General features: G+C 35.1%; 2 protein-coding genes across 4 annotated transcripts; one reads left to right on the top strand and one right to left on the bottom strand.

Moving 5' to 3' along the window:
- Positions 1-9,202: 9,202 nt before the first annotated feature.
- Positions 9,203-14,700, top strand: LOC110457044 (trans-L-3-hydroxyproline dehydratase-like). Its single transcript, XM_021508141.1, has 3 exons — positions 9,203-9,869; positions 13,837-13,976; positions 14,251-14,700. Exons 1-3 carry the CDS (start codon positions 9,581-9,583, stop codon positions 14,407-14,409), a joined length of 588 nt encoding a protein of 195 aa, XP_021363816.1. The 5' UTR covers positions 9,203-9,580; the 3' UTR covers positions 14,410-14,700.
- Positions 14,701-17,376: 2,676 nt separating this feature from the next.
- On the bottom strand, positions 17,377-91,071 carry LOC110457039 (sodium/calcium exchanger 2-like). 3 transcript variants are annotated; one of them, XM_021508131.1, is made up of 9 exons: positions 90,785-91,071; positions 82,151-83,964; positions 44,214-44,314; positions 37,525-37,536; positions 35,308-35,420; positions 28,449-28,548; positions 27,913-28,023; positions 25,786-25,944; positions 17,377-22,576 (listed from the first exon to the last, which is right to left on the bottom strand). In XM_021508131.1, the coding sequence occupies exons 2-9, from the start codon at positions 83,911-83,913 to the stop codon at positions 22,206-22,208; spliced, it is 2,730 nt and encodes a 909-aa protein (XP_021363806.1). In that variant the 5' UTR covers positions 83,914-83,964; positions 90,785-91,071; the 3' UTR covers positions 17,377-22,205. The 3 variants fall into 3 exon arrangements, with proteins under 3 accessions (XP_021363806.1, XP_021363805.1, XP_021363807.1); XM_021508130.1 differs by lacking the exon at positions 37,525-37,536 and adding an exon at positions 37,716-37,736 and having other exon boundaries at positions 35,308-35,423; positions 90,785-91,070; XM_021508132.1 differs by lacking the exon at positions 37,525-37,536 and having other exon boundaries at positions 90,785-91,070.
- Between the last annotated feature and the right edge of the window lie 16,317 nt (positions 91,072-107,388).

Below are 107,388 nucleotides of genomic sequence, written 5' to 3'. Positions count from 1 at the left end.
AGAAAAGTTCGAATTAACTTCCAAAAATAACTCCCTCGTGGAGGGCAAGGTCGGATTTACGGTGTTCACTGTATTTGTCCATGCGCGAAATTTGTTCCGGGGAAAAATCAAAACAATTTCAAATCTAACTTTCAGCTTATCAATTCAGCTATTGATAAACTTAAATTACCCTACAGACATATCATACGCAATTGTATTGATACTGAATTGTGGAATAAAATTGAAGTGTTTGTTAAAATTTCAAAGTACTACTTTGTTTGCCAATCAGCACGCGACAATACGCTGTTCAAACTATTGAACGAAATTGTGTGGACTGTCGATAAGGCGGGCATTTTTAATCTTAAATATGAATTTTAAGTTAAAAAAGAACATAAGAGGCAGAGAAAACGTAAATATAAGTATTGAACTGTTTTTGTATGGTATTTATGATCTATTTGAATGACACAGCTTTGCAAGCAAACAACATAATGCGCGCTAAATCAATGCTTAAATATTCCGATCAAGTAACCGGTTAATTTATCTATTTCATAATCAAACAATTAACAACGACAATATGTTATATGTTAGCAAATGTTATATTTAAAACATATTTACACCACATACATACACCTATGAGTTAATAAGAATGGTAATGTTCCGACGCTAAATGCAGAAAATAGTTGCATGTAACCTCAGTAAGTATATTTTATGGGCAACAAAAGTCGGAATACAGTAAGGCGGGTTCAATTACAGTTTTCTCTCATATCCGGTCATGTACAGTAAGATAACGCTGGCCATGTAAGGTAGCCATGCTTGCTGAGGACGTGACGTCACAATGGCTCAACTATGACGTGACGTCACGAATTTGGAAAACACCGATGCCGCAATGCGGAAAAGGCAACGCGATGGAATTAAAACCGTTTACGATATATTCTCCGAACACGTTAGAGAGATGAGATTATGTTTTCTACGCAAACTTTGTTTGCTAAATATGGGGTATGCTAATTCTCGTTGACGAATTCGTTTTCGTCAAAAAAACTCAGGGGAAAAAATGATATTTTCAAAATGGTAGCCAGTCAAAACGCATTTTCAAAGTTTTCTGAGCTTATTCTTGTTGTTGGGAGGAGGAAAAAATACTCTCGCATGCCCAAGGGTGTAGAATAGGGAAATTCCACCCTCCCTATCCTACACCCCTGGACATGAAAGAGTCTTATAATCTGTACTCGAAATCATATGGGGTAATATTGTTCTTTAGAACAAAAATTGATCGACAAACGTTTTAAGACATGCTTGCTTATTCAAGTATAAACTCTTCAGATATTTAAGGAATGATTTTATTTTTTCAACATTTATGAGGTCATAACAACAATGGTTTTATGGACATATTGAATGAATCTCGTTAGCGATTCATGTAAAATTTATCATAAATCTCATTGTTGTTATGTCCTCATAAATGTTGAAAAAATAAATATCATTCCTTATATTTACTTTGACGAATCCTTTCAGTGGATCGATATACCAACGAATAAAACAAATAAACAGGGTTTGTTCCTGCTTTATAAACGGGTGCAACGCAGTGGCGAGAACAGTGTTTTTTCGGGGGGAAATGGGACACTATCGTGGGAGATCTTAGCAACCGTCAACAACAATAAACCAACAAAATGTAGTTCCATATTCAATGATTATTTGTAGCACAGGACACGTGAATACATGGATATTTCACAAAGCACAGTTCAATAATATTTTAAGATGTAAGAATTAAGCATCTAGGTCGGTCGTTCCGAGTGAGTAGTTTTTGTAGTGTATTACTACGCAGTGTGATCAGGTTACTATCAGTTCCCACGTGCTGAGATTCTATGAACACCTGTGTTATGCATTTATGAATGTAATTTTTGTCAATGGGTCTAAGCATACAGAATGTAAATATATATTTATATCAACTTCTCGCATGTAAAAGTGAGTTCTACCTCTAAAAATTAATATTTCACAACTTTGTATTCTATCTTCCGTTTAGATTTTTCCGGTTTATTTTTTATTTTACGGCATCTCTTTGTCAATCTTTACAAAAGAGTACAAAAACAACACTAACATGTCAGCCTGAACACTGTTTTATTACAAAAACTATCTGATGGTGGTCGCATGGAAATATGGGGCTCCCCAAAGGAATAAATGTGCGACTGTTCGGTTATTGATGTTCAACCCTGATTTAAAGAGAAATGTATATATACCAACAGCAAAAGTGGGTTTAAACACAGAACTTACAGAAACCATGATAAAACACTAAGTTACATTATTTTTTGTTGTTCCTGAAGGTTTAGTTTAAACACGCGCACAATATATATATATTTTCAACAAAATCATATTTACATTTACGCATAAATACAGTGAAATGTGTTTAAAGGTAAAAAAAAGAGAAAACGCCATCAAAATATGTCTTACTATGATGTATCCATCAACGACACATTAGTTTAAGCTTTTGATATTAACATGTTTCGAATTTAATATAGAATATCACGTGTTACAGGATGTGTCATATTTGGTATTATATTATTGAAAAAAGAAAAGAAAAAAATAGAGTAATGACGCTCACATTCTGCCACTAATGTGTTTTCACCAACCTGACCTGACAGTTCATTTTTAATGCGTGATTCGTGAATAGATAAAGAACATTCATTATCAACATGTTTGTTAAGATGGATGTGACATAGAGGTCCAGTGATATTTAATCCCTGACGAAGGGCTAAGCCCGAAAGCTTGGAAAAGAGTGACTTACAAGTTCATTAATATCATTGCGTTCCCTATAGGAACATATGTTTATAGACAATTAGTAAAGAACATTAGTTAGGTTGGTAAATTAAAACACGCATAAAGAGATAAATATTTGTATATTACAATTTGTATTGGTGTAAAGCTCATCTACGTAATTAGTTACTGAGAACAGATGTGCTCCTTCAGTATATATTTTCATTAGATAAAGTGGGTTTTCTATGATGTATAAGAATTAAAACACATAGATGTATAAATCGCCAACAGTCTACTGTACAGTGAACGATATTTTCAACACAACTACTCAATAGCGTATCACGAACAGTAACAGTCATCCGAGACTTGTCTGTCGTGTAAATACAATCAAGGCCTTGTTGAGCTTAAATAGCAGTCCTAATTACGTTCTAGCTCACACATTCTCATCCTTTTGATAGTTCGTATTACTTTAGCGGTTAAATTAAAGATAACAAGATATATGTTAAAAAAGACAGTCGGCGTGAACACAATATGGGGGAAGGGCGTTAAAATACTGAAAAAATAGCTGTTATATGTGTGTGATTTTCTTCTCAGTGAAACGTCATAGTTGATATTCGACTTTACAAAATGATAAAAAATAAAATTGCATTGCAGATTTATTATTTTATTATATTGCTCCGATTGCCTTCAAGTTTACTACAACACACATCAGTGATTCCAACCGTGAAGTACTCCAACCCTACACTGGCAAAACTAATTGAGCAGCTTTTAGTACAGTTTGATGGTAAAGCTGTCTCTTTGCATGGATGCACCGAGCACATTACTCCATCCTGTCACATTACTCCACCCTGTCATACTCTACCCTGTAACATTACTCCACCCTGTCACATTACTCCACCCTGTCACATAACTCACCCTGTCACATTACTCCACCCTGTCACATTACTCACCCTGTCACATAACTCACCCTGTCACATAACTCACCCTGTCACATTACTCCAACCTGTTACATTACTCCACCCTGTCACATTAATACACCCTGTCACATAACTCCACCCTGTCACATTACTCCACCTGTCAAATAACTCCACCCTGTCACATTACTCCACCCTGTCACATAACTCCGCCCTGTACATTACTCCACCTGTCAAATAACTCCACCCTGTCACATTACTCCACCCTGTCACATAACTCCGCCCTGTACATTACTCCACCTGTCACAATACTCCACCCTGTCACATTACTCCACCCTGTCACACTACTCAACCCTGTCACATTACTCCTCCATGTCACATTAATCCACCCTGTCAAATTACTCCACCCTGTCACACTCGTCGTGTTTTCCACAAAATATGCTACAAAATAGTTTACAACTTTATATCTATATCGTCGTTCGCCTTTCTAAAGGAACAAAGGCTCTCGTTTGGTTTAATGTGAGATATGATACTTGTAGTGGAAAGAGCATGAAAGTCGAATGTTTCGGAAAATTGTTTTGGTTACAAGCTATTCATGTCTTTTTGGCAAACAGGAAATTTGAAGTGCAAATTACAGAATATCTTAACATGAACTATTATTATGAAAGTTTCTAAATGAGAGGACATCCTGAATTAGCTGTTAACTTTTGTAAGTGTAAGGCATGCAATATAAAAATTCCTGTATTGATTTGATTGATGGAATAATAAACGCAAGGGCGAGAGTATAATACATGCACAAGAAATTAATGAAGAGATGAATATAATTATCTGCCGGAATGCGAAAACCCCGTGCATAGATGAGAGAAAAGGTAAACTAACGTGTCGCCATTATTTTAGAGGGAAAATATGTTCCATAACTAATTCGGTTTTGTACCAGAAAATTGATAATCTCCCTTGTCACATTTATTACCATAATAACTATAAGAATGTTTACACGTACAATGTATGCCGTACCTATTTATAGATTTATGTACTGATGTGTTTATGTATTAATTTATGTATACTTATTGTAATAGTTACATGATGTAAATATTATACAGCTCTCTAAAAAAATGGCATTGTCATTGTCACTTCAGAAATTTTCGACAATCAACCCCGCCTGATATTCGAGACAGTTCGTTCTTTTGATGGAATTTCAATTGCTTCTCCTTTCGTCATTATAACACCGTTAAAGATCAGTGTATGCGTTTCTGAAGTTTCTGCACGCGTGAAGTTATTCTGACGGTGGACCATCTATGGTACATCTCACTTGGGATAACATGATATGATTATTTACAGTCGTTGTCTTTACTTCCTGGTGTAGGCAATAGAAAAATCCCCCGTTGTACTAAAGGGCAGGAAGTAAAATTTGCTTACACAAAGCGTAGGTACATTTGAAGCCATTTGAGTTTGATTTATGTAGATATAATTAAATCAACAATTCTTTGTTTTGATGTGGTCATCCTATGTCCATCACTCGTACCTAACTATTGAGTTTTACAAGCTGCTATAACATATTGAATCCAGCAACAGATTTTGTTAAAACAAGTGTTTCAACAGCAAACCAATATGTAAATGCTTATGTACAGTATTGAATTTGTGTTATATGTGGCAACAATAAAATGAAATTAATCCCTTCAAAATAAATATTATTAATTTATTATTGTATTCCATTATCATCAAACCGCAAACAGTTTATTATACAGATGATGTTTTTAGCTGTGATACAAGTTGAGTTGAAAGAGACCACGCAAATATGATAACATATCGGACAATTGTTTGACATAAGGCGTCATATTTCTCATGGTATCACACGTATGGCTCAATATTAGAAACTAAGTATTGGAGTCATCTTCACCCATTGATGACCTAGTAAACCACCTAAACAACCAGAAAATGACATTAGAGTTCATCAACGGATTACAGTGTTACATTTTGTATAACAAAATATCAGAGGATAAGGTGGGGTTACACAGAAACACAACCCGACAGGGATTAAATTATTTTTCCATCCTCTCGCCACCACGACGCTTGGTGAACCTACACACCAAGAGTGATCCCGGTATAACACCCTTCCGTCACCGCATTGTGTCGCGAACCACCATCAGCAGTACCCCTGCATGATGTCCACCTGCAGACACGCCTTGCCGAGAACCACCAGCAGCAGTGATCCCTGTATCACACTCATCTACCACCGCGTTTGTGGCGCGAACCACCAGCAGCAGTGATCCCTGTATCACACTCATCTACCACCGCGTTTGTGGCGCGAACCACCAGCAGCAGAGGTCCCTGCATGATATCCTCCCGCAAACACGCCTTGTCGATAACCAACACCAACAGTAATCAATCACCACCGCGGCATGTCGCAAACCGCCGCATGCGGAAATCCATCCGCTACCGCGATGGATCGCAATAAAGCACCTGCAGTAATCCACCTACCGCAGCGCCTTTTTGCGAACAATTTCCAGCAGTGATGAAATTGCTGCCGCGCTGTGTCGCGATTCAACGTTAACACCGGTAGTGATCAGCCACAACCAATGACAATGATATTTCTATTATCATATTCAAATTACTTCAGTGTAGCAAAGTGCGTAATAATTATATCATGTAGTATTACAATAATCATACAAACATGAATTCGTAAAATCAATAGTATATCAATATATAAATAGGTAGGATGTCAGTTTTGCATATTAATATTCTGAATAATTATCACTATAATTTGACAAGCAGAATTAGTTAGTTTCCTGTAACATAATAGCATAAAGTATTAAACGTCCATGTATTTGATCTCTCATAGTAACACCGATACTTTGGTTTACTTTTACTTCCTCGCATGCAGGGATTTTCCCATACAAACAGATTGTGATATTCATCTCTTTAATCGCTTCTTGTGTATAGATTACATATTCACTCTTCGCCGGGTACATCATTCCATTACCACATTCTACGAGAAACTTTATATTGCAAGCCCTAAACTTCCAACAACTCTAACAGCTTATTTATTGATTATCAGGACTGGTAACAGTACCCTAACCAATTCCCAAAATGTTCACATTCACATATATAGACGACGTGCCGAAAACAAGAAATGCATACCCCCGGACACTATTCCGTCTTTGCGTATTGCAGAGTTATCTTCTCTTGAGAACAGGTATTGATTGTTACGTCATTGGTTTGTGTGAGAAAATTACCTCGTTTTCTCAAAAATTGATGACGTTACTCTCATAAACAAATGACGTAACAATCAATACCTGTTATCAAGAGAAGATAACTCTGCAATACGCAAAGACGGAATAGGCCCTTCTACATCGGCAGATTTTACCGATCTTAACTTAAAACGTGACATAATCTGTACGATAAGCGTAACAGTTTCGATTTTCAAAACTTTCTCTTTCTCTCTGCTTCCCATGTGTTTACATGCCGCAGTAGATTCGGTATTTACATGCCGCAGTAGATTCGGTATTTACATGCTTTCTCAGAATATCATGATTTCCGTGATGTTGTTCGAAAAAAAGGGAAGTTTGAATACGAGAAATTCAATCACCACATCAATGGTATATACCTTTTTCTGTAGCAGCATCCATGTTTCCCCTACCTACGATGTTTACATGTCGCAGTAGATTCTGTACTCAAGACTTTGCTCCGAATGTCACGACTTCCATGATAGATGTCGACTGCTGACGGACAAACTAACAACTCAGGGTTTCCAAAGATGCAGGTTAATTAAGACTAAGGACAAGTTTTATGGTAGCCTTCATGATCTCACAGACAAAATATGCTGTTTCTTTGTGTGATATAAAGGTCGATGTTTTAACTTATGCTCATTAGAGCGCCTTGTGGTTTGTTATCACTATCCGGTTACTTGATGTGAGGACGTGGCATTACTTGATGTGAGGACGTGGAATTACTTGATGTGAGGACGTGACATTACGTGATGTGAGGACGTGGCTTACGTGATGTTAGGACGTGACATTACTTGATGTGAGGACGTGACATTACTTGATGTGAGGACGTGGAATTACTTGATGTGAGGACGTGACATTACGTGATGTGAGGACGTGGCATTACGTGATGTTAGGACGTGACATTACTTGATGTGAGGACGTGACATTACTTGATGTGAGGACGTGGCATTACTTGAATTATGGTTTCATTGACGCTTCGGTATACTCTTGGTTTTTTTCTAGCACTAGGTTTCAGACGATGCAGTTTGAGGAAAAATACGGACAAGTTTTCTGGTCGCCATGTTTATCTCATTGGGCAATAGTACTTTCCTTGGGTATGACGGTGACTGGTTTTGTGTATGCTCATAAGTGTGCTGTCGCTACTCTGGTTCTTCCTTTGAGGACGTGGCATTACTCGGGTTTGTTTTAGATTCATTTTACAAGTGTCGTCGACGGAACAGAAGAAGCTTTGCCCTCCGGAACACTTGGTCGTATTCTCATCGTACTTTTTCAAGAATTTACATTTAGATATTTTCTTTGCTAAAGTTTTACTTATTTTTTAGTTTATATTTAGGAGGTAGCTGTTATAACTACTGGCCCCGGTTTCATCAACGTTCCTTAACTTAACTGTTTCCTTAACTTAAAATCGCTAAGGAATTCCTTAGCTAAGGTTTTCCGAAAAATGCGTTTCATGAACGTTCCTTAACTTAACTAAGGAGCTCCTTAGCTAAGTAAAATTTCCTTAACTTTTTCGCAGCCTAAGCGGCCTTAATGGAACTCTTTTGGCAGAAAAGTACAGGAAAACAATGTAAACAAACGATGTCTTAACCTCTGTTTTTCTACGTCGATTTGATGGCCCGTGTAGAGTTTCCCGTCGACCATCAAATGGTCTCTTACCAATTAAGTCAAATATGCTCCTTTCACGCTGCTCTTTCATTTCTGGATTAAGGAGTCTTCTTCTTTCTCTCGTATCCCTTGGAAACAGCACGTTGATGTAAAACTGAGTGTTCTAAGATAGTGAAGGACTCGAGTCATACAAGTATCATAATTGAGTCTAGGTTTGCCATTTGTTGTGTTTCCAACGTCATTAGTTCCAAGTCCATTGAATGGATTTTTCAGCTTCAATTCGTTTTTTTCTTTCATATTTTTGCTTAAACTCACAAAGGGAAGATTATTCTCCGTTGATCTTCACTTGTCTTTATTTTAGTCTTTTCACAATTTTTCATATTATCTTTACTTTTCTTCTTTGTTTCAAATCAAATTCATCTACAGTTTTTGATTTCTCCCCGCAGTATTGAGCAAATAAAACTTTCAAGATATTTGATTCGTTGTCTTTTTTTCAGCTGTGTTCTTTTTTTTCGTCATACATGTCTCTCTTCCGTTTCAGCGTTTCTTTTTTCAGTTCTGTGACTTTTGTTTCCGTCTCCAGCCTACTATCTTTGTGGCTGATCGAAAGAAGAGTTTTCTGAACACTTCCTATCTTGCCTTCTGTTTTCCTCTACCAGTTCCTACTTTTTAGACGACTATCGAGACTCCTGGCAACCCAGGGGTGCCACAGTAGCATCTCTGGCGATAACGTTTTGATTGTTGGTTAAAGCGGTATCTACATGGCTATATCGGTTTGATGAGATGTGTTATCACCGTATAGTAGGTCTCTTGTTTGTCGCGAGAGTCATGAAATACGTTGTTCATATGTATCCACACAGCATTATCTACATTATGGTTGTAGCTATATAAAAACAACGTATAGCTCCACGCTACAGACAAGTAAAATGTTTAACTATCCACTCGCTACCGTGCCATACTGCGAACCATGACCAGCAGTCATCTCTGTATAATTTGTCCAATGCTAATTAACACTTTTTGGATAATGACTAAACCTCAAGTTCCAAGACACAAGTTGAATGGGCAGTTACATTACTTGTCAAATCAGTTTATGTTTGTTGGCGGCACGCTAATATGAGAAATTGCATTCTTTCCCATGTCGGAATGTTATGCAAGTCTTCTTTGTTTTGTTTCCAACCTGGCTCATTCTCCTATAGCTTACACTTTGTATTGCCCACTCAGCATGTACACTTCGCTCCTTTGCATTCAGATGTAAGGGTGGTTGTTCCTGGATATGGTCACGTGACAGTAGACATTGCATACGGAGGATCGTTCTTCGCCTTTGTACCGGACAGTCAGTACAACTTCCGGTTGGGAGAGGTTGCTCCAGACGTCATCAGGTCTGCGGCAGCGGCCACAACAGGTAAATCAATAGCTCTGCGGCAGCCGCCACAACAGGTGAATCATTAGATCTGTTTCAGCGGTCAGAACAGGTAAATCATTTAAGTCCTTATAAGTTTAGATCAAGAAGAATTGCGATTTTAAAAAGGTTTATACGGAAGAGTCAAAGACGTTGAATAGAAGCACACGAATACTGGTTTTAATACCTTGTACACTTTACACGTAACGACTAACGGTATCACAAATAGTTGAACTCGTTACACTATGGTTATCAACGTTTTGCCCCCGGACCGATTTATCTGTTGAACAACTCATTAGAATGTTGAAGTGTGAACTAGTCCGAACTGTCTTATCTATTACAGAGCTTTTTACATTGTACGAGTAAGATATTTAGGACAAATTGATATGCAGTTTAATTTCCCCTTAAAAACGAAAAAAATGTATTTGGATAGTATTTGACAAATATTGTTAGCAAATGCTAAGTCGATGTAGGGGGACAAAAGGACTTCATTTACTGCATAAATATTAAGGTAAAGGGTATCAATGTTTCCGTTATAATCGCAAAGAGGAATTCCACTCAGAGTTTTCTCTTAACTTGGAGTACATATGTATTCTCCTGTCTTTATAGAAAATGAACCATTGTATTTGATTTTTTTTTTTTTTTTTTTTTTTTTTTTTTTTTTTTTTTTNTCAAGCTCTACTAATTTTAACCATTTTTCCCATTCAGAAGTAAATCTTCTAAGGCCTTGTTCCCCTTTACCACGAGCAATATATTTCTGAACCTTATAGTAATCTTTAATCGAATTGACTAAAGCCGTCACATTAAGTGACTTATGAAAACATCTGGTTTTGTATATATATTGTTTAATGAACAGAGTAATTTCATTATCAATTCTGGTATAAATTCCAGTTTGGTTGATAAAACCAAAGATCATTGATTCTTTATTTAGTGAGAAAGGAATAGTGAGAGCACTTAAAAGACTTTCAAAATTGCTCAGAAATTTTTGTACTTCCCTGCATTCCCATAAAACGTGGGTAATTGTCTCCCTTTCTATGATACAAAAAACACAGTGTGGGTTATTTACAAGTCCAATTTTGCATAAATAAGAATTGGTTGTTAAAATATAATGATTAATTCTAAATTGCAACCATTGCAATTTTGTATTTTTTGTAACCCTGAAAGGAATAGCATATATTTTCCCCCAAGTTTCCTGATTATAGTCGAATATAGTTCCCCATTTTGTTTGAGCAGTTATTGATGCATTATTTCTGATAAGTATATTATAGAAGTCTTGAGAACCTTTTTTCTTCTTTAAAATTATTACAAGATGTAACGGTATAATTGGGTATATCACATTTTTGTTTGGCAAATTAAGTTGTTTCAGATAATTCTTTATGCTTGTTATCAAGCCATGATATTCTAGATAATTAGTTATTGTACCATGTAGATCACAAAATTCCTTAAAAGACAAGAAAGAGTAGTCTGTGTTGTTTTTCAACAAATCATTAATTATCATAATCCCGTTTTTAAACCACTTACTATAAAAAACAACTTTATTACCAACAGAAATATTTTTGTTATACCATAAGGGTGTCTTAAGTAGGGCAAAATTCTCATTTTTAAACAGCTCCTCTTTTGCTCTTAATTTATACCATGCCCTAAACACATCTTTCCAAAACACATTTTTGCAATTTCCTTGAACTTTATTAAGGTACTCGTTTCCTGAGTTAGCCAAGATATGAGGATTTACACAAGATTTTAAAATGCTTACCCATTTACCTTCTGATCTAAAAAACCTTCTTATCCAACTTATTTTCAGAGCTTCAATAAAAGACATTAAATTAACCATTTTTAGCCCACCTTCTTGATAATTTTGGATTATTATGTCCCGTTTAATCTTATCAGTTTTGCTATTCCATAAAAAATTGAAAAGAACAGAATTGAGCTGTTTTATAAATTTTTCAGATGGATTAGGTAAGGAAATGAACAGATGATTCATCTGAGAAATTAATAAAGATTTAATGACATTAATTCTACCAATAGGTGTGAGCAACCTTCTACTCCAGCTCTTAATAAGAGCTTTAAGTTTAACTAATTTTTTATCAAAGTTCATTTTAGGTATTTTGCAAAGATCTACATGGAAATCTATCCCAAGAAGAGTAAATTTATTAACTCCCCATCTAAGATTCATATTTGGAAGGAGAACATCATTGCTGTATTTTTTACTGCCTATCCAGACAACTTCAGTTTTACCTACATTTACTTTAAGACCAGATATTTTTGCATAAATATTTAGTTCATCAACCGCCCCTTTCAGTGATTTTTCAGAACCATCTAATACCAGAGAAGTGTCATCTGCATACTGAGAGTTTAAGATGGGACAGTTATTAACCTTTATACCAGTTATACTCTTATTGTTTCTAAGGCGGATTGCTAAAACTTCTGCACATAGTATAAAAATATATGGAGCGATGGGATCTCCTTGACGACATCCACGATTTATTTTGAAAAAAGCTGATAAATTACCCCCCTGGTTTATAGCAGAGCTTGAATTACAGTGTAAAATTTTGACCCAATTTCTGATATCGTTTCCAAATCCAAAATATCTAAGTACTTCGTCTATGAATTTCCAAGAGACAGAATCGAAAGCCTTTTCAAAATCAACCATTAATAACATTCCAGGGATATCATTTTCCTCTGTATATTGCATAATGTCATAAACCAGGCGAGTATTTTCTCCTACATAGCGTCCCGATATAAATCCTGATTGATCAGAGTTTATAATTTTTTGTAAAACTAATTTGAATCTACTTGTTATTGATCCAGAAGCAATTTTGTATACAATGTTTAATAGAGAAATAGGTCTCCAATTCTTTATAAAATACTTTGATTTATTAGCCTTAGGTATACAAGTAATTATTCCCTGACGTTGTGTAATAGATAGCTGACCATTTGAAAAACCATAATTTAATGCCCTAACCACAAAATTACCTAACTGATTCCAAAAACATTTATAAAATTCTGATGTGAATCCATCTGAGCCTGGGCTCTTATTACTTTTCATATTCTTTAGTGTTATAGATGCTTCTTTAAGTGTAATAATACCTTCCAAACTGACCGCTTCTTCAACATTTAATCTTGGAACATCAAAATCTTCTAAAAATTCATCCAAATCTATGTCAACGACTTCATTATCAATAAATTACAATTGTTTATAAAAAAAATTCACCTCATTTAATATATCTACTTGTTTAGTTAGAAATTCCCCATTTTCCTGTTGTAACTTTGGAATGATTTTTGATGTAAAATGTCTATTTTCTAAATTAAAAAAATAATTGGTAGGTTTTTCACCCTCATCAATCCATAAGGCTTTTGCACGTATTATACTCCCTTTTATCCTATGTACTCTAGTCTTTTCCAATTCTTTTTTTTTCTCAAGTAACTTATCTAAGTCTACATTATTCTCATTTTCCAGTTCATGTATTTGATCTATTAAGGTCTTTTCCCTTGCCCAACACTGTTTCTTTTTATAGGAAGAATATGAAATTGACTTACCTCTAATTTCCATTAATAGTGTTTCTAAAAATAACTGATCATTTATAACAAACTGTAAATCTGAATCAGGTATACCAACTATATTTTCAGGATTATATATAGGAAGGCAATACTGTAATTTAACTGTTTTAATAGTATCATTAATTATATTAAGATATTCCAGGTCATATAATAAGGAACTATTTAAATAGTATTTGAATAGTTCGTTAATGACATTATTTGTAAAGTGTAGGTTATATCGAACAACTATAATTCTGTTACGTGCAACGCAACAGGTCATTTTCATGAAATACTTTATTTGAAAGGACTTTAACAAATATTTAACTACGGTGACAATAATAATTATATAGTGTAATGTGTTGATATCCTTGACCCTACATGAAGCAAGACTAGAAGTCTTAATACAAGCTGATATGTAACATGTTTCCTTTAGACGCCCTGGAGAAACAGCTGACGCTAAGCCATCCGGACAGTGACGACCTCGCCTTCCTCTTTGCTACAGTGATAAAGGACGGACAGGACGAACGGACGGACATCCCGTCTTCACACACCTGTGTGTTCGCAGAGAAACAGGTAACGTGCGTTTGTTTTCTCGGAGGAAAACGTTCTTCTTAGTAAGAGTTGCCTCTCTTATAACGAAAAAAAAACAAGACATGCCATAGGATACCGGTTCTGCTAAACCTGTTCGAGGGTTCAAATTCCATTAAAACACTTTAAAAGCATTTACTGTAATCGTTCTGCTATCCACTTTAGCTGTACGTATTTCACAGTTTTTACGGGTCCCCGTTTGGGTAAAATTCTGTATAATCATTCTGAAATCTGCTATTAACCTCTACATGTTTTAAAGTTGGACAGGTCCCCGTGTGGATCCGGTACTACTGCCAGGGTGGCGCTTCTGTACCACAAAGGACACGTCAAACTCAACCAGACTAGGACCTTCAGGAGCTATGTCAAATCCGAATTCCAGGCCAAGGCTGTACAGGAAGTGACGTATGGTGGATGGTAGAAGTTTCTGGGAAGGGGTACTACTGCAGTGCTTCTGTGTTTTACAAGGAAGATGATGACGTCATAGGAAGGGGGTTCTTATTGCAATAATATGAGATGAAACAATTCTCTCTTTTATCCTAATTGTTTAAATCATAATCACGAGGAGGCTGCTGATTTGATATATTGACCAGGTGGTAAACAATTTTTAGATATACCAGACTAGAGGGTCCATATTTCTTCATAGTATCGTCACTTCAATTGTGACGTCGCAATGCTTTTTCCGAGACAAATGTTTGCATTCCACCTGCATTCCTTATCCCCAATTATAAGGGCTTTTATTTTGGTAAATTCCCTAGAAATATAGTTTAGCATATTATAAATAAGAAAACAAAGGCTAAATGACCTAGATAGATAAATGATCTTCAGATGATGTGTCATTTTAAATAATCTGTGGTTTTATAAATGCGTATGATATGTTATAATTATTGTAAATGAAAAACATTATAATGTTTATAACATGTCTAGCTTTTATATATATCATATCAAATGCCGAATATTAAATGTTACGAATAGACGCTTTATGTAAAGTTTATGCAACCATTGCAGTCACAAGGCAATGTGTTTTACATTTACATGTATATACCTGTAAAGTATGTTCCTTGTTACTATGACTTTTGTGAATGTCCATACCCACAGTCGTCTCCTTTTGAGGCTGTTATACCGCTCCATAACTTCTAGCGGAAGAGAATGAATGGCCTTTAGATAATATGTCATTTCGTAGCATTCAATTAGGTAGCAAAATTCCAGTGAACGGTTTTAGCAAAACGTCAGCCTAAATACCTTAATATTGACCATGTTAACCTTGTAATAGAATATACAGTATATTTGAATCTGAACGGTGTGTTACTAGATTGGTGAATCTGAACGGTGAGTTACTAGATTGGTGAATCTGAACGATGAGTTACTAGATTGGTGAATCTGAACGGCGAGTTACTAGATTGGTGAATCTGAACGGCGTGTTACTAGATTGGTGAATCTGAACGGTGAGTTACAAGATTGGTGAATCTGAACGGCGAGTTACTAGATTGGTGAATCTGAACGGTGAGTTACTAGATTGGTGAATCTGAACGGTGAGTTACTAGATTGGTGAATCTGAACGGCGAGTTACTAGATTGGTGAATCTGAACGGTGAGTTACTAGATTGGTGAATCTGAACGGCGAGTTACTAGATTGGTGAATCTGAACGGTGAGTTACTAGATTGGTGAATCTGAACGGCGAGTTACTAGATTGGTGAATCTGAACGGTGAGTTACTAGATTGGTGAATCTGAACGGCGAGTTACTAGATTGGTGAATCTGAACGGCGAGTTACTAGATTGGTGAATCTGAACGGTGAGTTACTAGATTGGTGAATCTGAACGGCGAGTTACTAGATTGGTGAATCTGAACGGTGAGTTACTAGATTGGTGAATCTGAACGGTGAGTTACTAGATTGGTGAATCTGAACGGCGAGTTACTAGATTGGTGAATCTGAACGGTGAGTTACTAGATTGGTGAATCTGAACGGCGAGTTACTAGATTGGTGAATCTGAACGGTGAGTTACTAGATTGGTGAATCTGAACGGCGAGTTACTAGATTGGTGAATCTGAACGGTGAGTTACTAGATTGGTGAATCTGAACGGCGAGTTACTAGATTGGTGAATCTGAACGGTGAGTTACTAGATTGGTGAATCTGAACGGCGAGTTACTAGATTGGTGAATCTGAACGGTGAGTTACTAGATTGGTGAATCTGAACGGCGAGTTACTAGATTGGTGAATCTGAACGGTGAGTTACTAGATTGGTGAATCTGAACGGCGAGTTACTAGATTGGTGAATCTGAACGGCGAGTTACTAGATTGGTGAATCTGAACGGCGAGTTACTAGATTGGTGAATCTGAACGGCGAGTTACTAGATTGGTGAATCTGAACGGCGAGTTACTAGATTGGTGAATCTGAACGGCGAGTTACTAGATTGGTGAATCTGAACGGCGAGTTACTAGATTGGTGAATCTGAACGGCGAGTTACTAGATTGGTGAATCTGAACGGTGAGTTACTAGATTGGTGAATCTGAACGGTGAGTTACTAGATTGGTGAATCTGAACGGTGAGTTACTAGATTGGTGAATCTGAACGGCGAGTTACTAGATTGGTGAATCTGAACGGTGAGTTACTAGATTGGTGAATCTGAACGGTGAGTTACTAGATTGGTGAATCTGAACGGTGAGTTACTAGATTGGTGAATCTGAACGGTGAGTTACTAGATTGGTGAATCTGAACGGTGAGTTACTAGATTGGTGAATCTGAACGGTGAGTTACTAGATTGGTGAATCTGAACGGTGAGTTACTAGATTGGTAAATCTGAACGGTGAGTTACTAGATTGGTGAATCTGAACGGCGAGTTACTAGATTGGTGAATCTGAACGGTGAGTTACGAGATTGGTGAATCTGAATCTAGATATAAGTAGGCAGGACTAGCATCGGAACACTCTTTGCAAAAATACTTTTAAATAGATGTGTCAACAGGTAAGTTATTACAGAAACGTATCCTTATAATAAGTTGTTATGCATCATCTTTTGTCTAAAAATGATTTTAAAATAAGTTCAAAGAGCAACAGGAGACATATTTCAAACTCAAAACCTAGTTTTTTGTTTACACTGTTAAAAGTTGGCGTATGCCAGGACTGAATATTTTGTTTCAGACTGTAGTAATACATTCAATTTCCCCAAAATCATCATAAAATGTTAAAATAGTCATTTGAAGGTAGATCTACCGAAACAAGAGGTAGATTAGTGAACCTGAACCTAGATTGGTGTACATGTACGTAAATCAGAACTCTGTTAGAATCAAGGCAGTTTTCACATAGTGTAAACCAGTATACAGTAAATCAATGAAATATACAATGTGTCTTATATCCACTCAGTCAACAAACAATAACCAGACATAATTTTCTTCAACCCTTTATTGAAATGACAACCAAATTCAAATCAATTTCCACAATCAAGTCATAAGAAACACCACAATATCTAACGTGGAAAATAAACAGTTGTGGAATGGGAATACCAAAAGGTTTAATGTTACTCTCTATAGTGTTGTGTTCAAAATAGTCCAAACCATGCTTAACATAAAAGTGAGAAAGCTTCAATGAGGTAACAGAATATCTGGAAATTATAACATGTATAAACATCTTAGCAATTGCACCAGCGAAAGCCGAAAATTAGCAGTATAGAAAATATTCATTAGCAGATGTATTTGATTAATAAACGTTGTTGGCCAAGTCTGCATATCCCTAACTATGTTTCTTGCTCATAACACGAGTATCATTTTCTGTTTTGTTCATAAATGAGCTGACTTGCTCATGAAAAGATGGACTTACCAAAACAAGGGCATGGTCCCATTTTGACATAATACAAGTCAATAACTATCTTGTGTCTTACCATTTTGACACATTATGAGTCAATATCTAACCTCTGTTATATCATTTTCATGTCTAATTGAATAAGCAGTATCATTTACATTTCATTCTTAAAATTAAAACTATTTTAAAATATCTCAATATGGTTAAAAACACACACTTTCCATGAGCAAATACCTAAAACTTTTCTTGGTAATAACTTTGACCAACTTTTTCTAATTATCGTACTTCCATTTTAAAATAAAACTGTAAACAAATAGTTGAACAGAAAAACAAATAAAAGACATTTAAAATGAAATCTAAATGATACTGCTCAAACCAATTAAACAATGGAATTACTCAATAAGGTATTCAAAACCATATAATGTGAGGGATTGTCTTTTCATGGTCTGCTAGCTCAGGTCTAACAATTGGATTTCATAAGACGGTGCCATGGAATATAGATCACTAGCACTAGAGTATATATTGTCAGGCCACTTCTCACCCAGTATACACGTTCAGCAGTCAAGGTGGATCGGCCCAACCTCTACTGGTCAAACATACAAAGTAGAATCAACATCCACTGTTAATTAAACCACTACTAGTAAGCATGCAGTGTCGTTAATGAACCTGCCAAACCTGCAGAGAATATTGAACATTTACTAGTAAAACTGGGTACATTTCTGTACTGGTAAAACGAAGTATGCTGAAAATGTGTACAAGTAAAACCAAGTACATGTATACTGCAAGTAAGAACTGGTAAAATCTGCAAACAAGATGGAGACTCTACCAAATCTTAAATAGTTAAGTGAATCTCAACTTGCAAATACCTGCAGAGAAGAGGGTTGTACAAGCTAGAACACATATAAATCCTGGTAGATCCCGTACAGAAAGTAAACGGAACAGCTGGGAATGCAACTACAGGGCTCTACATGTCTACAGTAGCTAGAAACATGTACAATAATGTGATAACCAACACAAACACAACTCTAGATAAGAGTATTTACAGTAATCTCTTTAAACAATTATAATCTGCATAGCTAGAGGACCGCTAAGAGGCCTACCTTAACCCTTAATGGTTCTCAACATGTACTGTGTAAAATGACCAGAATTATGGACAATTTCTTCTTCAAATCACTAACAGGGGGAAAAGGACCACAATAATAATAATAATAAGTCATCACATTTGATACAAAGGAGCAAATCATATGGACTTTATATACAAAGATGTTTGATGGAGTAAGGAAGACATTATATACAGAGATGTTTGATGGAGTAAGGAATGTAACAACCACTGGTTAATAAGGTTGGGTATACACAGTTGCATGATTCAAGATAAAAAGTCAAGATAGGTCCCCTACTGACCAAACATTTCATGCCCAAAGATCTAACTTTAAAAAAAAAATCTTAACCATATTAAGGTTACATATACCTAAAATGTCATATTTAATAGATTGCATGTTGTAATTGAACTATTATGTACAGTATCTACAAAAAAACAGTTTCAATAATATTCCAAACAAAAGGAATTGGACAGAACTGATTTAATTCCATTTTAACATTAAACACAACAATATGTGTATTTAAATAAAGTGTAACTTTTCTACAGTAATAAACAATTAGCTGTGTTTTGTGTATATAGGAAATAACTCCATATCTTGGCTAAATACAGAAATAATTAACATGGTGATGATCAGCTAGTCAAAGTTCATTCTAATAAGACAGATTAGGATCAACACTTCTACTGCGGTAAACACAGTAGGGTAGTTCAGTAAAGAGCAATCCAATTTCTATATATATATTTTTGATAGCCTAACAGCTAATTAGTAAAAAGCTTCATTCTGATTACTTGATATAATTTTAATTAAGTTATTAATAAGATGAAGTTGAAATGAAAAGTAAAGCATAATCAATAACATTTTGCCTTTTCACCATTAAACTGTTAAATATCTGAAAGAATAACTGGGACATGTTATTTACTGTCTTTAACAAGATAATATATACAGTTTAAAGCTCTGGATAACAATTTCATATTACAATTCTGCAAAGTAAAATTTATTAAGTATACAATAATAGTTAAGGACTTATCATTTTATGACCATCACATTCTATTGTATGCCTTATTAACATCCTGTCACAATAAATAAACTATATTATATTGTGTGTAATAAATCTAAGATAACTATTAATCCCACACAGAATAAATAAGACACTAACACATTCACAATTATCAACAAACATTGTATAAATAAATTTTCAGTCTTATTTGCAATTTTCATGTCGTGAACAATAACACTTTTCTTCACCAGAATATAAAAAAAAGGAAACATGTTAAAATACACTCTAGATTGTTGTGAAACACTGAACAGTAGATTCTAGTGCAACTAACAATTTGTTTTGCAAAAATCATGGACATTGTTTGTATACATGGACAATATCTGATATTTTTCTTGAGTTTTCCCCTTTTTACTACAAATAAATCATTTTATCATCAACTCTAAAAACATTCCTTGTACACTATAAGCTATGACAGGGTTTTGGAGCAATGAGTTATCACAAATCACCGAGAGTGGTGTCAGTTTAACAAAACTGGCCACACCAGTGCAAAATGGAACAGGGAGATCAAACTATATACAAAACAGTTTATATACATCAACACTAGATTCGTACTGGCTCCTGAGACAAAAAAAACTTGCTGACTTTGTTTGTTTCCTCGTTAGAATCAACAATTTAAAATATTGTTGACCTTTATTATCACCCCAATAAAAAAAACACACTGAAAATCTAGTAATGCAATATAATGGTAAAACATAAAATGCTATAAAATAAAGTTCCCGGGATCAATGATGACCTAAATGCTTTGTCAAAACAATATGAACATAACTGCTGAAGACTGATTCATTGAAATGAGGGCTAAATACACCTTTGATTATATTAACATTGAAATAATAATGAACATTTGATTTGTTACTCCTTTGAAATGTATTTGAAATAAATACATTGTATATTCTAGGTATATAATCATTTTTTGTTTTTAAGTTCCCGATGATAATATAATAAATAAAATTAGCCTCCCAATTGTATACATTTCTGTTGTCTTCTCTAACAGCTGTCGTTGTCGTTACACCACTGACAACTGCTCTGTTTGTTGATTAGAATGTATAGTGTGCCTCACAGACATTATTTCCGTGGACTCATGTTGACAGGTAAGTGTGTCACACTGATGATAGTTTAATATTTAAAATACCAAGAATTGTAAATATAATCATCTTTTCCGTTAAATGATGTTGACATCTAAACAAAAAAATGCTTTTCATTTCACAAATTTCTTTCATTTGTTCTGATAAATCCTTTGAATGACTGTAATAAATAATTTACATTAATTACCACTGTAAATTGTTTTTAATGATATTCTGGCCATTTGAAGCTTTGCTTCAGTTTATATATAAAATACTTGAAAAAAAAAAAGAAAAAAAAAACTTTCATTCACCTCTCGACAAACACTGGATGGAAATATTATTTAATCAGGATTCTGAGCAAATTCAATAATAATTTACAACACCAGAGACAAAGCAATGTTTCTGTACCTGTTGAGACAAACCACTCTTTGTTCATTATAAATTAAACATACACATAATTAGGAAATTTCAAAAGAAACTCTTGAAAAATTCAATCTAAAAACCCCTGATTTTTTCTCTCTAGTTCATTACTTCTAAACAGCAAACTAAATAATATAAATAATCTAAACAAACTTTCTTTATTGCTGGATGTAGTAAAGATCTCTTGGGTAGCAATTCATCATCTGTGACCATAGTTCTGACATGCCACAGCTGTTATTTTCTATCTGAGTTAATCTACTAGCAAATGCTCTTTTCAATTATCAAAGTAGACAAAACTTGCATTTATTCTTAAAAATCTAACACCAGTTGAATGTATGATAATTGAAATGAGTTAATACTGCTACATACAATTCTTGTAATCCCTTCAACATGTAGACACACTTGTTCTAAACCATTCATTCAATACAGATGATGTATCCGAGACTCCAATACATCACAACACTCACCACGTAAGGACAGAACATATGACTGCCTTGTGATTTCATTACATGATGTTAGAATGTCTGCTACAGCACATCTCTATGTTCTCATCTAGCTGTGAGATTCCTTAAAGCACACTTCATCAATGACCCTCCCCTCCATCCTTGGCTTGAGGCTATTCTGATTCAGCAAACTGGGCTGAAAATCTGCACATCTCTGATGCATCAAGGGCACCAGTCATAGACCATTCCCACACATGGTCCTGTGAACTGCTCCGGTACCTACACAAGCTTACAGACATTTAGCTGGTTGGTGTGTATTGTCATGTTTAGAAATGTGTATTTAAAATCCAGGAATATAACAATAACTGACCAAGGAAGAAATAACAATGTAGATTAGCCACAATCCAACCAGGAATAGGGAGGTTAAGTATTTATTACGGACAGGTCCTCCAAGTTCTCCTCCGAACTTACGACGGATCAATATGATGACAACAGTCATTACAGCCTCAACACAGAAGACTGTTACTGACATAGCCAGAGTTCCTGGCACCACGTTAAAGGTGTTGCCATTTGATGTGTGGTAGATGGCAGCCATGGACCAGGCTAAACCAATGCCGAGAAACACATTGACGGCGTTACTTCCTGTCACGTTACCAATGGACGAGTCGGCATACTCATCGTTAATAGCTGCTACCTTACTTGCAAAGGTATCTGAAGTAAAACAAATCAAGCTTACAAATCAACGTGTTATATGAAGACAGAGAAGGACAATTACAGTAAGTTGTAATCCCATGGTGGCAATAGAACATATGCATGAACCATGCTTGATAAGAAAATACAAACACAGTTGTGCAACTTTAGAGTTTAGACATCAAATAAGGAGTTATGATATCTGGACAAAAACTGTATGTTAAGTTATCTGGACAAAATTTGACTTATGATTTTTAAAAAGGGGCATAGCTCCCATAAACATAGTCAAATCAAGCCATTGCAGGTTTTACAATGTCAAAGTGTGGCAAGTACATAAGTCAAGATTCAAGAAATTTGAATTAAATTGTAAGGGAAGACATCTGGATCTTCCGATAGACAGGGCAGACTGACAGATGGATGAACAGACAACCTTATTCCAGTATGTCTTCACTAACCACTTAGTTAAAGGAATGATAAACATAGATGTTCCATGTCAAATTAGGTTCAGTCCCTTTACAGGTTTCTAATGTTTTTTCTATTTTTGGGTCTGCCCATCTGCCCCTAAGAAGGCACCAACCTTTATTTATACACCTCTGAATTCCCTAGGCCCAAGGATTATGCACACATCAAGATATACACACTAATGGCAGTTAGTACAAATTTGGACATAGGGAAAAGTCTCTTGTTGAGCTTGTGAATAGGTCAACATTGATATGTTTCATATTGTACAAACTCAACCATGTCCGTGTCTTTAGAGATGTATATGTACATCTGGTTTAGACAGAGTTCTCATTTGTAGCCTCTCATGGCTATTACGTCACTTTCTTCATTTGCATAGTATGACATGGATAATTTGCAAGAAATTCAACAGGATTTTTCAGTTATGAGTGGTATTCTATTGATATCGTTTATTTCAGCAAAATTGGAAGTAGTTTATGTGAAAAGGTTGCTTTAAATGAAATAAGAGTTAACTCCCTTTGTTCCATTTGCAAATTGTTCACAAACATTTACTGACACTTTAGACAGATAACATTAGTAACAAAGCAAAACTTTGACCATGACTTAACTTAATTAAGAAAATACCATACCACAATACCTACTGTCAAAGAGGGGCTTACTGAAGTGAATGAAGTAACATTATCATGTGATGTTAGAGGAAGGTGATAGGTGTTATATTCCCGAAATATTTTAATGTGATATTAAAATAAGTTGAAAGGCCAGTATATCTCTGTGATATTGTAATGTGATGTTAACCCTTTCGCCACTATAGACCATAATAGATTCATCTTGATTAATGCCTGATAGAGTCTACTGAAGTTATATAGGGGTGAAAGGGTAAAAGTAAGGTGAGAGGTCGGTATATTCCTGAAATATTTTAATGTGATGTTAAAAGTAAGGTGAGAGGCTGATATATCCCTGAAATATTTTGATGTGATATTAAAGTACGACGAGAGGCCAGTATATTCCTGAAATATTTTGATGTGAAATTAAAGTAAGGTGATAGGCTGTTATATTCCTGATATATTTTAATTTGATATTAAAATAAGTTGAAAGGCCAGTATATCTCTGTAATATTGTAATGTGATGTAAACCCTTTCGCCACTATAGACCATAATAAATTTATCGTGATCAATGCCTGATAGAGTCTACTGAAGTTATATAGGGTTGAAAGGGTTAAAGTAAGGTGAGAGGCCGGTATATCTCTGAAATATTTTAAGGTGATACTAAAGTAAGGTGAAAGGCCAGTATATCTCTGTAATATTGTAATGTGATGATAAAGCAAGGTGAAAGGCCGGCATATCTCAGTAATATTCTAATGTGATGTTAAAGTAAGGTAAAAGGCCGGTATATCTCTGTAATATTGTAATGTGATGTTAAAGTAAGGTAAAAGGCCGGTATATCTCTGTAATATTGTAATGTGATGTTAAATTAAGGTGAAAAGCCGGTATATCTCAGTAATATTGTAATGTGATGTTAAAGTAAGGTTTAAAGGCCGGTATATCTCTGTAATATTGTAATGTGATGTTTAAGTAAGATGAAAGGCCGGTATATCTCTGTAATATTGCAATGTGATGTTAAAGTAAGATGAAAGGCCGGGATATCTCTGTAATATTGTAATGTGATGTTAAAGTAAGATGAAAGGCCGGGATATCTCTGTAATATTGTAATGTGATGTTAAATTAAGGTGAAAAGCCGGTATATCTCAGTAATATTGTAATGTGATGTTAAAGTAAGGTGACAGGCCGTTATATCTCTGTAATATTGTAATGTGATGTTAAAGTAAGATGAAAGGCCGGTATATTTCTGTAATATTGTAATGTGATGTTAAAGTAAGGAGAAAGGCCGGTATATCTCAGTAATATTGTAATGTAATGTTAAAGTAAGGTGAAAGGCCGGTATATCTCAGTAATATTGTAATGTAATGTTAAAGTAAGGTGAAAGGCCGGTATATCTCTGTAATATTGTAATGGGATGTTAAAGGAAGGTGAAAGGCCGGTATATCTCTGTAATATTGTAATGTGATGTAAAAGTAAGGTGAAAGGCCGGTATATCTCAGTCATATTGTAATGTGATGTTAAAGTAAGGTGAAAGGTCAGTATATCTCTGTAATATTGTAATGTGATGTTTAAGTAAGATGAAAGGCCGGTATATCTCTGTAATATTGTAATGTGATGTAAAAGTAAGGTGAAAGGCCGGTATATCTCAGTCATATTGTAATGTGATGTTAAAGTAAGGTGAAAAGCCGGTATATCTCAGTAATATTCTAATGTGATGTTAAAGTAAGGTGAAAGGCCGTTATATCTCTGTACTATTGTAATGTGATGTTAAAGTAAGGTGAAAAGCCGGTATATCTCAGTAATATTCTAATGTGATGTTAAAGTAAGGTGAAAGGCCGGTATATCTCTGTAATATTGTAATGTGATGTAAAAGTAAGGTGAAAGGCCGGTATATCTCAGTAATATTGTATTGTGATGTTAAAGTAAGGTGAAAGGCCGGTATATATCAGTAATATTGTAATGTGATGTTAAAGTAAGGTTTAAAGGCCGGTATATCTCTGTAATATTGTAATGGGATGTTAAAGGAAGGTGAAAGGCCGGTATATCTCTGTAATATTGTAATGTGATGTTAAAGTAAGGTGAAAGGCCAGTATATCTCTGTAATATGTTAATGTGATGTTAAAAGTAAGGTGAAAGGCTGGTATCTTCCAATCTTAGTTATTGATACTATACCTGGAATACTGGTTCCAAGGGCAACGAAGGAGATGGCAGTGACGGCATCCTTTAGTCCAATTGTACAACCAAAACCTGAAGCCAGATCACCAATCAATCCAGTCAGTACACCAATCATTATAATGGAGACTGTGAAACAAGCCCATCCGCCGAAGTAGTCTGCAAGCAATTCACAAAAAATACATTATGAATTAATTATTTTAATCAACTATTAGTGGTGTAACAATAAACCAATATAATGGCACATTGCAATTCAGATCTGTGTTTGTATTATAGAGAAACAGGAAGATCTGTGTTTGTATTATAGAGAAACATGAAGATCTGTGTTTGTATTAGAGAGAAACATGAAGATCTGTGTTTGTATTATAGAGAAACATGAAGATCTGGAGCCATAGGTATTGGAACAAGTAGTTTTTAGTACCTACTTGAAATTTTTAGTCACTGACTCAAGCTTGTATTCAATGAACGAGCCATTTAAATCAAGATTATAAAGACACTGCAATGATCAACATGAACCACCTTAACATTTATATAAAGCTTGTCTGGTATAATCTTTATACAATATTTATATCAATACAGTAAAAATCAACTATATTGTTGTTTGTATATTGTTTGTCAAATCTAGCCTTAGATTGAATTTATATGAAACTAAATACTTGATGGACATGATGGAAACAAAACATGACAAAACAAGAGGCCCTGAGGGCCTTTATTGCTCACCTGGTTATCTAAGCAATCATGGCAAAATATTCTACTAATAAGATCGAAGGGAATGGGACAGACCCTAAGGCCAAACCTTGCAGCATATCTGTATTAGATTGTTCATGCCCAGCAAGTTTATGTATGGTTATATAATTATGGGGTGGGGATCTCAACTGTTTCCAAGCTGTGACTAAGAAACTAGGTCCCAAGGGTTGTGGCCAAACCCCAGGGTCAATTCTAATATCATGACTACATTTGTCTCTTTATGCCCAGCATTTGTATATATAGTTTTGGGGGTGGGGATCTCAACGTTTCAAAGTTATGACCAAAGGGTTAAGTTTGCAAGGGTGGGGCAGATCCTGGGGTCATTTTAATATCATGACAGCATTTGTCTCTTTATGCCCAACAATTGTCAATATAGTTTTGGGGTGGGGATCTCAACCTTTTCGAAGTTATGACCAAGGGGTTAAGTCTCCAAGGGTGGAGCCAGATCCCTGAGCCATCCTGGAAGAATATGTGCATTTTCTCTTTATACTCAGCAATTTCATATGGTTATAGGGTAGGAATCTCAACCATTTCCAAGTAATAAACTAATTTTGGCCCCACCCCTTAGCCTGAGGGGTCAGCCTTACTATTTGTACAATTTTGAATCCCCACCTCCCATGAATGTTTCCGACCAAATATTATTTAAATCCAGTGCATAGTTCTACAGAAGTCGTTTATAGCAATAAAGCCAATTTGCCCCACTACCTAGGGATGCTACCAGTCAAATATGGTTGATATCCATCTTTTGGTTCTGGATCCAGAGAAGAAGTCGCTTAAAGCAATGTAGCAAAATAACCCTTTTTGGCCCCACCCGTCAGCCCCCTGGGGGTCAATCCAACCATTTGTACAATTTTGAATCCCCACTACCTAGGGATGCTTCCAGTCAAATATGGTTCATATCCATCTCTTAGTTCCAGAGAAGAAGTCAGCAATATACCCAGATAACACTTTTCGGCCCTGCCCCTCAGCCCCACTATTTGTACAATTTTGAATCCCAATTACCTAGTGATGCTTCCAGTTAAATATGATAAATATCTATCACAAAGTTCTACAGAAGAAGTCGTCTATAGCAATATAGCCAAATTACCCCCTTTTGGCCCCAAATCAGCCCCACCATTTGTACAATTTTGAATGGCCACCACCTGGGGATGCTTCCACTCAAATTTAGTCAAATTCCGATCAGTGGTTAAGAAGAAGTTATCGTTTGAAGAAATTGTTGACGTACAGACGGACCGACGGACGGATGACGGACGCTACGGTATGGCATAAGCTCACCTTGGTCCTTCGGACCAGGTGAGCTAATATAAAGATAAATACAGATAAGAAATAATGCATCAATTTTGTATTGTGAAAGACTTTTTGTAGTACTGGCAGCCTCACCCGTAGGAGGTACAAAAGCGAAGAGAAGTTTCCAGAACAGGGTGAGGAAGTGCATAACATAATCCATACAGGATGGAAGTTTCTCCTCTGCCTCCTCATCATCATCCTCACCTGTAAATATATAACATTTATATAGTACTCTTATCATATTTATAATAATTACTCCAAAGGCACTTTACATTGCATACAGAATATATATATATAACAGTTATAATAGTCAGTCTTTTAGTTCAGAAGTAAATATATACCAGACATGTGATATTTAACATGCATTTATATGGTTATTGACGGGACCGAAAACCAAAAGTATTTGCTGAAAGCTAAAACACAAAATGAAACAGGTGTGGATTTACATCTTTCTTTTAAGCAGCTATCATGACCTAATTTTTTCATTTTTCTTGGTACAGTACCGTTGTAAGTTTGGATATTAAGGTCAGCTGTACACAATATGCATACCACATAACCCTTACGACCTTTTAATTTTCAGCATTAATTCTTTTCAAAATCAAGAGTGAAAATGCTAGAAGTACACTAACCAGCGCTAACTGTGATAGCCTCCACGAACTGCTCCCTCCAGGAGGAGGTTCCCACTACCAGGGAAACATTGGCCTTCTTCAACAGCTTGTCAACCACATTCTGGGGAAATTAAAATTAACGTTATAACTGTTGTCAAGTACAGATGGATTCGAGGAATAGAAATAAAAGATTCACCAAACCTATAGGACATCTGTCTCTATTGATAAACGAAGGAAAACATTTTGCTCTTTAAGCATCATATATTTTCATTTAAAACAATAAAGAAAATTCTACTTTATCTTTCTGGGTCAGGTTTGTCTTGGATCATGATATACATCGTATTTTAAACAAACAGTTTCACTTATATTCGAACAGATATTATTTTGAGAACAGTGGGGTGTTTTTTTGTTAAACATTTCTGTCAAGTGACAAACATCAATTGGAAATCATTCAGGAATTTTAGTCAATACATGTACATAAATGTTATGTCTTAACAAGGTTGGCCCCTGATCATATATGTATACTGAGTAAGGACGAGAAGTCCCGAACAGTGTCCAATTAGAAAACATTCACAGGGAATATGTCTTAACAAGGTTGGCCCCTGATCATATATATGTATAGTGAGTAAGGACGAGAAGTCCCGAACAGTGTCCAATTAGAAAACATTCACAGGGAATATGTCTTAACAAGGTTGGCCCCTGATCATATATATGTATAGTGAGTAAGGCCGAGAAGTCCTGAACAGTTTCCAATTAGAAAACATTCACATGGAATATGTCACTGTGGTACATTTCCACAACAACATTTGGATTGGGAGGTTTAATTAGAATTGATACAACAGATATGTAAATACTGAAATATAGATATGTTTTCATTTCATGGAACCTGATTCATAATGTATCACTTAGTACTTCGATATGAACTCTGTGCCACCAAGAAGATTTCTTACAGGATAATACAATGTTGTTTTATATAGATTCAACACAAATCGTCTTTCTAATTTTATGCATTGCTCTCTGCTAAAACAAAGAAACATGGACAGTTGTTCTGAGCATTTCAAACATTATTTATTGATAGAGGTGATAGTTTGTGATACTGCATGGCAACATGATTTACAACAAGTACCCATGCATGGGTCTGGCTTTGATAGCTACATTTGAAATTATGTACCCGTGACAACCCTTGCTTTAACATTCGACCCAATCATCTCCAAAGCATTGTATTGTATGAAGCACACATGAACCCGTACATTTAACCACTGTCACACTTAAACACAAATGTTCCTGGTGAATATTTGATTTTGGAAGAAGGTCCTCAGATGGCCACAATCAGTTTAACTCCCACCCCTAAGTACACATTTTCCTAAATTATTTCAGAAAAATGTGCCATAGCCATTAAAGATTACTGTTTACAGTGGAAATTCTACACAGATTCTATATTTGAAGAATTTGGACAAACAAATCAATTACTCATGAATTTCAGGAAAAAGTACACACATCATACCTGTCTAAATAAGTGTCTGCAATCATTACATGGTAAACAAAATGTATGCTAGAAGCTAGGAACTATTTACTGTAGTTCAAGCTCTTCAAACAAACTCAATCCATTTTACTCAATGGGGGATATCAACCTCCTATTGTGAATCCATATAACTTCACTCTCATCATCAGTCTTTGATGTAATGGATTCCAAAATAGTACACTATCTTTGAGGAACAAAAGTAAAGCAATCCATATCCATATCCGTTTAGAATATTGAACCAAATATAAAAGGATTGGAGAATCCCATAGAAGATTTGGTAAAATAATATTTTGAATCGATTCAGATAGAGGAATACAATTAATGTAGATGCATCATTCAGAATTTTTTTTCTTCAAGAAAGTCTTGATACATTACACCAAAACCTTATTATTAGCAAGTATCCTAGTTTCTTAATTCAATACAACACAGATGTACCAGAAATACATTAATGTCTAAGAGGCACGTAGGCTTTAGCAGCATCCCTTCTGCAAGTGTTAGTGTTGATGTTTGAAACAGAATTAACTGCAAATAGTTTCCGACATTTAGTGAGGTGCTTTGGATCTAACACAATTATTATATATTGATGTCCCACCACTGGCACCAGGTGGTGTTCTCTGTGCAGACCCATACTGTCCACTTCAGCCTGACATTTTGATTTCTTTGCCATTTCTTTTTCAAAGGTCCCACAGACATAAGTATCAATAAATTGAATATCATAGGAAGTTTCAAACTATTCCTTCCTTTTCAATAGCAAAGGTATGGCCACAGAACAGTAACAATCTGTAGTTGTTATGTTCCAAATTATAACATCCATCAGCTGATGACCAAATGTTGGCAATGGAAAGTAGATACACCATCATCTTCTTGTGTTCAAAAAATATCACAAACATCAAAGGTCAAAATCTTGACAAGATTTTATAAAAAAGAACTGTAACACCTTCAATGTTTCTAGTTCTAAATGGTCATCACATTCCAAAAATCAAAACCTTGGCCCTTAAGTTACAATGTTCCAAACCATCTCACATATTACCGTTGTCAAGATAATATCACAACCTATCACCAATGTCACAGTAACATCATCAACTATCACCACTGTCGGAATTACATCACCACAACTATCACCACTGTCGGAATCACATCACCACAACTATCACCACTGTTTGAGCAATGTTAGCAGTTTCCAACATTACAAGAGTACCTGGCAACAAGTTATGAAATTGGTAACAAAAAATATTTAAATGGACTTTTGATATTTGTTATTCTTTCAAACATGATATCCTACTGCACAATAACACAGTCCTAGTTTCTATATATCTTGCATTACTAATCTAACCCCTTAGCCGAGTAAGTGTGTGGTCTTGGGGAAATAATCTACAGCAGTTTCCAAAGTTGTGCCATGACTGTAAGTTTGTTGAAGATTCAATCAATCACTGTTGACTTATGTTAAATCTAGACTTGACCCTGATCAATACCGTACTTCTCGTTTTAACACATTTTATTGACGAAGAAATAAAATTATGTATGTCAAGAGAATAGGAGACAGAAGACATATATCTCATGTCAATCCCTGAAGTAAGATGTGTCTTTGCTTTAAAACCTGGTGAACTGAATTAACATATGAGTGTATGCATGTACAGTAAATGTCAAATTTTAATACCATCAAACGCATCCAGGAGTCATTTGAATAGCACTGGTTACTCTTAATACATACGACAGATTGTTTGGTGGGGTCTTTGATAAACGTTTTTTCTGTTACATTCAAAAGGCTCATTTGAAGACCTGTTATATAGGTATGACCTTTGCTTCCTAGAAGAAATATCAGGAATTTAGAGAACATTTTCAGTAAAAAAAGACTGTATAGTGTACAACGTCATCCCTTTGTGAACTTCTTTACTCTGTCATGCAAGTCTAGCTATCTAAAGAAACTTTACTGTACCATTTCTGCAGGTATAATTGGAATCATGTAAGGTGGAGGAATGTATAGGCTATGTAATGAAGTATTCATGATTGTAGCAGTAAATGTGTCAGGTTAAGATTTTCAGGTTTTCATTTTAAAGATTTCCTTCCTACTTACTGAACTAAAATGAAGGAGACATCACTTACACTAGTACACACTGTATCTACAATCAAGATGTGAAAATCTTCCAGGAATGAAGAATTAAAGGTAGATATTCTCTGCCACAAGGAGTGTTGTTTGTCTTCAGAAGGTTTATGAATAACAATTAGTGTGTAATGAGCCATCAATCTACTCCTACACTTTCCATACTGGTGAATATTTCATGATAAACAAGTTATTAAACCTGAGTTCACCGCCTAACACCTCTATCTGTGTAGACATGCTCCAGCTATATATAAGGACTAACCTGTTGCAGTATATATATGGTAGACTGGCTCTAGCTATATTGATTGCTGCCTAGCTTTTTAGTGCTATATGGAAATGCACAATCAGGTATTGCAATACAGTGTATATACTTTTTCACAAAATGTTAAATGATTTGCAGAAGAAATACTTATTTAATGGACACAATTCAACTTTGGACGGACTTCTAAGACTGTTTCATGATCCAAAAACCTGTTAGCTTAAAATTGCAAGATTACACAAAAAATGAAAAATATTTTTGTAAGTTTAAACTTCAATATCTTGGTTTCAAGAAAGTTCTTATACACATGTAAATGGGTTTGCTAAAGTGTTCCTTTCATATAAAAAGCAATGACATGTTTGACCACTTTGGTTCTTTTATAGACTTTTATCAACTTGGTGCAGTTTGGTGTAGAGTTTGCATGACAAATTCCTGTAGCACTGATATGCCAAATGTGTGAGAACCCTCTATAACAGTACAAGCCAGAACAGAGCTACAGAGAAACACTTAACAAGATACTATAATGGTTCACCATCATGTCAGATATATAATATCTGTTACCTATACACATTATATCAACTCAAGTTCTGATGCATTTTCCACTTCACATCCATTAGGTTGTCCCTGCATGCATGCAGCTAACCATCTCTCCCTGTCTTCTATATTACCCTCATAAAAATAGCTTTCCTGAAATCTGTGTTCATCAAAATCAAACAAATGAAACAAATTCCACATGGCTCTAGGACAACATTACTGATATAGATGATACCAGGAGGATGCTAAGCTCCACAGGAGACAGTCCAGAATGTCACCCTTATAGGGTGGCTGTCTGGCACCAATAACTATCATATGGTTTATGTTGGCAGATTGGCTGATCCACTTTGGTGCTCTATCAGCATCAAGAAAATGGTGTGTTCTTCATTATGAAGATGAAAAGATGCAAAATGTGTTGAAGCACAGGTGATAAGTTGTGATGAGCTGAAGGCTATATATATAATGCATTGGTGTTCGTGTGGCATCAAACCCCTGACAGTGTTGGCAATCATCACTGGGAACACACATTTACATGCTGTACAACCTTTATTGAGATACACAGATAATGAACCACAAAAAACATTTAGGTCATAACAGATGATATCTTAAAGTATATATATACATCAGGTTTTGTCACTTGGTTTCAAAAATAGTATACATACTAAATTTGTTCTGTCAGGACCTCATTGACTTTCAAAATCGTCCTTAAGCTTAACGACCTTTGATCTCTAGGATGACCTCTGACATCATTGTGACCAATGTGATCCCATTTACATACATCTAACCAAACATTGATAATTCTTGTAGACCTTTATGATATCAACTTTGAACTCAAGAAATAAAATGATGATCCCGCTGAAGTTAAAATTATATCAACCAAAGCCACCTTTGCTTATTACATGAGCTTTATGTGGGTCACCTCAATCCCTAACTGTCAATACATAACTTGGCATTGCCAAACTCTTTACTGACATTGTTGGTGCCAGTCCAATGACTTCATCAAATCAGATCTAAGGTCTACATTGTCAAACAATCATAAATCCTATATAAAACTGAAGATTAAATTGACTTTTTTTTATCTTATTTATATGTAAAAAAAAAAAAAGTAAAAGGGAGGAGGGCAGTGGAATGTTTCAAAGATTTGGCAATGTTATTACTTTTCCCTGACGGTAAAATGCTGTGGGAAGCAGCCTAAACCTGTATCCCGTACAGTAAGCAGACACTAGTAGACATTACTATATTGAAGAAACAATGATTATTAAAAAAAAAAATTGGAACCATATGTGGTGCCAACGTTGCATGAAGATTTCATTTACAATACTGGTATTACTGGTAATGCTACAACAATTCTGATGGGAATTGATATATACAGCAAACATAATGCTAGCCTTTAGCACTGGCTATTGAATAAGCTCCTACAGACTATTGACAAAGTTTGTAGTAAGGAATGATTATCTGGAACCCAGACAATAGATAATGAAACTGTCCAATCCTGTACCCACAATGACACCAGAGGTTTGACAATGGAGGTCAACAGGTGGCAGAATAATGAAAGTTTGTGGTAACGATGGGCTGAAGCAAGAATTCAAGATACCCAAGAGGTTCAACTGGAAATGCAATCCACAGACAGATTGTATTAAGTGGTGTTTACTTTGCTTCATACTGCTTTTGTTTCCAATCAATCTAACGGGGCTTCTGTCTAACATGAATTGCCTAGTTGATTTATCAATCACGATTTTCAAGTATTACCAGTAATTTATCTGTTCCCTACTATTACATTACTTTATTCTCAAGAGGATTGTAATGATATTTGAATGTTATTTGATATATTTTATTATACTGGGTAAGAAAGATCACCATGCCAACAAGGAATTCTAATGATACAGCTGTTGATTATTGACAGATGATGTTGATCCACTACACTCGAGGCTAACATTGGATCAGTATAATTGATTACATACCATTCAACAGAATAAGAGATTTCTTACTTTACTGTAAAGAGTATATTTGTGTATAATGATCATACAAAGATGTTAACCACAAGGATGCTTCCTATTAAATCCCTATCATGATATATTTAAACTATAGGCCATTACAACATTTCTTATAATACTTCAACAAATATCTGGATTATATAGTCACCTATTGGAAAAATGTAATGAAGTGTTATTCATACATATACACACATAAATACACATGGCTCTTTAATGACTAGGACTGGTATGTCTAAGCCCACATCAATATAACACAACTCATCAAAAATGTAACAAAACACTAGAATGTACTCCATTATAGACCAAAGTAAATATTGGCTCATAGAATTACACTAAATCTGTGACTATGTAGACCTGTTAATGGTGATAGGAAATCATTACCATCTTGTTTCACTCAGATTGATGACCTTGAACTAGCATGATCTTGAACTCTGTACAGTGCGTAACCTTGACATTTCTGAAGAACTAACCTTGAACTCAACCGTCTCACGGATGTTGACACAGATCCTGGTGGTTTCACCAAGCCTTGGTTTTCCTTCTTCGTCCACATCTGTATCCTCCACATCCATATTTTCACATTTACCTAGTAAAATAATTACAACAAAAATAAGCATTCTTGTTGACTTCAAAACCAATAAATCATCTGTTTGTAAAATATATAGCATTTTCAGAAACTTTTTTAACATCAGACTGAATCCAAACTTTTGAAGCAAACTTTGGAAAGCTTCTACTTCAAAACTACAAATTCAGTAATAAATGCGTAAAAGAGTTGTTTATTAACCCGCAAAACTGTTTCTCATGGATAATAACCAATTGGCTAGATACATTATGTGTGAAGTCTTATGTTTTTTATGAGAGCTCCAGAAGTGGTCATAGCATTTTTAAATGCCTTCTTACCCTTATTTACATTGTGTCAATATAATTTTTCATATTCCATTTCATTTTAAGAAAATATGTTTTACTAATAAAAAGCCATTGGTTACTATTACTAAATATCAAGAAAATGTACCTGAAAATGAAAATGACCCAGAAATGAAAATATATGAAACAGATAAAATAATTTCTATTCAATGAAGACAAGTTCTGTGATAGATATTTAATTTTAATACATTTTTATTTACCACAAGCTCAAGTTTCAATGGATTGAATGTATTTAATATGAAAAATACAAATTACCCCTGTTCAAATGAAGAATACAAATTACCCCTGTTCAAAATCAAAACATCTTTTTAAATGCATACATGTATAAATATTTATAAGAGATAATTTTCATAAAGCACCTTATCCAATCATGAAATGGTTTAAAGGGAAAGTTCCATGCTACACAGGTTTTCAGCTACTGCCTTATCAATCTAACAACCTGAGCTTCCAATAACCTCTAACTCGACCCCACTTCTTTTCAAATACATACATTGGTTTCACAGAATTCAACATCTCAGAAAAAAATACTTTTTCTCTTTACTTTGAATTAATGGCCCAAATAAAACTATGATTTTATAAGTTGTAAATCAAACTCAAAATCCTTTCTATATAAATATATTTCATATTGTTTGTAAAGATCTTTTGACTGATGGAATTATACAATTATTTTTATTGAAACTTATCTAAATTTTCTGACATTATCAGGAATGTATTCTCATATATATGGAAGCTCATGTTGTCCGATTCAAGGAGACATAACCATGCCATGAACATTGGTCTCAATGCTAGCCATTCAAGATACCTGGAATAATGGGATAATCTTACAAATGAACATCATGACTTTACCTTGTAAGTTTATCTCTATTTCAACAAATTGTCTTTTGGCAGGTTCTCAAATATCTCACTAATAATGATTAATAGAATGTATCAACATCCACTAATCTGCTGTCACTAATTTGTTTAATTGACTTGCATAGCTTCCTGCACAAGACATCAACATTGATACAAGATAAAAGGAAACCAATTTCATGTATATCTAAAATGTTATCAGACTTTGGTTACATGTATGAACTATTTTCTAAAGGATTTCAATAGCCTCACATGTATTATGCAGCAAAAATGTTGCTATAAGGAATACATTGTAGTGTGTGAAACCTTTGAGTTTCACACAGCCTGATTGACAGATCTAGGGTGTACAATGTATCTTGAATGTAACCAGATAATCTACTAGGTTTTAGTCTTCATGCTTTGTCTGAAATAGGGATGGGATACAGGTCACATGGCAAGTCAAATACGAAAATGCTGAATTTACATGTATGGTTAGAAACATCACGATTACCATTTAACATACAGTCAGAGATATGTTGCAGTACTTTGACGTAAATTGACCAATCACATGTCAAATAGAGGACATATAATACTACTATACCAAGACGAGATGACCAGACACAAGTGTTGTGACCGTCAGAAGTGGTTAACATGAGGTCAACAATATTTCACTGGATAACACTACTACTCGGCCAAAATCAGGAATTCTAAATCTTTGTGGTCCACAAACACTTTTGAATTAATAATAATATTAGTCTGAAATAATTAAAAACAATCTTAAAAAAGAGACAAAATTATTAACTGAAATACAATATTATGATTACAAGGTAATGATAATTATTTTGGAGGTTCAGATCATAGGAAAACATGCTGGCATGGGCATTTGCAAAAAAAAAAAAAAAAAATGAAGCTCATCTAAGCAGTGAAGAATGTTTTACCTCCATTTTGAACTGTCAAAACACAAAATATATAGGTCTAAGAACTGAGCTGCAGGATAAATCAACCAACCAGCCTGGGAGAGTAGATATATATTATGTGTGAATGCACCAATTCAATCAACTCCCATACGGGATAGTATTAAGACAATATAATATCAATCAAAATCCAAAACCGTGGATTTGATACTTATCTGCAAGACCTAGATCCTCCACTACAAAAAGGAAGATTTTAAAAACCATCATTAATACAGAGATTCTTCTTAGTACCATTCTATTTCATAATCTTGTTAACTGCAAAAAAAGTTAAGTTGCATGCTAAGAATGAAGTGTTAATTTTAACTTGAAGTCTGTGTTCAGATTGGAAAAAAAAAAAAAAAAATTACACCTCATCCCATCCTTCCCACTCTTGACAAAAAGAATGTACCAATAACGTTAGCCTCAAACATCTCATTTAATCATCCCACCTCTTAATTTTGATTTTTTTTTGGAATGAGCATACAAAGAAATCTTTAACGAGATAGACAGATTATGTTATTGGCTAGTGCATGCAGTTGCCGCTGAGCGAGTTATCAATATTTCAAATCTTTTGGCAAAAAGACAATTGCCTGTATTTATACAGTACATATAGATTAACTGTGTGTGCATGTATGTACACAAACTGAACATACAAAATTTAGGGGCCATTACTTGAGTAACAAGCATACCAGTAGTCCTAGATATTTGTAGAACTAGATATTTCCAAAATCAGTAAAATTATAATAAAGAACTGTAGAATTGAATGTACAGTTTAGACGTTCCATCAAAACCGTTACACCTCAGAAAGGTTTTTATTATGAGTATCGTGATTTTTTTACCTTTTTAGCAATATGAAATTCTGCTTGTGCACAGCTAGATGCTGATTGTACATGGTATAAGTTCATGGCTACTGATTACTGCATTGAACATCATAAGGTGTTATTTTAAAACCTTTTTCCTTCCATGATTAGTAAATAAAATACAATAGCCTCCAGTTTTAGGACATTTAAAGACATCCATTCTTTTTTAGCTACTGCAAAGCTGTGTAATTTTACCTTTACACTTTCATGACTCAACCATTCCCCAAAAGATTGCTAAAAATGAATAATTTTCTGTTCTTAAATCATACAACACAATGAATATACCTAATTTATTGGATGAAACTTCAGACTTTTACGAACTTTCTCACAGAAGTGATAATTTGAATTAAATTTGTATTTTTGATATCCTTTCAATGATTCCCAAAGGCCTTTCAGTGATGACTGCATTTCCAAAAGCAATCAAATGGTTTATGGAAAACTTTAAGGTAATCTGAAACTTTGACATGAAGCAATTCATTGCATAGCAGGAAAATGTCATAATTGGCAAATACATGCAGTTATGTTGTCATAGAAATTCATAGTTAATCAATTTTAATTTGATCCAATCTTTAGAAAAGAAGTCTCTATATGATTTTGCTATGCAAGCTAGATTTCTCCATTATAATTAACTAGTTGTTGATTTCCGACTGTGAAAACAATTAGTCGTGGTTACGTGCCAGATGAAAAGTCAAATAAATCTTCTTTTCCTTCCAGCAAGATAACAACATTCCCAGCTCCAGCTTTTGATGAACATTTTAATGGTCCACCAGGATTTCATGAATCAGAATCATATTTTGAAACTTTGTCTTTCAAATTTTTTAAAGATACACTTGTGCAAACAGCTGAAATATTTTGTAATAAGATTTCCTTTGACTTCACAATGATTTATTTTCAAAATAGGTCAAAATACGTAAGTCTAGCAGTTTCACTTCCATGGAATTTAAAGTGAACACAAGACATTGAAACCCATTTAAAAGTCTTCTAACGAAAGTGGTATCATAGTGTGATATCACTACTCTTATGAAATAAAACTTCTGATAATCGCAAGACTCTTGGTTCAAGCAGTTTAACTTAATTTGTATTGTTTAAGATTGTGTGTATATTTTTTACTTATTATGTTTTAAACAGTAGACAAAGGGCCATAACTCTGCAAATAGAGCAGCAAAAGACCTGATTTTAGTACTCGACTATCCACCATCCGAAGCGGTACTTAAAAATAATGCAGTATTTTAGATATGCCCTGGACAAAATGATGCAGTCAGACAGATGGAATACAAACCCTTACCTTCCTGTTCACCATTGGGGGATATTAAGCTAAAAGCCAAAAAGGGTACCCTTTCCACAAGCCACCTGTGTATTTTTTGGGGATTGCAAACCTTTAGGAAAAGGACAATTACTGTGGACAATCAATTGACATTAGCACTAAGAGTGATTGTACATTTAATATAACATTTGACATCAACAATGAAGAAGTCTTCCTTACTTTATTTAGCATCATTATTCTTATTAGTTGAACGGGAACTTGATAATGTGATGGACAAGGGATGAATGACAAAAGAAAAACAGCATTCGTTACTGATTTTTTGTTTCCATTGTAGGAGAAAGATATTTAAATAGCTTTAAAACCAGCCTGTCTAGCTGCAGTACATTTGATATATTGCATGTATCGAAAACTACCAGTGATTTCCATAATCAAATAATCAAATAATCAAAGAGAACTCCACGGCAGTGTGTAATAGTGTAGCTGTTTGGAAGTACTGTACATATCTTTGATTAAAGCTGTTTGGAAGTACTGTACATATCTTTGATTAAAGCTGTTTAGAAGTACTGTACATATCTTTGATTAAAGCTGTTTAGAAGTACTGTACATATCTTTGATTAAAGCTGTTTAGAAGTACTGTACATATCTTTGATTAAAGCTGTTTAGACAGCCATTAACCACTGAGTTGTGTGGCAGTGTGTTTAGTGCGATGATGAATAATTCAGGGTTTACAAGTTCACAGCAAAGTAGATGTTGTATAGTACAGGGAGGTATGAATGAACAACAATTTATTATTCATGTAGTGGGGATTGGCTTTGTTAAAATGATAAAACTCTCGACCAGGTGTCGGTTGGCAACAACTGCAACTTGTAAGCAATTAATACCACTGCAATTTTATTATAAAAACAATTCTTTTAATAGCAATGGGATTCTTTCCATTGTAATAAAAATGTTTCTGTCTGTAATTTGAGCAACATAAAAATCACCAAGAATGATTGATTTACTCCAAATTACACAGAGAATATAAAATGGAAATGTAGATGAGAAAACAGGGGAAAATCAATAATATTCTCGGTGCACTTCAGTGATCCAACTCTACAAACCATAAAACAGGTACCAAATCTTGTTTCCATCTTTCTGCAACACACAGGATACCATCAGCCTTTTTACTTTTGTTTCCATTTCAGCACTTTTCAATGATAGTATAACACTAAAATGAACTTGTCTGCTAAACTTTCAATCCTATAATATTGCCAACAACATCAGAGAAAATGCCTATATATTGTATGATGTGAGTTTGGTACCTACTCCCTTGTGTTCTCTGGAGGATTTCTATCACTCAGGACATCATCTTTTACCAGAAAGCAAACCTCAATAGATTAAAGCTTTAAGCCATTTTTTCTCCATTTTAATCAATATTTCGTATCTGGGTGAATTCTTTATCACTTTACTCAAGCTTCCAGGAATGAAACTGCATTAGAGTAAACCAAAGAAAACGACTGATCGTTTTTTCATGTGATGGTTGCTCACCTCTGCATTTAACATAACAACCTATATAACTATATAACATTTTTTTTTTTACAATTTTTGGGACAGCTTATTTTAAGATACCAGTACAAAGAAAATTTCTAATGTGCAAATGCAAAAAAATACTGAAATAACTAAAATGTTATCATGGCCTTAGATTAAGACCTGAATGATTATACAAGTCATGTAAGACATCCAATTATCCAATAATATTTAAACTCTCTCGGAGATTAAATATTTATTGAACATGTGTCAGAGTAAACAAATTATCTTGGTGAAAGCTCAAGAATGTTAAGTTAATTAAGCAAATAGATGGGGTGATCTTGGCTGCACCATGAAAAGCACCCAACAAAAATATATTCCTGGTTTGAGAATTGATATTTCTCATTTAAAGTTTAACATCTGAGTTTTAACAAGAATTCCAGTGTTATCTATGTTGAAGGAATGGAATGAAATATATTTACTGTTAGCAGATCATAGCAGCCTCATTGTTTGCAAATCGACTTTGGAGAAAGTATTCAATCCTTCAAAATATATCGTCAAGAAACCATTAGCCAATCAGATCACAGCGATTTCATTAGATACACTTTTATGTACAAAATTTGGCCAAGCATCCAACTTAAGTGGGAGACTTGGGAAGTAAGTACAATAGGCAAGTTTCATTAAAATCTGATTATTTTTTCCAAAACATAATATTATGGAATCATATCTGTAAACAATCCAAGATGGTTACTGGCAGCAATATTGAATTTTGGATCCATACCAAAACCTAGCTTGAGTGGGGAATAGAAACTGTATCAGTATTCGAAAGAATTTTCCTGAAAATTAAAGCCTTCCTTTAAGAGTAACTGCACAAACACCACAGGTGCTAAAATGTAAGATGGTCAAAGGTGACCATATTGAATTTCAGATCTGGCTCAAATCAAATTAGATTGGTTATTTTTTTAATGCAAGAGTTACCACAAGGAACCTTGAGAGGATGGCAACCCCACCAATGATTTTGCTGACACAGGGATCCCTATATATCACATTCACTTTGCAGGCAACACAAAAACTACAAGTGTAGTGTAACAAATGTGTGTTACATTCATGATGGTATGATAAAATTTATATTATTATTTTTATCATTTAATGAAAACAGTTCTAGAACCCATTAATATATATGTTAATGATGGTTAAGATTTGATATTTACCTTTTCAACCTTGGGCACTTAGCAATTTTTGAAAAATTTGAACTATTATAGAACCTCTAAAATTCTTCATAAAATTGGCATAAAAGACACTTTTGTCTAGTACCAGGTATATATGCCATTGATTTATGGTGAAGGGATGGGACAATCAAACCAGACGATGAATAGGCACGTCTTTAAGGATGGGGCATTTGTTAGATAAAATATGGTACTCAAGCTAACTGTGACCCAGTTTGAATATCCCAAAATGTTGTGACTGCATGACAAAGGCTATGCCAAAACAGAAAACTAAAGGTGTTTTTTTTCTGGAAGTGTCTGAAATTCTACCCTTAACATCAATACTAAGTTTCCTGAAGCCTGACATAAAGAACACAAACAGAGACTTTCATTAGTATTTACTTAGGCAGTACAGATAGGATTTTATCTTCAACTTAAGGTACCAAACCACAGGTGTAAACTCAAAAATAAGATGTTTGTTTGTGATCGGCCATCACATAATGCATTCATTGCTCATATTTTACATATTTCCTACCATGATCATCATATACTGCAAAGCACTCCTCATTGGGAGTACATGTGGAATATATGCAAAAAAAACCTGTTTAGTTTATAAAAAAAATATCCATTCTCATGATATTCAAAGACATTGGGTCATACAGGAAAACAAAGATGTTTTCATTCATTTAACATAAGTTTAAAGGGAATGGATCGAATATTTTACATTCACAGAAAGTCCATCAAAAAGCATTTAATCGATACTCCTGTAGTTTTGCAAGTTGCATTGCTTGTAACATTATGATCACAACAAAAAATGATTATGGTCCCGGAAAAAATAGTAAACATAAATTATCCCAATATTTTTGTTTAATGCTCAAATGCTATCAGTGACTTAGGTGGCTGTTTACTACAGCCCTGTAAAATAAAGGTTTTACAATGAGTGACTGCTGTTTCATCATGTTTATCTAACTTGAGTTAGTCACTCAGAGTTAGTCAATTTTTCAATTTTAGAAAAAAAAATGGTCTTTTCTGTATAATATAAAGTAGTCTGTCTGTATTTTAATCAGAAACGTCTTTGAGGCACACTTGCAAATGCAAAAATGTCTATACAAACTTTTGCCAATTCATTAGTTTTTTCTTCTTTCTATCACCTCGTGACAGAAGTGACACGATCTTCACAACTACATAACTCTGAATAGTTGTTTGCCATTTAAAAGTGAAAAATAAATAAAATTTTGCAAGAACCGTGACACAGCGATGGTGTCAAGATATATTGACAGCAGTAGTGTTGTATTGGCCACAACAAATAGCAGTTCTGTGATGAGCGTTGTCTTATCACGATAAACAAAATCTAAAACATATATATTATACAGATGCAAATTTTACCAGCAAAACAGTGGGTTTCTTTTGATATCATAAACCATTTTAAAAAATGACAAAATGAGATCTGTTCTCACACTATAATTCTGTAAATCTATTCTCTCACTAAAATCCTGTAAAACAAAGCTATCTAATTAAATAAACTTAAAAAAAAACCACAGCATAAACAACTATAGTCATAGATAGAAAACAAAATCAAAAATGGGGGATAAGCTAGCAATTTGTGTCGAAGCTAAATTATGTGCAATAAAAAGTGTTGCTGTTTCTGTATAGGTATTCAATATGTATATATAAAATAATATATAATGTATATATAATATTCATTATGCACTTAATGATATCTTGCATTAATTTTCTGTGGTGAACTTTAATGCAGGACAGTACGTACTAATGCTAACGATGCCATGATTCTATATATAAGTGTGACAGGGGGTACAACAAGGGCACACACTAATTTACCTGAGCCTCTCTTTAACAGTATCGGTGTTTCAAGTTCAATGTAGAAAGTTTCATTCTTCTCGTATTCTTCATGATCGTAAATCTTCACGTTAATGAATTGTCTGAAATGACATCAAGTTAGGAAATCATTGTAGAAATTTAAGCATGGGAAACGAATTCAAAGTAAACAAAAGTAAAGATAAAAGGAGAAAAAAAAGGGAAAAACAACAAACAATACATGAAGCTTGCTGAAATACAAAATGATTTGTGTCAATTAAGCACTGTCTGACTGGATGACATATAAACTCTGATGAGGCAATGAACCAATTGTTATTAGATTCCGGGATTTGTTGGAGGCAAACAAAATCAATTGCATAATAATATATATAGGTTCACATTAAGAATGGATAAGTCATAATGTTAAAAAGAGCCTGTACATGATGAAATATTGACCAGGGTTTGTACTTCTGCGACCAGTGGTTAGTGTGGTGCATAGGATGCACTGTTTACCAGCAACCTCTTGTTCAAAGTGTGTAACTGTCAGTATAACCACACAGAGAACATTAATCTATTAGATATAGAACAGAATCAGGATCTAACATATAGGGAAGGAATGCTGCTAAAACATCATTACTGATGATAATCATATAAATGTGTGGAAATGACACTTAATTCTGAATAATTATGAAATACCAGGATATTTTCATAACACATGTAAAAAAGCTCAAGTTGAAACTTTCAACTTTCATTTTATACCTAAAAATCGACACACAAAAAGGCTCAAACATTGAACGGTGATGTAATATGCATCCTAACATCTGTACATGTACAATATACCTGTAAGCGGAATCATGGCTTTGACTCTAAGTCACTTCAGCAAAAGGAGATTTATTGAAATTCATGACTGATTACCATGCATTACCAATAAAGAAAGTTCCCCAGTAAATGGGTATGTGTGTATTCCATGCTCAACACATTAGACATGTAGCATGCATATAATGTGATACAAATTGTATACATCGGAGAATTCCCTGTGAAACTACATCTAGGCCTAATTGTGAATTGCTGATTGCAATTGGCATACATGCCATATATAACGATTTGAGCGCGAAACTCACGAAAATTACTTCAGAAATTCATTGGACAAGTGGAGGAAATAATTGGTAACTGAACATATCAAAATTTTGAAAACCATCAATTCCCATTTATCAGAAAATATCCTATTTTTCAAATTAAGGAAGAAGAACCTTGGAAAGATCTTTCCTTGTATCTAATCTTGTTTCCTAAAATTGTGTATACCCTGGTAGTTGATTATGGATAGCGTTTTAATTGTGTTGTACATAAATATAGAACTTGATTAGGTTCAAGCACATTCATAAATAGTGTATTAAAATAAGTCTCTGTTATATCTTTTGTAATATTTTCCTGTAAAATAATGTATCTCAAGTGACTCAACTCTCTCCTCCACTTATCATTATAATGGACCATTGGTAAACTCTAGATCATTTATAAATTATTTTATGTATGTTTTCCTTCGCACTCCTACAGGACCATGTTGATAACGGATTGGCTGAGATTTCATCAATGGTTAACAAGTAAGAGCAATATAGTGTAGCTGAGGGGGAGAAAGCAATTTCAACTGGCTCTGTAGACCTTGGTAATGGTTGTGGAAGGTAATACTGAATGAAGGGCGTATCAATCACAGCACTGACAGGTCCTATACCAGTTCCCAATTGAATTGAAACTTGCTTGTACAAGATCTACTCTAGAATTGTATAAATTTGCAATCAGACGCAACAGCTACAAACTGGAGCCCAGGAAACTTCACACGCCATATGGATTCCTTAACTGTTGTGTTATGTTCTTTGATGAAAATTGTCAGGATATTTTTTAAAAGATATTTTAATGAGTTATCTAAAACATTTTATACAGAAAATGAGAACAAAACAATAATTGTTTCCTTTTTACTAATTCAACAAAAGAAAAGGAAATAGTTTCTAAATTTGACATAGCTTCGTTGGATGATCTACTCTTATAACATGCTGACATCATCATTAAAGAGAGATATATAATAGTGTGAATACTTCACTGAAGCAGTACAATGTACGTACTGATTAAAGAAACAATAAAAAAACGCCCGGTAATTTTCTCGGTTCCTTTTTAACAACATGACTTCTCCATTGATTACTCAGAACACATTAACAGGTTTAGCGACTTTTATAAATATCCTAGATTCTATGCCCCTTGTTTTATTTCTTTTAAATGATATGACATAAAACAGAACGGAAACCAAGAAATTGTTGGTATCAAAGGCACATGAATGTTAGGTTGCCATGTCAGGAATCCATTGGCTTGTTGGAAGGTTCCCACACAATACCAGTAATTGGTGGTTGGTGAATCTCCCACTTCCTGTCATCAGACTGTTCTGCCAATGCCAACCCACATTTCTTAGGACAGTTAACTTGTCTTTCAAACTGAAGGCAGATTGAAGTTAAGACCATCAGTGTGCTGTGGTAATTTGATTTGTTTCTCATGAAAGTGAGACTAGTAACATACTTAATGGCCTGGTGAGTGTTAACCCAGAAGTCTTGACAGGAACACCTACATATCTCATTCAACACAATTGAAATTAATTTATATATATTTGCAACAAACTGTCATTTCATGAAATACTTATACTAACAAAGGCCAATAGTTTAGTAATCTGGTGAGTTTTTTTCCTGCTGTTCTAGTTCTGTATAATTACAATGATTAGGAATCAGGAAGCGTTACAATAGCTAGCTATTGACTTTTCCAAGAATTCATTTTGGTCATGCAAGCAAGCTCTTGCTTACACACTCAGAGCCACTCCAGCAAAAAAGGAAATCAAATTTCTGTCTTCTGGGTGTTGATAAACTAGCTCCCAGATGAAGCAAATTGACAGAACTAGATTTGCTTTGGGTAGGCATCGCATTTGAAGTTAAGCTCTGGGAGCCTACAGTGTAGTAATGTGTTGGTATAACTCAGAAATATTGCACTTCTCCGTCATATAGCTGTGAGTTTATAGTTCTGCACGTAATTCAGGTTTGTAGGAAACTGTATTGAAAAGCAGCCCCAAATGATGTAGAATATAAGCACTGAAGCATGAAGCCATATATCAACTGAACCAAAATATCAAATAAAGAAGAAACAAGTCAACTGAAATAATGGAACCTGTATTTCTGTACAGTAATCTAAGCCAGACATTCTTTTTAGATTGTTCCAAAATAAATTGCATAAATTATAACATTTTGGGTTTTTTAATTCCACTTGAGCCCACACACTTTGCTTTTTTTTTAACCAACTCTGGTAGGCCAATGAGCAAACTGGAGCATTTGAAGTGTCTTAATCCTGGTCAGTACCCTAAAAGGCATTGCTACATTTCAAGCATACATAAATTAATAACAAATTACAAGTTATCATTCTGGAAGGAGCATAATATTTTATCAAATTTGAAAAGAATCAATACTTCAGAAGAGCTTTCCTGATATATATGATCATGAATACAATTTATATAGAGTATCTCGCGGCAGTGGGTGAGAGTGCATTGGTTCTGGAAGAATGCAGGAAATTGCTGATGATAGCAAATCTTTAAATCTAAAAGAGTTTTGAACAAAAAACTTAAAAAGGTAGTATTTTTCTTCAATCTAACTGTCACCATAACAAAAATTCTAATCAATTAACATTGTATTGCAACCCACCAATGCCTCAAACTCAGACTTCTGAAAATTCAATTACATTTCCACATTGAATGCCCTGAATACAATCACGTCACTTTCATTTAACACTACTAAAATGTTTATTGTATTACAACTAGAGACAATTGAATTGATACCTCCTCATGAGAAAGTCACCTCTAAACTCTTATTTGTTTCTAAATTCCAGCCCATTTAACTAATGTCAAAGCAAGAGAATATCAGAAATACTTATAATGACAGATTTATCAATACTTCTACTGCAGAACAAAATTGGATTGTGAGGCATTTCTGTGAAAATTTTATTCATGCTTGTAAGCAGATTTAATAGTCAAACAATAACTTTGTAGTGTATTGCCTCCATACCTGACTGCATGTATACACAATGACTCATGTACGGTTGCCAATTGATTTTCCCCCACAAACTGAAGCCTTACATGGGCATTAATACTGACAAAATGAAGACTAAGACAATATTCTGATGTGAAAGTAGCCCAAGTGTCCAGCTTAAATCAACAACCCTGGAGAAATTACACGAAAACCATTGTTCATTCATGCCACAGTGAGTTTGCTCATCAATCTTCAAGGAGATGCATAAAGCAAACAAATTGAATCAAGCTTAGAAATGTATCTAGTTAGAGGCTGAATCCAACTTCTATACACAGTTCAGGATGACACTGTAGCATATTATGTTCCATTATTGATCCCCTACTGCAATTTCAATACTCTTAGAAGCATTGAATAGGATTTAATACATAGGTACATCAAGCAGGCATTAATGTCATAAATCTTTTTCCGACACTGTGTTAGAACTAAATATAATCCTTCACACATGATAAGCCTGTGGGAAACAAGGCGTCGTCATTTATGCAACTGGAAATTGTACAATGCAACAGATTGAAATATTACAAAAAAAATGTATCTGTACAAAACGTCTGAAAAAGTATCCAAAGAGTATGTGTATGTGGCATAAAGCAGTATAGGGTCAGGCATGCATTTTTCTGATTGTGGTGTAGGCAAGAACATGCCAAATTTATTGAGCAACCATCACACATGTTAGGTTCTCAGTGTGTGTGGGTACACAACCATAACACCTCTTGGTATTTGGATGCTTTTCTATAGTGACTCTATCTCTGTATGCACATCAGGTTGGGAACTTACATGTACAGAGTGTACGTACATACTGATGTGCTAGCAAACCATGGCAACTGTCCTATATATTACATCTCATCTTAGAGTGTAGGAGTATATAGAATACAACACAGCAAAAAGTAACTGGTTCCGTTGTGGATCCAGGTTATTTTGATTGTTCTGGGAGACCTTACAAGTCCTTGGTAAAATTTATATATGATGTGAGTGAAAAATTTCAACCGTATTTTGAATTTTTGTAGCACTAAATTTTTCTTGTTTCTTGCTCTGTCACTCAAAGGTTGGTTGAGACAGGTACAAATTACCATGGAAAAAAGGGACATGTTGAATTGATCACAAGAAGGTCAAAACGCAGAAGATGGCTAGTCTCTTGACTGGATATAGTACATATACACCAGGGAAAATCCTGGAACATACTGAAACAATGAGAGGTCTCTGAAGACAAGTTTGATTATATATATCAACAGTCTTCAATCAGCTGTCCATGGGGAGGGCAGTATTGTACAGGCACAGAGAGGCTTTAAGACCCACCACAGGTTACATATATAGGTACACCACAAGTTGTTGTGCCAGGGGAAATCATTGCTATGCTATTTCTGTATGTTGAATTAAGCACAGCTGTAGTAGAGTACCTGTCAGCCTTCCCCTCTCCCATGTGGTACACCCCCTCCACAGTCACACTTATCACTAACGCACTGAATCCTTGTGTACTCCACAGAACAATCCAAACACTTTTTTTATGGCCGACGTCATATTTACATAATTTTAGCTTCTCTTGATCAGCTTAAGTACCTCATTATTGTATGTAATGTGAGGTCCTTGTTCATTTGTATTGCCTGCTTGAGGGCCCTGATCAGACATTACCACTGGCTTTTGATGCCCAATACTGTGTCTGTAAGGGTCAAGAATACCTTAGAATTGGCCCCAAGCATCCCATAACAACATTATCATCACACAAAACCACTACCACATCATGCTGCTTTCAGTGCATTATTGAGATTAAGTAAGAGCTCTACAGACCTGTTAATGAATTACTAGTCAATTCATATTAGTGGATCAGCAAAACAAGGAAGATGTCAATACACCCTCTCGATTAAATCAAGTGTCAAAAGTCTATGCTAATATTGCAAACATGACTTTAAATTTGTGGAAAAGATTTGTTTGAAAAATAAGATTAACGATACTGAGAGGAAAGCTATTATTGCTATTATTTGGTAAAAATGTGGGCAAATAATTTGGCTTCTGTTACTGGAATCATATTGTCCCCAGAATGCACATTTTTGTGATGTTAGTAATGTTAATGACACTATATAGCTGTAGTATAGTAATACAGCAAGTGATAGTATTGGTATATAGCTGTCATGGTCTATCTCATCAGTAATACAGCAAGTGATAGTATGGGTACCGTGGTGCACTTACAATGATAGATATAGCTGTCACCGTCTATCTCATCAGTAATACAGCAAGTGATAGTATTGGTATATAGCTGTCATGGTCTATCTCATCAGTAATACAGCAAGTGATAGTATGGGTATATAGCTATCACGGTCTATCTCATCAGTAATACAGCAAGAGATAGCATGGGTACAGTGGTGCACTTACAATGATAGATATAGCTGTCACCGTCTATCTCATCAGTAATACAGCAAGTGATAGTATTGGTATATAGCTGTCATGGTCTATCTCATCAGTAATACAGCAAGTGGTAGTATGGGTATATAGCTGTCACGGTCTATCTCATCAGGAATACAGCAAGTGATAGTATGGGTACAGTGGTGCACTTACAATGATATATATAGCTGTCACGGTCTATCTCATCAGGAATACAGCAAGTGATAGTATGGGTACAGTGGTGCACTTAAAATGATAGATATAGCTGCCACGGTCTATCTCATCAGTAATACAGCCAGAGATAGTATGGGTACAGTGGTGAACTTACAATGATAGATATAGCTGTCAAGGTCTATCTCATCAGTTATACAGCAAGAGATAGTATGGGTACAGTGGTGCACTTACAATGATAGATATAGCTGCCACGGTCTATCTCATCAGTAATACAGCAAGAGATAGTATGGGTAGTGGTGCACTTACGATGATAGATATAGCTGTCACGGTCTATCTCATCAGTAATACAGCAAGAGATAGTATGGGTACAGTGGTGCATTTCCAATGATAGATATAGCTGTCAAGGGCTATCTCATCAGTAATACAGCAAGAGATAGTATGGGTAGTGGTGCACTTACGATGATAGATATAGCTGTCACGGTCTATCTCATCAGTAATACAGCAAGTGATAGTATGGGTACAGTGGTACACTTACAATTATAGATATAGCTGTCACGGTCTATCTCATCAGTAATACAGCAAGTGATAGTATGGGTACAGTGGTACACTTACAATTATAGATATAGCTGTCACGGTCTATCTCATCAGTAATGGAACACAATTGATAAGTACAATCAAAGTATTTATGAATGGTACTGGTTCCATTCGTCCTCTGATGGGGAAGATCAGACCTGCCAGTCTAATTGGAGGAATTCAATCAAAGTATTTATAAATGGTACTGGTTCCATTTGTCCCCTGATGGGGAAGATCAGACCTGCCAGTCTAATGGCAGGCATTTTATGGGGGCATATTGACACCTCTCAACACTGAACTGTACTTTTTCTAATCTTATCTTCAGTAAATCTAATCTCCCAATAAAGCTTCCCCTCTGACACCAATCTACATGGTGTGCTTTTAATTATTAAGAATTAAGGCAACATCATCTGAAATTAACATTCTGATTTAGATCTTCTGACGTAATGTTAATGTGTAAAACTGGGCTGGCTATCATATAGACCAACATCATCCCTTCCTAAAAAAACAATTCTGTGCCAAAAATAAACCCAATCCATGATATCAAATCCAGAGCCTACACTCTCTCCTCTACCTGCAAACAACAAGGTCAGCTACTGGGAGCAGCTCAGCAGGGTGAGCCATCACAATTTATCCAGATTCCCATCCATCTGTCCTGAACACAGCAGGACAAGGCCGATCATTATCTGTATGTTGACCACCGCTAATGCTGATGGATATACCAAGTGAGTGAAAGTAACAAAAGAAAAGGAAAGCATGGAAGTAGTTCATATCAGGCCAATGGTTCAGCAGCATTTAGCTCAAATAGTCCTACACACAAATGTATCTTGTACAAAGTAATAGCAGTGAATTTCATTGTAATTTTCTGTAAAACATGGTCTTTTGTAAAAGGAAATGTTCAAACTCGTTTTCAATAAAGTAGTGTTCTTCTTCTTCTTCCATTTACTGCGGCAGATCTCATAGATACTCCACTTTCAGTGTTCTGAGGAAGTCTATCAAAGAGTGTTTAACCCTTTCACCCCTATGTAACTTAAGTAAACTCTTCCATGCATTGATCTGGATGAGTCAATTTTGGTCTACAGTGGTGAAAGGGTTAATCTCTGACTACATCTACCTTCACTTTATGATCAGAGGCTGTTCAACATCAAGGAAAACCATTGAGTCTTTATGTACAAGTTAATATTTCATTCTTCAAAGTTTTTTCCCTAAACGCACACTTTTTATATAAACCAGTGAGCATTGGTCCTAGGGTCTACTACCACTGACTGGATATGTAAATCTGAGTGGTACAGAGGTCGTAAATGCCAAGATTGCTCCATTTCTATGCATGTTTTTGTAGTGGATTCTATGTATAAGGATGTTTATAACACACTAGAAACATCATACAAGCTACATGTATAATGGAAATAGCTAGTACACAAGGGAAGATCTGGTATTTCTCATAACAACAAAAACCGGATGTGTATAACACTCCAAAGCTATCTTGGGAATCATATGTGCTTACATGTATACAATGCATATACTTTCTTGTTGGTGTTTTGAGAATGGATCCAAGTTGTCTATAATTTACACTATAATTTCATAAATTAAACTAAACAAGGGATAGAATTGCAAGCAATCTGTAGTCTCCACCTCCAAACAAACTTTGGTGTGAAAAAAAGAATTAAGGGAATAATGTCTGTATATAGTTGGACAAAAAAAACAGGTTGCAGTATTCAACACAGTCTGTTATACAAAGGGGATTAACAGAATATGAGATATGCCCATGATGACCATCAGTAAGCAAAGGGTTATAACTCTGAATTTATTATGCAAACACTCTGCCAGCCTTAAAGGTAATTATATACAAAATTTTGCAATAGTAAGTGACAGAGTATAAGAGATATACCAAGGACAATGGTACTGGAAACAAAGGACCATAACTCTGTAAATAGTTGGTCATGTGACCTGATATAAGTATGTTAAACTGTGCCATTGCAGGAGGTAATCACATGTAAAATTTGGCAATTATAGGTAACAGGATCATTTGAGTATAGCTGCAGACAAAGTGAGTCTGTGACCCACGGAGGGAGAGATGGAATGGAAATATAAAGTCACATCCTCTAGTACTGGTCGATAAGTAATAAACACTTCAAATGATTTCAAATCAATGTAAAAAGAATACAGGTATCTAGGAATCAGCTTGATAAGTCTTTTGTATACGTGTCCATATTTAGGACAACATTCATGATACTTGCAAAAAATTGTTTGGGAATCAAGTTGCTTTTGTAATTATTATTAAATGTATCTGCAATTTTTATAAGTAGCATAAATAACTTCTAACTTTGAATAATGAAAAACAAATAGTTTTGTCCTTACCATATGGTCAGAAACAAAACAAACCAACACACTGTAATGCTATCCAATCAAGTGTGATATGTAGCTGCTGGTGATGGTGTTTTCTTGGTTAATTATTGTGATGTATATAAAGGTGAGCTCCTGGCTCATGCCAAGGTTTCATGCAGACAGCCTACGTACATCATTCACAGCTGATCGGCTTCATGTTTAATAATCACACATTTCTCTTGTTACGTGCTACATATATATAGATGAAAGATGTGTCATCTAGTGCAGTGTAAGGTAATATCCCTCCAATGTACCACAGTTATCCTCCTAAACACCCCCACACGGCCACAGGATATCAGCCAGATAACCACAGATAACATATGAATTAATTTACAGGGGATCGCATGCAATGGTTGCTTTTTGTAGGAGAAAACATTTTGTCGACTTAAAAAATAGATGTTTAGAGAATAAATAAAAATTTAAAAAAACAAACATTTTGAATAAAAAAAACTACCAGGTACTTCAAAATATAATAGATTGCTGCATTTAGTGAAAAAATATAATGCTTTTTTCAACTATTACTTCCTCTATACATTTTTGGAAAACTTGTCAAAATTTTTCTTCTAATCACCTTAAAATATCATAAAACGATTTTATGTTTGCATTGTATCGAGCTTTAAATCTATGTAAAATGTCTGTCATATTTTTTTTTCAAAAATCAATTTCCCTGTGAATCTTTTAGGAAGCTCTGTCACAATTTCAGTTCGGGAATGCTTTTAAATTTACATTCAGTGTCAACATAAAACCAATAAGTACACAGCTTCCTCAAAACAAGAACATTTGTTTAAGTGTCAGCTATGATAAAGAAACACATTATATGTAAATTCAAAGCAATTCATATCTTTCCTTGAATCTTAAATTCATTTCTATTCTTTGTTTTTGCCGGTTTGGACTTGGTTATGGATTGCATATGTATGTGTACTGGGCTGTTCCTCTGGAGCAGTTTGTGTCTCTAGGTAATATTTTCTGAGAATCAATCTATACATACACTGTATTATTGATTTGTTCCCTCTTTTATATACTCAGGCAAACATTGGTTGTAGCAAACCCACAGAAATATGTACCTTCCCAAGTAAATTTATTACATGTATAACACATAATAACAAGAGGCCCATGGGCCTTAACGGTCACCTGATAAATTTATACGGAGAGTTGATTTTTGTTTTTAACATGAACAGAAATATTATTCAAAGTGACAAAAAACAATAAAAACATCTTATTAAATATCTAGCATGCAGATTTTAAACTGAAAAGTATTTGAAACTAGCACCTCTGATTCTAAACAAGGAAAATGAAGAAATTTTATTTTAGCATAGGGACTCCATTAGGCCCCATCCTACAGACCTTGGGGGTAGGGATGGCTAAAAATTTTCAAAGTATCAAACTGTCAACTTAGGGTTATAATACCAATCAAGTTATCAACATGTTAAATTCAAAGTATCATTTGCCATTATAAACCATAACAAATTTCCCCCCCCCCCTCCTTCCCCAGGGGTAAACGTGAGACCCTAGGGTCATAAAATTGACAATTTTGGTAGAGTACCTAAACACGTACCCTTCCATCTATGAAGAGTATTTGATTCTACCATATCTGGTCTTGAGAAGAAGATTTTGAAATTTCAGTCAATTCAACCCTTTTTTGCCCCACCCATCAGCCCCTGGGGGTCAGTCAGGGCTGATATGTGCATACCATCAAACTGCTATCCAATACTGATAATGCTAACCCAAATTGAATAACTTCCGATGGCAATTAAGCAAATGTTGGTCCAAAATGTGATTTCCCTATATAAACTATAGTAAAGTTTACCCCCTCCCATGTAAAATGTTTGTCATATTTCTTTTTCAAAAATCAATTTCCCTGTGAATCTTTTAGGAAGCTCTGTCACAATTTCAGTTCGGGAATGCTTTTAAATTTACATTCAGTGTCAACATAAAACCAATAAGTACACAGCTTCCTCAAAACAAGAACATTTGTTTAAGTGTCAGCTATGATAAAGAAACACATTATATGTAAATTCAAAGCAATTCATATCTTTTCTTGAATCTTAAATTCATTTCTATTCTTTGTTTTTGCCGGTTTGGACTTGGTAATGGATTGCATATGTATGTGTACTGGGCTGTTCCTCTGGAGCAGTTTGTGTCTCTAGGTAATATTTTCTGAGAATCAATCTATACATACACTGTACTATTGATTTGTTCCCTCTTTTATATACTCAGGCAAACATCGGTTGTAGCAAACCCACAGAAATATGTACCTTCCCAAGTAAATTTATTACATGTATAACACATAATAAAAATACTGCTTTCTGGGAATAAAGCTATGCAGTACAGAGATTATTGAGTGTTCCTGCATGGGTTTATACCAAAACTGGATAGATCTTGTGGCAGACTAAATCAAGCTTCAGATACATCTTCTACCACTCATTGATAAATACACACACAAAACAAGACAAATCAATCAAGTGAGTTCAAACTACCAATATTTCATTATCAAACTCTACACAATCTTATTGCATTTGATGTGAAGGGTATGAAGAGAAAACCAATTACACGACCAAATTTCCTTGTTATAATCTCCAACAAAATTACCTATGTACTCAACTGTATTTGATTAAGAGTGGGAAGTTCCATTCTTGGTTCAGCCCTATTCCAGTGTCCACATGTTTACAGAGTGCTTAGAAATAACTAGTTTTATATGAATGAGGAATTTTGAGATTAATCAATACAGCATTGATCAAGCTGGTGAGAGAAACACAATGGACATGACCTGGATATAGGCTTGATATAGGCTGAAAATACTGCTCCAGTCACTCCATGTATAGTTAGCATACATTTACATCTAGCTTAAGCTGACAATGCTGATTCAGTCTCTCCATGTATAGATAGCATACCTTTACATCTAGGTTAAGCTGACAATGCTGCTTCAGTCTCACCATGTATAATTAGCATACCCTTACATATAAACTAGGCTGACAATACTGTTCTAGTGTCTCAATGTATGAAGCCTATAGTTACCATACCTTCACATCTAGGCTAGCTAGTTATAGCTAGGCTGACAATGTTGTTTCAGTGTCTCCATGTATAGTTAGCATACCTTTACACAAAGGCTAGGTTACTTCAGTCTTTTTTGTTCATAATTAGCATACTTATACAAGCAAGAGGCTGGCAAGGGTAGCAATGACTTTTTTCTAGTTGAGTCAATGTTGTTTTCTATCATTCCAATGTTAAGTTAATTCAACAATTTTAGCCTTTATTTCATTCTTAAAATGTCATTTTTTTCTCTTGATAATATGAACAGTGGTATTTTTCTAATACTATTCTGGCTGGGAATTCTTTAACTAAAGCTGATTTCAGCTAGCATATCTGCAGATAGACTATACTACACAATGAAGAGTTTAAGTCCACAAATATTGGGTGGAGGATATTAGTATCGGGAGGGCAGCTGAACTTGTGTCACGCTGAGAACCACTTCAGTCACTATACATATACAGAAGTACCTTCACAGCTTGTTCGAATTACAAAGGCCAGAATCAATAATTTGACTGGTTTACAAAACAGTGGTGTGGAAATAATCAATTCTATCACATCAAATCAAACAGCTGAAACTAATTTGACATGAGGTATAGCAACACAACAGCTATGACATAACCACATCAAAATGGTACAATCTGCAATATGTCAACCAAAATCAACAAAATTGAGGATTTGGATATTTCCAGTTATAATGAAAATTGCCATGCTTTCCATCGCACTAGATCTGACACATGGGATCTGACTGTAGGATCGAATGGAACAGCTGACCATCAAATGAAAATCAATCAAGAATCAAGTGCTATCTTAATGAGAGTTTGTTACTGAGCAAATCAATTGGGAGAATAAACAGCTGTTCCTAGATGGCTTCAGAAATACGTCTGTGCAGTAACAAAACACTTTTGCAGTGCAGTGGTTTTCTGATCATTGGCACATTTCCTATCAATACTCTAACTGTTTTCCAATATAAACACATTTTCCAGACACTTTTCCTATCACAATATATATACCAGTTACATGACTTTAAGTTTTAGTCAACAAACAATGAACTTGACCTTCAAAAATTATTATTAAATCATACTCATACAAGAAAGCAACTGTTTCATACTAATTGCTTGTTATGTATATCAAAAAACAGTTATAATGAACCTTGGAGGACCACAGATATCAGTTTGTTGAAGGCAAAATGTGTACATTTTAATGTCTTTTAGAACAGTTCTTTGTAGTAAGGAGACTCCAATATTAATACATACTGTTATGTAGTTATGGAGGAAGAGGATTGGGGAGGGGGGATTTGGCAGGTAAACCAAATAATGTATTTTTAATCTTCTACCGCTCCGTGTTTTCCCTCTCCTTTCCTTCTCACACTAGAAACACTTGCCAAAAGAGTCTGTGTGACCTACCAATGTAAAATTCACCAGAGAAATATCTTATGATGAGATATTCTAGGTAAATAACCTGGATTCGCGTAATCTCCAACAGATCAGACAATCCTGTTGATAAATCAATGTTCTATCAGTTAAGCCTCCACAAGAAGAAATAAAGCTTTTAACTAAACGCCAGTATACACATAAATTATACATGTCTTACATGTATTTGTGTTTCAGTCATGCTATGTATGTTTTTACATAAACCTGTGGCAAAGCCCCATGTACTACTCATCAGTGATGTATTTTTATCTAGAGGCGGTGGGGAGAGGACCGATTCTCTTTCAGACAGCACCTTGATGCACAGCTCCTGTAGTTCTGGCACTATATAGCTCTCTGCCATGGCGGTCTTCTGGAACAACTGGGTGGAATGTGTGTGTAAACTGATCCAGTCTATATAATTCACCCCATCTGGCATTGAACACTGCTACCTTTAGTGTAAGACAGAGTAATAGTTCCACATGCGCCTCTGATGCAGAGATTGGGTCAAAGCAATACACTATCCATAGCTTCTAAGGCATCTCTCCCATTTACATACTAGACGTGGAAAAACTATTATGTAGCGATATTACCAGAACTTAGTTAACAGTAGGAATTGTGCTTAACAGAGACGCCTATTTGTGTAGTAACAAAAATACATAAAGAAATGTTGTATCTCAGCTTTAGCTCTCATTATGCAAACTGACATGTTCAGTCTGCTTTATTCATCCTCTTCATGATTTGCTACAGGATTACCAAATGAAAACAATTTTAGCTTAAACAAATTGTAATTAAATCACAACATCAATACCCCCCAAAAACCTTGTTGGGTCCATATTTAACTTAATTTATTTTCCAAAATATTTTACATTTTTTTATTGAACTTTTGATTCTTGAACTTTTCATATTTTAACTTTTCTTTCTTGTCTATCATTTAATTGTCTAAATTAAATTTTTGAAAAATATCTGTTACCTCCAATCTTCAGCATATTGTATCGTAAACAAACACTAATCAAATATGATCTCAGAGTGAAAACAGGTTTTTCAAGAGATTTTGATATTGAAATATAATTGTCAGGCGATCAAAGAGAACTGAACTTTGACCTGGGAGCCATTGGGATTTCATGTCAATGTAATTCTCTTTTACATTTCACTAGTGGGTTTACATGTGTCCAGTCATAAGGTGAATCTACATGGTAATTTAAAATGTAGTACATGTCCATTTTCTACATTGTGACATCATGTTTTTAAGTTCAAATGTTCATACACATAAAAATGACAACATTTTTCAAAGCTTGGGACTGCAGTTTGTCTACCACTAATTTCACACACTGGAGGATTCTTCTGTTGTAATAATCAAAATGATTGATATCAATTTAGACTCCGCATTCCAAGCAAGAATAATCCACAGGCCTTGCAAGGGTTTTCTATTGAATGATTTGACTTCTAAAAGCATGAAGGAACCAAACTGTGCCTGCCCATCAATTATAGGATGTTTATAAATCTTTAATATTAAACCATGCCATGGTGAATTCTATTCCTGCTACAAAACTAATTCTTCAGTGTAACAAGCACAGCACTCAACCAAGATAATACATGTCTATTGGCCAAGCTTTCTGTTCTCTTGTCTATAACGTCCTTCTCTACTCCTTTGAACACTTCCAAACCAATAATTTTGAACAATAATCCAAACATTTATTCATATTCTGCACCAAAAATCAATAGAATGACATCCAGTCGTCAGCAATTAATGAGAAGTGCGACCAACCAGCAGATCAATGCTACAATGAAGAGAAATGGTCTATTGCTATTACAGACATCATGCCAAATTCCATCAGATAAGCTGACACAGCACAATGCACTTCCGACCTGAACTAACCTTGATAAGGGGATCGCACAGTTGTGTGCAGCAAACTTTATCCCATTAATGTGTAGCTATAATATTTAGAACAGCAGATTAATTTTTCATTAGTTGGGTAACATAAAATACATGCTCCAACATGTGCCGAGTATATGCCATTCATCACTGGTTTTGACCTTGTATAAATCATATTGTAGATGTCGAGTAGTTGCTCATATATCCATTGTAATCCTTCACATATTAATATTAATCCCTTCACCTCCTCCACTTCCCTCCCTTTGTCAAATATGACATTAAGGAGGGTCCATCCTTCTCAAATTTAGCGCCACTGCGCAGGAAGCTGCACATGTTGGCTAAATTTCTGAATTATTTACGGTAACCTAAGGTCACCAGGCTTGGATTTAAAAAGTGTCATCAATAATTATTTACAATAATTAAGAACGACAAAAAAAGTTAAAAAGTATCGAGGGCGACCATTTGTTTTATTTGAATAACCGTATTCAATGTGATAGTAGATAAGAACAAAAATCGTTTACACCGGAAGTTTACCATCACAGCTGATGACAGCGATTTGACAGCTGCTGAGGATGAAGTCTGAAAGTGAAAGAATATGTGCTTTCTATTGTTATTGCTCACTTATCGATCTACATGTTGAATAGAACAAACCATACTCAGAGTTTATCATCACTTGAACGGAATAGTCATTTCGTACAATGGAAGAATGATGTCCGTTACCCATCACACTGACAGCACCACGTCTCTTCTGTAAGGTCTTGACGTTGAAAAGAAGTATTAAACCTTGACTGTTGACAGAGATGTTGTTCAGAAATAATTAATGAATGGCATTGTAAACAGCTTCAAGTGATACTAAAGAACGTCTGAAAACTGCAACTGAAAACTGAAAATAGATGTCTCGAGTCATTGTCAACGACCCCCCAAGGACCCCCATACCGAACCAAAGCATTCAGACACGAGTAGACGAGTTTCTACAATGAGGTACATACATAGTGTCGTATTCAAAACAGTGCACAGGTGTTTTGTGCAGATTGTCAGATTGTTTACTTTCTTATCCTACTCTCTGCAAACCCCTGGCTAAACTGTTTTTGGGGCAGAGATAATACATGATGGAAAAGGGGGAAAGATATATTTGGGATATTTAAATTGTGTATATTCATATTTTAAATATTTCAATTACCTATATGAAAAGCATGCACTTCAATACTTCTGCAACTGTTTAGTTCTAACAAACTTCACTAACTTGTTTTATATCGTTAATATAGATATTCCAAATAATCAATTAGCGATCAGCTGAACAAATTTGATTAAAACCCTCTAAGCATATCATTATATAACGACCTCACTCAGATTCTCCAAATAGTTCAAAGTATCAAAGCATTAACTACTTTAAATTCACTAAACATAAACCTGTGACCTTGAACAGGAATTCTTGCCTTGAAGATAAATAAAATGGTTACACTTTACGTAATATAAAGATAGCTGAAATACTGTCGCCAGATTAAGCTTCCTACCACAGTACAAATTCAATTTATAACCAGACATAAAATGAAATAGTCTGTATATTGGATATTTTCAAGCATTATTACATCTAGCAATAAAACAATCAAAGGAGTTTCCTGACAGTGGTAGAAATACAAATGAAACAAATATTTCATTTTAATACTTCTTACTACAACTAGGTAATAAAACCACAGAAAACAATTTAACCTCATTTCACTTCTTTGTTTTATTAAAATTGAATATTCTATGTGCAGATATGAACAAAAAATCAAGATCTGTATGTTTCTTACGAACACCTGCAGCCAAAAATATATTGCAAGCATAGGATATTAGTGAGTACATATAAAATTATCTTGCATCCAAATATATATTTTTACATCCGCACTCACTTTGCCTAGCAAATCAATTAATTTCTCTATAGTGGACAACAAAAATGTTTCCTGAAAAAATCATGGGAAAAAAAAGAGTTTGTGGAAAAGATATGTCCATAAAAAAACAGCTGGATACACATATATACATGTACATGTATTTATAGTAAACAGATGGCGAGTCAGGACACGAGTTCAATTGAACCATAAGCTGATCATGATAAACTGTATACATTCCACCCATACTATCTCTATAAACTAGCACTAAAGGAAAATATCTATTATTTTCACAGGATTTAATCAATTTCTTATCTCTTCTGTATAAATGCCAAATGAATCTGTCCACAAGCCAACCTTTACAAGAAACAACGTTTTTAATCAGCTGCATGACAAAGCAATATTAGTCTCTGAGCATGGCCCACAGTGGGAGCATTCTAATTCATCAGTAAATGATCTTTCATACAGTTAGTGATCATTATTTGACCATATGAACATAATTGGATGTTAATTAGAAGAACCATCAAGTTAGAAAGGGCCAAACATTCATTATCTCCTGGTTACCATCCTCCTTAAATTGATAGACCAGCTCCAGCTTGTCAATCATCTGATGCTAGTAAATTCATCCCATGTGTATGGTTATACCTATTTATCACCGGTTTATTTCAGGAAACATTGAGATCCTCCTGGAGTTTTCGGCTACAACTCAAAAGGTAATGAGCTTGCTGCCATCAATAATGCAAATCAAATATATTTTTCTAGTCAATTGTATAAATGGGACGGATTACAAATAGGAAGTATTTTGAAACCTATACTTAACTTAAATGCATCCGTCCAGAAAAAATATCTGAGGCATATAACTACTTGAAACCAAGGATGACTAAATTACTTGACGGGTCTAATGAGCACAAAATATCTGTATACAAATAGTCTTCAAATTAGTATGCTGACATGTCCTATATTTAGGAATTTCTGGTATATTTATATGCTTCACAATCCCATTTAATCCAATTTCCTGCCTACACTGTTTTAGCAATTCTAAGGGAGCAATTCACTTACATAAATATTTTGCGGTGAAACATGATGCGTTAAGCACCAAATCCTTGTTTAACCTATAGCTGGTGACACTTATGTTTTTTAAGAGAAGAGCTAAAAGAGCTACAGTAGTACACTCATAACCTTCTGTCCTCAGGCAAGCTCTCATAATTAATCTAAGGTGATACAAAATATGAATTAATTGTGGTTTCGTTCCCATATTTAATGAATATATAATGCGAGCAGCTACATTGTTAGATCAAAACAGTGGTATATATGTATTATATATGTATGAATCATGTGAATCTATAATTCTGTAAAGATCATTTATCAAATCTTTAAATAGAAGTGGAAAGACAAGTCATATTAAGAAACATAATAATGAAATGACATTACCTAGAATGTGAAGCTTGAAAAAATAAACCTTTTTCATCTTCAACAATGGTTGTGTGATAATTGAAATAAGATGGGGTGCACTTAGGAATGTTAATAGACACTTAACCAGCTCTGAACAAGTCTGTGATCAGTTGGAATCTAAACAATAAACCAATATACAACTTGAATGTTTCAATATGCTTTTGTTGGTATATTTTCTGTTTCTACAGCCTTACATTGTATTTATGGTAATGTCTGTTCTGTGTGTATACTTCAGGAATAGAAGCAGTAAGGTTCATTAATAAGAACCCACACCTATTATGATCCTGGTGACCCTCAAACAAGTCAAGGTTATGTGTTTGATATATCAAACTTGACAGTTCCCTGTCATAATAATGAAACCAGTTATAAAATTATCATCCATTACAGTCTACTGATGTTGTTTTGTTTGTAAGATGCACTCCCCCTTTATAACACCTACCATGTCTACATGTGGTTCAGTTTGAACAAGGATAAGCATCCATCCCATGCTATGTGATTATCAATTTAGATCTACTGTATGAAATTCATTCAGGATACAGCAGCAGGACAGATGGATGATTGGGTACATGTATTGAAATTTTAGAATGAAAAACTTCTAAATATTAATTAGTATATATACTGCATATAGTAACTTTATTGAATGCTATAATATTACGCTAACTTCTGTATTAAAATAAACAAAATGATATAACTCTAAATTTGGTAGACCTAGGGCACAAGACCTGATTTCAGTACACAACACTTCCCTTCCAAGATGAGAATACATATGCAAGTTTAATGACAAGGAAGTTTATGATGCTCTGGACAAAATGGTGAAACCACTGAGCCAGCCAGCAGTGCAGACAATATTATGGTATCTCATTTAAAAGGTCCCATATCACAGTGGGACCTTGATTAATTGATCTAGATTTTGATAGTTGACAGGGGTTACAGAGGTAAAACAGACATTGACAGTACAGAAAGGGACAGTTACAAGAATAGATAGATATTTTGATAGTGTGTGAGGCAGTAACAGTAGATTATAGTAAAATGCAAGATCCTGATTATTTAACAGTTTGGGGGGTCATAAAACAGATACCTACTGATTTTGATAATTGCAACAAATTACAGAAAACAATCGAAATTTTGATAGTGCTTTCTTAATCTGTTTAAAAGTCACTTCCGAAGGTTTAAGTGTGGACTGTTCTATTTCAGTCTAAATTCTTCAGACATGGTTGACAGACAGGAGCTAGCAACATCTACACTCATAACAAGAATCAAATTAAATAAAGTGATAAAGCAAGCTGGATTGTTCCAAATCATTGCTCACATTACAATCATGGTTCATGAGACCCCATACTGGATCATCTATTGCATTATATTTAGGAATCAATGGCTCTCAGTGTTCTATAGAACAATTACATAATATGATAACAAAACACCAGTTAGTTACAATAAATCACACATATTTAATGTTTTGTGTTTACCATGAGAAAATGTTATATTCGATGGAACACTTTTTATTTTAGATAAATGTTCTCACATTTTTTTTATTTATCAATTATCATCATCATCACCTTTTTGACTACAATAGTTATAAAGATAGACTTGCTGTTATCTCATTTTACGTGTTTTTCACATAGCTGATCAATTTCAGAATCATGCAATCAAGTGATTGTTTACATAGATAATACAGCTGTATATGCAAACAATCACGATGACACATCACAGCCCTATACATCACCACCATGATCAAACTGTTGCAAAATTCTACACTGAAATGACTGACAGAAAAGTCACATTCATGTTCGTGCATGTCACTTATTTTTCTATTAACAAAGCTGTTCAGTTTCCTAATAAAGTGGTTAGGTTCATTCAAAATTTACACCAAACCCTCTATATTTTCCAGGGCTATTTATAAGTGTACTGAAAACCAGAATTTATCAGGATAATCCAATGTTATTGATTTTCCTGGATGCTACATCTTTTAGGGTATGTATATGTGTCACACAGAGGCACTGTCATCTCTATTCAACTGTCCCCACTGATGTATATATAAGGCCCGTCTCTACTATAGTCTATGTCTCTAGTGATTTGGCCATGACGAGTTTCAAATGGCACCACAAAAAAAATCAATGAAACCATTCAGAAACTTCCCATGCATACATGTACCAATAATGAGCAAAGTGTGACGACGGCAGCAGGTACAAATGTATACAAGCACATCCATAATGAAAAGTGAAAGAGTAATAATTTTGTTCCCATTCATTGGAGGTCAGGTTAGTACAGATCCAGAACTGTATATATATCATGCTCATCCAAAGCAAATAGCGTTGAAATTGCTTAGGATATATACAAAGTTCCTATGAGTGAAACCAGTATAGTTCAGGACAATGATTAATTTCAAAGTATATTCAGTTGGCACACATATTAACTCAAATTTTCAAACTTAAATGTTTATGGTGGAAAAATTACAAGGCATAATCTAAATATGTTTAGTTCTTACTATAACCTTAATGTGCAAAACTACTGGAATAAAATGCTATATAAACTATTCTTGGTGTTCTTAAATCAATTCTTTAATTTGAGCAAAAAAAAAATGTAGGCAAGTCTGCATGGAAATTTAGATGTCTCCCTCTAACTTAGGAAGATTTCATTGGCAACTACAAATATTTGCATATATATGGAATGTCAAAAACAACTGGAAGTCAAACTGCATGTTAAAAAATGTCAAGTTGAATGTTGGTACATACCCCTTTTTCAGTTATGAGCTCATTAGAGGTGCAAAAACATGCTAAGTCTTACCAATTAAGCATGCTGAGGTTTTAATGTAGGAAGTTTAAGCTTCTTCCTATGCAGAGTCAATGATGAAGACAATGATGATGTTTTGAAACGTCATGGACTCAATGTATAGAAGTGCCCCACATTGGTAAGTCTTAATACCTGGCAACCTACGACATAGCCAGACATCTAGGCTAGCTCCTCGTGCTGACGAAGGCCGTGAATTAGTTATAGAAACAGTGTGACAACATGAATGTTTTACACTGTGCTGAGTATAACCACCAGCAAGGCTAATCCTTGGTCACCTCTGGCCACAGATCCATTTCATTAGTCACCAATGGGTCCCCTCTGGCCACAGATCCATTTCATTAGTCACCTATGGGTCACCTCTGGCCACAGATCCATTTTATTAGTCACCAATGGGTCACCTATGGCCACAGATCTATTTCATTAGTCACCAATCGGTCACCTCTGGCCACAGGTCCATTTCATTAGTCACCAATGGGTCACCTCTCGCCACAGATCTATTTCATTAGTCACCAATGGGTCCCCTCTGGCCACAGATCTATTTCATTAGTCACCAATGGGTGACCTCTGGCCACAGATCCATTTCATTAATCACCAATGGGCCACAGATCCATTTCATTAGTCACCAGTGGGTCACCTCTGGCCACAGATCCATTTCATTAGTCAGCAATGGGTCACCTCTGGCCACAGATCCAATTCATTAGTCACCAATGGGTCACCTCTGTACACAGATCTATTTCATTAGTCACCAATGGTTCCCCTCTCGCCACAGATCTATTTCATTAGTCACCAATCGGTCACCTCTGGCCACAGGTCCATTTCATTAGTCACCAATGGGTTACCTCTGGCCACAGATCCATTTCATTAATCACCAATGGGCCACAGATCCATTTCATTAGTCACCAACGGGTCACCCCTGGCCACAGATCCATTTCATTAGTCACCTATGGGTCACCTCTGGCCACAGATCCATTTCATTAATCACCAATGGGCCACAGATCCATTTCATTAGTCACCAATAGGTCACCTCTGGCCACAGATCTATTTCATTAGTCACCAATCGGTCACCTCTGGCCACAGGTCCATTTCATTAGTCACCAATGGGTCACCCCTGGCCACAGGTCCATTTCATTAGTCACCAATGGGTTACCTCTGGCCACAGATCCATTTCATTAATCACCAATGGGCCACAGATCCATTTCATTAGTCACCAATCGGTCACCTCTGGCCGCAGGTCCATTTCATTAGTCACCAATGGGTTACCTCTGGCCACAGATCCATTTCATTAGTCACCTATGGGTCACCTCTGGCCACAGATCCATTTTATTAGTCACCAATGGGTCACCTATGGCCACAGGTCCATTTCATTAGTCACCAATGGGTCACCTATGGCCACAGGTCCATTTCATTAGTCACCAATGGGTTACCTCTGGCCACAGATCCATTTCATTAGTCACCTATGGGTCACCTCTGGCCACAGATCCATTTTATTAGTCACCAATGGGTCACCTATGGCCACAGATCTATTTCATTAGTCACCAATCGGTCACCTCTGGCCGCAGGTCCATTTCATTAGTCACCAATGGGTCACCTCTGGCCACAGATCCATTTCATTAGTCACCAATGGGCCACAGATCCATTTCATTAGTCACCAATGGCTTAACTACATTCATGAGTAACTACGTCCAATGAATTTATGAAATATATAAGAGTTTCTCCCAACAAACTCTTTAAAACAAATGTGATTTATTTTTATGTACATAAATGATACCAATTACCCTGGTAAGCTGGACTTTACCAGAACAAAACAGTTATTAAATATTTGTGAAACTTATGTAATTTTATTACACGCTGCAAGGTCAACAGTTATGGATGACGGCTCATTGAAAAAATGTCAATAACAAACATGTTTAAGAAAAAAGGTTATGAGATAAACAGATTCCTCGACTCATGGGACAGCTGGTTATCATTTTTATTTCACCCATACATGTAAAGCGGATGTCCTTTGTAACTTTTAAAAACTAACTAACTAGCGCAAGATACAAAAACACCTCTATTTAGCCTTAATGATAATTCAAGTCTGCCACCTCAATTCTAAAATAACAGCAATATCATTGCATAATCAGGAATAGAAGTATTATATGATTTCTCTGGCAATGCTTTCAAGCTTCCTTGTACTGTACGGTATAAATACAAGTGTGTATCAGTAGCTAATTAGCAGCCGTCGTTCATCTTGTCCCATTTTAGTACAATGAGTCTCATATAAAAGACAAAAAGGGTGTTTTAAATCATCTTAGTTTGACATTTCCTGCTGGTAAAGTTGAAAAAGAAATTAGCATTTGGTAGTAAATTTGGAGATATTTATGACTTCAACACTCTGAAACCTAACATCTTGTATTAATTAATAATCCAGTTTAAGTAAACTTTCTGCTAATTTCTACAACAGATTAGAGATTTGAATGCTGCCCTGATCAATAAACTGATCTGACCATGATTACCGGTATGCTTAATACTAAAGACAATATGTGTAGTTTTAATATCCTAATCTATGCAATATAATTGTAGTTGGACATGTAATAAAAGAAAATTTTATTGTAATTTATGTTTATTTCAATGTGATCCAAACCTTAACTACAGACCTGCCACAAAAATATAACATCAAAGTACTGAAACCAAGACAAGTTTTACTAGTTGTTTTGTAGGAGAAGAAAATACAATGTTTCATAACTTCAGTATGATGTGAGCTGGCTGGTGCAATCTCAGAGAACATTGAATTCTAAACTTTCATCTGGTCTAATGCAAGCGCTTCCTCTACTGTAAAATACAACACTTGGATGTCTTCCATACATGTATAAGCTGTAATTAGATAGAACTATTCCCTTCTGACTTCCGTCCATTTTTGTACATTATAGTTTAGGCAAAGGCCATCTTATCCGTACAGCTCAGTGTGAATTAGCATACCCTTGATTCTGTTTGTCTACAACACAAGACAAGGATGGCATATTATTGTTCATTTAGGGACAAGCTTGATAGTATACTCTCCTGGAGATCCTTTGAATCATGGATTGGGAAATAATATATATGCACACAAAAGAATTGTCTTTTGTATAAAGAAGCGAACGGGAAAGAAAAGATATGCCATCTTGGATTTCAAAAGCAAATGGATTAATGTACTAAAAAGCCAGCAACTTTGGAGTTTTTAGATAATTTGTATTACTCTGACAAATATTGGACTTCAATAAAAAAAACAACAACATGTAAACACACTCAACAATCTGCAGGAACCCAGTTACGCTTTCTGGAGTGATTGTTTCCTGAACACTAGATAGCCTCTCCATGACCTAAGCAATTGTTTGAGAAGATAGTGGGAGACTTAGCAATCTGAGAGTATTGGTCCTATAATGTGGGAGACTTAGCAATCTGAGAGTATTGGTCCTATAATGTGGGAAACTTAGCAATCTGAGAGTATTGGTCCTATAATGTGGGAGACTTAGCAATCTGAGAGTATTGGTCCTATAATGTGGGAGACTTAGCAATCTGAGAGTATTGGTCCTATAATGTGGGAGACTTAGCAATCTGAGAGTATTGGTCCTATAATGTGGGAGACTTAGCAATCTGAGAGTATTGGTCCTATAATGTGGGAGACTTAGCAATCTGAGAGTATTGGTCCTATAATGTGGGAGACTTAGCAATCTGAGAGTATTGGTCCTATAATGTGGGAGACTTAGCAATCTGAGAGTATTGGTCCTATAATGTGGGAGACTTAGCAATCTGAGAGTATTGGTCCTATAATGTGGGAGACTTAGCAATCTGAGAGTATTGGTCCTATAATGTGGGAGACTTAGCAATCTGAGAGTATTGGTCCTATAATGTGGGAGACTTAGCAATCTGAGAGTATTGGTCCTATAATGTGGGAGACTTAGCAATCTGAGAGTATTGGTCCTATAATGTGGGAGACTTAGCAATCTGAGAGTATTGGTCCTATAATGTGGGAGACTTAGCAATTTGAGAGTATTGGTCCTATAATGTGGGAGCAAGAGTTCACAAGTCTCTTAGACTTCCAGTGTTGGTACTGAGTATACACAACACAGTAAAGCCAACAAACACTGAACAGCGGGTCCTCTTTCAAATGTTACCACAACTATTACTTTCAAATTCTACATTGATGATAAAATCTGTAAACTCATTTACTGTGGAGATGTGTACAGCTTACTTTCAGTCTCTGGAGGCCATTCAAGGCAGATAGATATGACTATAATGTATACCAGTCTATATGAAGCAGTCTGTGATAAATCATGTTTTCAATTCTACCAGTGCTCCATGATGATGTCATATGCATTGACAATAATGAAACTGGATGCTTTTGTAAACAATTGAGTAAATGTATAACCATGGGCATGTTCAAATGTCTCCCAAACTTTTGACTGAAGAGTTCCGAAACTAAATTTATATACTGGGTACATTTATAATTATTGCTGTGATTTCTTTCTTACACACATTGTTTACTGAACATCTTTGAAGATAAAAGTCTTAAAATAAACTAAATATTTCTCAATATAATATAATCTTTTGCAAGCTTCAAAAATCTAATTTGAAAGAAAAATAGTTCTAAATAGAGAAGTTAGCCACACCACTACAACGTAAGTGAATTCAATGGAAAATGGCTAAAAGTTTATTTATTTCCATAAAATCAAGACTGCTAGGCTAAAGCGCTAAAGAGATAATTAGTGTAGGTTAATTATTCAAACAGTAAACAATATACACGTTCAAACTGTCTATCAATTTAACTTAAATGAATGTTTTGTAGCCCCAGTGTTATTCGAACATAAAACAAGACCTTTATGTATAGACACTGATAAGTGTTTTATGATTGTTTTCAGTGTTTCCCCAGGGCTAAATACCAAAGACTTGTACATTGTATAGGTAAATTGATTCATTTATCTATGTATAGCTAAATGTTAACATTGCTTGTGACTTTGATGTGTGTCCACAGTAAATATATACTGGTAACATATGCTACTTTTTTCTACTACTTCAGTATCTGCTGGACTTGAACAGGCTATATAAAAAAAACCAAGGAGACATTACACACATCTTAGTCACACGCCCACAACCAGTAGCTAAAAGGGACAATAGTGGCAGTTACAATCTTTCTATCAAATTTTACAGAATATATGTGTGCAAGTATCAGGAAGTCTTACATTGTAATAGATCTTGAATTTCAATCATTGTCTTAAATACTACAAACAATGGAAAGGCAATGTTTTCAAATAATACTTAAAGCTATATATGTCTATGTGTATGCCCGTTCCAATCAAAAGAACAACATACATCAGGTCTAGATTGTTTACCTGGTATAATTATCTTGCATGTTATACACTTCCTACTTATACATCTTACGGTGTAGGATTTAAGATTTATCTAATAAGAACGTATGCACACCAATGTGATATATATACGTGTATTAAACTTCAAAGAAAATCTAAGGTATGTGATTAAGGATGTTGGTTTCTTCATTTAAATACATCACACTTAACACGTGTACTAGTAAGAAAATATACAAAATGAATTGCTGAAGGATTATTGGTTTTGCTGGCCAGATGTAGGAGTCAGACTTCCATCAGAACAAATGTGGTATCTGTACACACGTCCTGAAAAGTGAGCAATCCTCAATCCTGTACCATATGAACGACACAACAGCTGTTAGAGGCATTAGATTACAGGATTTTAATGCATCATCAATCAATGAAGTCATACTATATATATGATACTGCTGCTATTTTTTGGGTAAACATTTCATGTTATTTATTACAAAAATGTGACAAAGGCTAAAGTTTCTCTTTCTTCCTACTATAAAATGGAAACACAATTGTGAAAATGGTTAATGGGTAATTAATATAGTGTTATGAAATTATCAATTTTAAAATAAAACATATTCCATTTCCAAAATGTAGCACTATCAACAGCCTATCAGTATGGTACATATAAAAATACTTGATTAACTCGCAGTGTAATTAAAGGGCTTCCTAAGAGATATCATTAGTCAGTAATGACATATTAATTTAAGGTTTGAGATGCTCATGATCACAAAGAAATAAAATTAAAAACAATACATGGCATCTTTGCAATCCAGTAACTATTGATTATGTCTTAGAAATTTATGAGATTGTAATTTGAAATACAACATTTTTCCCCTCTGAGATAATTTCAAGAATCCTTCTCAAAAATCTCAACAAGAGATTAATGAGCTGAACTAATAGCAGAGTTTGTCACCGTGGTTCCTCTTTAGGGTGGAGTAAATCTTTTCCAAGTCATACTATTATAAACATGAATCATCTCTAGTCGTTTTTTATTGTTCACCTTCCATTCACAAATCCAAGCCAGATGTGAACGTGCAGACTCTAGACAACCAGATGGCCGCACAGTTCACTTGCTATTTCTAGGTCTTACAGCATGGCATCTATAGACAGTTATAATGATACCTAATGGCAAGTGAGATCAGGTTTCCATCAGTAAATACAGAAAGTCATATTTAGTATGTGCAAATGTGTGCTGATGAGGCAGCTAAGAGGGCCATTCAGTACCAATGACATCATTATAACTCTAGCATCAATCAAGATGGAAGACAGTATAGTGTGACAGAATCACTCAATGACCACATGGCATACTCAGGTCAAAGTTGAAGAATTGTGTAAGGTGTCAAGGTCACAATCAATTCCTTACTAGGGCTCAAATACCCAGTAGCCATTTTATACAGAAAACATATCATCAGTTGGCTGGCACATTTTAAACAAGTCTAAGGTCCACCAGAAAGACATTTGCTGATGATTCATGTGATGGACTTATCAATTCATGTCTTAAGGAAGAACTGATGTCTTTTTAGGCTGAGGTTAAGCTTCGGTTGAAAAGCCATTTTAAATAACTCTTACATATTACAAAAATCAACATTAAGACTACTGTTACAACCATTTTTCAGGCCATTACAGATACAAAGATTATTTTAGAATTCCCATTTTATTAAAGTTTTTTGTAATGCTGAACATGTATATGATACTATTCAAGAAATTTGATCAATTTTTCCCAATAAACAATTGATGTACAGTACGTGTAATACATAAGCAATATTTTTGGTTATTTAGTGAAAGATAACATTACGCATACTGCTTTAAATGTACAAGTATAATAAGGCAGCATACTTGTAGGGTCAAAATATTAAAAGCAATTTAGGGTATGGCTATTCAAGTGTACTTATAACCAGTCATGCACATATGTATCTTTATTACCAATGCTACCATGCATGCAGATGATCTTATCAGCACACTGCAGGGGAGGTAATTCAGCACCCCAATCAGAGGCCATTGTAATCACAACAGTCTCTGTGCTGTCACCCTGGGGTAGAATTCCTGAGTATGATGTACGGAAAATTATGCTATTATGTCATATGGTACTACCTCAGGAAATCTCTAGAAACATCATCCTCACTGTTGTCAAGGGAAACAATTATGCAACCCCCTGTGAGTGGGCACACATGATGGGGAAGGAATCTGCAGCCATAGCTATTGCAGTAGAGAGCTTTCCACATTTGTATGCAATGGCCACAGTGTACACAGAATGTCTCAGGGAGGCTTCAACCTCAGCATCAACAGCCACACAATGCCACCAATGCCTGAGTAACTACACAAGCCTATTATTAACACTCAGTAACCCAATCAAACCAACTTGAAAGGCATGGGACAAAAACCTTCATGTAAAAGATTACACATTACAAAACATTTCATGGAGTTGATTGAAAAGTTTTATTACATCACCAGTCTGGAATTGAAAAACAATTTCCATAAAACTACAAGTTTCTCAATCTAATGACATTTAAAGGAAGTTGCTTCCAACATATTTCGGTTCAAAGCTCAACAGTTCGGAAAAATATTTTTATTACTTCTAGTCTAAGGTAATCAAAATATCGGGGCCAGATAAACAATAAACCAAAAATTGCACTTCAAATTAATATTAAATTATAACATTGGAATATTTAATTTTAATTCTGTTTAAATAATCCTACAATCATTTTTTTTTTTTTAAATAGATACACTTTCTCTGTCCAATTTTTGGTATACATTGTATATCTCTGATGTTGAAGTCAACTTATTTAAGCTATATATATATATATATATAGCGATAAATAGTTTTAAATGTCCATGTGACGGTAAAAATATATATAAAACAAAATACGAAGACTAGTATAATCATCGGCTAGCGCTTTCGCCCATCTTTGGGCTCTTCAGGCGATTTAAATTTATTTAAATATTATTATTATAGATCATAACAAAATTATTGACATGTTCCATTATGCGTGACCAAAAAAATATACACTGAAGCTTAATTGCAGAAATTGTTTATCAAGAAAAAATATGCACACGATAAAAGCAAACAAAATAAAATAATTACTCGAGAAAATATTATAAAAGCATTCACAGTTGACATGACAATATAATGACGTCATATTACTTTAATGAATATTGCAAGAAGACTTGTTTATTCTTGTATTGATCCATTATTGAACCCACCGGAGACTCAATTTCTAAAGGTGTTCATAGTAAAATGAGGTATAATTCTAATGCTATTTAGCACATATAATTGTGCAGGACATCTCATAATCAATAACATGCCTATTAATCAAGGGCAGCATATTGAAAAAGGTGTTCTCTCTTTTCATTGGATTTATGTCACTCAACTTTTGAATTACACTCATAGAAAATTTCAAATGAAATCTTTACACTACTGATGTTAAACCTTCACGTCTATATTGCACGTACAAAACATCTTTCTAAAGAACAGTGGACTGAACAACAAACTGGATCAGTGTACTCAACCTACATAACACAATACTATTAAAACAATTTACAAATCGTTTTGTTGAAATCTAGCAATAGCCCAGTATAGTGCTGTTATTTCCTGTCAAACTAATGTAACTCCATCAGTAGAAGATCTAGAGCTGACTGCAGCCATCCCCTGCTTAATGGTATTTTCCATATTAGTACATCATGTATGTCGGCTTCACCTGTGTAGTAATCAAACGCAGACAGCCATGCCTCAGCACTACTACTAGCAATATAATATTAGTGTTCCAGCCTGGGACCATGTCTGCCAAAGTATCAATATCTATTTATCACTTAGTACATGCATTTTTCATATATAATATATACTACACTCTGCAGAGTGACTCCACACATCTTATTTTATCATTTGATAGTAAAGCTTAAAACATCCTTATTCATTTTAAATTTCATATCATGGTATTAGGGATGTTTTTATTACCATCTACACTGTTTGAATTCAATATTTTAAAATGCATATCTTTATAGTGTGACAATGATTGATTATCAAATGATTTTGCATGGACAACTTACATAGATTTGAAATCATCATATTGGCTGTTAATAAGGGTTTAATGTCCTATCAATAGCTAAGGTCATTACAGGACATGGAAATCGTCAGATATTCTGCATAATACAAAAAGATTCTTACTACGCAAAGAAAAGGTCAGATGGGACTGTAACCAAGAACTCTTCAAACTTTATAGAATCTGGTCCCAAGCAACTAACGAAGTTCAGTTCTAATAAATGTGTGCATACATACATATACTAGTGCACTATAAACTTGACCATACCTGTCCAAAACTTTGAATTCCAAAAGACATTTTGTCATTTGTTCATGTCTATATAAACCTGAGTTGAGATGCATACTATAATTCTAAATCAAATCACAGTTATCTCTGGTACCTGACAATGTTTCTCAATAAATCAATACTTGTTCTTTGGGTGTTAACAGCTTACAACCTTGGTTCAAGGTCTAGAGTTGAAAGACTACACATAATTTTCACCTTTTAAAAAAAGACGGGAAAACATGTCAATTTACAATCTACGGATCACAAATAGTCCTAAACAGTGTACATATGTATGTACATCAATTTGCTGGGAATTAAGCAATGTAGCATCTTGCCTGAAAGTAAAACCAGACAACAAGTAAACATGTTGTTTTCCTTATTGATTTCTTTCCATTAATGTACAGAAAAATAATAAACCAATTGGAATTTCTATATATTTTGATATCTGGATCAATCCAGTGGCATCAAAAGCCTCATTAGCTTAGCCCAATAACATGTTTAACAAAATCTGGTGTCCAGTACGTGGCATCAGAAGACTTAGCTTGGCCCCCAAAACACTTTTAACATATCTGGTGTTCAGTAGCATCCAAAACATTGTTAGCTTAGCTCAAAACACTTTTAACATGAAATATTGTCAAGTATTGTATTTTCACAAATCAGGGGCATTTATTTGAATTTTTTCAACTGTCAAAATTGATACTATTAGTACTGTATCTGATGTGAACCAGGCAAATCACAAGTAATAATAAGACAGTACTGATTTCAAAATCAATCTGAGAATAAGTAGAAAAATACAAGTCTTCACAGTATGGAGTCTTGTCTGGTTTAAGATCCTGACAGAAGATAATAGTCTATCAGGCCTAGCAATATCATAACCCAGCCCACATCCACTGCTACAGTTTACATAGAAAATCAATCTCGTATCAATCATTGTAAGCCTATTCAATCTGCAATCTGGCTTAACAGCTGTGTGCTATAGAGCAATGACATCAACAAAAACAAATCCTTCTATTCTATCTACACCCCACAGACATACCATTATATGCCATCTTTAAGTTTAAATATAGGGGAAACACGAATCTGACTCCATCTACTAAATCTATAAACCCTTCAGTCATATATACCACACAAACTTAACACCAGTCTATACACACTCCAGTGGTTCCACATAACAATGTTAACAGGAAGCTAACTTCACTGTCTTACAAACTTAACTCATTTCATTCTTATTCTAGTGATTTCAAAATTGTTCTACAGAAAGTAATCATTTAAATCACTATTAAACAAAATGTCTAGTACCATCGCTTCGTTGAAGCTACAGAAGCTAATTTTACATGATGCTGTAATTATAAGATGACTATGCTTTCTATAGTCAACACAATTGTATAATTTCAAGTAGCATAGTACTACGTCTAGGCTATTTATTATTCTTGGCATTGTTCTACAAATTTGTTTTTCTGTGTTTGTTTTTGTGTTCAAATAATACACCTATTGAAGTATGAACCAAGCTTGTGGTTTTCAATAGACCTGATCATTAGCACAAACACAACATCAAAATACCGGCACAACTACAATGAAAGTCTATAATGGTTAGGAGAATTTGTTTTCTGATGTTACACCAGTATTTTGTACGTAATAACAGCTCTTTATATGTCGTGTCAATATAGTTATACCTGGTGTGTAAATAACTGTCCCAGTATACATACAACGTTAAAATTTGAAACATCAATGGTGGCTTTATTTTCTCTTTGACAAAATTTGGAGAAAGGTTAAAAACAAATTGAAGATGGATTTGAATCACTTATGATCTCAATCTTTATGTTTGAAATTCATAAATAACTGGATTACAAATTAATAAAATAACAATAAAAAAGAAACATTTCAAAACAAATTTTGTGTCTGAAAATTAAAATCCTTCTTGAAAAGATTGTTGTCATTACAAAGCAAAGTTTCATTCTGTACCTGCAAATATTTACAACGGTGCAGTAGAAGCTGTTCCTGATATTTAGGTGAGAAATAAAACCAGAATGATGAATCTAAAGCAGATGACACATATATATAGGGTAAAACAGGTTTAATATAACAACTTAGACGAGGGAAATAATGAATGTAAAATTTAAGCTCTTTACTTGTTAACAAAACCTACACTGCAAACACACTATCAGGAGGTTCAACCATTATTCACAGCAGCAATTTGCTTTTGCAGAAAGCCGAATCCATAAATTCAACACCACAAGTTGTTGACAATGAGTATTTCTACTAAAAAACGTAAATTTACCATCTAAGATCACCAAACAACTACTGCCAAAGAGAATCTTGTCACATCAATGAGAAATAGAAGCAATAAATAAAATCAAAGCTGTGTATGTCTTATAATAGAAGTACTCTGAAGTAGGTAACTTCACATTTATATGTTCACTGCTTTAAACATGTTTTACTACACACCAACAATCTTCCAACAGTATTGCATCACATGCATTGTCTGATAATACCAATGAACTCTTTGAAGATATTTATGTAATAAAGCAGATAAAAAGGATCACAATAATCTTAACTGGTGCGAACAGATACACTGATATGTTAACTTACGTCAATACTTTCACCCCGTGAACCCCTATCAGTACGGGAATAGATAAGCATCTTCAATCTTCCTCACCCATGGCTAAAGGTTACTTACCAGCACATGCTCCTCCTCATTGCCTTGCTCTTTATATTATTCTTGTTTAGGATGCCTCTATTTAGTACACTGAAGTGCTCACAGCGTACACTGAACCATCAAACTACTATACTGGCAATACACAAGTTACTGGTCCATACAAATTAATTTCAAAACCAAACAAAATGGATTGTTCTAACTCATTGCTGGAGCTTTAGTATATGTAAATAATGATATGATGAAGTTTCCAGCTTAGTTTCATATGTCAGTTGTTGTCCACATTAACCTTCATTGAATCATAAATATAAATAAATCAAATCTGACTGAGTTACTATCAATCTAATTAAAATTGTTTTCTCTCAAGATCAACTTTAACTAACATTCTGTCAAGTTGTGTATTAATTGAAGGTACCTTAAACCTAAGATTGTAGTCTGAAAATGAACGTAACATCACTGGAATCATTCATAGAATCATACAATGATTGATATAATCATATATAACTTCAAATCACTTAAAATTTCAATTGTGGCTTATTGCATTAACTGTTAATGTTCATTTAAAAATAAAAGAACTTTTACGAAATTTCTGTAACATCAAAAAAGGGATAATTTTTTGAGGGGCCATGCAAAGAGCAATTAACCCATATATGAAATCAGTGAATCTATCTTAGAATAAAGTAAAAGTGCACAGAAACAAATATAGGGAAATGAAAATCTAATAAAGAAAGTCAAAAGGATGTGTGTATCTGTTAGACAATTCCACAGTAACCTGATTATAAGAACTCAAGTCTACTGCATCCTAGAAAACACAGATGATGGTAAAAGGTAAAAATGACTGGCACATCACAGGAAAGGTTAATATACTGTAATTGACAACTTCCTCTACAGTCCAGGGATCCCGAGACATTGGGGTGAGGCAACAATTGCAAGTCAACCTCAATCTCTCTCTAGACATTTTCTTGATGTAATTCTATACTCTGATTGTATTCAGCTTCTAACTAACAAGAGCTCTAGTCTAAGAGGCCTGAAGAATCTTACCTGGTTTCGCCTTTCTTTTTCGCAAACATTTTAGCACTTTATAGTTTCAGCAAACTATATATAGCTACTAAATATACCAAATATCATCAATCTTGAATTTCTGGTTCTTCAAAAGAAGTCATTTTAGTGTTTTAACATTAATCTAACCCATGTAGCCTAGAACTCGAGTCAATGTCATTTCAGAAACTTTGAAGCACTTCATGCCATCCAGCCACTGACAAAATCTCATGACTGTTGGCCTCTTTTGATTCTTTAGAAGAACTAGAAGCCATTTAAGTTTAGTGTTTTGACAGATTTGACATCTGTGACTTAGAATATATACAATGTAAATGTCATGCTTATTTCTTTTCATAACCTTTTAAGTAGCATGTCATCCCAGTAAGTTACCAATGCAACAAAACACTCACAACTCTAACGGTCTTGGTTCTTTAAAAGAAGCTGAGTCTTTTCAAAATTTGACCCCAGTATCCTTGAATATAAGTCAAGGTCAATTCATTTTGCACACTATGATTTGTAGCGTATGTCATGCCAACAAGTTTTTGACCAAATATTTTAACTTTAAGTCATTCTGTTTCTCAGAAGAAGTCATTTGAGAATTTTAACAAATATGACCTCTGCGACCTTTAACATAATTACAGGTTTTAAAACTGAAAATCTNTGTGATTCTGTATTTGTTTATCACAATTTTCTTACACACTTTACTATCTCTATTGTGTATATTACTATTGTGCTCAGTAAAGGGCAGACAGGTGAGATGCTAGCCAGACATGAGTAAATCCTACAAAAGTGTCTTTTCTTGGATTTCTGGCATGATCAGGTATCACTAAGCTTGCTCCATTCCAATATCACATGTTAGACACAAAAACCACCAGCTGTTGAATAATGTACAAGAAATGATTCAGTACATTGAAGTTTATGTTTGTTAATGTTGACTCTATATTAAACCCCTGTAACAGATGGGGATCACTGCCTGCTTCAGACTCCCACATGTTGGACGGATACAACAGTATTGATCAACTTGTCATGTGATAATTATGCAAATCTGTTCCTTCTCTTGATGGTTCGATAGATTTCTAATGACTAGACCAAATATTTAGGTTACAAATTCAACAATATAATCCTAAGGGAGGTTTAATTTAGCTGTCTGTTTAGGAAGAAGAGTTCCCACTATTGTACATATATATGTATGTCACAATCTATTATAAGGTTGAATGTTTGTTATACCGGATAACCTAAACAGCAGTCTTTTACAATTGTGATACCATGGGACTATAATCAAAGGCTACAACAAATCTATAGATAATGATTGGAATAGTTTCTTTTTACTTAACCCTTAATGTTTAACATATATACTTTGGTTAAATCCATAGGTATTATTCCTTCTTCCAACACTCCCAATGCTGCTGATCCTTATTATCCCCTGTCAAGAGATTATTCAGCCAACTAGAAAGCTTATCCATGAAACTGTCAAAACCCTAATGAAGCTATATATGTCTGTCTTCTCCTTTCTGAAAATAGCATTACATCATGCCACAGGCTATATAGGGCAATGGGTGCTACTTGTAACAGTCATCCAGTGTGTCATGCTTGTAAATATCAGATCTTCCTCAGGTTATTTTAGGGGGAAAATCACCAATCAAGTCTTCATTGTTTCATAGGCATCAAAGTAATCGTTTGATGCAGACAAATTTTTGTAGAGAAAAGAATGTTTTTTTCACCCTCGTTTAACAGCAGTGAAGGAAATGTTGATCATTCATGATTAGTCAACATCTTTGTTTCAGAAAATACATGGTTTAGTCTTTTTCATTCATTACATTTTGAAAAATTGGTGTGAATAAATGCATTATGCATTATATCATGACATAACTTATTCCTACTTGTAAGTATAAATGTTGATGGGTTTTATAAGCACAGAAACATAAACAGTACATTAACCGACACAAAACATAACTTGTATTTTTCATACATGTCTGAAGCACTTTAACGAATTATTCCTTCGAAATAGCAGTTTTGGTTGTAACACATATTAATTTCATCCTGGTTTTTTTAATTATTTGCATTTGACCTAAAATGTCGGGGTAAATTCAAATGCAGTTCCCTGCAATGGAAAGTTCATAACTGTTGTAAAACCTGGCTGATTTCAACAAGTTTGTTTCAACAGGCCTAGGGTGAAAAAGGTTTGAAGTAATAACTGACTTATCAATGATTAAATGCTTGATTACATACTGTAGATTTACTGAAAGACCAACAACTTTTCCTTTAATTTGCTATCAATGTTCATCCACACAAACCATATCTTCAATAAAATAGTTTTATTGTTTTACTCTTTAGCGTTCCAAGTGCTACCAAACTACTTCAGGGAAGGATCGATACTGTCAATCTTGATGCATCTGCATACAGTAGTACATGTATTGAAGAGTGAGGACTTGCAATTGGTTGATAATCAGTTCTTGTCTTGTTCAACTATAAGAAAATCGGTTCATGCAAACATCAGACAAAGGTTATTTAAAGAGAAAAATTCAAATCCAATTAATATTGTTTCGAAAGAAATACAAATAAAACATGCATTTAACACTTACTCGGTCTGATCATTGAGGAAGATTACAAATCCGGTGAGTGATTCATAGTCCTTTCCTGCCTTCGCTGATCCATCCACAGTTTTGAAGGGAATCTTCACTGTACCTCTGGCACCAGATGAACGAGTGACCTTGATGTCGGTCTGACCAATGGCCTCGGGAACAACAACCATTTTCTCATCAAAGAGGAATATTCCAGGGTGATCATCATCTAATATCATGACAGTGGCTACGAATGGTGTTCCAAGCTTGACCTTCATTTCGGAAGCACTGCTGTCAAACATGCCCTGAGCATCACCTAAACGGACATTGCTGAGGCGCACATAGAAGTGTTCATCTTCCTCAAAGATTTCATCATCAATGATGCTGACTGGAATCTGCTTGTGGATTTCATGAGGATAGAAGACCAGGGTTCCTTCAGCATAATCAAAATCTGCACCTCCACTGGCAGAGCCATCTTCAGTTTTATAATCCACATACAAGGTCTTGCTGAGGTCACCGCCCTCCCTTGAAACTGTCAAAAAGAAGGTTCCGATGTTTTCCATTACAGTGTAGTGACCAGGGTCAAAGATGACTTTCGTGGTGAACTGGTCACGGACTTCCACTTTCACATCTTCTACACTTGCTTTCCTATCAATCTTAGCCTTCTTGATCACTTTTCCACCTCCAGTGAGTTTCCTTGTAGCCTGAATTCGGTAAAATGCCCTACTTTTTGGTCCTCTGTTGATTGCTTCAAGCTCGGCCATCTCTTCTAAGGCCTTCATGTCAGAGTTTGGATTCTTTTTACGAAGATTACGCATAATTTCCATGTACTCCTTCCTGTGCTGTTCATACACCATGAGTTCCTTTACATCAGCAACATTTCTGATATCTCTGAAAACTACATCATCTACATGGTTCATTTCTGTGTCACCTTCAGCCTGAATTACCACTCCTTTCTGCCTACTTTCCCTGTACTTTTTGGACAAAAATTTGTGTGGTAGAAATTTGATATCTGCAATGTATGCAGTTAAGACAGTTATGGGGAAGAAGACAAAGGTAATTACGGCTTCCCATACTTCTACTACTCCATATGATGAAACGGACAAAATGAAATACATCCATAAGTAAGCAAATATACTCCATGTTGCAGTAATGAAGAATACTCGTAAATGTTTGATGGTACGTTTGTCACCTGCAGGAATAGCAGACACACAAATTGCTGTAATGACAAATAAGTTAAAAGCAGCACTACCTACAATGGTACTTGGACCTAAGTCTCCAGCTTCAAAATTTTTACCAACGACTTCTATACAAGAAAGAAGAATTTCTGGTGCTGATGAACCAAGAGCCATAAGGGTCAAGTTTGACACTGTCTCATTCCAAACTCGGACATTGACCACATGTGTGCTTCCATCTGGTCTGCGAATTACAACATCCTTTTCCTTTGAAGTGATGACTTCAATAGCAGACATGAATCTGTCAGCAATGATGGAGACTCCCAAAAACATGTAAATCATGGCTACAAAATAAACAATGGCTCTTGCAGCTTTATCACCAACGCTGAGATTCCTTGTTGGTGTCCACAATGGGAAAAATATACCAGCTTTACAGGGTTCAGAATCCATTGTACACCCTGGTGCATCTGTGACATTTTCAGGAACCATTGTTGTCACGGTCTGAGCCTCGGAAAGTGGTAACATGTCCAGTAAGGCCATAGACAGAAAGCCAAGGGCAAGGGGCTTCATTCCCACCGACATGGTGAACCGTCTGTACCAGCTATCCATTATGAATTTTTCACTGTTTCTTCTATCACAATTTAAGTTTTTCCCTTAGCCCTGTAAAAGAAAAGAACAAAATGTTAGTTAGATGTTTTCAATTACCATATCCACAATTATGTCAAAAGAAAAACAATTATTAAAAGCCATTACAATTTATAGCACATGCCCAGAGATTAACAATTTCTACTATTAGGTCTCTGCATACCTCAATTGTTTCACTTTAGACCTCCAAGTTTGTAGCAATGTACAAATCTTTTTATAAACTCATTTTATACATAATTTATATTCATCAAATACACCAGATCAATAGATAATTTTATCAACTCTCTTTTTATGATTTTATTGCACTTAACTTAGAAAGCTAGACAAAATCTGACATTTCTTCATGTAAAACCCACACTGTAAAGATTCCCTTATACAATAACATCCAATGAGAGTTGGATTTCAATGGGCAAATATGCATTGTACAATAGGATAAATGACAACTGGATTAAGTGTAAAACACTGGTAATATACATGTTCTGGGTATAAACTGGGCTACGTTTTGAAGGAATTCTTCAACAGAACTATTAATCACATAATATGAGAGATTATAACCTTTACAACAGTTTGTCTTGAATGATACCAGGTAATACAACAGCATCTTTCAAATACCTTCTGTGGATCTTGGTTTATTTCATGACAAAAATCAAAGGCTTTGTACATGCCACCATCTAGATGTTAGGCATTAACTAATCTGAAAAAGGTTACGGAATCCTGCTGTACATTCGATGTCTTTGATTAAACAAAATGGAATCCCATGACAGCATAATTATTCAACAATAGTGTGATGGAAGCATATTCTTTAAAAGGATTTAAATGTGAGCTCATTAACATTTGATGAAAAATGATAATCTGGTATTGATAACACCTACATAAATCTTTCAACAGACAAAAAAAAAGGATTCAAAACTTGGGTACAAGGCGGTTAATATTTCCATAAACTTCCTTTTCCATCAGACAAGTTTGTAATTAATAGAGCCATTTATATAGTTAAAGACATAACTGTATAAAAGTAAAACACAATTATAACAAATCTCGTGGAACCTAACACATCAGCTACAGATGTAATTTATTACAGAGTTGCAAGTTGATGCGACAACTACTTCCAAGGGGACAAAAATAGGACTGTCAAAAGCAAGAACTTACAATAATTATGTTCATTCTGTACTGAATATGTAGCAGTTGGTAGACACACAGTCTCACCACCTAACAGATGATTCCATATAACTTTGACTCTTGAATTCAAAATAGTTAAAAACGAATGAAGCAGTAGTCCGATAAGACAACAAGTAAATATCACAGTATCTTTCTCATTAACATATTTCAAAATAAATGATGCATAGTTTCTGATTCAAAACAGAATGTTAAGTTTCTGTTTCAGTACATTTATGTACATGCTAGCTGAAACCTAATTGTCTCCTATGAATTTATGAATGCATATATATATATATACAGTACCAGTAGATCTATACGTATTACAGGCAGAATGCCTCCGACATGAACGCAGTGAATACGGTTTATTGATATTTTTTAACACAAGCAGAGTTTATTCAGTGTACATACATGTAAATTCCTCATTAGTTGAACAACCTATAGTAAACCCAGCAATGGGACCTGCCTTCTCCGGGGATTTCATATACCAGATGTTAATTGGATAGATACAGGCCTACATGGAGAGGTGTACATGTTGTTGCCTTAATGAAAAAAAACTCCATTTTGTTTCTAGAACTGAAATATAGATTATGTAGCAATACAGAGATATTAACTATTAATTAGAAAATAATCACTTAATTGATACTGTGGTCTCAAACAGTCTCAAACAGAAATATTAATGAAAATTGGTGTAACTAGGCCACACTGAAAATAATTCTGTTACACAGTAAAAGACTTCCAATGTACATTATTTACCTCTGGTGTTCAAACTTTGTTTTTTGCTTGTAACAAAACAGAAAGGATTCATGTTCTAAAACAATCGTTGTCCAAAAGAGCAAATTACACACCGATTCTTTGGTGAAAGTGCTCTTTATGAATGTATAAACACTGTCTTGAGCAAGTGACTGCCACCGTGCCGATACTTACTGATAAGGTATATGCAAGAAGCTTTTTCACAAACACACATTGCTGTTTAGAGTCATTAACCAAAATATTTGATTACTTTTCAAATGGACAGGTAACAGGATTATTTATACTGGTCTATTCTATGATGTACCTATAATCTATACAATGTATCATTCTACAGTATCAAGTGTTAGAACAGGTTAAGTGATTTAACTGTATTCACTTTTCACTAGACAGTATTTTTTTCAACCAAGTTGTTTGATTATGTGCAGTGTTGCAACAAACTGTATCCGATATAATTTTATTGGACAATGCAACTTTAATAAAACGGAATGACATATTTAGCTAAGCATGCCAGAAACAAAAATAATAATTATATAAAAATTGAATTTTATTGTTAACTGATCAATATGTTCATTTGGAATTTTTTCTATGGTTTTCCACAAAATTTGTTTAAATCTAATTGTGCAGATCTATAAAAACTTAGATTTTTTGGAAAAAGGAACTTGCCAAAATTTCAAACAAAATACAGAATAACATTCAATTAATTGAATGGTGCAAAATGTCTTTTCAAAATATTCATATATAGTCCCTGTCTAAAATTCCCTGCTCATAAATGCACACAATGGTCAGCCAAAGCATTTGAAAATATCACCATTCATAACATCCCTATATATATAATTGGGTATTAAATATGGTTAATGAATCAGCCAAACATATATATATTAATGGAAGTAGTACACTGTAACACATCTAGATAATTATGTCTATGTTGCATTGATCATATTAATTATGAACAGGAAAATTGTCAAGGGATAAAACTGTGGTGACATCTGCAGGATCAGTTGCTGCTAGTTCTGTGGTGACAAGCTTTAACGTTGGCTTCAGCTTTTTGTTTGTGTAGAATTTAAGCATCATCATAGCAACAATATTATTTCTATCATATACCAAATGCTGTATTAAGCACAAAAAGTACATGTACTGGTAGGTTGATTTATTTGATAATTGTCATGCTGGATTAAATTACAAACACTGTTTGAACCCTGAATATGACATGTTTCATTGATTATGTACGTTTTGTTGAGAACTACCTTGTGAACGTTGTTTTTATCCCACAGTGAAAGACATATGTACCACCATGCAAATATATACTTATAGCTACTTTCTTTATGGTGAAAATAACAATCCAGAAAGCAATTAGTTTTGGTTGTACTTTTTGAAATTAAACATGCATAATGTTTTAACCCCTATATTCATACTGAAATGATCACTACAAAAAAAAACCAGTTCAATAATCAACACAATTCATTTGCCACCTCGCTTACCACCAAAACTTCACAATTTCCTTTTTTCATAATAATGCCTTTATACTTTAATTAATATATAGTCAAACCCGTTTTTAACACCGAAGTTTTGTCAAACAATAGCTGACACTATAACAAGGTATATAACTGTACTTTAAAGTACTGAAAAATACTTAAAAATTGTGGAGGATTCTCACTTTAAAAAACTTATTGTTATTTTTTTTTTACCGATCACGGTGAACTTTTAATGTGGTGATCATGCAAGCATAAGTTTTTCTGTATACCCATGATTTCTCAACATAGCAAATAGTATTCATATATATACCAAAATGAACAAAAAAAAGCAAAAAATATAACTTATATTAAAAATTCAAGAGAAACTCAATTTGTTTAACAGAATCACCCCACAATAAACATAATAACTGGTAAATATCATTTTTTATGAGTAACAATAGTCAGGCTTCTTTATTAACATGTGCAAAATTCACCCCTCAACATGTGCAAAATGTTCATAGACATAGCACACAGAGGAAAGTTAATTACAGTGGCTGAATATGTATAAATAGCACTTACTGACACCTATGTTCACCACGCCTGCTACCTTCAGTAATTTTAATTTACCATGTATCATAGCATAACCTTACTCATAGTGAATCAGCATAGATATAAGCCAGAACCTGCAGCATGAATTCACAACAGTATATTAGTTAAATATATTGTATACTTTCAGTAACTTGAAATAGACAATTTAGCAATGTACACATGGGTGTCAGTAGGTACACGTAATAAACATTTGTAACACAGTCTACAAGTAGATTATAAGCATTAAAACGATTGTCAAATATTTTCAATATCAAGTAGATTCTGTTACTGTGGTAATATATGAACTATTAATCACATGCAGTGTCAAGAAAGACTTGCAATATACCCTTTGCCAATCTTTTATGACCAAACGATCATGTACGTTTTGGTTATTAGGTAAACAGAACCACTACATAAGTAATATTAGTGAAGAAGAGTTCCATTGACCTCAGAGCTAAGTTATCAATAATATATTTATATATATTAGCTGCTCCCTTATAAGTTATAATGAAATAAGATGAAGTGTTCTTGCTGATAGAGTTAGTTCCCTTTTCAAGACAGTCATCTCACTGTGCATTTACAGTTCCTTGATAGCAACATTGGGTACAATTCCCAAGTTTGATCCATGTAGCTTTTAATTTTAATTTTATATTTATTTTTGAGTTTAAGTACTCAAATTTGAAACAATTGTAATTCTGTAAAATGCATTGTAGGATGTTATTTATACAGAACATATCAGGAGAATAACCTTTAAGGTTTGACCTACATGTAGCCCCATCCATCAGTCAATCAATCAAATACCTTTAACAAATATTTCATGAACTTGATTGTGAAGTCTTTAATTGAAACAATTTTCAGTTCTCACCAACTATGAGTGATCTGATTAAACGATATTGCCGGAAACTAACGTGAACCATGACAGAGTTTTTGCGTTTCCGTGGCAGTGTTACTTTCATGACATTGTTATTCAACAAACACCTTTAGTCAAGTAACATTATTAATCTAACTATACTTGCCACCTTTTTTAATATTTCCATGGGGGAGATTCTGCATGCTCAAAATCAAAACATATAAATATGTGTGTATACAAAATAGCCCTTTAACTGACATATTTTGAGTTGTTCTCACCGATAACCTCATTAGATCATACAATATAGGAATAGTTAAGCAAATTCACTGGTTGATAATACTAAATGTAAGGGTCCAAAACCAGGTGTCACCCTCCTAAATAGGGAGAATTGGCAAGTATGTCTATTGTCTAACAATCTTGAAACTAACAATGCATCACTGTGTGAGAATTACTATTTCCCCACTATCTACAAAAGTAATTGCATGAAATCAAAGCTGTACCAGTAACAGTAGTAATGTGTAGCATGTACTCAGACAGTACAACATTATCTGTATGGGCTAGTGCTTCCAGAGATAGTGTTACTGCTACATAATTTTTCCTAGCTGCATGCAAATAGCTATAGCCTACAGATGACGATGTGCTATATAGATATGAGCTACAGCTTCAGAGATAGATACATGACAGACAGTTTATTATTTTAAAGCTCTTAAAATTAAGATATTGCATATTATCAAAAAATATTGCAATAAAAATCATGATCACTTTACAAAGACAAATAGTATAGATGTATATATAATTATGCTCTTTGTATGACTGTCTATAAACTTACTGGGGATAATAAGACAAAAATAGACCTGAAACTGATACCCTATCTGATGGTATTGTGCTGTTTATTATGAACACACTCAAACCTGTTTATTAAAAATTCAAACATCTTGAATGGTCCCTTTATCTCAAAATGACTTCACTTTTGGTTTCATGCCAGTGTATTGTTTTGAATGTTAGTTTGGCTACCTAATGTTCATACACCAGACTATTTTCCATTTACCTAAAATTCTGTTTATGGTCCTAACCACTTTTGCGTAACACTACAGGATAATAGGTACTGTATCAATGCAAATGAATTAGCATTATAATTAACATGCTGGGACCGATTTTAGAAATATCTGAATTTAAATCATAAATAAGGAACAATTAAGGTATACAATTTACATCAGTAAGTAAAAATATTTGTATGCCCTTTGTCAATAATTGGCAATCCACCTATTCATTTACTTGAACAGTTATTATGTATTTAAACGGCTAGAGCAGAACACAAAAGTAAGTTATTAAAATACATACCTAAGCAGTAAGCATGGTGTTATATCTAGCACATACTACCTGTAATAACTATTTGGACTTCATAGCATTCAAGTCAAATCTATCACTCTTTACATCACTACTTTCCTATTTAATATTACTAACCTTTCAGGTGCTAGCAGTGGAGTACAGTGCAGGCATAATAACAGTACAGCAGTGAAACTGCCTAGTGGGCTTACAAGGCATGCTTGCTAGTAGCCTAGTACGTGCATCATATTGTACACCGACTCAACAATTATTATTTGTACTGAAAATTAATATTCTATGAGAACATCAGTTAAGAAATCATGTTCAAAATGCATCTTTCGATAAAAAAATCTATGATGACAGTGGTTACACCTTCCTTACCTGCAAGACCCTTATTGCAAGGTCTTTAAAACACCATCATATAACGTTAAAAATCCACAATAATAGAAAGGTGGAGTACATCAGAAATCGATGAGCATCATATTGATAACATAAAGATGGTTCCTATACTTCAATTATCACCCTGTGATATCTGTATATATACTTATGCATATTCAGAAGAGATGTTGCCTGGTGAAATCCTATACTCCCTCACTTTCACTGGCAACCATGACCACTTTTTAGCAGACGAATTTTACACACTGTCCACCGAAAACACACTTTATCGCAGACTAAAATTAGTCCACGTACATGCAGAAGAATAATAAATGCATACCCTTTGTAGAACTGTCATTATTTCACTCAATATTACGGCTCAGTGTAACTGTTACGTATTCCATACATTATCCATGAACGGTAGCCCTCTGTCTACTACTGTGCCAGATCGTTTCACACCAAGTCGTCAATTACGCTAAATATGGCATTGTGGGTACATCAGCAGATAGCGCTTTTCACCAGAATCAGGGGGAGACAATCAGTTGCAGCAGCCGCAACCTGTCGGTGAACGAGGCGATATGTTATATTATCATGGCTATATACCGCGGAACTTCCGAATGGGACTTCTGTGTATGTCACTATTGAGGTTAATCTCCTCTACACATGTATTTAAATGAACGAGTGACTCCAGAGTTAGTTCACTGTGTATCAAGTCTGTACAGAACAATAACAGTTACATGTATGTTTGATGCGCTAGCTATAGGTAGGCGTAGGTCTATACAACTATACGGGACGGCTGTACGGTGTTAGCAGCATATTTGACACACAACAGCGCTAATGCAAATTTAATCTTAATATCTTAATAACAGTGTTGATTTTTTATTTATTCATTGTTATTATTCATGTTTTCAAAATGATTACTATTATCATGCTGAAAAGAAGCAGAGTGACTCATAAGCGTGTTATTAATAGGTTTGGCAACCTAATACAAATAATGACAGTAAAATTAGAAAATCTATATATACTGATGCGGAAGAAAGTTATATTCTTGTCTCAATTTTTGATGTCAGAAATTGTAGGCAAAACTTAGGATAAGTAATCGTTGAGGTTTGTAGAACTAACCATAGTAGTGCGGTGTAACATATTGGAAGATGAAATGGATTTTATTTTTTGCTGTAGAAATTTCATCACCAGACATTCTAATATCTGAAAAATAATGAGCACTAACTTATTTACAAAACTTAATATTGGTGTTGCGATCGAATGACCGATAGTGTATGCATGAAATGGGCCAGATCATTTGATTGAAACTTGCAAATTCGCGGATCGCTTGTCCAATTCAATATACGGATTGACAAATACACTAATGTGAGAACTGTTTGAGACATTGTTTAAGTTTAAGTTGATTATTTCATGTTCAGAGATGATAGCTGAAATGTCCATAGCTTGTACTTGACCACTTCTGTGATGTAGACAATAAACTATAAAAACGATGCCGTAAAAAATAGTCTTAATGATACGGGATTTCATGATGGATATAACCCTTGTCGAGCTTACTTCATTGTCATACCATGGAGATGCCAGTTTCATATTTCCAAATTTAAATAAAACAGTTTTACGTTGACAAAATAAAAACATACTTAACGTGATCTAAACTTTGTGCTTTATTACTGGGTTTCGACTTTGTAGATCGATAAATAAAGTGCGGATGGGGGTAACTGTGTAGTTTATGTACGTGTTTATATACAGATAGCTCAGCGGCCTGTCTTTATTACAAATCTGAGACTTAAAACACAATAGCTTATCTACATGTACGTCACTAGTTCAAACTTACCTATAAGTCAAGTTTCATTCCCGCATAAGCTAATATAATTGCTACCCAGGGTCGACCTCTAACACTAACATAAGTCGAATTGTGTGACGTCATCAGACAGACTTTAGTACATGTTCAGACATTTTTACCGACGATAAATATTTTACGTTACAATCCATGTTTCTATTTGATTGTGACAAAGCTTACGAAAATGTTATGCCCCCTGCTGCAGTTTCGCGGACCTTAGAAAGGAATGATTTTCTTCTGTGCTGTGTTGGGGCATTCTTGTAGAATGTTGGTATTTATTGTGTTAACTTGTACTTATCTTTTTTATGAACCGTGTATAGAAATAGCTTGTAACCCCCTGTATGGTAAACTTTTATGTGTCAAGAGTGTACGAATATATTCTATATACTCACAGGTACATGTATACAGAACCACAGGTATATGTATACATAATCACGGGTACATGTATACAGAATCACAGGGACATGTATACATAATCACAGGTACATGTATACAGAACCACAGGTACATGTATACAGAATCACATGTACATGTATACAGAACCACAGGTACATGCATACAGAACCACAGGTACATGTATACATAATCACAGGTACATGTATACAGAACCACAGGTATATGTATACATAATCACAGGTACATGTATACAGAACCACAGGTACATGTATACAGAACCACAGGTACATGTATACAGAATCACAGGTACATGTATACAGAACAACAGGTACATGTATAGAGAATCACAGGTACATGGATACAGAACCACAGGTGCACGTATACAGAATCACAAGTACATGTATACAGAACAACAGGTACATGTATACCGAATCACATGCACCTGTGATTCTGTTTACATGCACCTGTGGTTCTGCATACATGTGCCTGTGATTATGTATTCATATTCCTGTGGTTCTGTATACCTGTAGCTGTGGTTTTTTATACATGTCCCTGTGATTCTGTATAAATACACCTGTGGTTCTGTAAACATGTAACTGTGATTCTTATTTGTGATTCTGTTTACATGTACCTGTGGGTCTTATTTGTGAATCTGTTAAAAAGTCCCTTTGTACCTGGGTCTCGGAACGTGTCCCTGTGTGTGGAGTCTGTGCCGAGTAAGGTCACTGACTCATAAAAGCAACCCATACAGTGAAAATGTGTGTGTTGTTGCAAATTATTGTTGCGTGTATGTATGCTATACAGACGTGGTATAACCACGTTCACGCACAATTACATCCAATTCTCTTCTCACCTTTTCTCGTTATATGTATGTGGAATTGTTTTCCCGTGTCTGGATTTGTACCATGTCTAAGGGAGGATCGTGGCGCACAAGGCAAACTTTATTGTAATTTCTGTAGATTTTTTTATCCTGTCATTATAAGCTACACCACATAATAGAATGTTTTGTCCTATATTTTGGAATAAATCTATAATTAATTTGAATCGTTTTATCAACCCTAGATCAAGGCTACCTTTGTAGATCAAACATTTACACGCGATTTATATGGTCGTATTAATATTAATTAAGATCAAAATCCCACAAATGCTGTATCATCTATAATTCAACCACAATTTAATGGTCTGTACATAACACGGCGACTGTGTAGAGAGTGTTCAATCACATTTAGGTGACAGTCATGCTGTAATAATAAATCTAAGTGGTACACGTAATTGGTATGCAGATGCGACATACCGTACATGTATAGGTGATATACATGTGTTTTACATAAAACAAGAAGCTGTTTTCAAAAACATACTGGCCTTTTTTCATGGAGATTGACATCCAGATTTGTTTACATCATGTGCCACTTCCTGGTTCTATTTGGGAAGTTATGTGGATAGATATTAGTCTGTAGATAACTGTCGATCATTCGTGTGCCGATTGATTGATTGATAGATTAATTAATGGATATCGATTATTTAATTTGATTCATTTAAGTCACGACTTATTGATTGATCTATTAATTGATATTTTAAGATCCCTGCCTTGTGTGTGACAGTTTGTAATACGGTTTACCTTAAGGTTTGCGTGGGCGTCTCCTTGTTATACCTGACGCAACATTCAGTCAGGCAAGAACCCGGATATGTCTGACAATAGTGGTAATACGAAGTAAAGTTTTTATCGGATTATCTCATTCTCATATTCATGTATGCGTGCGATGTATGCATTATCTCGTAAAACTCGGACATGCTATCACGGGATGTTACATGCCACTGCACATGTACTTTACGTTACAAGTGTTTAAGCCAAAACTATTCGAATCAATTACGAAATGTTCTGGTCGGCTTAGCAATAGCAGTGTTGGTTTTACTTTATAAGATATGGACATAGAGGCAGGTGGTTTCCCGGGTCCATAATGTATCCTATTAAATCCTATTAAAAGTAAACATGTACCATTCACACGTAGTTTATGTTGGTACGGTAGTGAACAGGTCCGGTAGAAAGTAGTTTTACTATAGCATGTCTTTGTTTGAATTTAAGAACAGACGTGCCAACGTAACAAAGGACATGAACCTGCATTTAAAACGCAATCTAGAAAATCTGCATATCGTTGACAACATAATTCAATCTGATGATTAAGATGGCGATGAGGATGATTATGTTCAACGAAGGCGATCGATGCTATAAAGGTCTTCATTGAATGCCAGCTTGTAGATTTTTATTCAAGAGGAAGAACATATTTGAACTAGTAATAATTGTAACGGATGGCCGTTACAGATTAGTCCCCCAAACAACCCCTGTTGGACTTAGGAACAAAGGCAAAATCAGACAACAGCTAAATTTCGACCAATCAGAGGACTCCATTTTGTTACCATGGCAACTGATCTGTTCGAAACTGTTACCATTGTGTTTGGCATCCCTTAAAACCCCTATGTACCAATTCTGGGCAGATTCAGACAACATTTAAATTTCGACCGATTAGAGGCCTCCATTTCGTTACGATGGCAACTAAATCTTTCGTAACTGTTACCATCGTGTTTTCGCATCCCTCAAAACCCTTATGTACCAATTCTAGGCAGAATCAGACAACATCTAAATTTCGACCAATCAGAGGCCTCCATTTCGTTACCATTGCAACTGAACTTTTCGAAACTGTTACCATTTTGTTCGGAATTCCTGAAAACCCCTTTGTACGTATTTTGGGCATAATCATAAAACAACTAAATTTCGACCAATCAGAGGCCTCCACTTCGTTACCATGGCAACTGAACTTTTCGAAACTGTTATCATCCTGTTCGGAATCCCTGAAAACCCCTATGTACCAATTTTGGGCAGAATCAGAAAACAACTAAATTTCGACCAATCAGAGGCCTCCATTTCGTTACCATGGCAATTGAACTTTTCAAATCTGTTACCATTGTGTTCGGAATCCCTGAAAACCCCAATGTACCAATTTGTGGCAGAATCAGACAACAGCTAAATTTCGACCAGTCAGAGGCCTCCATTTTCGACCAATCAGAGGCTTCCATTTCGTTAACATGACAACTGAGCTGTTCGAAACTGTTTCCATTGTTTTCGACAGCCCTGAAAACCCTTATGTATCAATTTTCTACGAAATCAGAGCCAAAAACTCCAAAACCGGAAGTAAGGTTCTGGCGGCCATCTTTGACTTCCGGTCGTGATAAAAATATCCTGTTGCACACCTAGACACCCTAATGAGTATGTGTGTGAAGTTTCATGATGATCCGCTGAATAGTTTCTGAGAAAACCTCTGGACAAGTTCATGGCTGAAGAAGAAGAAGAAGAAGAAGAAGAAGAAGAAGAAGAAGAAGAAGAAGAAGAAGAAGAAGAAGAAAAAGAACACAGAGGAATAAAAACAATAAGTCCCCAAACCATGTTTGGGGGACTTAAAAACCATGTTTGGGGGACTTCATAATTATCGATCAGCTCATTTCATTTTATATTATCTATCATAACATAAAGTTATTTGTTATGATAGGACGAACAATGTGGAGACCTGGAAGGGAAGACCGCTAACACTCTAAAACCATACAAAGACTACAAGTCTTGTGAATACTCGGTAATTCGGGGCTTAGTTCAAGAGATGGCTCTGGACTGCATTTATTTACTTGTGTTAGATATCGAACAATACTTATAGATCTTCTCGTAACTCTGTTTACCATTACTCTGAACTTCAAAGCGACTGGCCGGTAAACTTTACCATTGTTTATATTTCGTTTCGAAAAGAAAGCTATGGATTAATATGATATTCTAATGTATCAAGCGTCATTGACTGTTACATATGCTTTAACCCTAACATTTGAACTCCAGAATCAATAAGTACAGTGAACTTGTATTATTCCTTTGGAGAGCCCGGCTATACAAAAACATCGTTATAAATCATCGCATTAACGATACTCTTCCATGTGGTTTCCTCCGAAGATTTGACCTCCAAGGAATGAACAAATCGATTCGACGGTCTGATAACGAAGGAGAGTGCATGTGTCCAAAAGGCTATCATCATTTATTAGTGCTATACAATTAAGTGGGGTTAAGAAAATTGTCGTGATATCTGACCTAGATAATCTGTATAACCGAAAGCAATCAAGGGTTATCCTGATATCCAAAGAGTCTGCATGCGGAGGGCCTTCACCACTTATCTTTACATTAACATGGCTATCGTGAATATTGTACAAATTTGATAGCTTGACGAGGCTTTCATATTTCCTTTTCCATCTCCAGTATTAAAAAGATAAATTTAACACATGCCTATTATATTTTGTTCTAGCCGATCGTGATCTTATGAACACTTTACATGTAGTTAAATTTCATTTTAAACTTAATTTTAAAATATCCTAACTGTAAGAAACTCTTCAGAATAGTTTATAAGCTTAAACATTTAGATCGTTTTTTTGGCCGAAGACCAATATATACTATACATTTGACATTGTCATTCCTGATAAAAGCGTGTTCCCGGCTCTAACCCCGAGTCAACGTCTAACAAAAATATTATTTTGTTTAATCTTTTCTTAATATAAATAGAATATCAATTTAAAGACCAGTGGCGACGGTTACAAAAACATTTTCATACGCACTTAATGTTTTATATAGATACTGAATATTTAAATAGATTCACGTGACAGCTATTTTAACCAAAGTCCATGCCGAGTTTAGACGATAGATTTCCGGTATTGTTCTTATATTGGAATTAAAATACGTGTCTGTAAACAAGTTTATACTTCCTATGCCGGCTATGGTAAAGGAGAGATCAACTGTTATGTCATATAAGAGGCAACTAATGTGGCACCCACCAGAGGAGAATCGGATGGTTTTTTCCGTGTCGGACGGATTTTGAACGTTGGAGAGACTAGAGTTTACCTGTTGCCTCCATTGAAACACCTGTGATCTTTCTTATCTCCTACCTATACCCGCTTACCCACTCTTCCATTTTTCGGCGGTTCTCCCTAAGCAATTCTTAACTTTGGTTGCTGACTAAATGAATAACTACATACTAACATTAAAATTAACAGTGTATATGTATGCCAATTGAAGGAGGTCATAGTTAACATGACACTGATAATATAAACACAATAGCTTTATTACACAAGAAATAAATGAAATGTGGATTTTGTTATTAGGAATTTCTTCGTGTCTCGAAGATCACTGATAGCTCCTGTAGAATCACGTGTTATATTAGATTGATGTTGCTAAGGGGAACATTTATAAGTAGTCGACAATCAAGAAACCACGATACATACATATTTATATACACCAGAGCTTAAGTTTTAAGGATTTATGTTACTTATTTAAACGACCATTGCATGCCACACGCGTTCAGTGTTAAGGAGAAGCTTTATGGCATGCCCGGCAAAGGTTTGTAATCCTCGGAAACAGCCAATACCGTCAAGTACGTTTCAAAGTGATTACATCCCAAACGCCTATGAGTTATCACCCTGAAAGGAGAAATTAATTTAGATAACAACCAGAAGTTTATATATCGCCCAGAGCACCAACTTAAAAAAACAAATTGTTTCTTGTAAAACGGGCGCTGTCAAATCTTTGGTTTTATGGAGGACACCTATTGGCTGCGTGTTGACATGTTGACGTCCCTTTGGTGCTAATGTACAGACAAGTATACGGGCACTTGGTATCACCCGAGGATTTCACGACCAATAACAATGTCACGGCATCTCTTTACAATATATTGACTCTATGTATTGCGTTGAAAATTAGAAGTATACGGTAATGCATTTTTAACAGGGAGAGCGTGGTTATTTAGGAACCCATCCTTACATGGCACCAATGGTTTTTCAGATACAGCATCATATTTGTAATTAATGACTCCTCTTGGAACCGTTTGGTACTAAGTACAGTTTTGTCAGATTGAAGACTTATCGTTAAGTATACTTTTGTATGATGCGTATGTAACTGAATTCAACGAGACATGTTCAACAAAATACATTTACTGTATCATCTTTGATGGAAAGATATTCAAGATTCCAACAGAGACCGCAGTAGGATTAAGAACGAATGTCATATCCGCTTAATCGTAACACTTTTAAATCTGTAAATTACCATTTCCGGCCGGCCCTAAATTCTAAAGCGTTTGTCATCCGAGAAGCGGTACGTGTTTATCATCTGAGAAGTCTAATAGCAATTGAACCTCGATTTCCGATTAGCATGAGCTTTTGGTAGGAGAAGGTAATCGTATGTGTACAGTTGTAGGTGCCGATGTTGTGACAGCCTTATATATGAAACAATCTTTGTTTGTATAAGAAATAAAATAAAGAGAATATCACATCGAATGACGTCGTCAGAATCGTTACTGCTCGTTTAATTTGGAGAAGATCTATGTATGACGATATGCAATTACACTCAACAAAACAAGAAACGTTGATATATTATTAAAAAGCAGGGTATTATCTAACTGAAATTTATAAAATGATAATAATCTGTCACACCTGAGTGCCTTTACAGGTATTTAATGACAGGTTCAAGTTCAAAGTTCAAGTTCAAATATTTTATTTTCGTGTCAAACACATAGTATTCATAAAATCACAATACATATATACCTTTGAATATAAAATGTGTCTAGCCAAACTGACCTATTAAACACGTTATAAGAACAATCACACTATTCACTTTTAAAACTATCTTCAAACATGTGATGTTATTAACCAGTTTTGTAAAAACAATTATGCTTGATACAATTTTATTTGTAGCAGGACTATAATTTCCATATATATATAATACCATGTACCGCAACAGTGTAAGAGATATACAAGAGTGGTTGGGCCTATCCCCACTGACAAATTATATATCCCCCACCCCATACCTGCACATCTAATTATAAAACATAATTAAAAATGGGAGAAACATATAGTTCTTCTCCTCCACATAAGAGAAAGTTGGGTAGCTAGTGTATTTTGGAGGACTGGTTAACACATCACATATCTGAACAGTTCAAATTTGTTCATATCATTGAAAAATTCATATACATTGTTTGCTTTCGTTAAAATTACAGATCTAAGATTATCATAAAATATTCATTTCATTAAAAAATGATACTCGTTTTCTACATCATTGTTGCACAATTGACATAACCTATTATTGACAGGAATCACAGGTAGTGCATGCCTACCTTTTTTTTAATTTCAAGGGGCAAAGAGCCACATCTAAATTTGAATAAAAAAATCTTTTACATTTGAGATGTACAGATTTTACATAATCGCTAGTGACAGGCTCATACTTGTAAGTTTTATATGTACGCAGTTTATTACCATTTACATTGTTTCTGTCATCCCACAGAGATAACTGCCACTTATCATCATCTTCAAAACTCCGGCCATTCTCAATATCCTTCATACTTTTGTACGTTGGTGTATTTGCGGTTAAAACTTCATTTACATTTTATTCCGCTATCAGACTAACAACCCGAGAGTGCCAGGATTTTTTTAATAGAACATGACCATTTATGAACTGTCTGCAGTAGTCTGCTATCATCGCAATTCTTTATACGTAAATATAGTCTAAAAACTTCAGTTAATTGGTTTACTTCACATGAATTCCAACCCATATCTCCTCGAAGGGCTACATTACTTGCTTTTCTAGCAGCACCCAGAAAATACCTGCATGCTTTATTTTGAACCATAGCCACTTCTCTATAGTTATTCAGACCCCAGACTCCAGTATCAAAAATAGAACTGGTTCTACTAGGGATAAATACAGCTTACAGTAAACTTCATAACACATTTCTCCAGCATGTACATACTTGGAATAAAGAGCATACAATCCTCTACTTTACACAATTATTGTACAGTAAAATTTAAATTTAAGTGTTCATGAAACCATAAACCAAGGTATTTGTAATTCTGGATTTTTTCTATAAGTATATCACCACATTTTTTTACAGGTACACATGGATTGCGAAAATGCACAACTTTTGTTTTTCCTTGATTTATGCCTAATTTCCACTTTTATATGTTGCATCGACTCTTCGTCTGGTGCGATAAGTGCTATATCATCCGCATACAGAAGTATGGATACCTGGGCATCATCGACCTTGACACCTTTACCTAGTGATTTAATATCAGAGGCCAGATCATTTATATAAAATGAAAAAAATGTTGGGGAGATTTTACATCCCTGTGACAGGTATGATTAATAGATAACAAGCCTGCATGCTAGCGAGTGTGTCTTCCATTAGCTTGTATCATCGCACTGATGCACCGCCACAGAGACCGTAAGTAACGTCAAAAGACGTTCGGGATTCTTGTAAGTTAGCGGGCTTCGTTTTGTGGCGTCGGACTCATTTACCCCGGAAATCTCAAGCATGTTTTATTGTTGACATCTGGAGACTTTGCAAGCCAACTAACGTTTGGATATTTATTTCGCCTCATAAATGTTCTTGTGTAGGAACTGTTGTGTGGAGCTGCATCGTTGAACTCTTTCTGAAACATTGCGGGACCGCTCCGTGACGCTGCAAAAGAGAACAAGCTACAGGTTTAAATATTCAATCTTGATAAAGTTTCCCTCCCCGTCAAATTTCCATTGACGCAGCTTATCTGGTGCGATAACCAACGAATAAACTACCCGAAACCATGACGCTATCGCGAAGGCAATAGTCCCTCAGACGTATTCTTCAACGTGGCAACACTCTCTGTTTCCCGTCATAATGGACCAAACAAGACTGATAGGAGAACAGAACGTGATTCCATTGTCTAAGCAGCAATTGGCGAGATGAACCCAGTTAAAGTTTGATGACGTCGCGCCAAAACGGAACCCGTAAATTTCCGTCGTGCGCGCAAACGACTTGATTTAAAATTATTGCGTATGGCTTTGCCACGTACATGGCAACCAGGAAACAACGCTCTTGTGGTGATCATGGCTGAACTGAAATCTTTGTTGTGGATGGCGTAACCGTACATGACGGTCCTCTTGGGGATGGCGATACGTGGCATGCCAGACCTGGGACGGTTAGTTCACAACCAGGTGTAGTTGAAACTGTGACACAGACGATTTATCGTCATCTCAGAGCAACCAAAACGTCGCACAACTTGGCGTTTTAATTTACCAACTTGGAACGTTCTTCTTCTGTCCTCCATCGACATTGCTGACTGATGTTTTTGAAACCAAACCTTTGTGATTTTTCTAGCTGGTAGGACTAATCTAATTAGTTCCTAATGGTTTTACTTCATTAACCACCAATCAACACATTTAGTGTGACAGAAACATCCAGTCCTGTAGGTAGCCAGTGCTCGTCACGTATCACTTATAATTCAACGAAGGGAATGACTTCTAATCAACAAACTCGTCCCATTCTTACTTCTAACTAATAGGTAATCTTACAAACCATGGTTAACAGGGACAGGATATATTTTAACGCTTCTATTTCAGTTAAGTATAAGACGCATGAACACCACTTCATACAAATGTCATTATTACAGAAGACACGTGCGACATCGTCCTCTTTTCTGTGCATGTCATTATATTTAATGTTATTATCTTTAAGTTTTAACTTGGAATCATTAGAAAGAAAAATCAGCAATGACACAAAGCAGTAAATAAAAGGATCCTGTAATCAATTGTACCTAACATCAAACCAATAATCACAGGACACGTGCACACAGGTGTTCTACAGGTGTTGTATTCGTTTTTTGGAATCTCCCAAGATGTCCCACACACTCTGTGACTTCACCCATCTGGCGGCAGTCGCTTCACGTGCCAAATTAAACACGTGTTAGAATGTAGTTCAAAGATTTACATGAATGAATTGACGTTTCGGGAATATTAGCACGACCTCACGAACAGAGTAGTTTACACTTTGACCTCATTAAATTTTCACAACCACACAATCAAGGGCATGGCTGCAATCCTTGGCATCGCCGGCTTCTATTGAGATGCCAAGGTTTTCTATTAGATATTCCTTGCTCAATAACACTACGTGCTACTTTTGTTTTATAGCAAATACATATCGCATTCAACAATAGAAATATCTCAAGCTTTAAACGACTAATTTGGACATGTTTATACTATGAAATGTGTTTCTGACATGTCATAGTACTGTCTCTTGGACACATGGTAGAGCGTACATAAAGAACCATAAAAAAACAAGAAAACGAACCAAAAGCTCTGGCCAAAAATTAGAGAGGGCGAAAAGAAAGATTCCATCAGAAACAATAAACTCTAGTAAAGGGCTGACAGCGTATATAATGTAAATTTGAAGACAGCGCGTTCTTTCGCCGAAGCTTTAAGTCCATGCCCAAAATATTGGACACTCGTGTTCACCGCTTTCCATAGCAAGATTGCTCTGTACCAATATCGATAGATCGCTAGTCTATTATATGTACATCCATTATAAAACAGCTTGGCATGTATCATACTGTAGTTACACGGTTAACGCACCAACATCAGTGCTTTATAAACTGATACTAGAGTACATGACGCTTTCAGTTAAAAATTGATTTAAATGATTTATTGGTCTCCATGAGATTAGCGTTACCTATTGATCGGCTGTTATTGTTGTTGTTGTTGTATTATCTGTTTGTCGGCTGTTCTCCCCGCGGTTACAGCTGTCGGGATTACAATAAAATTGTTGTATGATTTGTACAACATTCCTCTAAGTTAGACCAGGCCTATGATTGTAGCGTTTCTTGTTCTATTATTACATTGATATTTTTATCTGAACATAACTCTTATAAATATTCAATTTGTATCCTGCATGCGTAAATATTTGCGGGTATAATGACAAGTGAGGTATTTCCAGGCCTATTATACAGTTCTCCTGAGGACTTTACGTTGCTGCAAATTCTTAATGTTTTCTCCTGTCAATCACAGAATTATCTCCAGGTTTACTTCTTCATGATTCTGCTGTCGCCCACTCCTGTATGATTTCTCCGTCACTCACTTAGGTGTGACACATGAACAAAATAATGATACATGTATGAAGTCACGGGATCAATTAAATATAACGTCACAATCAGCTATCGACGGGAGAGGTCATGTGCAAATCGGGATTAAGGACAGATTAGAAGAGCAGATGGGAGAATAATAGAATCTATCGCTACTGGTTGTGTAAGATAGAGAAATCTCAACCCGAGGACTAAGATTTTTTTGTCCAGAACGAGGCTTGCCGAGTTCTGGACAAAACATCTTAGTCCGAGGGTTGAGATTTCTCTAGCTTTCACAACCAGTAGCGATTGATTATTTTTCTCCCATATCTAACAGAATTTTAACGTGAAATAAAGGTAAACATGGACCCAAAACACATACAGGCAATTTGTTGATGGATTGCTGACGTGACGTCATTGTATTGTTGAAGTGACGTCATGCCATTGTTATGAATAGGGGAATCCCCCCGTCTCAACCCTAGGGCTTTTTCAATAACCAAGGTCAAATATTCATATTACTGCTGTTCTATAAATTGACCTCTGGGCTAGTCAGGATTTTTATAAACTGACTAAAATACAGAACTGTTGGAACAATCATCATACTCCGATAACAAATCCTTCCAAAATGGCGCCCACATTTCAGCACTTGGATCACTAGTTTTCTTCATGTTAACACAATCGTTTAATCTGTCCTGTACGTTTTGTTTGAGTATTTGTTTGAGTCGGGCGGATATGGTCTGATATTAGTTAGTGGAGCTGTGTGGACAGGATCGTTCAGTTTGTGCCCCTTTGTGCTAATTTCAGTCTGAACACTTTGACATGTTTCGATAAGTAGCGTTAACTTTCTATGTAGGCTATCCACCTCCCCTTTCTCCAATTTTTGAGTGTGCAGAAAACACAAATGATTCGACAATTTTGCTTGCTGTGTGGGGTATCTCCATTTCACTCCCACCCCTAACCCAGCGGTTAGGAGATTAAGATTTAGCCAGTAGATAAAATCTCAGCGATGAACGATCTCATAACACGTGATTTCCATTACATATCAACACGGTTTCCTTTTCCATGTAACACGACAGGGTTACGACCAGAACGTGACGGGTATCTGACGGATGATCTGACTGGAGTTTGTAGGTGTTTAATTAGAGAGTCGGGATGAACTCTAATAGCTAGGTATATGTTACTGACAGCGGTGACCCCGACCTATACCACTGACCACGTAACCTCCGGTATATGTATGACCACGTGATCCCACGTATGTATGGATGACCACGCAATACGTGTGATTACCACATACGAAACACCAAGTATTATATCGTTTCACTTAACACTTAAACACCATCTGATTCCTGTACAATCCACCCTTCTCACAATCATTTACAAACTGATCTAGTCCCTACTTAATACTAAGTATCATATACTAGACCCACCCAACATACCCATTTTGATACTATTGCAAATCCCTACCCTACTGCTTTTAATTACCGCAATGTTCAATCATCTATCCTTATCTTTACTGTATACTTCAACGTAGTTCCTCTCATTCCTCTTGAACATCCGTATCTTTCCCGCGTCCATTTTATACCGAAGTGTATTCGTACATCTCTGTCCTTTTTCAATCCTACTTTAATCATACCTCACATAATTACATGTATCCTGTTTCTTCCTTCTTTTAGACGGCGATTTTTTATCCAAATAATCCGACATCACGGAAGGTCACAGTGAGAATGGATACACTGGGTTGAGAATAATCAAAACATCATTTGACCCCGCCCCTTTTTTCTAACCCCTAATCACTGCATGTTACGTAATTTCCAATCATGCAGATTCACCCCGCTATTCGCCCCGCTTTTCACTCAACCATGTCATGCCACGTGTTAGTGACCGTGGGAAAGCAGGCAACTATTGTTTTCCATCTATTCAGCCGTGGCAGCATCTTTTGTTTCCATATACTTTGTATATGGGGGGGGGTGGNGGGGGACTACCTGCCCGTACATATGTAGACGGTATTACAGTACCGTTCATTCATGTAACCCCTAGCTGTGAACTGGTAACTTTTGTTCCTTGGAAAATCCATTCAATTCTACAAATCTAGGATCAAATTACCTTCTGTTAGACTAATCGGATTGGTCATTCTTGATGGTATGATGGATAGGCGATGATATGAGGCGGGGTTGCTAAGGAAAATCCGCCATTTTGAATCTGGTTACTAAGGTTAGCAACCATCTTGGATTCAAAATGGCGGATTTTCCTTAGCATCCCCACGACCCTACGGCTCACATCCACGTCACTTCATCATGTGTGTTTTGATCGTGACGTCATCATTTGAGGTACTGACAGAGTTATCGACCCTGTATATGTATTAAATATTTTCCTTCTGTGTTTTAGGTATGCACGGTAATAGGACTACACTAGGTCGCTGGGCCCTATGCGAAAGAAGAAGAAGAATGAAACAGAATGCATTTCACTGTACATATACTCAATAAATATTAGTAGACAATCTCTATCAGTTCTTCTGGTTTTTCCTGCTGCTGCTTTACATTCTGTAGACTGTTTGCAATCATGTCTCCGTGAAAATGAGGGACTCTGTTTCTCACAATAATGCGTTATTTACAATATAAATAAAATTCACGGCATATTTACGGTGTTTTCGAGTGTGGTATTAAATCGAGATGAACTTTCTTTTCGTGTAGGAAGTGAGTGTGTCGGTGCTGTAGCAGAAAGTGCAAGTCGATATGCGTTTTTTTTCTTCTAGATGTTTTGGGTTTCAATGTGGCTGATACTTTTACTTCCTTAAATCTGATTGGTCGAATTCTGATTGAGGGCGCATGGTCGCGGGTTCGATGCGCGCCGTTGTCATTTTTATTTTATTTTTTATTTTATTTTTTATTTTTTTTTTTGTATAGAATCCTTCTTGATTTTTTCTAAGAAGTTTGAAACTAAGGTTATTTTAATAATAGATAGATAAATCGATCAATGTGAAAGAACGTATTTCGAGACTAAATTAAAACAAGTACGAAATATTTTTTTTGATGTAAAAATATGCAGATACTGCTGATTCTGTATTGTATGTTGTCCACTATTTGTACACACTTGTCCCCTATTTGTCCCCTATTTGTCCCCTATTGTCCCCTATTGTCCCCTATTTGTCCCTATTTGTCCCTATTTGTCCCTAGTTGTCACCTAGTTGTCCCTATTTGTCCCCTATTTGTCCACTATTTGTCAACTATTATACCCTAGTTGTCCCTAGTTGTCCCCTAGTTGTCACTATTTGTCCTTATTTGTCCTCGTTCGTCATAAGTCTCAAAGTTTGACAGTATTTTGCTAATCGAGCTAAGGCATTCAACAAAGCAATCAAGATGTGGCTACGGGTCCCCCGGGTTTTTTCCCCGTATTATCCGATCATAGTCTGGGGTATCATCAGTGCCCAACTGACTCATTGTTGCCCGCTTTAACTTTTTTAATTGTTTGGTTTTTTTATTTTTTGTTTTCTTTTTTTGTTTTCTTTTGTTTTTGTTTTTTTTCTCCTTTTTATTTGATACATTGATTGATTATCATTTTCATAAGCAACCCCCCAGCCATCCCATGAATTTGTTGGCAAACGAAGACATCACGAAACGAGCGTTCTTACGAAGTCGTCTACGAAATACGTGTTGGCATGAAAGTCTTTTTTTAATAAGGACGTTATGTCGGACATCGTTTTTCCTTTACATCTCTGAACTATGTAGAAAATGCAATGTTGCCCGCACACTAACGAGTGGAGGTGTTGTACTCTAACG

The sequence above is a fragment of the Mizuhopecten yessoensis genome, unplaced genomic scaffold (assembly GCF_002113885.1).
Source record: "Mizuhopecten yessoensis strain PY_sf001 unplaced genomic scaffold, ASM211388v2 scaffold8995, whole genome shotgun sequence".
Lineage (NCBI taxonomy): Eukaryota > Metazoa > Mollusca > Bivalvia > Pectinida > Pectinidae > Mizuhopecten > Mizuhopecten yessoensis.
This window is presented reverse-complemented; position numbering and strand designations above follow the sequence as displayed.

What these genes read in the sequence shown, in the direction of transcription:
- LOC110457044 (XM_021508141.1), top strand. Translation starts at nt 9,581, where the DNA reads ATGAGAAATTGCATTCTTTCCCATGTCGGAATGTTATGCAAGTCTTCT. An exon ending in TGCGGCAGCGGCCACAACAG is followed by an intron (nt 9,870 to 13,836) that starts GTAAATCAATAG and finishes TGTTTCCTTTAG; the next exon opens with ACGCCCTGGAGAAACAGCTG. An exon ending in GTGTGTTCGCAGAGAAACAG is followed by an intron (nt 13,977 to 14,250) that starts GTAACGTGCGTT and finishes CATGTTTTAAAG; the next exon opens with TTGGACAGGTCCCCGTGTGG.
- LOC110457039 (XM_021508130.1), bottom strand. Translation starts at nt 83,913, where the DNA reads ATGGATAGCTGGTACAGACGGTTCACCATGTCGGTGGGAATGAAGCCC. An exon ending in ACTGTTAAAGAGAGGCTCAG is followed by an intron (nt 37,737 to 44,213) that starts GTAAATTAGTGT and finishes TCCTTTTTGTAG; the next exon opens with TGGAGGATCTAGGTCTTGCA. An exon ending in GGAGGATCTAGGTCTTGCAG is followed by an intron (nt 35,424 to 37,715) that starts ATAAGTATCAAA and finishes TAATTATTTTAC; the next exon opens with TAGGTAAATGTGAAAATATG.